At 31.9% G+C, this 144,179-nt stretch overlaps 7 protein-coding genes across 17 annotated transcripts; 2 read left to right on the top strand and 5 right to left on the bottom strand.

The window, feature by feature from the left end:
• Window positions 1-3,039: 3,039 nt before the first annotated feature.
• On the top strand, window positions 3,040-14,089 carry LOC100263319 (nucleolar complex-associated protein 3). The gene is made up of 13 exons (XM_002266092.4): window positions 3,040-3,396; window positions 4,263-4,432; window positions 4,520-4,731; window positions 6,417-6,625; window positions 6,737-6,839; window positions 7,898-8,061; window positions 9,305-9,443; window positions 10,575-10,751; window positions 10,846-10,982; window positions 11,559-11,879; window positions 12,488-12,627; window positions 12,725-12,822; window positions 13,207-14,089. Exons 1-13 carry the CDS (start codon window positions 3,206-3,208, stop codon window positions 13,717-13,719), a joined length of 2,574 nt encoding a protein of 857 aa, XP_002266128.1. The 5' UTR covers window positions 3,040-3,205; the 3' UTR covers window positions 13,720-14,089.
• Window positions 14,090-25,015: 10,926 nt separating this feature from the next.
• On the bottom strand, window positions 25,016-25,754 carry LOC100258180 (auxin-responsive protein SAUR71). The gene has a single exon (XM_002266212.5). The coding sequence runs from the start codon at window positions 25,627-25,629 to the stop codon at window positions 25,234-25,236; it is 396 nt and encodes a 131-aa protein (XP_002266248.1). The 5' UTR covers window positions 25,630-25,754; the 3' UTR covers window positions 25,016-25,233.
• A 14,557-nt stretch (window positions 25,755-40,311) lies between these two features.
• On the top strand, window positions 40,312-45,257 carry LOC104877720 (L10-interacting MYB domain-containing protein). 4 transcript variants are annotated; one of them, XM_059735611.1, is made up of 4 exons: window positions 40,312-40,606; window positions 42,634-42,960; window positions 43,044-44,380; window positions 44,473-45,257. In XM_059735611.1, the coding sequence occupies exons 3-4, from the start codon at window positions 43,859-43,861 to the stop codon at window positions 45,178-45,180; spliced, it is 1,230 nt and encodes a 409-aa protein (XP_059591594.1). In that variant the 5' UTR covers window positions 40,312-40,606; window positions 42,634-42,960; window positions 43,044-43,858; the 3' UTR covers window positions 45,181-45,257. The 4 variants fall into 3 exon arrangements, with proteins under 4 accessions (XP_059591595.1, XP_059591594.1, XP_059591596.1 ...); XM_059735612.1 differs by having other exon boundaries at window positions 42,634-42,862; XM_059735614.1 differs by lacking the exon at window positions 40,312-40,606 and having other exon boundaries at window positions 42,426-42,960.
• A 6,281-nt stretch (window positions 45,258-51,538) lies between these two features.
• On the bottom strand, window positions 51,539-55,539 carry LOC100256522 (uncharacterized). Its single transcript, XM_010648980.1, has 12 exons — window positions 55,503-55,539; window positions 54,894-54,922; window positions 54,644-54,724; window positions 54,334-54,553; window positions 54,196-54,254; window positions 53,706-53,755; window positions 53,530-53,617; window positions 53,172-53,432; window positions 52,992-53,084; window positions 52,705-52,809; window positions 52,119-52,235; window positions 51,539-52,042 (listed from the first exon to the last, which is right to left on the bottom strand). Exons 1-12 carry the CDS (start codon window positions 55,537-55,539, stop codon window positions 51,971-51,973), a joined length of 1,212 nt encoding a protein of 403 aa, XP_010647282.1. The 3' UTR covers window positions 51,539-51,970.
• On the bottom strand, window positions 55,155-91,018 carry LOC100854176 (RNA polymerase II C-terminal domain phosphatase-like 4). Of its 6 annotated transcripts, none has more exons than XM_059735479.1 (10): window positions 90,857-91,018; window positions 82,752-82,840; window positions 78,996-79,159; window positions 78,812-78,897; window positions 72,171-72,286; window positions 71,569-71,749; window positions 59,940-60,229; window positions 56,761-56,949; window positions 56,636-56,674; window positions 55,155-56,069 (listed from the first exon to the last, which is right to left on the bottom strand). In XM_059735479.1, the coding sequence occupies exons 3-10, from the start codon at window positions 79,157-79,159 to the stop codon at window positions 55,758-55,760; spliced, it is 1,377 nt and encodes a 458-aa protein (XP_059591462.1). In that variant the 5' UTR covers window positions 82,752-82,840; window positions 90,857-91,018; the 3' UTR covers window positions 55,155-55,757. The 6 variants fall into 6 exon arrangements, with proteins under 6 accessions (XP_059591462.1, XP_059591460.1, XP_059591459.1 ...); XM_059735477.1 differs by lacking the exon at window positions 90,857-91,018 and adding an exon at window positions 85,432-85,535; XM_059735476.1 differs by lacking the exon at window positions 82,752-82,840 and having other exon boundaries at window positions 90,857-90,954.
• Window positions 91,019-100,447: 9,429 nt separating this feature from the next.
• Window positions 100,448-115,118, bottom strand: LOC100247923 (uncharacterized). Of its 3 annotated transcripts, XM_059735474.1 has the most exons (15): window positions 114,927-115,117; window positions 114,668-114,764; window positions 113,684-113,769; window positions 113,486-113,581; window positions 113,088-113,165; window positions 103,566-103,646; window positions 103,256-103,475; window positions 103,118-103,176; window positions 102,630-102,679; window positions 102,454-102,541; window positions 102,096-102,356; window positions 101,916-102,008; window positions 101,629-101,733; window positions 101,043-101,159; window positions 100,448-100,966 (listed from the first exon to the last, which is right to left on the bottom strand). In XM_059735474.1, exons 3-15 carry the CDS (start codon window positions 113,753-113,755, stop codon window positions 100,895-100,897), a joined length of 1,392 nt encoding a protein of 463 aa, XP_059591457.1. In that variant the 5' UTR covers window positions 113,756-113,769; window positions 114,668-114,764; window positions 114,927-115,117; the 3' UTR covers window positions 100,448-100,894. The 3 variants fall into 3 exon arrangements, with proteins under 3 accessions (XP_059591457.1, XP_010644842.1, XP_002266884.2); XM_010646540.3 differs by lacking the exon at window positions 114,668-114,764 and having other exon boundaries at window positions 103,118-103,170; window positions 114,927-115,118; XM_002266848.5 differs by lacking the exon at window positions 114,668-114,764.
• A 6,711-nt stretch (window positions 115,119-121,829) lies between these two features.
• On the bottom strand, window positions 121,830-122,942 carry LOC100241121 (uncharacterized). Its single transcript, XM_010646741.1, has one exon. It carries the CDS (start codon window positions 122,940-122,942, stop codon window positions 121,830-121,832), a length of 1,113 nt encoding a protein of 370 aa, XP_010645043.1.
• Between the last annotated feature and the right edge of the window lie 21,237 nt (window positions 122,943-144,179).

Genomic DNA, 144,179 nt, shown 5'->3' with positions numbered 1-144,179 from the left:
AATTATTTAATCTTTATATTGATGAGTTAAAATAAATAAAATGAGTTTGAAGTAATAAAAAAAATAATTTATCAACTTTTAATCTATTTTTTTATTTTCCTTCACTTTTTCTTTTCCTCTGTTTTTCTTTTGTATTTTCTTTCCTTTGTATTTTCCTTCAAATTTTCTGGGAACCAAACATAGCCTAATAATTTTGATTTTTGAAGACTTCTTTATAGGTTCCTATGGTTCTCGGTATAGAGTTTACACAATTTTTTCTTCAAGTCTACATCAATGAAAGAAAAACAAAAAAGCAAAAAGAAAGTGGGCCTAATGGGCCCAGTTTAGATGACAATTGGGTTTCTTTTGAACACCAGGCCTATGAGTGAATCCTAGCTTTAGCCATTAGGGATGACAAAGGGGTGGATTTTTTTGGGTATCCATCCCTAATGGAAAGGGTTTGAAAATTTTTTTAAAACCCGAGACGGGTTTGGGGCGAGTTCGGGTATTGCCTTGTTCCGTCCTGTCTTGCCTCGATTATATGTAAAATTAATGTTTAAAATTAATTTTATTTAAATTTTATTTTACTATTTTTAATATATAGATAATAATAAAAAAATATATTTTTTTAATAAAATAAGTTATAAAAAAATATAATAATTTAATTATTTATAAAATATATTTATTTTAATTTAATTAAAAATTTTAAAAGTAATTTTAAAAAAATTAAAAAATTTCAAAAAAAAAAAGTTAAATGGGGCTAGATGGGGCAAATACGGGAATTTCTCATACTCAACCTACCCTACCCCACTCTGCTTCATTTAATTTTTTAAATAGGATCGAAATGAGAATTATTTTGAATAAAAGGGGTGGGGTTGGGATGGGGGCAACCCGTCCTGAAACCTCCCCCTCCCCTTCTTTGTCATTCCTATTAGCCACTATTATAACAACACTTGTAATCCATTCTACAATATTTAAAAAAAAAAAACACTTAAGAAAATAGGTATTTGAGACAATTTAGAAAGTATATTTAAAAGTTGAAAAATCACTTGTAGAGTTTGTTTGATGGTGTTTTTAGAAAACATTTCTAGTATAAGGAGTGTTTTTTCTATTAAAAAAAATCTTTAGAAAATATTTCTAAAAAATTGAAAAATTATTTGTAGTATTTTCTAGAGAAGCATTTGATAATTGATTATTCTAAGAGTGTGTTTGATAGTGTTTTTCGCATAAGTGATTTTAATAAAAATGTTTTCTCTAAAAATGTTTTTAGGAAAATCATCTATTAAATGTTTATCCAAAGAGCATTATAAATTATTTTTTCATCTTTTTAAAAAACATTTTCCAAATTTTACCAAATGTTTGATTTTTCTTCCAAAATACTTTTTATGTAAGAAGTGTTTTCTAAATGCATTACAAAATGAACTCCAAAAATATTTTCAAATGAACACATTTCTTAAAAATACCTTGAACAAAGATACTATCAAATGCATTGAGAATCACTTAAAAAGGTAGTCTTCTCTCATACACTTAAAAAAAAAAACGTACTTCAACTCCAAATACCACGAATCACACTCTTGAAAGGGTTAAGAGTGTGTTTGACGGTTTTTTTTGTAATGACTCACACCCATGCTCAATCATGTAGTTATTGTTTGTTTTGACCCAAAGGGTTCCTCGCAGTTTTAAAACGCATCTACATGGTTAAAAGAAACTTATATTTATATAACATCGGTATAAAAACATTTTCATTGTATCTCATGAAATTATAGGGCCAAACAAACAAACACCTCTTACTCTCATACTGGGTATATGAGATCAACTCAAATACCATTTGTAAAAATCTATACCCAACTATATAAATATTGTCTGCTTTAAATTTAAATGGGTCTCATGACTTTAAATATATGTGTATATGGTTAAGAGGAAATACATATATAACATAAACTTTATCTCCTATCCTATGTAGGATATCATAAACTCAAAATATTCTTAGTGAAAGGATTTTATCTTAAAGTGCTTTTAGAAAAAATTTTTAAAAAGTATTTATAAAAAGAAAAAAAAACATTATAAGTAATTTTTAAATATAAATAATTTTTCAAATTTTTTAATTTTTTTTACAAATACCTATTTATTTTTTCAAAAATACTTTTTGGTTAAAAGTATTTCCTATAATGAGTGTCCAATAGACTTTAAGTAAACAATTAATTAATGGCCCATATTTGTTTGATTATATGGGTGATTTTATTTTTCATGGGCCCACCCTTGATCCACATGTCAATCATAACAAATGACAGTTTTGGAAACCGCTTTTGAGGATTAATGTGGTTCTTGATTTAATAGAGCTCGTAGAAGTTTTTCAAGTTTACACCTTTAAGATAAAACAAAATTTGGATGGGCCTAATGGGCCGAATTAGTTTGTGTGAGCTTAGCCCATTTCTTATTTGATTGGAATGGGCCTTGTGTTTATTGTGCAGGCTCCATAACTTGAAAGTGTAAGGTTGGGCCAGGATCTTTCAGGTCCAGGCTGAGCCCAAAGCCTACTCATGGGTTAAATCTTTCCTTGTAAGGTCTGAGCCCAACCCAACTAATTTTATTTTACAAATATTTCAAAATTCGAATAAATAGGGATGACAATGGGACTAGTTCGGACGGGTACCCTAACAAATTTATTCAAAATAATTTTCATCTCCATCTGATTTTAAAAACTAAACAAGGTGAGATGGGGCAAACATGCGAATTCCCGTACTTGGTCCACCTGTTTATTAATTAATTAATTATATTAAAATAAATATATTTGATATATAATTAAAATATTATAATTTTTTATAACTTATTTTATTGGAAAATATTTTTTATTATATATATATATATATATATATATATATGAAAAATAGGGAAATAAAAATTAATTTTCTATATGGTGTTTTTAAAAAATACTTTTAATATAAAAAGTGTTTTTGAAAAATTAGTTTAGACTGATTTTAATACATCATCGTTTATTTATTTATTTATTTATTTATTTTTTCAATTATAATTATCATATTATTATTAAAATTTTAATTTACTTTCAATTTTAAACATAAGCTAACACGTGAGACAAAAGCTGTCTCAGTAAACCCTAAACCCTCCAACTTCCATTCTGAAGAAGAAAGCATTCAAGCTCATCAGTTCTCTCCATCTCAGAATCTTCTTCTCGATTTTTCTCGAAGCTTCCATCTAGATTTCTTTCATGGGAATGATGGGAAAGGAGAGAGGGATGGGGAAGAAGAAGAAGAGGCAGAAGATTATCCTGCCGCCGGATCTCCCACCAGAGATTCCCGAGGATGAAGTCGAAGTTTCCGATGAGGATTTGCAGTTTTTCGATGAGAATCGAGACTACGCCGGCTTCGTTTCCACTTTGGACACTCATTCGATCACTAGGTCTGTTACCTCAATCTCTTTCTCTGTTTTCTCGTGATAATAGGGTTTTGATTTTTTTTTTTTATGTTGATTTTCTTCTAATACAACGTGGAATTTGAAGTAAAATTTGGGTTTTGGAATTACTTTTTTCCAACTCAAGTTTGTGATTTGGGAAGTTTTGAGTTGTGTGAGAATTGGGTTTGGGATAAGCATTTTCTTTACATTTGGGAAGTTCGAATTGCTCTCTCAATAGACAGCGAAATTTAAATTGAATTTGGATATTGAAATTATTTTCAGAACTTCGCTTGAAAATTGGATTTTAATTGTGAAGATTTTTTTTTTTTTTTTAAAAGGACAGGGGAAATTTAATTGTATGAATGTATGGGGAAAAACTATTATCCAACAGCATAATCATGATTTGGGATAAATGGAAATGAATTTTTTTAATTATTGTGGCTTATTAAATAATAATATGAATTATATTTATATGTGCAAATGTGTTTACTGGTTGGGTTAGAAATTCGAGGAATGTGTTTTTCCGGAAATGATTCCATAATGCAATATATAAATGCTCACCATTTTAGAAAAGCTTACATGACATGCCACTGAGTAAGTTGGACAAACAATTCTGTAAAATTTTCATTTCCATGGAGATTTCCCTCTTGAGGCATTTAGGTTCCATTTGGATTATGAAAGGTATGAGGAAGGGTAGGTGCCAAGAAAATGAGGGAAAAACAGGGTTGAAAAGATAAATAAAATTAGAACTGAAAACAAGCTTAAACTCAATAACCTTTTTCTACCATGCGTGAGGTATTTTTATTTTTTTCCCTTACTATTACTTTTCAAGATCCAAGTGAAACATTAATGAACTTTATTTATATACAAAGGCATGTTTCACGTGTTGCCAATGTGAAAGAAGATGCTTTGGAGGCTTTATATGAGAGGCGGTTGAAGAAGAAGGCGGCAGAGAAACAGAAAGAGGAGAGTGCGCTTCAAGTTGATCCTGTAGATGCCCTTCCTGTCAAAACCTTAGATGGAGAACTATACTACAGGACAGGTATCTTGCTATTCTCCTTTTGGCCTTTCACTCACTCGTCTTTTCAGTAGTTTTCTAATTGGTTCATGCTATTATTATGCAATGCAGCACCAAAGAAACCAAAAGATTCTGAAAATGCAGCTGATAAATATGAAGCAGATGGGGAGGATGGAAATGAAGGTGTAGATAAAAGTATAGTGAAGCTGACAAAAGCAGAACGGAGGGCAAAGCTTAAGAAGAGTAAGAAAGAAGCAAAGAAACAAGGGAAGGAACTTGATAAAACAGAGGATGTGCAACAAACACCACAAGCTGCTGCGTTGGTATGTACCCTTGTGCAGCTTTTTGCATTATTTTTTTTTTCTTAATGATATTACTGAAGAATTTAATTCTAATACTTAAAGTTTTTTCAATTGGAAAATGGTTCTTGGAACACGAAACCATGATCTGCATTTTTATTTTTTAAAATTTTTTGAAAAGAAAGAATATCACTCGAAAATTTTGAAGCATCAAACTCTCCATGGCTTTATGAGGAATACCACTTGGACTGATGCCTTTGATCTGGTTACAAATAGTTTAATATCATATTATTATAAGCGATTCTGTAATTATCTCCAATGATCTTTACTGTATTGGGAAAAGACAATTAATTGCTCACATAATGTATCGAAAAGTCGCCTAAACTCTTAGTTAGTGGTTTAGAAGCCTCTTCCCAGTGATATGGTGAAGCTTGACTTTGAAAGCATTCTCTAGGAAACTTAGGGTGGACTGGTGAGGCAATATTTAATTTTAGTCTCAACTTTTTGTGCTGTGCAGCACCAAGCAACCCTAGTCAACCTTCCAAATTTTTCCTGGTCAGAAATACTTTAACCAACAGAGAACATACAAAGCACATGCAATGTACAGGCCAAAACTCAGCCAAACCTTTATAGTTTCTCTTCTGAATCATGAGGAGCTGACATTGAGAATACTTCAACACATATTCCTTTCAACAACACTCTTATGGACAAAGCCATCTCAACAAGCGTTAGTCTTGCTCTAACATGTGCTGCACCAATAACATGCTGCATGTTAAGCATCCATACTACTGAAGCTTTGGCAAATGGTGCCTTGGTCCATGCCAGCGTCTTTGTGTGCCATCCATGTGACTGTGGCCTTTGGCCCATGCCAAGGCCATGCATGCTTCAGGTCTTGTGTGCTTGCCTGCTTGCCAAATGTGTCACCAATCTGAGTTTTTTTTTTTTTTTTGTCATGACCATGACCATAATGGCACATGAATTTGTGTGCCATGACCATGGCATTGCCCTATGGCTTGTGTGCTGCTGCTCATGGCATTTTACTGCACTCTGAAACTCCAATTTGAGAAGCATTTGTGCTTTATTGTGTGAGTGTGAACCATGTGTGTGTCATCTTCTTTGTATTGTTTTCTAAAAGCTTTTTCTCTATTTCTTAAATAGAGATTTTTTTCTTATTTTTGGAAAACTACATAGCTAATATTGTATAATATTGATGATGATATTTCTAAATGTTTCCATCTACTTCTTTTGTTACCTTTCTTGTGCCATATAATGCCTGTATCTGTGCTTCATTTTCTTCAAACTGTAAAGATCTTGCAGTGTTATTTCAAAATGTTTTATTTAACTTACAAAAAGGCCTTTGCAGATTTGTATGTAGGGTTCTTTTTTTGTTTTTTGTTTTCTTATTTCCTTTTTGATATGTATACATCTCTTATATGTGCTATGCTAAAACATGTTTACGATGCTTGTGTATTAACTCTTTGAAGCTTAAGGTTGATGCTAAGGTGTCTAGTTAGAATATTGTTCCATTTCTAATTTAGTAATTTTTACTGACTTCGTACTCTTTATTGTCTTCTTTTATGTTTTGTTTGGTGGTTATCCTTTTTATAAGGTGGGGCGGGGTTACACTTCACTTTGCTTTCTTTTCTGCAGTTGGACACATGAAATTCTGTTTAGCATAGCTCATAAAAAAAGTGGTGTTTCTTGTCTAGGCTGAGGTAAAACAAGATCTCACAGCTGAAGAAACATTTGAAAGTAAGAAGCGCAAACTAGCAGAGTTGGGAATGGCACTGCTTGCAGATCCAGAAGCTAATATTAAAACCTTAAAAGAGATGTTGCAAATCTCTAAAGATGATGATCAGGCTATTGTCAAGCTTGCGCTGCTGTCTTTGTTGGCTGTTTTCAAAGACATTATTCCTGGGTAAAAATCCTGCTTTTATTCCGTTGTTCCCTTTAAACACCTTTTCATGATTAATATTCTTTTCTGTTTTTATTTCTGGTTTTTTACTCCTCTTTTGAATGTGTATCACAGCTACCGTATCAGGCTTCCTACTGAAAAGGAGCTGGAGATGACTGTATCAAAGGAAGTTAAAAAGAAGCGGTACTATGAATCCACACTTTTATCTACATACAAGGTTTGGCTTGGTGCTTTGTGGAATGGCTTGTATTTGAACAAAAATGGAGTCTTGATTTGTACTAAGATGTTTGGATGCTGGCCATGGTCTTTGCTTTCTTGGCTGGAGAAGTACTTCTCTATTTTTGGTTGCTAGATATGCTCTTGTTGGGATTCTTCTTTGCTTCTTTTTACCTTCATCTAAATTGGTGCCTGTGACTTGTTTTTTAATTAGCTAATTTGATTCCTTTTATGCTTATTGTCCCCATGAAAAGGACATATTACAATCATTAAGCAACTAGATTTTATTTGATGTGGCTATGTGTGATTAACTATTAGGCATTCAAAAATTTGGAGTAGTTTTAACAAGGAATATGTTGTCAATCCAGATTCATCATTATTGATTAAGTCTTGGTGATTACTTTAAACTCTGAGCAGATATGAGTTGGATCTCTTTAGAGGTTATACTGTTTGTTAACTAGTTCTGTTGCATGCTATTTAAGGCTCTGTTTACATGGATACCAAATTAAGGAAGGATGATTTTAAGTATATGTGATGGATACTAAAGTTGTCACTCATATTGTGCTTTTCAACCATGCCATTTTTCTTGATGTAGATGAAAATTTGGTGGAAGTTTTTTTCACTACCCCTTTTTTGTTGTTCCATTTTGTAGTAAAGGATATGCATCACTTTGGGTGTTCCTAACTGAAGCTACTGCAATGTTTTGTTACTGTACATTTTCCAAGATTTTATTTCCAGATGGAAAGAGTGACCTGTATGTATCCACTTAAAACCATGTTAAATCCATGTTTAAGTACCATGTGGAAATAGGAGGGAAACAACAATTTCTAAAATTTGATAGAGACTAATGTTCAAAATTAGAACAATGATTGAAGCCTTTATGAATATCCAACGTTTTAGAGTATCTCTATAGCTAAGATGATTTTATTGGATTGTCATAGATTATCCATTTGATTCGTGATTCCTTATTGTTGGCACAACACAAGTATTGTACATATTTTACTTGTATGGGCATCTTGCTGAAATTTGAATAATTTTTCTCTTTATGCAAATTAACAGGCATATCTGCAGAAGTTGATGGCATTGGAACGGCAGGCCTCATTTCAGCATATTGTTTATCGCTGTATCTGTACTTTGCTAGATGCAGTTCCCCACTTCAACTTCCGTGAGAGCTTGTTAGCTGCAGTTATAAAAAACATAGGCTCCTCCGATGATGTAGTAAGGTTCTGATATATCTATATCCTTTGTTCTTTATATTTAACGACCTTCTACTGGAACGGGTCTTTCAGCTCAATCATCACTTGCATCATTTGCAATGCTTTATTATCTGTACTGAAATTTTACTTATCAAAAACAAAAAAAAAAATCTGTACTGAAACTATTTTTGTAGAATGAGCTGCATAAAAATTGTTGCACAAGTAATTAGTTACTTTTGTTGTTTGGTAGGGCTCATCATCTTCTCCATTAATCTTCTTATTCATATTCATTCATGAGTGGAGGTGAAACTGGCATATGCTTTTTATATGGCATGCTAGGTGCTTAAAAAATGGTGGCAACTAGATTATAGTTTCTCAAAGTTTAGTCTAACTCTTGAAAATACATAAGAATCCTCTGTGCAAACCTTTAATCAAGGATGGTAATATCTCAATCAAATGCTATTAATTCCTGAAGCAATTCCACTCCATCTGCATTGCCCTGTAAATTTTCTCCTCAATAAAAATTTTTATTTTCTGTATAAACGGAAAATTTCCCTTTTTAGCCATTTGTACTATGCTAGTTTGGATCCTTTGAAAGAATGTGCAGTCAGATGGTCTATACTCACACTTTATGTTGAACTCCTCTACATGGGGTTAGGAAGGGAACAGAGCTAGGCATAAGGTTGGACTCGTTAAGTATTACAATTTTGAAGTGTTGCTGGAAAGCAAGAGTTAAGGTTTATTGAATAAGAAGTTTAGACCTCTGGATCCTTGAAAACTGGCATTTGTTATTTAATAACAACTTGGGGAGGATGTTGACTGTTGATCAACTAGCGATTAGAGCAAGAGTCCTCACAATTTGGTTATGTGGAAAAGGGGTGGGAATGCTGTGATTGTTGGAGCAATGTGGGTCCTACTGAAATAGTTGCATTTGCTTGAACTTTTATTTCCTGTAGCCGCATAAGCTACTAGTGGTGTTAAATTGTGAAAAATTCTTTCCTGAACCTTTTTTGGGATTGGGTTAAATTGTACAATGGGGACGGTTCTTTGTCGGTGTTAGAATTTGTGGATTGGTTAGCCTGCTTATAGATTGATGCTTTTCTCATGCAATGTATGCTTGTACAGCCAGTATTTAGCCATAGTTTAATTTTGAACTTAATTTGAGTCTAGTTGAATTAACTTACCAGAAAAGGAAGGAAAAAAAAAACAGGGCAAATTTGAGCATATTCCATTTCTTTTATCCAACTAGAATTCTTCTATTTATTGACAGGAAACTTTGTTGTGCTACTGTTAAATCACTTTTTACCAACGATGGGAAACATGGAGGTGAAGCTACTGTGGAGGCTGTTCAATTGATTGCAGATCATGTGAAAGCTCATGATTGCCAATTGCACCCTGATTCCATTGAGGTAAGGGGTAATGAATGTTGATGTTTTAACTAGTTCCTTTGTTTGGCTTATCAAATTGCATCTCTCTTACTCTCTTTATTTCTCATGAATGAAGAAGGCTGTTTATAGAATCAAGTGAGTGTATGGATTCCAGTACTTACTGATGAAGATAGAGCATAACTTTTTTAAAATGTCCTTAGTGTCAAAAAATGACATGAAAACATACATGAGTTGGCTGATTGTTCCTCCTGTTTGGCCATAAATATTTGTTGAATCGGAAATCTGCCTTAGCTACAACCATCAGGCATATCATCTCCACCACAGGTGCTGCATCTACCACCCACATGTGTAAAATATGAAGAGGATGTGCTGCCGAAATGTTTCCTGCTAGAAAATGGTATTTTAAAAAAGCAATGCCAGTTCAATAAACCATGGTGGAAATAGCTGCTTCAAGTTGTATCCAATTGCCTCTCATGTTCTTTTTCCAAGCTTTCAGTTAAATTCTCTCTTTTTATATGGGGAGCAGCAACTCATAAATCCCAATTATAGATGCTTCTTGAAAATATTTGAGCATTGTTCAACCACTTTTGGAGTTGCTTAATGAAATTTAATATTGTTGCTTATTTTGTATCTTTGGTTGGTTATTCCATTTCAAGCTTATATTTGTGTGCTGGGGTTATCAAAGCCAGGGTGGAAATGGAAGCACAGAAATCTGAGTCCTTGTGATATGGTTTCTTCTACTTGTGTCTCCTTTTTTTCCCCTTTTTCTTGGGAGTTGTTATGCCATTTATTCCAAAAGAGAAGTGTGAGCATAGTATTTTGAACAGCTAACTTTGGTTGCTTATATTGAGAGGGGGTTGAGAAGCTCAAATAGTATTTCCACTTTGGGCATGTTTACCTTACTTGATCCTGGCTTTCCCACTCCCCTCAGTCTCTTTCTTCTTTGACACCTTTTAGGTTTACTGCAATGGCAGTGGAAAACCATGACTTGTATTAGTGAATGGCATGTAAATGAATTACTGCTAGGGAGATCATCTTACATATAATCACCCAGTGGCAATATATACACTTTTGACTTGTGCTATAAAAATTTCTTTTCTTTGGATCATTTTTTATCTTTATTTCTGTGATACCGTTTCAATGCTTTCTCAGGTTTTCATGTATTTGACGTTTGATGAAGATCTTGGGAGGCCTGAAAACCCAAATGAGGATAATAAAGTCAAAAGCAAGAAAAATAAGAAGCGAAAGAACCGTGAGGAGTCAGGTGAGCTGCAAGAGAGAGACAAAAAGAAAAATAGGCAAGAATTGGTCACAAAGATGAGAGAAGAGGTATTCCTACGAATGATTGCACTCTTGATTTTGCTTGTTTTCCATTCTTTCCTCTCTTTTTTTTGGTTATTAAAGTGATTGATGCTTCACATAGGTCAATGCCGACTTTAGGGCTGCTTCTTTTGCCCCAGATGTTAAGGAGCGGAGAATGATGCAGTCGGAGGCACTTTCTGCTGTATTTGAGACATACTTCCGCATCTTGAAGCATAGTATGCGGCAAATTTCAGTCAGGTGAGTTCCTATACTTTGGAAATTTGCGATGAGGTTGGGGTTTGGTTTGATGTAATGCATTCTTGTATTTGTGTTGCAGCAAATTTCAGTCAGGTGAGTTCCTATACTTTGGAAATTTGCAAAAAATGGGGTGGGGGTTGGGTTTGATGTGATACATACTTGTATTTGTGTTGTATTGCTGGTGTCAAGCTAATTTTATATTTAACTCTTGCTTTTGCTAATGGCTCAAGTTTGTATTTGACTTCAAGTTGATTGTGTGTTGGATCATCAGTATTATGACATCCTGTTTTCAAATGACTAAGCTATTTCTGAAAGCAAATTGGAATTTTAAATTTGGTCGCTATTTTTTCAATTGAACATTACAATCCATGGTAAAACAACTTGAGAAGATCCTGTTGTGCTGGAGTTGATAGATTCAGCAAAGTCTTATTCTTCTTTTCGCCATGAAAATTGGGTGTGTGTTGACTCATAGCCCTTTTTACTGAAAATAAAAGAAGTGAGCGAAATTGCTTAATTTACCTCAAATTTTATATTTCTGGAAAACTGGGTTCTTATTTTCTCAATTTTGTTTCTCAGATCTGAAGAGAATGGGAGTTCATTACCTGGTGCATCTGGGAATCATCCCCTACTTGTTCCATGTTTGATAGGATTAGGAAAATTCTCTCACCTGATTGACTTAGATTTTATGGGCGATCTCATGAACTGTCTGAGAAAGCTTGCCTGTGGCAGCAGCAACTCTGATGGTTCCTGCAATAAACTTTTGACTGTATCTGAACGTCTTCGATGCTGCATTGTTGCCTTCAAAGTGATGAGGAACAATCTTGAGGCCTTGAATGTTGATTTACAGGAATTCTTCATCCAGCTTTACAATCTTAGTATTGAGTACAGGCCCGGAAGGTTAGTGTCTGACATTCGATCTCCAAAACCGTTACTAAGTGAACACGAATGCTATATTATTCACTGTGCAGAAATGTTCCGTTCATGCTTAGCTCTGAATGATTCTGTGATATAGCCATGATTTATTTTGAAAGTTGCTTGTAAAACTGACTCAATTGGACTTAAAGGTTAGAAGCATGAAGTCAGTTGATCTGATTTCTGATGAAAAGGAAGGGTGGGGGGGGAGGGGGTGGGACGCGAACCATTTATATGAACGCTCATGTGCAGCACCACACAGGATTGATCCCTAATGTTCGTGTTGATTCAAGAATAAGAAACACTTGAAACATGGCTATATGGCACTGTCCACTTTTATTGTAGCTGTAGTGTTTAAGCTGGCTGCACCTTTATCGATCAGAACAACACCACTCCTCATGAATTTTTTTGTGAAATGATGTGGACCTCACCCTTTTTTGTTTTAAATCCTAATATCAGTCAGTCTTCATGTTAGTTTCATGCAAGTCATTGCTAGATCAGGTTTGCGAAATTCATGGTGGAGAATTTTGTGAAGAAAAATCATTTTCTAGGTAACTAATTTTTTATTCATATTATTGGTGTTTGCCAAGCAGAGATCAGGGTGAGGTGTTAGCCGAAGCACTGAAGATCATGCTGTGTGATGATAGACAGCATGACATGCAAAAGGCTGCTGCTTTTATAAAACGATTGGCTACATTCTCGTTATGCTTTGGGTCTGCGGAGTCCATGGCTGGTACATTACCTATTTCCTAATGCCTACTTATTTTTCATCAGGTACTTTGTTATTGTTTTATTTGTCTCACCCCCTACTTCTTTCAAAATTTTTGCAGCCTTGGTTACTTTAAAGCATCTTCTTCAGAAGAATGTTAAGTGCCGGCATCTGTTGGAAAATGATGCAGGAGGTTGTTCAGTTTTGGGTTCCATCGTGGTAAGTTTGCTAGTTTCTCCGTTTAAAAGAGTGAAACATCTGGGGCATCCTTTTGGTTGTCAGGGAAGTAAATTTGGAAATGGCTCGGCATAGCTTTGCTCAAATATTTCATTATTACCATTGAAGCAATGCATCATACAAAATGTAACAATCTGTATAGCCAGCTTAAATTCCAGAAGCTGACTTCCCAGAAAAATACATGAAAATCGTTGTCCTTATCTTAAACAAATTGATCTATGCTTGTAAGTACAATTTACTCATAATTGTTTCTTATACTGGAAATGTGGAGATATCTTGGAAAATGTTTCTGAATTCCACATTATACCATCTTCCGTTGATGCTATTGAGCTCAGTCTAATCACTTTTGATTTTCTTCTCCTGCAGAAATATCAGCCATACGCCTCTGACCCAAGCCAAAGTGGTGCACTCGCCTCAGTCCTTTGGGAACTCAATCTTCTATCCAAGCACTACCACCCAGCTGTTTCAACAATGGCTTCAAACGTCTCAGGCATGAGCACTGGTCACAACCAAGTCTATCTTGCCACGGTTTCTCCTCAACAAGCCTTTGCAGACTTATCACTTGAACACGAGTCATTCATCAATCCAAAGAACATCGTCATGAAATCAAATCATAAGAGAAAACGAGGAAGCGGGTCATCTGGAGCAGCTAGCATCAACCCAACCCCAGATGCCGCTACTCCAATCGATGAAGATGGGTTGAGGAAGAAACTTTCAGAGCATTTCACAATTCTGCACGACATCAAGGAGAACGAGAGATTAAGGGGTGAGTTAGATCGTGTAACACTATCCCTGCAGGTATACGAAGAACATAAGAATCGAAAGAAGAGAAAACATGCCTCAAAACCCAAGAAAAATGCAGAAAAAACTGCCAGTTGATGAAGTGATGTTTTCAGCTCAAGAAAATTTTGAAGGCTTAAAGGGTAGATTGATTCTTGTGTAATCTTTGCAGTTTGTATCGTTCTTTCCCAATTTTGAGTAGGGCAATTTTGGGTCAAAATTTATGGGAGTGGAAAAGGCTATTTACAGGTTGGTAAACAGTCCATATTGGCATGAAAGGAGGAGATGAGTTATCATTGTTTTGATTTAACAAATTTATTGTTTTCTTGAAAGGGCAAAAGTGTACTAATCTCTTTCTCCTTGTGTGTGTGTGTGTTTGTTGTTGGAGTCTTTTAAGGCCTGTTTGGGAACTATTATGTTCTTTGGAATTTCTTAATTTTAAAAATACCCTTAACTAATTTTCACTTAATCTAGCTTTTGGAGGAAAATCAGTTGTTTTTCTCATTATTGCTTTTAGGTGTTCTCAATAAAGTATTATGAGATCATCCAAAAATAGGGAGAATACAAACTGAAAAAAATGTACGCTCATCATTTTATATATTCTCATGTCATTTAACTAAATCTACAATGTAATGATGTTTTATTTGTATCACAAGTAAAAATTATTTGTTATTGCAAGTTATGATCATGGGATCATTGTCTATTTAGAGAGAGTCAACAAGTTAAAGAGAATTTTTGTCAAACTGTGGTTCAAGTGTGTTATTTTCATTGTTTTCGGGTCATGGAATTGAAAAAGTTATTGGTTATCAAATCGGTGTTTGAAGTGATGATGTATATATATTATTAAAATTAACAATAATTAGTTTTTATTGTTGATATTATCAAATTAAATTAATATATTAATATTTTAAATTTTATTAAATGAAATATGTATAATATTTAAATGTAAATATATTGAGAAAAAGATCAATTATTTAATTTTAACTATATATTAAAAGTTTTATATTATAATTTATATTTTTTTAAAATATTATATTACTTAGATGCGAATATTACAACTTTTTTGTAAAGAATTTTATTTGTTTGCATTATTGAACAATAAAACATAGGCAGCGTAGTGGCAAACATGGCATGTTTTGAATCTGAGGTCTAAAGATTGTTCTTACACTTAATATGGTGCATCCCACATCGAAATTTTGTGAAATTAGACGCCTTTAAATACCTGGCTTGAAGTGGAAGACACACAATGTTGAACTGGGCTGGGCCAACTTTTTGGTTGGGAAAAATTAAGGGACAAAAGCCTAGAATCAGGTTGGGAAAAAACCTAAGGGGCAAGGGCCCAGAGTCGGCAAACCGGTTCGTTGGCTTAGCGATTCAAACCGCTAGTTCGCCCGGTTTGTATCCGGTCCAATAACAATGAGTACTCCGGCTCAATACCCAAGTCGGACTGGATCAGGCTCCGATTGATGATCCAACTAGTCGATTTGGTCCGATTTTAAAAACATGAATTATTATATTAAAATAATAATTACGAGCTTGTAGGCTTAAAATGGATAATATTTAATATCTATATAAATCTTATCATATGGTATTAGAGTCCATTCTTAATGAAAAAATATATAAAATTAGAACACTCATAATTTCATTGATAAGAAGTGGCGTGTTGAGTTTGCATGAAAAATTTCAATGGTTAGATTTATTTAGTAGGGAAAGATATAATTTAAAGTCGTGAAGGCCATTAATATATATAAATAACAAAAAAGGGAAAAATATAAAGCAAAATGACAAAAAAAAAGGTGTAATAAAGTGTTTATAAAAATGTTCTAAAGAATGTGTTTTAAAAATGAAAACATTATGGGGATTGACAACAAAAATGTTAATATTTTTATTTTTAAAATTTAAAATAATTTAAAATAATTTAAAATAATTTCATTTTCATATCTATTGACTATTGCCAAATATAGAGATTTTTATATATTAAAATAATCACAAAATGTACTCTTTATTTTTTTTGCATTTAGTGCATGTGAGTCTAAGTTGTCTCTGAGATTCATGATCATCCACCACCACCACCACCACCAAAATTCTTCCCACTGGCACCAACTCATCCCCGGGTGCGGTGCAAACGCGTAAAACAAAAAATTACTAAAAAAAATAAAAATAAAAAGTATAATTAGTTAAACAAAAAAAAAGAATTAATGATAAGTTGGCAGAAGAAGTCAAAAATGTGAATGCCAAGAATTCATGCAAGCACGTTGGCTTTGCATGTGCCCATTATTTAAAAATACAATAAACAAAAAAATCAATCTTATCTCAATTATTTAAAAAAAATATTTTTTTAATATAAAAGAATCAACACAAATACCTTGGCTTCTCCAAAATAATTAAAGCCCGATACAAAATGAGAACGAAGATGATGATTATAATTATATATATCATGTGTTTAGCGCAGAAATCAAGGCAGCCTAATCACCGGTGCGGCCCGTATTATTCGGAGGATTCTTTTTCGAATTATTATATAATTACGCTTAGTTGGCTAATTTTAATTTAATTTTTTTTAAGCTTAGCTTATGATAAGCTGTAGTTTATATTATATAGTTTCAGCAGGGTTCTTGGAAGTATTGATGAAGTACAAACCCTAATAATTTTATAAGCTGTAAGGAGATATACTTTTTTTTTTAATTTGTGAGAATAATTATTTATATTATTTTTTTCGGACTAGTTTGTAATAAATTAGAATATGGTTGGAGAAAGCTTAACTGCCAACTAATGAAGGAAAAAATATAATGAGTTTGCAGAGCAATTATTGAGCTCTCCAAACATTCCCTAACAGATTTAAAAAAAATAAAAAATAAATTGCAGAAATTAATTTAATACATATTGCCTTTGCATGCAAGTCACGTAGATCGGTGAGTTTTGACTTTGAATCTATTTTTAAAAAAAATATATATATATATACATATGGAAAAAATAATGAGATGATTGATACATTCAAATCTTTTGTATTAAACTCACCATGCAAGTACAAAATACAGAATTTTGAGATGATTAGGAGCTATTTGGTAATAGTTCTTGAATACAGTTTTTAAATGTTGTTTTTGGATGTTTATTTAGAAATTTAAAATATTTTAAAATATGTTTTAAAAATAAGTTTTGTATCTAGTGTCTCATTTTTTTTAAAATAATTTTACATATTTATATAATTATTTTTTAAAATAACCATCAAAAAATAAAAAATAATCATAAAAAAATAAGTAAAAATAACAGAAAATAACTAAAATGTGTTTTCTAAAAACACCTTATTTTATGTTTTTAAAATAAAAAAACAAAAACAATTTTTGCTTATTAAGTGTGTTTTCTTGATTTTTTGTTTTAAAAAACAGAAAACTGTTTTTAAAAACAATTACCAGCACTTTCTTACAATTTTTTTTTTCCTATTCTAATCTCATTATTAGAAAGATGAATTTTCTTTGGTTAGTGGATAATTAAAATATTTTTTTCAATTACTAATTATCAACAATTTCATGATTAATCGGAGAAAAAAGAAGTAGAAATAAATAACCAAAGAGGGTAAAATGGAGGCCAAAAGCAATTTTCCTATCACTAGCTATCAAATCCCACGACTATGATAACTCCCATGATACTTGAATGTTTCACATGGAAATGAATCAATAATGATTATATAGAAAAAAGTACACAACATTCATCATCCACCCACCTTAATCTTATCTGTTTACTATCTTTAAATCCTCTTATGGATTGCTTGGTGACTATTCTTTAAAAGAGTTACTGAAGATTTGTTTTTAAAAATAGTTTTCAATTATTTTTAAAATTAAAACTCTATAATATTAAAAACATTTTTTAGGCTTATTCTCAATGAAAATATTTGTGTATATGATGCAAGATTTTTTAAAATGTTATCAAATTTTCAATTATTTCGTGGAATAACGTAAGAAATGTTAGAAAACATTTGAAATTTATCCTAATATACTTTTAGAATAAAATTTCAAAAAATTATTTTTTGTCGAAAGTTTGTTGAATATGTTTTCTAAGTTAGAAAACTATTTTAGATTTTAAATACCAGAAAACTATTTCCAATTATTTTTAGAGTATTATAAGTAAAAATTAGAAAGATCGATAATATTTTGAAAACTTTTGTATTGTGAGTAAGTCTGCATTACTTTTATGAAGAATAAATCGAAAAAAATAATTATGTGTGTGAAATTAAAAAATAGTTATAGTTTTGGTAAATCTTTTGAAATGCTTCTTAAATTTATACTTATAGTTAAAATTGTTTGAATCAAAGAAAATTTGTGAAAAATGATGAGAATTAAATGAGTAGAAAAGAAAAATAGAATCATTGTTACTATATTTTATTCTAATTCATATTTTTCACAATAAATAAAATAATTTCATTTCACCTTTTTTCTTCACAAATGAACGAAGTTCAAAGAAACTAACTTGTAGATTCTCTAACTATTTTATCTTTGGAAGCTTCTTGCCCTTTGTCCCACTCAAGACTTGTTCTTCCTTCCTTATCCTTCATATAAATTAGGTTTAGAAAAAGAAAAAGGAAGTCAATATATTAGAAATTGATCATTATATAAAAAAATTAAAATAAAAAAAATCAATAAATCATGAGTTGTCACATTAAAGTCAAGAAGACTAAGCCATAGTCACACCATTAGGGTTCAACTTTGGACTTAGAAAATTAAGAAAAAAAATGATGATCGTGAGTAGCTTCCATGTGCTTATAGTCCACATACCAAGAAAATGCATACTTTCATATCATCCGTATTCTTCAAATATATTAATAAATTATGCTTAGTTGGCTAATTCCAATCAATTAAATACACATAATTTCCACAATATTCTCGAAACAATTAATGAAGTAGTTAACGCGTTCTTCAAGTTCAATTATTTTTTTATTTATTTATGTAAGTTGTGAACAATTTATTTTATTTATGAGGTTAGTTCTTTATAATTTTTGTACGATCCGCTTATGATATGATAAGAATAATGTGATACAATGAAAAACTGATTAACTTTTAATTAGTTTGAGAAATTAGGAGAAATTTTGAATCAATTAGGTAGATGAGTTATTGAACTCTTCAAACATTCTCTAGTAGATCTTGAAATTTTGGAGTAGAGATTAAATTTTATACATAACCTTTGCATGCAAGTTATATTGGGGAGTTGGTATATTGATTTTGACTTCAATTTTATTGTTTCTCCATAGAAATTTCATGAAGGCAACTAACAACACATTTGTAATTCAAACTTAAAATTTTTCATAAAAACATATATCCTACTTTGGGAGCAAATTTGAAAAAATAGAAATAAAACTGAATCCAATTATTTTTTTTTTCCAAATTTAATTCAATATTTTTTTTTCAGTATTTTTTTCTTTCTTATTTTTCATTTCGTAAAAAAGAAAAAGAAAAAATTACCCCTGTAGTTTCAAGGATTTAAGGACAAAGTTACTAAAAAAGTGTGCTTTCATACACCCGGTTGAAAAAATAAATAAATTTCAAGTACTTAATTAAAAATAATTAACATTTCATACATCTATTTATCAAAGGTACTATATTTGATCATTCAGGTACTACCTTTTAATGATATAAGTACTAATTTTGATAATTTTCGATATTATTTTTAATCGATAAGTATATGAAATTTGAATTATTTTTAAATAATTTTTATAAAAATAAATTTTATTTTATAATTATTTTTTAATGAGTGTGTCAAAAGACTCAAAACTCACTTTTTCCTAAATTCACACCCAATCTACATTTTTAAGAAATAAAATAAAATAATGGTTCTCCACATTGGATATTGTGGGTGAGAATTTAATTGCAAGTCATGGTGGGTGAAGCCTCTACAATATGGGCAGTTTTAAAACGTTTGGATAAAGATTGAGAAGATCCAATTCAGACAAGGTGGAGTGGAAAATTTTGATTTTTTTTAAAAATATTTATTTATTTTCAAAATAATCAAGATTCATGTAACATGGGAGTGATCCTTTTTGTTTGATTTGATAGTGATGGGGATATGGATTTCAGCCTCTATTTACCATATATTTTGGCAATCAATTAATTTATTTTTTAGTATTTCATTTAATTAATCTTTATTTTTTAGTATTTTTTTTAAATAGTTTTGATTGATGATATTAATAATTTATTTTTATTATAGCTTTTTTTTTTTTGTCTATTTTAAGTTAAAAAATAAAGTGTAAAGGATAATAAGTTGGCTCTAATATTAGCTATAATAGACATAGTATTATTAATTATAAATTATTATTACAATAATAGAACATAATTATCATGAAATAATTTACTTTTACCTTAAAAAAAATTATAGTCATCAACTATTAATAATATGTCCAATATAATCAATTACTTTACTACTATCACAATTATTATTATTATTATTATTATTATTATTATTATTATGATTATTATTATTATTTAAAATAAATTAGGACACATTGGTTCACATATTAAATTAATTAATATAAGCTATAGTTACACAATTTGGGTTCAAATTTGGACAAGAGGGTGTTTGATAAAACTTAATACTTATAACTTAATTACTTGAGTTAGCTTTAAGTTAAATTATATTTAAATTATTAACTTAAAACTTATTACTTAATTATTACTTAAGGTTGTTTGATAAAATTAATTTAAAATTTATTTTAAATCAATAAATTAATATATTTATCCTCATAAATTATAATTAGGGTTAAAAAGTCTAGCAATAATAGAGGTTGTGGAATAGCAAAAGAGATTGTCGAGATAATTAGGGCAAATGAGAATAAAAAATGTAAAATAAATATGTAAACTTAAGATTAAGTTATTAAATTGGTTTCCCAAACATCCATTAACACAAGTAAATATGACTATTCATTATCTAATTAATAATTACTCGGCATCTAAATTTCTCAAAAATAATTATTATTATTATGTAAAAAAAATTAACATCTTTATTAAGTAATAATCATTAAATAGTGTGTCGATACGATCTCTATTCTCTATGGAGACGTTGATGGCACAGCCACATCCATGCCCCATTTTGCGTGACGCCTTATTACGAAGGGTGATTTCAATCGTCGTCTTCTATCTTCGTATCAAATAATAATAATAACAACAAGAGGAATCGGGTCCACCCAAATCGTTTGATTGATTGGTTAATCAAATAATTTATTTTTTTAATCATATTATCAAGTGGATTAAGAGTTATTCCATTGGAAAAAGTTGTATAAGCTATATATGAAAGTGGGGTCACACACCAACATGGAAGCTAAAGCCAAAGAAAAGGACAATTCTCCCACCATTTGTTGTCCAAGTCTCTTTTTGTGGCTCCTTCACCTACTCACAATTTTGTTTTTGAGCTTATATTAATATCAAATTATTTTTTCCTCCTAAGGTGGCTTTTGATGTCCCCATAGAAAATGGATTCATTAATAATTTGGCCATAGGACATTTGGGCATTTCAGGAAAATAAAATTCATAAAATAACTTATTATTTAAGTTATCATGTTTATTATCTATATATATATATATATATTTCATTTCTGTTAATTAGACCATACATATACAAGCAAAAAAAAAAGACAAGATTTTTAATGTGGTTCAACAATCAATGTGATTCCTACGTTTACGAAGTGCACCAATACTTAATAATCTACTAAGCTTTCAAAAAACCTTCTCAATTACTGTTGCACTCTCTTTAAAAACAAAACCTCCCCGACACCAATGAAGTGTAACAAAGCCAATTCAAGCTTCACAATTCAACAATTTCAACTTTTAATAAAATCAATCTACAACTTATCAACATATGATCCATCAAATCAAAATTTAGTAGAAACACTCATAACTCTCATTTATAAATTTTTACAAAATAAAAGGCATTTGAGTTATGAATATATCCAACAAAATTATCTAATAAAGTAATTTGATCTTGTGTAATTACTATTTAATTTAGAGAATTTAAATATTATATGAATTTTTTTACTAATGCTAGTAGCATCATGTGTGATACTGATAAATGCCCTAACTTTTGCATTTTATTTCTAATAAATATTCAAAATTTTGGATTAATTCAAATTCATGCATGCATGTAAATTTGAGATTTTAAATTTTTTTTAGCCTCCTTCATGCAAGTGGTTCATTTAAATAGAAGAAATGAAAGAGAAAGCCACTAATCTTATCACAAATGCAATGTATCAAACCATCTAAATGTACTTACACTGCCTACCTATTAGCTAAAATTAAATACTAATTACTATCTTAATCTTCTTCTTTTGACTTATCTTATTTAAATAATAAGATTCTTGTTCATCTATAAGCCATTGATTATTATCTTGATATCCTCCTTTTGACTTGTCTTAAATAATTGGTTTATTTTTCATTGGTTTAATTTTTTTTCCCCTAAATGCTTGGACCCATCTTGATATTCTAGCATCAAAATCCTTTTTCAGATCAAATAATTATTTAAAATATTTTTTTTTCATAAAAAATACATTATTCATCAAAATTTTCAATAATATAACTCTAGTAATTGAAAATAAAAACATAGCAAAATTAATTAATTAATTATTTTTTAAAAAAGCTTGCTTTTGTGCACTTCCAAAGTAGGATTAGGACAAATTGTGACACATGTGTGCATAAAATTATTTATTATATTTAATTTTTTTTATAACTAAAATAACAAAGAAAAGAATAACTCATATCCTATTCTTTGTTTAAAAAAAAAACAAAATAAATAAATAAATAAAATAATTTTTTTAAATAAAGAACTGTTTATATTCTAACCCATTCTTTGGTCTAGATGATCACGGGAAAAAAGTGTAGTACTATTAGTAGTAGGTTCCATTTGTCTAGAGGCCAATTTAAAAGGCAAAGAAGAAGGCGTCTTTGACTGAGGTTTGATTGAATTGCTTTACAAGTCTTTTCCCAATGGCCCACAATTCGCAAAATTTCTTACTATTATTTGAAATTAGAACTTAAATGAGTCCAACCCAAATTTGCAAAAATGCGTCAACTTTGGATTAAATTGACTATCATTTTCGGGTTTTCTCTCTCCCCCTTATATATAAAATCATGAGCTAATTATGTAAAAATATATTATTTACAAAATATGGATGAAATGAGAGTATAATTTGAGAAAAATAATTCTCACTTCATGCACTAGAATAATGTCTATCTCACATTACCCGAAAATGTTTTTATATGTATTTTGATCTTAAAGTAATAATATTTTGATTTAAAGTATCTCTATTGATTGAATGATGTATCATTCTCGTATGAATTAGACTGATAGGAATGATAACTCATATACACATATAAGGGTATTTTCGGGTAATGTGGGATGTGCACTATTTCACTGTATGAAATGAAAATTAATTTTCCTAAAATGCACTCCCCATAAAAATAACTTTTATGAATTCTTTTTTCATCTATGTCTTAAAAGTAAAATTTGATGTATACTTTTGAGAAGCATGTTGAAGAGTGAGAATCAATCAAAAGTAATTATTTGATAATATTATTTTTATTTTTTAAATATATAATTATTATATTATAACAATTTAAAAAAATAAATAAAAATCAAAGAGATTCATACATGTCATCTTCTTCATAAAAACAATCAAATAAATATTCATAAATTAAATCAAGCTAAAATAGTTGAAAAAAACCATGTAAGCATACGTAATGGGCACCTAAAGCTTACCTAATGAGATTAGGTGGCAAATGTTCAAGCCACTAATGTGATAGTATTAGGTGGGGGTCCCAAAAACCCTAACTTACGCATGTATCATAACTTAATCTGATTTTTGATTTCAAATAAATGGTTTATACATAGCTTTTGTAATCATTGATGGGTGAGAGGTATGCCTCATGAATCATAATGTTAATTTTTATTTTTATTTTCATGTGTAGGTTGTTGTTTGCATGCTTGAGTAAAAGTATTTTTAGCATGGTTCTTATTTTAGTGTCTTAATACACACAAAATGTGTTCATTAGGGTTTATTGTGCTAAGTTGGTCACAATGCTACTCCCGGGAGGATGATGATGATTCAAGAAGTAATATATAGGATTGTGTGAGATTGAGATTCAATATTGATTCGAGAAATATGTCTAAGGTTGTATTGACTCGAGATTTGTTATTGGCTTAATAAGTTTGAAATTACATGTGTTTGAAATTTGGTGTTGGCTAAGGAAGTATGTCCAAGGTTATTGCCTCGGGATTTAGTGTGATTCGAACCAAATAAAAAGAAATATTAACTTGACCTTATTTATAACTAATTGGTTTTCATATGAGATGATTAAGTCTTTGATTCTAATAAATTGAAAGCGCTTTATTGATCTAATTCTTATGGTCCAACTATAATACAAGAATATACTTATTTCAATATCTACCAAAATTGCACCTCGGTGCCATGTATATATTTTTAATAACCATCGAAAATGCATCCTCCATTAGGTGATATCATATGTATATTTGTACTATCGTTATAAATTTCATAGTACATATTTAATTTTTTAGATAAAAACTATATGTTTTATCATCAATACACTTATATGTAAATATGCACATTTAAAAAAAATTAATTAATTAAATAAGTAAAAAAAATTACTTAATATCTAAAATTGTCTCATGTGGATTATCTTTTAGGTTTAATAAGACGAAAAATAGAATTAAAATTAATTATTATTGTAAGAATGATTGAACGAAAATACTTTTAATAATTTTAATTAAACAAAAATTTAATTGCCGGATCAAATTTGAGAAAAGACGAAAAAAATCATAAATCAAACTCCTTTTTTACTGTACTTCATTTTTTAAAATATTGTTTTGATAGCATTTTTTTAAATTTTTTTTAACTATAATTACAATTTCTTAATTGAAAATAATAATGCAGTAATATTTGGGATGACGTGGAAACTAAGATGCCTCCACGTCATGATGTTCCAAAAGAACATGCGTTTCACCAGCTGTGGAAGCATCGGCCTCTGATATCGGGGAAGAGCCACCGCAAATTACGGAATTTACAGAACTGTCCAAAAGTCTCACTCCCGTCTTTTCTTTTCTTCTATCCTCCCAAACAACAAACAACACCATCAACAGGGCATTTCCGTAATTTACGCCATCCACGCTCCCAAATTCTCGTCGCCGGCGATCTGCCTCAGTTTGTCTGCCCAGAAAAATCGGTGCAAGCAACTAGGAAAAAAAATCCGCATTGTTGAATTTTCACAACTTGGCCTTTTTTTCTTGTTTTTTTCTGTGTCCAAAAACAGAAAACGTTAACCGTTGCAAGATTCTAAATTTTCTTCCATGCTTTCTCGGAAGCCAAACAAACAGAGAAAAAAAAGTTAAAAAAACAGGAGAAAAGAAAGAATAAAATAGGTATCTCGATTGCCGTTTCAGTAACGAGAGTATCTTCACTTTACACCAAACAACCAAAAAAAACATCGAACAGCTTGAAGAAAGGCTAAATTTCCCCTTGATCTGAAGATCGCAAAGCATATTTACAGAGAAAGAAAAAAAACGATCTGATATCACATCTATTCTAAAACCTCGTTCAAGAAAACTCATCGATTGAAGTAACAAAACTCAGAGACACTCCGAGTTCACCAGCTCTTGCAAATCTCCCGACTCGTCGCCAAGCCGGAGTGCTTCAAGGACTCGCTCAAAGACGAGGACGTGGCAAGGGATCCGCAGAACGCCCTGCTGCTCGTACCCGTACTCCTGCGCCGATTTATTCAACAGATTGACGAAGACCGGGTGGTTAAGAAACTCGGCGCTCACGATGAACCGCTCCATCTCCTCTCCGACGTAGACCGGGAGGTGGCCGTGGGGGACTCCACCGGCGCTGAGGGGACGGCGGAGCTTGGCCGTGCGGAAGCTCTCGGAGCGGCGGGTGCGGGTGGCGGATCGGGAGTCGGATCGGAGGAGGCAGTACTGTGAGGAATCGGAGACTCTCGACAAGCGGCGGATCAACTTCTTCATAGCTGGAAGAAATTTGAGATGAAAGGGAGGAGTTTGAGAGTGTTGGGAGAGCAAATGATGGAATTGAGGGAGGAGAGTAGGGGGAGGAGGTGGGCGTGAGAGGGGGATTTAAAAAAGGGTTGGAAATAAATGGAATAAAATAATGATGGACACATAGAAAGGTCATGGAGGGAGGTTGAGAGGTACAGGTAGGCGTACTTGGCAGGTACAATTAGTGAGAGAAAGAAATTTATTTTTATTTTTTATTTTTTTATTTTTTTATTTTGTTTCTTTTTTATTGTTTGCTTTAGGAGTGAGAGAGACCGCGAGATATTCCAGGATATGCCGTACGGCTCGCGATAATTTCACCGTTTGCTCCCATCGTGACCGTTTATACGCTTTTGGTAATGGTAGGTAGCTCACCCGAGTCAACTCGCTCCTTTTTCAACTATGTACAGATAATAATCATTAATATCATAAAAGAAGAATAATGTAATTTTTTTTGTTTAAAATAAAAATAATTGTTGAGGGCTATTTGGTAGTAATTTTAAGAATCTTTTCTAACATTTTTAATATTTAAAATTTTTTTTATCATTCTAATATTAAAAGTTTAAAAATATTTTTTTAAATCAACATCAAATGCATTCTTAAATAGACTTCTTATTTTTATTTTTCAAAATTAAAAAAAGTAATAACTTTAAAATTTTTGAAGGAATATGAAAATAATTTTTAAAGACATAGTAAATATCTATTTTTATAAGAAATTTAATTTTATATATAGTTTATTACTATTTTTTATTTTTTATTTTTTATTTTGAAAAAAAAGTGTATCCAAATCCACAGTAAAAGATTTGTTTGGGTGCATTTATTGTGTTTTTATTTTTTTAAAAATAAAAGAAAATTTTATTAAAAAAATGGGAAAAATATCTGGATCACTTATATTATTTGATTAGTTGTTATGTGATAACATAATTAACCACAACATCATCATTATTATTCTCCTTCAATTTTTTAAAGGAAATATTTTTTCACTTTTTAAAATTTTTAACAATTAAGGTTTAGTTTGGATATGTTTTTCTTATTTTATTTTAAAAAATAGAAAATAATAGTAATTTCCAAATTTAATTGATTTATCTACAAGAATAATAGCTTTTAAAATTATTTTAAAAAATTAAGATATTATAAGTATATTTTCTTATAAGAGTTTACATATTTTATAGAAATAATTATTATTTTTATATTTAAAAAAAATACATGCAAAGGGCTCACAAAATATTATGTTACACAAGATTCGGGCATGTTTGATATCTGTTTTTGTAGAACAGTTTTATGTTCTTTAGAAGAAAAAACACACCATAAAAATACGTTTGATAACAAAAAAACTATATATATATATATATATATAAAAGAACATAAAATAAAAAATAGTATTTTCAAATAACATATTTTACCTGTTTTAACTTGTTTTTAAGATTATTTAAAAAAATAATTATATAAACATGTAAAATGATTAAAAATAAAATATTAGATATAATTTTTTTAAATATATTTAAAAATATTAAAAACATATTAAGTTTTCAAATAAACTTTTATTAAAGAAAGTATAACGTTCCCAAAAACTGTTTTCCATTATTATTTTTTACAACAGTTACACAAACTTTTATTTTTTTCTTATTTTCTTTGCTTTCATTTTTTTCCTTTTTTTTTTTTTTTTTGTTCAAGTTAAGGATGGTGGTGATTTGCATGGGAGCTCCTTCTCAACTCACCATTAGAAAAATGCTTTATATTTAATAGAGGATTTCTATGAATAGAATTTAAAAATTAAAATCATGATTTCAACTTTTAATTAAATATAAAAACAAAAAATTATTAAAAATATGGTCTTAAATATTTAATTCTTAGCTAGTTCATTCTTAAAAATTTTTATGATTTTAGTAGACACAAAAATTAAGTTGGTCAAAACCAAAACCCACTTTGTTTCATAAAATTTGAGAAAAAGAAAATAAAGAGAAAAAAAATATAAAATAAAATAAAATATATGGAAAATTTACAAACATTTTTTTTCTTATTTGGTCATATGTGGAAAAGTTGAAAGAAAGAGAATTAAAACTGCGATAACTATTTCAAAAACAGTTCTGAAAAATAGCTTTTTTATAGTAGTTTTTAAACCCATTCTCTAATATTTTGTAAAATAAAAGTCTGTTTGAAACCTAAAATATTTTTAATATATTTTTAATATTTTTAAATATATTTTTAAAATAATATTTATGTCCAATACTTTTTTTTTTTTTTATCATTTTACATGCTTATATAATTATTTTATAAAACAACCTTTATAAAACAAGTGAAAACAATATAAAACAATTAAAAGATGTTATTTGAAAACATCTTATTTTTTATTCATAAGAACATAAAATAGAAACTAATTTATAATTATTAAATATGTGTGTGTGTGTTTTTTTTTAAGAGAACAAAAACTGTTCTAAAATATATATAGATATATATATATATATATATATATATATCAATTTTTTTTCTTTACACTTTGAAAACAAAAATAGTCTAAAATTTGTTTACAATATACATCCAATTATGGATTTCTATGATTGAAAGTGTATGAAAAGGTAGTAATCGTGTGCCACATTTTCATGTTTCCAACAAACAAAAGAAGTCAAATTATCCATCAAATTATCACCTTTGAAAAGGGAAAATTAATTAAAAGGGTCCACTAAAACGAACAAGTAATTAAAGGCACAAACATGGTGCGTGTGGTCTTTGTGGTGAAACAGAGATGGTGGTGGGAACACAATAATTGAAAATTTAATAAAATAAAAAATTAGTGTACCAAAGTGGAGCACAAAGAGAAAATAATGGTTGAAAAAGAAAAAAGTTAAAAAGATTCAAAGTATATAGTTGGAAAATTTGAATAACTAGCTTTATCCTCATTCAATCATTTTTTTAAGGCTTTGTGTAAAACATGGAAAGTATTGGACAAAGAAAATATATATATAATTTTCAAGATATATTTTTCTTTAAGATAAAAAAAAAAAAGAATGTTTTTATGCTTAAAAACAAGTTTTTTCACTTATTACAAACCAATCTAAATAATAGCCGATTTGACAATGATTTTAGAAAGCACTTTTAGTTAAAAAGTGTTTTTAAAAAAATATTAGGGTCTTGTTTAGTAATTGTTTTAAGAAATAGTTTTGAAAAATAATTTTTGAAAATAGTTTTTAAAAATTGTTCTATGATGTTTTATAGGACAAAATTCGTTTGGGAACTGAAATATTTTTAACCAATTTTTAATATTTTTAAATATGTTTTAAAAATAATTTTTATATCTAATATTTTATTTTTAATCATTATATATGTTTATATAATTATTTTTTAAAACAATTTTTAGAAAATAAGTAAAAGATGTTATTTGAAAACACTTTATTTTTTTATTTTTAAGAATATAAAATAGAAAACAGTTTTTGGTTGCTAGCATGTCTTCTTTTTTTTTTAAATTTTGGAGAACATAAAATCGTTCTCGAAAACAATTGCAAAACAAACCCTAAGTGTTTGATAAACTTTAGGAAACATTTTTGAAATTTTAAAAATTATTTATAGTGTTTTCTGAATAAACACTTTAAAGGTGATTCTTATAAAAAACACTTCCTAAAAAAACACTTTCACTAAAAATACTTCAAATAGAAATACTCTCTAACATACTTTAAGACATACTCAAAACACTCCCAAATGCATTCTAAGACAAGTCGTAGGGTTTAATTTTCAAAAAACAATTAAAATATAAAAGATCTTATTTGGATAAATATAGTCTTTCAATGCATTATATGGAATCTGACATTTAAGATCATATCATGAATGATATGATTATGTTTCCTAACTTATCATGTATGAGGGGAATTTTATTATTTTCCCCCAAATATATGTAAGCCTTCCAATGGGTTTTTTTTCATAAATATAGCTTCTAAATTAGTAGAATATGGACTGCTACCTTATATTTAAGGAGTATACATAAAGAAAACATGTGAAATGTTAAACATATGCTACACTAGAAATTTCTTTATTTTTGGTGTTCCACATCATTTTTCATCTATGGAATTAAGTAGGGGTCTTGTCTTTGCCACTAGTAAATAAAAGAAAATAAAAATATTAAAGTTTCTAAACCACATTTCAACAAATATGATTTTTCAAATGGCATTGTTAGTTTAATAAGAGGATCATTTTTTAAAAGAATAAATTTTAGTTAAAATATAAAGCATGAAGCATTAGCTCTTATTTGACAACTATTTTCAAAAATAGTTTTTTGTTTTTCAGAATAAAAAAACAAGCAAACACATTCGATGACCAGATAACTAGTTTTTGTTTTTTTTGTTCTTAAAAATAAAAAATAAAGTGTTTTCAAATAACATCTTTTAGTTATTTTTATTTGTGTTTTTAAGCGTTGTTTTAGAAAATAATTATATTAATATAAAGAATGATTAAAAATAAAATATTGATATAAAAATTATTTTTAAAAACATTAAAAAATGTAGAAAACATTTCAAGTTCCTTGACATTTGTTTTACAAAATATTAGAGAATAATTTTTAAAAATTATTTTTTAGAACCGTTTTAAAAAATAATTACTAAATAAGCCCTTAGAAACTGGATCTTGGAAAACATGAAGAAAGAAAATAAGAAGGAAAAGGAAAGGAAATAAAAATAATTTTTTTTTAACAAAACAACTATTTTCCAAACTTGAAAACATGTTGGATAATTTTTTTTAGTGAAAAATAATTTTATGAGGATTAGTTCTAAAAATAGGATGTTTTAAAAAATATTTTATGGAGATTGTTCTAAAAAATATTATATAAATATAAAAAATAATTAAAAATAAAACATCATATACAAAAATTATTTTTTAAAAATATTTTAAAATATAAAAAATAAGTTTAAGTCATTCCAAGTTCTCAAATAAACTTTTATTTTGAAAGCCATCAGAAGTTAGGTTTTTGAAAACTATTCTAAAAAATTGTTGTTTGAGAACTAATTTTGAAAACGTTTTCAACCAAAACCTAAATTCTTTTCATTTTTTTTTTTCCATTTCCCTATTACCTTTCAAGATCCAGACAAAACTTTAGTATCCCAAGTCACTATGTGTGGTGACCTTAATATACTATTACACTAGATAATATATCATAAAAGACCTTATAATCTTGGCATTAAAATCTAGGCCATCGACCTAATCCTCACATAGTTCCATACTGCCACGGAATCTACCATCCTTTGTCACTTCTTATAGAAGGTGACTAAACAAAAGCTTAAAGTGTCCTCATTTAAAGGTGTTTCATCTCACTTTTTTCATTATCCCTAATCAATTTTTCTAAATAATGGAAGATGAGTCACAATGACACCTTTTCTGCGTGGATTGATGTTTGATGAAGACTAGCACAGTATTTTAAAATGTTTAAAACCTACTCTTATACCACTTGAAAGCAATTGTAATGTCGGTAACTTGAATCTTCCGTACAATTAATTCAATTTAGTTGGTCATCATACTCCACTCATGAATCACATAGTCTAAAGTGTCGAAAAGTAAATAGAATCGAACATTATAAATTACGGCTAATCTATAAACCATGGGCCTCGGCTACAAAAATCTCAATTAAAAATTTAAATAAATCTATAAACCCTAATTGAGTCACTCTTAGAAAAATTTTCACATGTTAATATCTTTTTAAAACTTTTGTTCCTTTTAAAAACCCAATAGAAAATTATAAAATTACCCGAAAAAGTTGATGCCCAATTGAATGATTAGGAAGGCTAATCCATCGATTATCTTTTTATGAAAATTTATTAGATGCAAACACATGCTCTATTGATCATAAATGATATAGTGGTTGATTAATAGTATTGAAATACAATCCATTAGTTTTAGAAATTCATGTTTAAGAATTATATTGTATGCACAAATTTCGGGTTCTATAATTTAAATGAGCAAGAAATGGAACAAGAAAATTAAATTGCATCAACATTAAAAAAAACATATGACCACAACCCTCGATCGTGTACTTTTTACAAATGAATTTTTCTTTGATTTGATCATTTTGATTTTGATCAAAAAATAGTGAATGAGCCTTAAACTAAGGTGTGATGAAGGCCCTTATGATGACTTATTCTTGAAAAAACTTGTTATAATTTCTTTCATCATTCTAAAAACCGAAGAAAATCATTTATGATGGTCATTTTGATCATCCAATTTTGGCTGTCAACATAAGCAACTTTAAAAATTATTTTTCATAATTTCAAAACATTTTCCATATTTTTTTTTTAGCATAGAAATTTTCCAAACCTACTCCTTGACCTAATTCTTTGATGTAGAAAAGACTTGATACTTACAATTTTAAGCAAAATTGTTAATTACAATTATTTTAAACAAAATCTCTTACATGTTTTTTATTTTCTTAGTGCAGAATATTCATTTTTGCCTAAATAATAATCAAAATACAATTAGGTGACATTTTGACTCAAAAATGTGCTTTGTCCTGGTAAACATGTTTGATTTTACTTTCATTATAGAAAAGAAAAAAAAAATCAACATATGGGGTTCTTATTTTATTAAATTATTAACCTATTGATCAACAACTACTATTGTTGACCATTATGATTCAATGTTGAAACATCAATTTATAGGTGGAAGCTTCTAGAATATATAATTTTTGTGTTAATTTTAATTTGGATTTTCTTATCTATTAACAGCATAGTATGAATTTGACCTATTTAATAATCTAATTGATTAATTTAATTATAACTTTAACTATTCACCTCATATTTGAGTTATTTTTATTTTATTTTTGAATAAATATGTCAATTAATTTATAAATATATTTGATTAAGATATTAACCATATAAATTTATATAAGATTTAACTAAACCCAAATATTAAATAAGAGGATCTGATTATGAGCTTTTCAGGTTGGATGAAGTATAATTCAAGTCATCAAACTTTAACAATTTTAAACACGTTTTATAAAATATAATTAAAATGTCCTCTTCATTAATATTAAAAATAGTATTAAAGAAAATAAATACAAAAATTAACTTGATAGGAAAAATTCAATTCTCACAAAAATATAAATAGACACTTTTTTCTATTAACAAAAATGGAAAAAATATTGATTAAGAAGTTTTTTTTTTTTTTTTTTTTAATAATGAAAACATGATATTGACCATTCAATGCTTATCATGTGGGCGTAGCCATTACGGCACAAAAATGGGATAAAAGAAGAGAAATTGTAACAAAAAGTGGAAGAGGAAAAGAGATATGAAATGAGAGATGGTCTTAAAGGAAGAGAAGAAGAGAAAAGGACAAGACAGAAAAACGTTGGGAGCGTGATTGCCGCTTCCTCTCTCCTCTCCTTTCTTTTCTTTCTTTCCGTAGTCCGTTTTCAGTACAGCCTTCCGTGATATCATTGTCCCCTCCCTTTTCCCCCACGCGCCGCCACAGTTATAAATCTTCCTTCGTGGAATACACTTTTGTTAAGTTTGTCACTTAGTGCTTCCTGTTTCTGCAATACACTCATCGTATAACCTTTTTTATTCTTATACGGAAGAAAGTAGCCGATTCGATATCCACCCAACCCAACTCTTCCCCATCTACATCATTAAAATTATATATATATATATATATATATATATATATATATATATATATATATATATATATATATATATAATAAAATTAACATATGAATAAATAGAATTAAGATACAAATTTGCCTAACGACACCAATATGATCGAATTGGATATCGATTTAACATCCAAACAAGGCCTTTTTTACGGATGATTTTTAAATTAATATAAAAAACAAATTTTATATGAGTTTTTTTTTTGTTAAATTATGAAACCTGAATCAATATTGTTGCATTTCGCTTGGGATGTTGAGGTTGAATTGCTTGACAGTTCATCGAGTTCAAGGTCTTCAGTGAGTTCACAGAGATCGAGTTACCCGATCAACTCGTATGGATTGAATGAGATAGCGTCTCTTGGAGAATTTTTTTTTGTAAGATGAATGACAAGTTTGCTCTTGTTATATATTTAACATTTTTATATTTTAGGGTTTTGTTTTAGAAATAGTGCGATTGCGATTAAGAGTTTTCTTGAAAGTTTTACTATTATAACTCTTTTTATTCCTTTTTATTAGTGGATTATTAAGTATTAGTGTACTCTGTGGACATGAAAATCGTGTTGATCATCGAACCATGCTAAAAATCTTATATTCATTTTTTATTTTCTATTTGTATATGTGATTCAGTTAACATTTTTATCATATAAAAATGCAACTTCGAACTAAAATCTATAATTATTACTAAAAATACAATTTGAAATTGTAATTTTTTATTATAAATAAAAATGCGGCTTGATAAGCTTTAAGGTAGTTTTTGATGACATCAAAAATCATCCAATTAAAATTATTTGTATAGTAAAATATGTTTTATTTCTTTGTATCTTACAATAGTTTAATTTTTTGGTATCGATGTCTCATTTGTTCATGTCTAAACCACCTTTTTTTAATGATACATGTTAATGGTTTATATTTAAAATACAATATCATATCAAATTGGTATTATATAACTTTCCAAATTTTAATATTAAGTTAAAAGTCTTTATATTATATCGAAAAGTGTCATCTAATCAAGCGACCATGCGATACAAAAAATGTCTTATTGCTTTGTACATTAAAAATGTACCCTAAGTTCGAACACATATCATAATCTTATTTTATTTTTTTTACTTTGAAAAAAAATCTATTTAATTTTATTTATTTTTAAGTTGAGGTTAGACTCGAGGTTGATGAGCACGCTCTTGACATGAGAGTGGGAAGGAGGGTGATATGTCTTTGAGCAAGTTGAGAAAAGGGAAGTGAGCTTGGTGCTTCTCCTTTTTCTTTATTATTGTTATTATTGGTTTTTTTGGGGTATTTGAGGAATCTAAGCAGCTTGTGATTTAACCCCAACTTTAATTTTCCTTTTTCCTTTTTCTTACATTTAGTGGAAGCTTTTTGGCCCAAGTTTTGGCTTTTCAATTTGTTACCAAGTTTATGTCACTTGGCACAAAAATGATAGTGCTTTATCAATGAAAATTTTCTTTCGTTCTATTATTTCAAAATATAGATATATATATATATATATATATTTAAAAAAAATAAGAAGAAAAAAATAGTAAAAATATATTATTGGCAAAGTTTTAAAATTTTAACATTAAATATTAAGACTATGTTTGGTTCCCGGAAAATACTAAGGAAAGAAAAAAAATGCAAAGGAAAATGATTTTTTCATGTTTGGTTGTCTTATGAAAAATATAAAAGAAAATCAAATATGATTAAAACTAATTAAAAATTTATGTATTTTAAAATTATTTAATCTTTATATTAATGAGTTAAAATAAATAAAATGAGTTTGAAGTAAAAAATAAAAATAACTTATCAACTTTTAATCCATTTTTTATTTTTCTTCACTTTTTCTTTCCTTCTATTTTTCCTTTGTATTTTCTTTCCCTCGCATTTTCTCTCAAATTTTCCGGGAACCAAACATAGCCTAATATTCTAAAAAATGCCATCATTCAATAACCAAAAGAAAATAACATATGATAAGTTTTTAAATATAATTTTTAGGGTTTATTTGATAATTGTTTTTTAAAACAATTTTGAAAAATAATTTTTCAGAACAATTTTTAAAAATTATTCTCTATTTTTATAAAATAAAAGTCTATTTAAAAACCTAAAATGTTTTTAAATTTTATATCTATTGTTTTTTTTATTTATCATTATACATGTTTATATAATTATTTTTTAAAACCGTCTTAAAAAATCAAGTGAAAATAATATAAAATAATTTTTTGTTGTTAAATATATTTTTATGTTTTTTGTTTTGAAGAATAGAAAATTGTTCTAAAAAACAATTCCTAAATAAACCCTTTTTTCCCTTTTTTTATTTATTTATAAAAGGGTTTTTTTTTAATTTACAATTTATTAAGACTTTGTTTGGAAAAAAAAAATATTAGAAGGAATCCAACATATTTTATTTGGTTTGTAGTAGAAAAATCAAAGGCAAATCAAATATAATAAAACTTAGTTATAAGTTATATATTTTTAAATAATTTATAGAGGAGAGAAAATAAAAATAAATAAATTTAAAGAAGCATGCAAAAAACAATACATTAACTTTCAACTTTTTTATTTTCTTTTATTTCTTTCCCTCAAATTTTTTTAAGATCCAAACAAAGCTTAAAGATTACTTAACTCATTTAAGGTACATTTAATAGCAGAAACTCATCCTTTAATTGGACTTATTATAATAATTAATAATCATTTCCCAAATGAAAATAAAACTTAAAATATTGACATCCCAACCCCCACCCCCACCAAAAAATAAATAAATAAATAAATAAAAATAAAAATTGTAAAATTAAATTCCACATCATTGAAGAGGAAACATCAAAATTATGAAATTAGGGTGTATTTATTACACCACCATGGTACAATCCTAACAAATTATACAGCTTGGATTAAATGTCATTAAGGCATAGCCAATAAAAGTGGTGCAGATCCCTCTGATGGATATGGTAAATAGAGTAGCGTGGGTACTGTGGAAGTTGTAGAAAGAAATCATTTATCCTCTTCCTTGACCTCTCAATTCTCATCCATCCATGGACATAGCTGTATTTTTCTTTAAATGCCTCATTTATTTTGCTTCCATGTCTGACACACTCCTATTTCCACATGCATCTTCTTCATGTCCACCGTCCCATTTAATTCCTTCACTTGTTACTGCTCCTAATAGGACAAGTTTAAAAATAACCCTAATTGAGTTCTAAGTTTAAGAAATACCTAATTGAATTCTAGGTTTAGGATTTTGGTTTTAAACATCGGATAGTTTTAGGTTTTTATTTAATTACTTCAATGACAACTCCTATGATGGATTTGGGATGCGTAACTGAATAAAGGACAAGTTTGGATTTTTGTTTTTAAACCTAATATGAGTTTAGATCTTGCCTACGTGATTGAACTAATAAATCTAGTATGAAGAAACTTAATTTAAAGCAATTTTAAATAATGGGTTAGTTAGAAATGACATTAAGTCAAGCAAGAAAGTTGGTGAGATTGTAATTCTTGAGGACAAGTTTAAAAAAAATCTAATTGAATTCTCATGATAAAAAAAAGACTTAATTGAGTTCTAGGTTTAGGATTTTCGTTTTATATCTTGAATGGTTTCGGGTTTTTGATTATCATCATTTCATTTAATTACTTCAATGGCAATTCCTGATAGGAGGAATTCAAGATCCATAATCGAATTTGGGATTGAATTTGAATTTTTGTTTTAAATCTGATATGAGTTTGAATTTTGTTTGTTCGATTGAATTGATAAATCTAGTATAAATAAACTTAATTCAAAGCCATTTAATATGGTAAGATGGTTAAAGAGGACATTAATTCAAGTAAGAAAATAAGTGAGAGTGTAATTCTTGTAAATTGTTTTTTAAGGAAAATTTTTATTATGCTTATACTTCATATTTTTATATTTTAAGTAACACTAATTGAATTATAATGAGTAAACATATTCTAATCTAACTTTGTCACAATAACATTACTATATGAAAATAGTAAAAAAGTATTGAGATGTAATATTGTCACAAAATGACGAAAAAGATACCAATAAAATCCACAAGATTGCCCTTTTATTTATTTATTTATTTATCTATTTTTTAGAAAATAAAAAATAAAAATACTAGAATACAAAAATATGGCCCCACCCTAGGCTGTAGTGGAAAGCTATACTTGGGTCCCCTCTCTCTCTCTTCACATGTACTCTAGCTTTAGTGTTGTTGTTTTTGTTGGTTCATTTTCTCTTATTGTTGGTGGTTAATATTTCAAAATCAACCGATTACATTTTTGTCTTCTTGCAACAAAATAGACAAACAAAACACTTGGGTCTCACACTAGGGTCTCACATTGACACGAGTAATTATTTTTTCTCTATTTTAAAATTTTTATTTATTTATTTATATTTTATTTTTTAAGAATGTTTTATGGTCCATACTCATATAAAATCGTTCCCTAATTATCACTTAATTAGGGTTTTGAGCATACTTCTTCTATGGTTAAGTTAATTAAAGTCTTTTTTGCCTTAAAAAAAAAAGAAATGCAAAAAAATCACTTACTTCATTATCTTATGTCAAGAATTTTGTAACCTCCTTTTATAACTAAGGTTTTTTTTTAAAAAAAAAAAAAAATTTTGAATTTTTCTTTTAATGGTGCAATAATGTCTCATTGATGATGCATAGTATGTTATAGTAGAGTTGAACGTAACAGATGTGTATGTATAAAGCGATCATGCCTAGTTAGGTTTTATGCATTTGGGTTTCAATGCTCATTTAGGGGGGGAGTCCAAGTCCCCACAATTATAATTCATCTTTTAATTGTATTTATAGATACTTTATTTAATAGTTTTTGTCAATTAAAAAAAGAAAAAAAGCATGAAACTATGAATGTGACTTTTGTAATTTACCCATTTTTAGTAGTTTGATTAGATTAAAAAATTTGAAGTAATTTTTAATTTACCCATTTACTATAACTAGAAATTCTTTTAAAGTAAATTTAAGAATTTAGATAAAATTATGGAATGTGATTTAATACTAATTATTAAGAAAAATGAAGAGTTTTTTTTTCTTGGCCATGTTTGGTTCATGAGAAATTTGAAAGAAAGTGCGAGGAAAAGAAAATAGAGTAGAAAAGTATAAGGAAAGAAAAAATGGATTTAAAATTAATAAATTATTTGTATATACTTCTCCAAATTCTTTTCACTTATTTTCGTCAATCCTATGAGGATTAAATAATTTTAAAATATATAAATTTTTAGATAATTTTAATTAAATTTGATTTTTTTTTTATATTTTTCATAGATAAGCCAAATATGAGAAAATCACTTTTCTTAACATTTTTTTTTCCTTTATACTTTCTAGTAATATAACATAACCTAAACCTAAGTGTTGAATCCAAGATTGAGTTTAATGAGTAAATTATTTTCTTCTATACATAAAGTGAGAATTTGTTTATCCAATATTAATCCCACAATGCAAACACATAATAAAAAAAATGAAATTTAAATAATACAAAAAATTCTGTCCATAAGAGACGCAGAGATTTTTTTAATAAAGATTTTTATTAATGTTTTGATAAATAGACACACAAAATCTAAGGCTATATTTGGTTCCATAAAATATTAAGGAAAGGAAAAAATATTAATAAAAATAGTTTTCTCATGCTTAATTTCACTAAGAAAAATGTTTAATTTAATTTAATTTAGTTAAAATTTTATATATTTTTAAATTCTTTACTTTTTACATAGAAAAGAAAAAAGATGTGAAATGAATTTAAAGAATTTATTAACTTTAAATTTAATTTTTATTTTCTCTTATATTTTCTTTCCTTCTCTTTGTCCTTAAGAATTTGGCATGTTTTGGAGAATTTAAAACATTTTTTAAAACTTGAAAGTATTTGTTTTACAAAAATTAGATATTTAATAAAATTTTGAAATTTACTTTCAAATATTTAAAAAATCATTTGAAGTGATTTCTAGATGATCACTTGATAAGTATTTTATTAAAAAAATCATTTTTCTCTAAGAGTCTATTTGACATTGATTCTATGAAACACTTTGTCTAAAAAGTGTTTTTGAAAAAAAAAAATATTTGACAAAATTTAAAAAACACTTTTAAAAATCTAAAAAAATAGTATTAGAAAATCACTTGTAGTGCTTTATGGAGAAACATTTGAAAGATAATTTTCCTAAAAACACTTCTAGCACTTCAAAAATTTTATTACGTAAGTGTTAAAAAAAGTTAAAAACGTTTTTTAAAATCACTGCCAAATACACTTTAGGAGCTCATTTGACAATGATTATAATATTTCTAATACTTAAAATTTTTTATTTTTCAAGTGTTAGAATAGATAGAAACACTTCTTAAAATCAATGTACATACTCTAGTATGTTTGATAATGATATACTTAGTAATGATTTTAGGAAGTATTTCTAAAATTTTTAATATTTGAAATTTTTTATCAAATAATTTATTAACATATATACAAATAATTTATCAATTTTAAATTTATTTATTTACTTATTTTCATTTTTTCCTTTCTATTTTTTCTTTAGTATTTTTTCCCAAATTTTTTTAAAACAAAAATGTTTCTAATGAATATGCTACTCATAAAATCATTCCCTAACACACTTTTCATAATTGTTGACATCATTATCATAGTTCTTGAAGAATATATAGTCAATCAAACATTTTATTAAGGTTGGAAAACTCCTAGAAATGTATAGTCATCAACCATTATTTTCATTCACCAACTTTCTATGATGCCAAGGAATATCCTTCCTACTTTTACATGTTCTTTATGTAACTTCTCCCATTCATTCAAATTTAATTAATTAATTAATTAAAATAATAATAAAAAATATATTTTTCTAAAGTCGTGGAGATTGGAAATTTCTAAGTCCATTCAAACAGTGCGGTGTTTTTTTTAAGAAATAAAAAAGAAAATGATATTAAATAAATTATTTAGAATGATATGCCACGTCACTATCATGTTCCTTATAAAAATGATCAAAAATCAACTTGAATATAATAAATGAGAGTATAGGGGCCTGTTTGTTTAGTGTTTTCAAGAACTGTTTTCTGTTCTTGAAAACAAAAAACACCAAAAACTTGTTTGGTTGAAAGAGTCATTTTTGTTTTTGTTGTTCCCCGTGTTCTCAAAATGGCACTATTTAGAGAACAACAAAATGTTGTTTTCCCCGTTTTTGTACTGTTTATAGAACAAAACTAAAGAACAAAAAACACATCTGTTCTCCGTGTTTTTCTTTTTCTTCCCGTTCTCATCTCTCTCCAGCACAGTCGCGGCGCCTCTTCTCCAGCACAGTCGCGACATCTCCAGCAAGAAACAAAGGTAATTTCCACAGATGTTGAAGTTATTTTTTATAGATCTAATAAAATAGGTTTTTTTTGGCAATATTTGTTGAGGGAAATGTTAGATCTGATAAAGAGATATCAGTTATGTTATTCGAATTTTTTTTTTATCACCTGCTGTTAGTTTCTTTTTTTCCCGTTTATATATTCCTGTTTGGATGCTGAGAAAACTAGGAAACGAGAATGAAAATAGAATGAGATCTGAGATTTTTTTGATCACCTGTTAGTTTTTTTTTTTTCGTTTATATTTTCCTGTTTGGATGCTGAGAAAACTAGGAAACGAGAATGAAAATAAGCCCAAAAATTCCTGATTTTTTCCCGTTTTGATTTTTGTTGAGTTGTTCTGTTAAAAAAAAACAAAAACCTTACTTAAAGACATGGAAATCAAACGGGAAAATCCAAGCTTGAGTCTTGACGGGTGAAATACCTCAAGGAAAATGGAAAAAATAAAGAGAATCAGAAGAGGATGAGGTGTTGAATCACCAAGAACCTTTTCTCTCTGTAGATCTGCTCTTCCTCTCTCTCATCCAGACTCACCTTTCCTCTTCAAATCCAAACACACCCTTGAGTTCATCCACAGAAATAGAAAAAGCAATGTAAAGAGAAGTGCAGGAAAATATAATAGGTTGCTGTAAAAAAATCACATTCCTCTCAATACGCTCTCTCTCCCCCCTCCAACTTGCTGCCCAAGCTAAAGGAATCCCCTCCAGAAACCGAGTTTGCTCCCTCTCTAGCTAAGGGCCTGTTTGGATGCTGCACTAAACAAACAGACCTTAAGAGTTGGGGGTTAAATATAATAGGTTGCTTTTGATTTTTTTTTTTTTATTCCCTAAAGTTTTGGATTCTCTGCTACTTTTCTACAATTTTTGTTAACCATTTATTCAATCATGCTAACTTTAAATATTCTTTAAATTACTTTCACATAATTACAAAATTATTTATTAATTAATTTTCATTAAACAAATTAACCCTAATCAAGTAAATTAATAACTTCAAAGCTCCTTTTTAATCTTAATAAAAGTTTTTTTTTCATGCCTATTTCAGTAATTTTATTAAAAATACTTATGACTTAAAAAAACATTTAATATAAAAATAAAAAACATTATTTATCATAGGAGTCATATTTTATTCTATATAGAATATTATTTAATATTTAATGAAATTGTTTGAAATATTAATATTATTATTTAAAAATAAAAAATTGACTTAAATTTTTACCTAGAGTAAAAAGATACAAAATGACATCTTAATTAATTTAAAATAATTTTAAGTTAATAATAAATTACTAATTATTTTCTATATAATTATTTTCTATAAATTACTAATTTAAAAATAAAATCAAAATTATTAAATTATTTTCTATATACTACTTCAAACTTATTTTTATTTTTTCATATGATTATATAATTTAAAATATATAAATTTTAATTAATTTTAATTGTATATTTTTGTAGTAAATCAAACATTAAAAAATTAATTTTTTAACATTATTGAAATCAAAATTATTGAAATCAAACTTTTTAAAATATTAAATTATTTTGATGTCTTATTTATTTTATTTAGATTAGTTATAAATATTAAATTAATTCTTTTTAAATTTTTTTATCTCATCTTAATAGAATATACTATAATTTTTAATAAAATTAAATATTAAATCAATAAAAAATAATAAAAATGATTTTATCATGTTTGATTTATTTTAAAAAAATATAAAAAAATATTTTAATTTTAAAATTAATCAAATATAAAATTAATCAAACTTACTTTTCTTTCATTTTTTTCCCCCAATTTTTGTTTCAAATTTTATAAAAACTAAAAAAAAAAAAGTCTTTAAAATCTAATTAATATCAAATCTATTTTTATTTTTATTTATTTTTCTTTCATATTTTTATACACTACACTATACGTCAACAATCTTAATTCTCATTTAAACATAGCCTTAAGTTCTATTGGTGGTTTTAAAAGCTGTCTCCTCATAGAGTTCTTATTTGTGATGGGATTGTACAGATGACAACTGAGATAACAGATGTTGAGGATGCAGGAACATGGAGAGGTAATATAGAGAAAATCTTTATTGACATCATGGTAAATGAAGTTAATAAAGGTAACATGGATAGTGGTACATTTAGTACCAACACATGGAGAAGGATCTTACTTGAGGTTAATAGTCAAGGGAAAAGAAATTTCAACTTGAAGCAGCTTAAACAAAAGTTTAATAGACTACGTGCAATGCACCGTGAGTTCTCTGATCTTTTAAAGCATACTGGATTTGGTTGGGATGCTGAAACTAACACAGTGCATGCTCTAGAGGAAACCTGGCAAAATTACATTCGGGTAAAAATAACTTTTAAACCAATTACTTTTTAATTTAAATATTTGGTAAACACTAAGAGTGAATTTTTTTTTCCTTCTATTAGGCACACCCAAATGCAAAAAGATTCCGCTCAAAGGGATGCCCAAACTACAACTTGTTGGGATTGATCTTTAATCCATCAACAGCAACCGGTGCCCTCCACTACTCTTCCACCCAAGATCCACCAAACACTGATGATGAAGATGAGATGGATGACAATTTGGAACATGGTGGAGTGCATGTGGATGTAGATACTGAGATCCCTGATGATCCTCCACAACCAGAAATGGCAGGAGGAGTGACCACCCGTTCTGGAAAGCGTGTAACTGATTCTCTATTAGAGCGTAAAGGTAAGAAAGAATCCAGATTAAGTCAAATGGGAGATGCTTTGAAAGCTTGGGTTGAGGCATCAAAGGCTAGAACAGAAACATCTCGAGCTAGAACTGAGGCATTATTGGCTAGAGTGGACAGATATAAGAGTGGAACTAGTAGTGAAGCTACTAGTGGAGGTACCACTGATTTTAGCATAACAAGGTGCATGGCAGCCTTACAAACCATTGAACTGTTAGATAATGACAAATATTTAAAAGCTGTTGAGAAATTCACAGTGCCGGAGTGGAGAGAGATATTTATGAATATGCCTGATGAGAGGAAAATGGCATGGCTTGATAGACTTTAAATGTGAATGTTTGGATGCATAACTATTATGATGACATTGTAATATGTACTATTTATCTTTTGGTTAGAATCTTTTACCATGCTCTTTAGTTTGTCATTGTATGGATGTTATTTATGGTTATGAAACTTATATTATAACTACTTTAATATTCATTTCGTGCTATTTTATATTGTGAGTTCATTTGTTTTATGTAGTAACCAATGAATGATAATAACACAAGCAGTGGTGAACTATATGACTCAACTTCATCTTCTGAAGAGGGTGATGATTTAGATGAAATTTTTATTGCTCACATTATGAATGAGTATGAGGAAATATTTTTATGCAAGACACCTCAAAGGACATCAATGTTAAGTGGTGCACAATTTGTAAGAGATATGATAGAAGGTCATCCTCAGACATGCTATGAACTATTTCGGATGGATAAAGAAACATTTATGAACCTTTGTGATCATCTTAAGAGACATGAAAACTTACAGGATACACGATTTGTCACAGTTGAAGAGGCAGTGGCTATGTTCTTACTAATCGTAGGACATAATGTGAGAATGAGGGTTGTAGCAGACCGTTTTCAACACTCCACAGAGACTGTCGCTCGACACTTTAAAGAAGTTAGACGTGCATTATGTCGACTTGGCAAAATTCTCATATGTCCTAACAATATGACCAATGAGGTGTCTTCATATGTTGCTAGTAATCCTAAATATTTTCCATGGTTTAAGGTAAGAGTTTATAAAAAAATATTTATAAATATGAATTTCATGATGATTATTTAATTTATTTCCTTAATAATAATAAATATTTGTTGTTGTAGGACTGTATTGGTGCAATTGATGGCACTCATATTAGTGCATGGGTCCCAGCTGATAGACAAACCAGTTTTAGAGGTAGAAAAACAGTTATAACACAAAATGTTATGTGTGCATGTAATTTTGACATGATGTTTACATTTGTTTATGCTGGTTGGGAAGGAACAGCAAACGATGCACGTGTCTTTTTAGATGCATTGACTAGACCAGAAGTCAATTTTCCTTGGCCAAGTGAAGGAAAATATTATGTAGTTGATTCTGGTTATCCTTGTATATCTGGATTTTTGCCACCATATCGAGGTGAGCGATATCATTTACAAGAATATCGGGGTAGACATAATCAACCTATCAGGTATAAAGAACTTTTTAATTATAGACATTCATCTCTTCGAAATATTATTGAAAGATGTTTTGGTGTTTTAAAGACCCGATTTCCAATATTAAGGATGATGCCTTGTTATAAGCCAAGTAGGCAACCATCAATTGTTGTTGCATGTTGTACCCTTCATAATTGGATTCGTCTATCAACTCGAAATGATCAATTGTTTAGAGAATATGAGGTAGAAGACCTTTCAATCGAAGGTGAAGAAGAGAGCACAAGTAGCAGAAACCATTCAATTGATTTATCAGATGAGAGTGCAGCAGTTATGGCAGCTTGTAGAGATCAAATTGCTGAAGTGATGTGGGCAAATTATATTAATGTCAATCCATGACTTGTCTTATTTTTAATTTTTAATATTTGTCAACACTTTAGTGTTTTGTTAGAATTTATATATATTTGTTAACTTAACTAGTTCTTATTAGTGTTATGTGATGTTTGTTTTAATTTCTAATGATTAAATATTGCTTATAAATTTAATTTATAATTGTAAAAGTATGATGGACAAAAGACCCATGTGAAATACATACATCATATTTTATTTTATTTTTAATAATTTATCAACTTATATAAAAAATTTAAAATTAAATAATTTTTTAAATTTAAATGAAATGTGTATTTAAAAATATTTATAAATTTATAATATAAAGTTACTTGAAGAAAATATTTTATTAATTGAAAAAGAAAAAAAAAACATCTTTCAAACATGTTTTTTTATTAACTAAGCCAAACATTTTTTTTTTGTTTTTGAGAACAAAAACTGTTTTTCAAAATTCAGTTCTCAAACACAATTTTTTTTCTAAAAACACTAAAAACTGTTCTTAAAAACTGTTCTCAAAAACTGTTTTCCAGAACAGTTTTTAAAAACAGCAACCAAACAGGCCCTAGAAGGCTTCTGGGTCTTTCCATGTGGCGTGGGACCCAGTAGGAAGGAAATCGGAAAGTGGGGCAGTTTCCGTAAAATACCGTACGGTCCAACGAAGCGACCACCCACCGACCTCCTTTTAATCAAATCCAAAAGCAATGGGGGCTATGTCGGCTATCCCATTCCCATCTCCATTCCCACCTCCATTCCTCCTCCGCCGTACGTCATCCTCATTCCCGACTTGCTTTTTCTCCTCTACAATTTCAACCATTAAAATTATTATTATTAATTTATTATTATCTCCCTTTTTTGAAATTTTTATTTTTATTTTTGTTTTTTATACTCTCTCTTACATGGAAAGGAAGGGAAATGGTGGAAAGGAGATGCCTTGTGTCTGAATCCACCTAAGAGCCGTTACTTTCCAACTATATTCAGTTGTGATTTTATTTAAATTTTTTTAAAAATAAAAAATAAAAAATCTTGATTATAAAATAATATCTGAAATTAAATATTAATATACAAGGACCACCAAGTTCAATTATTGCATTGTGTGAGACCCACGCCGTTCTCATATGCATGTCTCAAGGCCATATGGACGGTTTGATTGGTAAATAATTTAATGGGGACCTTACGATTGATTGTGACAATTTTATTTTATTTTTTGAAACTTATTCATGATTTTTATTTTTTAGAAAATAATAATATTTTAGTGGATCAGCTTTATTATATATCTTTATATCAAAGAAGGTGTAGCTTTCTTTTTGTGAGTGCCATGTCATTTTTGAGTCATCATTTCCCAACACCACGTCTCATGAATTACCTTTTAGTGATTTTATTTTTTATTTTTTTTACTTTAATTAAAGCATGAAAACAGAAGCCAAATGGCAATAATTTTTAAGGGATAATACTATTTTTTAAAAAAATTAATTAAATACGGAAAATACTTTCTTATATAAATAAAGAAATTTATATAAGAACAATATTTTTTTAACTTTTTTATTTAATTTTTTAAAAATAAAAACCATTTCAATAATATGTATTAAGTTTTAAGGAAAAAAATTTAGAATCTATTTGATAATTATTTTCAAAAATAGTTTTATGTTATTCAAAATAAAAAACAAGGAAAGCATGTTTATTAAAAAATTTTTTTTTTAATAAAAAGTAATTTTTGAAGATCGTTTTCTAATTTTTGTAAAATAAAAGTTATTTTGAAAATCTAAAATATTTTTAACCTATTTTTCATATTTTTAAATTTATTTTAAAAATAATTTTTATATCCAATGTTTTATTTTTAATTATTTTATATGTTTTTATAAGTATTTATTAAAATAACTCTTCGAAAAAAATAAAAATAATATAAAACAATTAAAAAATGTCATTTGAAAATGTTTTATTTTCTATCCTTAAGAATAAAAATAAAAAATAATTTTTAATTATTAAACATATTTTATGTATTTTTTGTTCTGAAGAATACAAAACTGTTCTAAAAAACAATTCTGAAGCCGGTCCTTAACTTTTCGTAATTCAATTCAAACCGAGAACAATGATAATATTATTTTTCAAATTATATAGCTATATATCTACATCAATCACAAGTTCATATCTATATAAGTATGCACGAAAATTCAAATCAAAGAATGCAATTTTGTTTCCATGGATTTTTAGTCAAACATTGGGGAAGATAATAATTAAACTCAACAACTCCAAATCATAGAAAAAGAAGGTTGTGATGAGAGAAAACTTGGTCAATAGTTATGACTTGTACTCAATAGTCAAGTTATGACCATATTTATAGACAATTTAATTGGAAGAGAAAAATTTGGGTAGCTGGTCCAACCGTACATGTCGCGTCAATAATCGTACACTCTAATTTATGACTTGTTATGAGTCAAAAACACGCTTGGAAATATTGAACCTTTACATTGTGCTGACTGACCCACTATTTTGACAATATAATTTGCTTATTTATTATTATTATTATTATTTTCTACATGGTATGCATACATTTATGTGGTAACATGCAAAGCAAATTTAGAATGACATATACCTATTCCTAAATTTATATCATTTAAACATTGGATACTCAAACCAAATATCTTTTTTCATTTATTTACTTAAAATATTTTAATGATGATAAATCATCGTTAATTTTTTATCGATACAAAAATGAGTAATTCAAAAGACTGACTTTTAGAACAGGGTTATATCAAGTATGATAAAAGATTTGATCAATCGTTAATGGATATCAATTGTTTTTTAAATAAGATGATTAAAGATCGATCCAAAAAATGTGCATATAGATAAAAAAAAAAAAAAAATTGTACTATTTTTTTAAAAAAGTAATTGAAATTTAGGAAGATGGAATTGGGATTTAGAGATAGTAATTTAGATAGGTTTTAATTTAGGAAAATAGGTATTAAAAATAAGTAAAAATTGCTTAGAGAGCATAACAAATGGGTGAAATAATTATTATCACAATACCCTTTTCATAAATTCTAGAAAATCAAAATATATTCTTATGAACTCATTCTTCTAATTAGTCAAAGTCATCTAATAGTACAAATCCAAGTGTGGTCAGTGGAAAATTTGAGTAATTTCCATGAAAGTTTGTAGAAGTAGAAGAAAGAAAAATGAAGAAAGGAAAATTCAAACTACACCTAGTCACATTATTTATTATTTTTATCATTTTTTTTAAATTAAATTTTTTTTTATGTATATTTTGATCACTTTTTTTTTTTTTGAAATTTTAATAATATTCATCATTTTTTTCTTTTAGAAAAATTAGTATACATTGATGACATTATAAATGAAGTGGGTGTGTTCAACATAAAGTCCACTCATGAGAAGGTTTGGTTTGAATTTTTATTTTTCTATTTTTATATATTTATTTACTTATTTATTTATTTCGGGAATAATTGTGAATAGAATTTCTTTCAAAATTCCAAATTTATGAAGTTAGGTTTGAAGACAAGAAGGAAGATTATATATATATATATATACGTCTGGCTTCTAGAGAATGGGCCCTCAATGTTTATTAAATATCAAGTGAATGATGTGTGGCTGATGGAATTGTGACTTGGGCAGCTGCCAAAAAAATTTATATAAAAATTATTATTATTTATTTATTAGAATAAAAGTGTTGAAAACTTCTAGATTTTTTTAAAAATTTAATTAAAAAATTTTGGGAAATATTTGTGAAAATTGAGACTTAATTTAGGCTTTAATTTTTATTTGAAAAAAAAAATGATGATAATTCATTTACTTTATTATTTTTTTTGTCTGCTTTATTTCTTTTTCTTTTTTAAAATAGAGAATTTATAAATTTCCAAATATATTTGTCTTTTTGGGAACTAAGGGCTTATTTGATAACTGTTTTTGAAAACAAATTTGAAAAATTATTTTTTGAAAACTGTTATTTGATTTTTATAAAACAAAAATCTGTTTGAAAATCTAAAATATTTTTAACCTGTTTTTAATATTTTTAAAAATAATTTTTATATCTAATGTTTTATTTTTAATTATTTTACATATTTATATAATTATTCATAAATCAATCTTCAGAAAATAACTAAAAAATGTTATTTGAAAACACTTTATTTTTTATTCTTAAGAATAAAAAACAAAAAACAGTTTTAATTATTAAGCATATTTTTTGTGTTTTTTGTTTTAAAAAATAAAAAACTATTCTAAAATATAGTTTTCAAAGGAGCCTAATACACATAAAAGAAATAATTTTATTTAAATTTTTTTTAAATCATTTTAAACTATTAGTACTCACAATTTATTTAAAAAAACATTGCCTATTTTAAAATTTTTCTAGAGAATGACCCAGTTTGAGAAATATTTTTTTAAATGTGCCATAACATATTTATTTATTTTTGAAGACCAAAAATAGTTCTTATTTTTGAAGATCATAATTGTTTTTCCATACTTACATTTTTTTTTTCTTTTTTCAATATTATGACTAAAAAAGAGAAGCCAATATTTTTTTTTTTTCACAATTTCCAAAATTTAGTACAAAAAGTTGGAGACCCAACAACAATCTTTTAATGGTAAAAACCTCTTTGGTTGTCCTTGAATTACTTGCATTCTTAAAATAAAAAGAATGAAAATTTAGAATTTTATAAAACTAACCCAATTTCAAAAAGTATTTTTCAAAATCAACTCCCTAAAACATGTTGCAAAGCATATCCTCCCTAAAATTTTCATCTTTCTTTGGGCTATCAAAAATGGAGAAAATGCCTAAATGGTGTCCCTCGTAAAAATTAATTTTTTTTTCTTTAAAAAATATTCTTCAAAGAATCGTTAGACAATTAAAAAACTATTTTCTGTTTTATATTTTCAAAAACTATTTTTTAGAATAATTTTAAAAAACCGTTATCAAACAATGCCTAAATTACTATTTTTTATCTTGTTGCTAAGTGGTAGATGATTACTAAATACTACACAACTTCTCTAATTAATTTATATTGACCATTTACCCATCATGTAAAGTTGTGGTTCACCATCCCATGACCATTTAGACATACATTCATACATACATATAAAATACACTCTTGAGGAAACAATAAGTGATGTTGGAGGGTTGTGAAAGGGGTGAAAATGTCTAATTTTGGGCATGTGTTGGGAGTCACAAGAATTTGTTCCCTTAAAAGAAGGTGTTTTGGGAGTCACAAGGGTTTGTCCCTCAAAACAAAGGGTGGGGTACCATTGAAAACTACATCACAACCACTCTTTGTCTATGGTAACCTCTCTTTTCCAAACATTTTTGTGGGCCTCATTTCTACTTTTGTCTTCAACAAACCCTATCATTTTTAGTGTTGTGTTGTCCCTCTTTGATTTATTTATTTATTTTTTCTTGGAAGTATATGGTTGGTTTTACTAGGGTTTTCTACGGGGTGAATTTAGACCTCATTTGGGGGCTCCACTAGGCGCTAGTGGGCTTTAGTAGTCCATGTTTTGAGTCCTTTTTGGGCTTGGGTGTAGAACCCTAGACGACTTTGTTTGGTAATGGAAGACTTGAGAATGGACCTCCCAAATCACTTCTTCAAAGGAATTCTATTAATAGAAATGAAATGAAATAAATTAAATGAATTTGAAGTAATATATAAAAATAATTTATTAAATGGGCTCTATCCCAATTACACGTACCTAAATCATTTGAGTATGAATGAGGAGGCTTAATTTTTTTAAATTGGGTATAGGCAAACAAATGTCAATTCAAATTAAATTTGAGTTAAGAAAGCTCAAGCAACCTCAATCTAATCCAAATTCAATTATTTATTTATAATAAATTTAAATTATATGTATTTATGCTCATTATTTAATTGTGATGTGTATATTATTTTATTTTCATTTTAGAGGTTTTGCTTTATTTTTATTCTTGCAGTATTGTCACATTCATGCTTGAAGATTTTAAATATATAGTCATGCAAATATTATCTATAATTTCTTCTTTGTTAAATATAAATTGATTGTTAAAATATACAATAAAGAGTATTAAATTGATAGAATAATGATTTTGTGGGCTAATCTTGAAACATCTTTTAAAATTTAAATAGGTGATTAAATGAAATTTAACAATAGATTGATTTAATTATAATTTAATTAATAGTTAATTCTTTATCAAATAGATGTAAATTTTAACTATTCATTTTTAGGCTCAACTCCCAATTTTATAGCTAGATCAACCCCCTCAACCCCAATCCTCCAATCCAAACCAACCAGGGGTGCAACCTAAATCAAGGGTTTGAATAAGTATTTTCCCTATACCATATTCCTTCATGTATAGAAAAAAAACCCACATAATAATGTGATAAAAAGCCCAGAAAAATCAGTCTTCTCGTACCAAAAAAAAAAGGTTCAGGAGTCACATTCTATTACCCAAAAACTATATGTAAATTTATGAACATCAACTTTACTTTTCAACATTTCAACTTGGAGAGAGCAATTTCCATTGAATCAATCAAACCTAAGACACTGCTCCACAGTAACAAGATCTTAAAACAAAACTGGGAATGTTCTAATCATCTCACTCACTTAACCGATGAAAATCACACCCTTCTATTCACTTATGCCTCGAGGAAGATAACATGGTGTCCAAAATTTCTCAATCCTCCATGAGTCTTCCTTCTCATAATCCTGTTCATACAGGGTCATCATGAGTGATCCTTCGTCGAAGCCAACCATCAAAACCCGATCCAAAATCTGGAATGAAGCACAATGTGATGACCAGGTAGTCAGTACGTAGTTGAGATTGTTATCTCTCTTTTTTTGCCAGGAACTCGCCCTTGTATTCGCTGCCAGAAGTGACAACGAACCCTGCTCCAACCTGGAGTGAAGAGCCATGAAAATAATGAGACACTGAAATAATTTGTGAGCAGGGTTGTATGTGTGAGCATGAATACCTGACAATCTTTAAGTACAACTCGCTCCTGAAGCTGAGCATTGCTGCAAATTACAGAACCTTGGATTGAACAACCATCACTGATTGTAACATGGTTCATAACTACCGAATTAACGACCTTCAGACACAACACCAACAGAAAAAGGTTAATATATCATTTATCTCAAGTTTTTCCTCTTATGTAAGCTCTGTGTTTGGGAGAGAATCTTAATCATAGGTCAAATGCAACTTTTAAGAGTGTTTGAATATAATTTTCAACAATAAGCCCCACATTTCTCAATGTGATTTGTCAGTATTTCGAAAAATAAGTAGATCCATGTTATACCTCAAAAGCAATGCAGGAAAGCAGATTTTTCATTAATTAAAATTTTTAGATGTGATTATTAATCTTATTTTTAATAAAAATATTTTTAACATACAGTTCTCAAATATAAGATTTAATTGCACCAAAGTAGTAATTACTTCTACTTCCACGATTAAACATAGAAGTTAAATATTATCCCAAATATGGCTAAATAATATATGAATTAGGAGCCTTTATAGTGATATAGTTTTCTTCGGTCTGTCGTGATTGAAGAACATCATACCTTTACATTGGAACCTATCCGACAGTGGCGGCCAATAACTGATCGCTTCACACTACATTTGTCGCCCAGTTGTGAACCTTCCCCTAGCATACAATTTTGTCCAACCTAAAAACATAAAACCACCTGATAAGTATACCAAGAAACAGCCATGGCACACAGGAATTAGAAAATGGCCCCAATGATCCTATAACATGTCAAAGATAAGATCATAGGTAACAATACTAAGTTGGGAAATGGGTTGAAGTCATTTCAGATAAGAGACTGCATGTGAAGAGTGTTCAACTCACGGTTGTTTTTGATCCGAGCTCTGCTGAGGGGTGGATGATGTTGTTTTGGGCAGAGAAGGAATACCCTGACAGGTGACTTGCCTCGCCTATGACCTGGCACATTTAAAAAATGATAATTGGCTTACCGACACAAAAAAGTGCATTTATGAACACAAAAGAGCTTCAATTGTAAAAGCTCACATCTCGATTTATGTCACTGAAAGCTTGAATAGAATTTAAACGGGCACAGTACTTGTCCTGGCTGGCAATATAAACACAGCATTTGTGGGTTCTTCGAACAGGTGCAGATCCATTAGGGCCCATAGCATAAAGTTCATGAAAACTTGGTGTAGATGTCTTAGCAAGTAGTTGAGAAAGCATTACTTGGTTGATCCCAGGAACAACCTTGTCATGACCATTTTCTTCTGTGTGTGGTGCACCATTCAACGATAGTTCCGACCTCTAATGTTAATACAATAAAAATGAACCAATTTAGAGAATTGATGAAAAGAAATGATATCCATCAAAAATTGGTCTGCATGGATCGTCTTAAACTAACCAGCTGGCTCCGGACAAGATAAGGTAAAACATCTTGCTGTAAGCTTTGAAATGCATCCTTTTGATCTAAAACTTCTTGCAGAACAGCCCTGGAGGAAGATTCATGGGGACTTTAGTAAAGTGCAGAGTCTAATGTATTTCAAAAGAAAAACTGAAACCAAAGGTAAAAAGTCAAACCTCTTGAATGCATACAAATGAGCATCCATGAGATCAGCTCGAATTTCCATCTAATTGAAGCAAAGTAGAATATCAGAGGTAAGAACCAAGTAAACTCGTGAAGTTTGGTGAATTCCCAAACTTAGATGCTTATCTTTTGAGACATTACATTCTTTACTTTATCAAATCGCAGCCAGAAGATTATCTTGAAAAAGAAAGGAAAAGAGAAATCCTGATTCTTTTTGAACAGCATTAGGATCAATTTGGAAAATGGACAATTTTTAATTTCAGAAAGCAGTCAGATAGTAAGAAACAACATTTCTAAAGCAAGCAGGTGTTGGAATAGCTATAGCAAAATAATGAGGCATGCTGGAATAGAAGCTCCTAAATGAGAGTAGCATGTGAACAGAACAACATAATCAAGTGCATCAGATGCCCAGACAAAAATATAATCAAGTGCATCAGATGCCCCATTCGTTGTCAACCGCCTTAGGAGGGTCAATCCACTTACCTGTCCTACTGCACGGAGTATGCTCTTTTGAACTCGGATATCTCTCTCAATTTCTGGTCCTATCAACAAAAACAAGCTGCTAAGTAAGAAACTTACCCAATTCTATTCCATGTAAAACAGAATCTACAGAGAAATAACCTGTAGCAATGTATAATAGGAACTGTTTAGTGGGATCCAGCCCTATAATGTTGCAACACCCAGGTTTCTTGGTTTTGTCCTTTCCACTAGAGGATCCTGACTCCAATGGTCCACTGACAGGAACAGAGCAAAGCATAGCAGTCACTGCAGCACCATGCCGTCTATGAGCTGCTGCCACTGCCCCAGGGGAAACATCACAAACAAGATCACCACTTACCACCTGCAAAAACATAAACAAGCAATAGACAATCAATAGATGTAAAGGAATCAAGTCCAAAGTCAACTGCTATAGAGGATAAGGACTTTTAACCAAAATGTCATTAGCGGTCAAGTGGTGTGCAATGGCCCGAAGTGCACCAGCAGTTCCAACATCCTCAGGGACTGCAGCAACCTGTCAATGTCAAAATTTCACTTAAGCTTTAGTTCCATGAAAAACAAATCCAAGAAAAAGAAGGTAGCATGCAGATGAAGTAGACAACTGGTAAATAACATGATGTTGATGTTGTGATGTTTATTATAGTGAACAAATCAATTATATCAGATGAATAAAGACAGCTTACACAGAGGGACTTCCCACATAAATAGTCGTCTCACTTAGTAATAGAAAATTAAAGAATCTGCATGAAGCAGATGGTGGTCCTGTATTCCAAAAAGGAAAGCAGTGGAGCTTTTTCAAAACCTTTTCCTACAACCCATAGCATCAAACCAATCCTTCTAATAACCTTTTTTTCCCCCTGATATGCAAACAGCAAATATATTAAAAGCTTCTAAGAAAAGGGTGCACAAAAGCATACATAGCATATACAAGGACGCCAAAAGGCTAAACAAAGAGGAAAAACCAATCCCCAGAAAGCACACTTAGTTTAAGGAACAAATTAGTACAGCTGCATCAAGCACTGATCAATAAATTGTTGTTCAATTACAGATGAACTGCTCATAGTTATATCATCTTGATAGCAGAGCTTGTATCTAAGACAATGTCTTTCATTTTTACTACCAAAAGGTTCTATAATTAAATAAGTACAAAATATAAGATTACAGAACATTCATGCTAATTCAGCTTAGCCATATTCTGTATCCATATTTCTTATCCTGAACCAAACCACACTAACTGATCATGGAGCAAACATATCAGCAACAATTGATCTAGAAGTCCAAAGGGTACTGACGCTGAAGCTGATATTGAAACTCAAAACCATCATTCATCTTGCAGCCTCCAACTGGATAAGGAAACATGCATTGTCACTCTGTAGAAAACCCAAATGCTTTGGGAACTTGAGTCATATTTGGTCACTATATTGGTTATGCTTGATTTTAGATTTCTTTTTCCTTTTAACTGCTTAGCAAGTCCTGTGAAGTTTATGAAAAACGTTCACTTTAACAAACAGAGTATTTGGAAATAAGTTAGAAGTGGAAGGCAAAGATTATTGGTTCTTCTTTTGGTTGACAGGAAAGTTCTCTTCAGGTTGCTTTTGCCAAAAATAGTTTGCAGCTTCTATCCAGCCAGGATGGACCAGAAACTTCTTCTCCTGCAGTGCCCAACGTGACTTCTCCGTTCCCGCATCTGTCGAAACCACGTGTGTGACTGATGGATCAAGTTCTGTTGCACATGTGGCTCCCAACTGCTCTGCCATCCTCCAGAGATGGTGATTCTCAGCCTGGAATCTGGTGGGAAAAACCCGACTGAATACTATTTTACACCCCTTCAAAACGTCCTTCCGAACTCTTTTCACCACCTGATCAGGAAAGATAGTTTAATACTATTAAATTTCATTTCTGGGACATTTAATTTGTGGCTTCACTACCGAAATCAACAAATTTTATTCATAAAGCTTATTTAGGCACACTAGGACAAAGAGAAACCCAAACTGCAAACAATTTTAGTGCTCAAATAAATGACACAAATTACAGCGTTCAGGTCACTCCAGCATTGAACTCTGATTTGGAGCCACCAACAGTCTTAAGACCAGAAAAAGACTTAATGACATATAAAAATAGATGTTTTTAACATACAAAAATAAATAGATTTAACACTTGACAGTATTCAAACATTAATAAAAACAAACAACAGTTAACAGCATTTGGACACTAATAAAAAAAAAAAACAAACTAAAACACTTAATGACATTCAGCTCCATTAAGATTTAAGCCAAATTCAGGTTTATTCAGATTTTAGACAAAAAACAAAGACCACCTTAGTTTCAAAAATAAAAAAAAAAGAAAGGGTCAGCATAATTTCAAAAATAATAAAAAAGAAAGGGTCAGCATAAGAGTTAGTTCAGCTGCTGTAAGAATTTCTTACCTGTCTCACATCTCTGCCAGAAAAGTCATCCCCAAGTTCCTATAAGAAGGTTCCCAAATAACTAAGCAAGAAAACAAAACAAGTACTAAAAATTGAATCAGTAAAGATTCAGGACCAAGACCGACCGGATCAAAGAACATACTGTGTATCCGCTGGAGAACTTTAAGAACGGTTGCAAGCGCCCCATCAGGCTCACTTTCATCACTCTTCAACTCAGAAAGAGATTTACAATTGAAGCCAAATTGACGGCAACTTGAAGCAAAGAAATGGTATCTTTCCATCAGTATCAAGTTGTCTTTGTGCTTCTGCCATACCTAGAATAACAGAAAGTAACAAATGTAGCTGGCTTTATTAATTACCACAACAATGTGACAGCTCATGTATTCCTTGATTCAGCAATTTGCAGGTTCAAATATCATGTATACAGCATATGGAGTCGTAGTATAATTTACTAATATGAGATATAAAAAAATAGATATTAGGTAAACATATGCTCCAGAGTCTAGACATTAATAACAAACATATCTAGCTTTTCTTTTTCCTTTCCCTTTTTTTTGTAGGCAAGCATGAATCACATAATCCTACTAAGAAGCGCATAGCAAAAAGTTGAAGCAGCTCTAGTACAGAAGAAGTATACAAAAAGCAAGTATATCTAGTTTTATGAATGTTAAAAATTGATGCCACAGCTCTGAAACACTCGAGAGTTTTACATCTCTTTTAACCCCACATGTTGCTATCCATGTGTTTCTATCACACCATAAAAAGGGGGTACAAACAACTTCCACTTGTTTTCTTTTCAAACAAAACTCTCTTCAAGATCAACAGAAAATAACATAATTTGGAAAAGAAGATTCTGATGGAACAAAAATGAAAGAAGTTTCAGGCATTATGATTCCACCCAAAACAAATAATAGCAATTTTTAAATGGAAATAAGTGCCAAACAACTTTGCCGATTTGCATAATATCCACCTACACCATTGGGAAGCTGTATTATACAAATTAGTGGAAATATTTGGTGAAACCATAAGCATTCCTGAATCTCCTTGTCATGGTGTGGTCAAATTTTTTAAGTCAAATTAAAATTTAGAAGCAAAAATGTAGGTTTCTCACCTAGCTTCTCTATTCCATTCCTAAAAGAACTCCAAATTAGAGATACTAAATGCACCTGCAGGAATTTCTGTAGTTCCTTATCAGATTTGCGAAGCCAGAATATTCACGGATGCAAAATATGGAGCTTCTTCATGTAGTTACTTTGTTCCATATCCAATCTTAAAAAAACTCCAAAATTGAATTGTATAATCTAAGAGGATGTGAATGAAGCCCTTAATCAGACAAAACAAATTCTAGTTCTCTATCATGATTGTAGAAAGTGCAAACAAATGACCAAAGTGCAAGTTACTAAAACGCAAAAACCTAGAAATTCGCATCCAAGTTTAACAAGGTGATATCTCTCTGATGTTGAGTGACTACAAATGGAATATCTATCTTTACCAATAACATGATCTTTGACTATTACAGTTCTGAACATCTGAAATGACCCTTCAAAACAGATCACATATAGCTGGTATAACTACTTGAGTTTAAAGCCAAGCAACATCTTCTCTTTTCCAAAATTTCAAGAATTCCCTTCAGGTTCCAGCTCAACCTATTTGAACTTCACGGTCCATAAGTTTAAATGTTAATTCTCCAAGAAATGCCACATGTCCTTCCAGAAGACATGTAGAGTAATAAATGCTACTGACCTTAGAGAGCGCAAACTGCTTGCATCTTTGCAAGTAGAATATTAACTTCTTACTATGGCATGTATCCCAGTGCATTAGCCTTCACTACCAACTTCACAAATATTGTAAGATCAAATTTGAAATTAAAAGAGGCTGGACCAGAAGCATAGGACCATCATGGGCAAGAAAAACACCTGCTTCAGAAATGAAAAGTGGCATGCAGTGAGTGAGTGACCAAGGCCAGCTGGCCATAAACTCAAAAAGTTAATTTGATAGGAAAATCTCAGCAAAAAACTGCTAAAATGCTCCTCAATTTCAAAAAGGGAAGTTCTATTCCCTAAAGATTAAGATTTATCTCCACTTCTTGTGTAGCTTTAGTGACTATCATCCAACTAGGGTTATGATCCCTTCTCAGCACCCCCCTCTATCTATATCATATTACTCTTTTCCTATTAAATGAAATCCTCTTTTATCCTTATTTTCTGTCTAATTTGATAAATTTATAATTAACATAATTCTGGACGAACAATTCAACTTTTCATCTATTGAATAATTCAAGCATCGACCAAGAGTTGTATGCACCCGTCATTTTGAAGAGTACAATTAAACATTGAAAAATAGATACAGAATATTATTTCAATCTAATAGATTTTACTTTGAAATTCACTTGACATTGTAAACTTCTACAGCATGTGTACAGTAGGTTCTACGTACAGAGGAGCTCAGTCACATGCATGGTGAGTTGTCTAAGATTCTAGTCTCAGGAGAAAGTGGGAGAGCTTCAGAGGAGATAGGGTGGATTTGGAGAATCTAACAGTGATCAAAGAAGAATCTTGCAAGGAGCTTGAGATTTAATCTCTAATGATTTCTCAATTATGCAAATGAAGAAAGGACTCTCTTTCGTAGATACTCAAAGTGTACTTGCCGTTGTCTTTACAGAAACATTAAACCCACTAGCATTGACATGTACACCATGAAAATCAGAAGGCTGCTCTTTATTATCCTCTCTTGATGAGAGAGGATAACTGAAGCAAAGGATCCCCTCCTACTTTAACCTCCTAGAATCTATGTCCCAAAGTCATCCTAGTCAACTCAGAGGAGTGATGTGAATGTATCCTTTATTCAACATCCATCCTAGTTTCCATGTCTCAAGGGCAACTGAGAACCTTGAGTTCTCACCAAAGAGGTGGGCATCTAAAGCCCCCACACCACCTTCTCATGGTGTAAGATGAAGATGAAAACATGGAGATGTAGGACAAAGTCTCACATGTCATAATTCTATCAATCTCAAGATGATAGAGCTGAGTAACTCATGATTAATCCATGTGTTTAGGACTTAATGCCATGCTAGTTGATAAGGATATATTAGTTGATGTGGGGAGGCAAAATGAGAAGAAGCCAACAAGGTTAAACACAATGGCTTCAACAAAAAAAAAGGTGATGAAAAATAAAGGATGACATTTTACACAAGGAAAAAGAAGACTTTCATTTTAAAATAACAATTAGTATCATATAGATGTAAACCATATAGAGCATCAGCAAAAGAAAGATATTAGGGTCAGAGGACCGCAGATGTACTAACCGATTCTGTATCATCAAGGATCAAAACAGCACTTTCTTGCCCCAACACCACATCAAGACCCTTTTGATGTCTTTGGGTACAATCAGCTTGTGAAATCACTCTAGAACTGAAGTACACTCTCTCAGGGTCAAGCAGCTTTGCCATTTCCAAAGCATAGGAGCGTTCACCCATCGTATAAATGTACATCTCAAACATTTTACTTGCCTCTTTCAGAAAAGTGTGTACATAGGGCCTCAACTTTGTCAGCATGTGCATGGTATTCAACATGAATAGGTTGCCTTTCAAACCACCTATTCATGTCAAGATTTAGTATCCCATAAAGGATAAAAAGTACATAAAGTCAATAAAATGTACAGCACATCGAAGAAAATTAAATAATGCAAACAAACTTAAGGGATTATAAGCGACAGCAACAACATGACCAAGGAAGACAAAAGATTACACATTTTCCACATCAAGATGAAATCTAAAACATGTTTAGTGGCTAATCAATTTGATGAGGGCCTTTAACAGATACATAGGATTCAATGAAACAAAGAAACTATCCAAAGAACTATGTAAAGAAGCATGAAGAATCAAGAGAATCAAATTGAACTACAGTAAACAGAAAAAAATAAAATTAAAAAAAAGAAGAGGGGGGGGGGGGGGAGGTTGCAACAGAATACAGTGGCATCAGGGCATATTATGTAAATGATATGATTTCATTTCATTTTTTTATTTTATTAATTGTTTATTTTAATTAGCACTAGAAACCATTGATCAGTTTCTTTATAGCATTTGAAGTGAGTTTGACACAGTTGGTAGATTAAGGTAAACTTTTGTTATAGACAATTTTTCCAAATTTTGTCCTTGCTCAAGACTCAAACCTGAAATCTCCACATCCTTGCACCAACCCCTTGCCACTAGAGTCAGGCCACAAGTTTGTATGTATAGAAATAAACATTTGACTACTAAAGTACAAAAGTGAACCCAGGGAAGGATGAGATATCCTTGAGAAGCTTTTTAAATTTTCCTGAAAGAAAGTAAAAGTAAGATGTATGAATCTATTAAGGATGAAAAGTCCTTCAAAAAGGATAATTCACATAAGCATATAAACAACAGGAATACAGAACAGAAATCAGTTGCCAACCCTAAGGTTAACTGCACCAAAAGTGAAGAGGGCATAAGATCCTCAATAAAGTCAATGAATGAAGAAGCCTCTCTCTTGGCCTGCTAATCTGGTTACTAATTTGTCAGTATAGACTTTCATGAGTGGGACCTTCCAAAGAAGCTTAAACTCTACTTTCCTCTTGCTCATTCCTAAGAAGGAGAGGGCCGAAGACCTAAGAGATTTCAGACCAATCAGCCTGGTAGGGAGTGTGTACAAATTGCTTGCCAAAGTCCTTGTCAATAGGCTGAAATTAGTGATGGGGGAGGTGATTTCTGACTCTCAACAAGCTTTCGTCCATGGGAGACAAATTCTGGACGCTGTTCTTATTGCTAATGAAGCCCTTGATTCTAGATTAAAAGACAACATCCCAGGCCTCCTTCTTAAGATGGACATTGAGAAGGCTTTTGACCACGTTAATTGGGACTTTCTAATGAAGGTGATGTCTAAGATGGGATTCGGGCATAGGTGGATTAACTGGATGAAATGGTGCTTCTCTACAACTACCTTCTCGATCATCATCAATGGGAGCCCTTCGGGTTTCTTTCAGAGCTTTAGGGGATTGAGATAGGGCGACCCTCTCTCCCCCTATCTCTTCCTTTTTGCCATGGAAGCTCTTAGCCAACTGCTTTCTTGTGCAAGAAATGGGAGCTTTATTTATGGGTTCCGAGTGGGAGGAAGAGGAAGAAAGGGGCTGATCGTGTCCCACCCCTTGTTTGCCGATGACACCCTGATTTTCTGTGACGCCGATGCAGATCAGTTGCAATATCTTAGCTGGACCTTCATGTGGTTTGAGGCGATTTCAAGTTTAAAAGTCAATCTGAGCAAAACTGAAGCCATCCCAATGGGGGAAGGCATTCCTATGGAGACTCTCGCCTCGGTTTTAGGATGTAAGATAGGGAGTTTACCTACCTCCTACTTGGGTCTTCCTCTTGGAGCCCCTTACAAAGCCACTAGGGTGTGGGATACAGTGGAGGAAAGATTCAGGAAAAGGTTATCTCTCTGGAAAAGGCAATACCTCTCCAAAGGGGGTCATCTTACCTTACTAAAAAGCACCCTCTCTAGCCTCCCAACCTACTTTCTTTCTCTCTTTGTGATTCCCAAGAGGGTCTGTGCAAGGCTTGAAAAAATCCAAAGGGATTTCTTATGGGGCGGTGGAGCCTTAGAGAATAAACCTCACTTGGTGAGTTGAAAGGTCATTTGCGCCGCTAAAAAGGATGGAGGCTTAGGTATCTGCAGTCTGGCCACTTTTAACAAAGCCCTTCTTGGGAAGTGGTTATGGAGATTTGCTAATGAGAATGAGTCTCTATGGAAGCAAATTATCTCTACCAAGTATGACCTTCAAGAGGGGGGATGGTGCTCCAAAGGAGCTAGAGACCGGCATGGGGTGGGGGTTTGGAAGGCCATCAGAAATGGTTGGGAGAACTTTCACTCTCACTCCCGCTTCATCATAGGAGATGGCACTAGAGTGAAGTTTTGGAAGGACTTGTGGTGTGAAAACCAATCTCTAGAAGAAGCTTTCCCCTTCTTGTTTAATCTCTCTACCAACAAAGAAGGATGGGTTGCTGAGGCTTGGGAGGAAAATGAAGTTGGGGGCAGCTGGGGGCTTCGTTTCACTAAACATCTTAATGATTGGGAGGTGGGAGAAGTAGAAAGCTTATTAAGCAAGCTTCATCCTTTGACCATTAGAAGAGGTGTGAATGACTCACTCTGGTGGAAAGAGAACAAGAATGGGACCTTTTTTGTCAAGACTTACTATAGTTCTTTCTCAAGGGCCATCAAGCCCCTCTTCTTGGCTAGAACTATTTGGACGCCTTGGGTTCCAATTAGGACTAGCTTCTTTGGATGGGAGGCAGCCTGGTACAAGCTCCTCACCATTGACCGCTTGAAGAGATTCGATTAGAGCATCCCCAACAGGTGCTTTTTGTGCAAATATGAGGAGGAAACCACAAATCACCTTCTCTTGTTTTGTGAGAAGGCCAGAATGTTATGGCTTTTGATCTTCTCCCTTTTTGGGGTGCAAGGGGTGATGCACTCCTCTATGAAAAGGAAGCTCCTCGGATGGCATGGATCTTTTGTGGGCAAGAAAAGGGAGAAAGCTTGGAGAGCTGCCCCCCTTTGTCTAATGTGGACCATTTGGAAAGAAAGGAATAGGAGGGCCTTCGATGATATTGAGAGGAACGATCAAGATATTAAATCCATTTTTGTGTACATCTTTGTGAATTGGGCTAGGGTGTATATAGAGGAACACACTCTCTCTTTGATAGATTTTGCAGACTGGCTAGCCACTAAATAAGGGTCAGCTTGTTTATCTTTTTGTTTTTTTACCTCTTTGTATCTTGGTATACCCCATGTATACCCTTTCTCTAGCCTCTTGGCTCTTAATGAATTATCTTTACCTATCAAAAAAATGAGAAGAAGCAACCAGACATCCTAGTGAGAACCACAATATTATGCATACAATGATCATATATTCATGATTCTCTCCAACCACAGGCCACCTAAGATACCCCTGTCACCACATCCTCCTCCACCGAGATATTGGAGACACCAAACCCTTTTGCAATTGTTAAACCCTCAAGTAAAGCAAACATCTCTTTTTCAAAAGGTCCAATACTAGCTCCTTTGATCATAGTGCATAGTGTTGTCTATGCAAATTCATAGAGGAATTAGCCAATCACATTCTAATCCATTGCATGAAGGTAGTTATAGCTTGTGGAGCCTATTTCCCATGTTTGACATTTCTGGAGTCCTCCAATAGATGATGAAGGATTTAATGCTTGAATAACATGGAGGTTTCATGGGCAAGAGCCACTGGTATCTTATACAATATGGAAAGGTTGGAATTGAAGAACTTTCTAAGGCTGAGAGCAATTAAGAGTTGGCAGAAAAGAACATTTCCCTTAAAACTTGGTATTCTGGCCTGTGATCCTAAATGAGTTTGAAAACATACAGTTTCGAAGTATCAGCAAGTGGAAAAGCCAACTTGGCTTGTACATCCACCACCAATTTCCAATCCTACAAATAATGTTATAATGAACACCCAGAAATTCTTTGGCAACTAACATCCAAAAGAGATGTGAGAGTGGATTTTTTTTCCCACAATTAAATTATCAATCTAAACAATCCACAAGATCACTAGTAGATGCAACTTCCCCCACCCGCCAATAGGGCCCTCCATTTGGGACTCCTACAACAATTGCAAAAAGAAATAACTAGCATATCCAACTCCACTTTTGGAAACACCTTTTTTTTCTCCTTTTTTTTTCTTTTTTTTTTCTTTTTTTTTTAGAGGCAAGTAGAATATTATAAAAGCACCTAAAAAAATGGGCCACCCACATACACAAGGAATATGCAAAGTGCACCAGAGTGGTATCTAAAACAGAAATAAACAATGTCATAATTCAGCCTAGCTCATATCCAAACAATAAATTAAATCCAAAAAGGAGGAATGAGAATCCTCCCTCCCATCTCAGTTGGCAAAGAAAAAGGTTTAGGGAAGTGGTCTTTGAATGGTAACTTCAAATGCTCGATGCCTTCATAAGTCCTATTCCTCTCTTTCTATATACATCAAAATAAGCATAAAAGAACCATCCTCCACTTCTTTCTGCGTCTCTTTCCCACATAACTACCATGATACCCAAGCAAGAGATCCACAACTGCTTTAGGGAGAAGTGAGAACGCACCTCAAATAGAATAGAGAGAGAGAACAATAAAGACCACAATGTACTTTCCCACTTAGAATGAATGAGGATGTGATTGGTTGTTTCCTCTTTCTGTTTGGACATACATTGACTAGAGAATGCCCCCTTAGTCATAAGTTGATTAATAGTAAGAATTTTCCCCCATGTAGCCTCTCACCCAAAGAAACACACTTTAGAAGGAGTTGAAACCTAAGTTTCATTGAAGGGGAAAGAAATAGAGTTTCCCAAGCATAGAGAAAGATAAAAGGAATTCATAGAGAAAATACCCTTCTTGGCTGCTATCCTTCAAAATCATTCTCAAGGGACCTAATACTCAAACTTAGGAGCCTCAAAATCCATGGGAATCATTGGATCATCCTCCTTCTCCCTTACTGACAAAAAGAGGAGAAAGAGAAGAGGCCATCCCCAGCCAAAATTGAAGAGTTATCAAAAACAACCATACATATGATACACTAACAGCCACTACTGCTGTCTGCAAGCTTTCATTTTGAAACACCACAGACACTTCCTTCACTGTAGTGATCTCCTTCCCCAAGGTTCCATATTTCACCAATGAGGAGTCTCCACCTTGGCCTGAACTTAGAGGACCCCCAGAAGAAGTCTTTAAAGAAGCCCCATCAATCTCACCACCAAAACGAAAAGCCCTCCTCTTAAGGCCACTCAGCTCACCTATACAAACAATTAGGGAGTCTCTCCACCTAGTAGGCCAAAAGTCTTTAATCTGGTCCTTTAATGAGATGTTAACTGGGAGAGGCCCAATGCTAGGTTTGGCTGAGGCCTTGCCTTCACAGGATCCACAAATTTCACTCACCAACCCATGAGAGGAATGGGTTGGACAACACTAGGTTGGGTCCCTTTTCCTTTCAAAGGCTCATTCTTCGAAAAGAATTTGAAAATGGATAGGACAGGACTCTAAGGTAGCTGCAGGTTCCACATGTTTTTCCTTTACAACTGTGTCAGAAGAGGCCATGCTTCTCTGATCCTCCTCCCTACACTCACACCAACAGGTGAGCCCCCCTCTTTTATCTTACTAAAAACAGTACTATTATATTGGATGTTGGATGCTCAACACAACATACCAGAGTTTATACAGTACACATACCATCTTCGTCTATCAGCTACAAATAACTCTTCACTATGCCTCATGCCTTAAGGAACATGATTGTTCATGGTAATATTATACATTATAGTTACATAGTTTTTACCGAATATGTTAGAAAGTTGTTGGGATTGATGGGGAGAGGAAGATGCGAGGAGGCAGAAGTTCGTTTGCAATGGACTCCAAGTCCTTTGAAATCTCTGTGGATGTGTTTGGGGAGAAGCTTAAGGGGATCATTGTGGAAAGAAGCAGAGGTTTTACATCGTGGATCAGGTTTGGGAGCCTTAGTTTGTGTTGTCTCCTGAAAGGAGTGGAGGCTTGCTATAGGGGTGAGTTTGCTAAGAGGTTTGTTAAAATTTGGGAGGATGGAGGTAGGAAGTTTAAACTGGAACGTCGTGCAAATGAGGAAGGCAGGTTCTTATTGTGCTATGTGGTTGACTCAGAAGCAAAGAAGTATTGTTTAGTGTTCCCTGAGGGGAAAGGCATTCTGGGAGGTTGGGCCTTGTTGACTGAAAAGCTCCGCTCTCTTAGAGTATTGACACGTGATGAGCCCAGAGGAATCTTTGATTTCTTTAGGACAGAGAGTAGAGTTGGGGCTCCTGAGGGGAAGGCGAAAAATTCCTATTCTGATGCAGTGAAATCAAGAGCAAGAAGATTAGGGAAAGCAATGTAGCTACAGTTGGGGGAAAAAGATGTGCTAAGCGAAAGGGAGTTGTTGGACCGGTGTCTAGTTGGGAGATGGAGAGAGTCTCTCGTGTCGGCTCCAGACTTGTCCGGTTTGGGCAGTTGGGGAAGGTTTCACTGGAACCTTAAAGAAGGGGTGATGTTTGAGAGGCTGGGGGGTTCTTTCATATTGATCGAGTTTGAGAATAAAGCAAAGTCAGAAAAAGTGTTATTAAAAGGGCTTCGTTGTTTTAAGGAAACGTTTCTGCACTTGGAAAGGTGGGACCCAAAAGTGGGGTGTTTTCAAAATTGTGAGTGAGTTTTTTTTTTTTTTTTTTTTTTTTGGTGAGAGTAGTGGGTTTACCGCTGCACTTTTGGAGTCGAGAAGTGTTTAGAAAGATTGGGGAAGGTTATGGGGGGGTTTGCTACAGTGGATGAAGACACTGCTACTTTTAAGGAGCTTCAATGGGCTAGAATATTAGTGAAATCTGAGGGATTAAAGTGGCCAATCTCTTTGCAAGTGGTAGTTGGCTCTTCTTGTTTTTTTATTCAGCTGTGGTGGGAGGTGCAACCAAGGGTGTCGAAAGTTGCTCTGGTATTCAAAAGTGGGATGGGAAATGAGTAGAAGGTTAGGGATGATGGAGGGGGTGGCTCATGCACCGATTGTAATGTGGAGCAGGTACAAACTCAATGGTAGTCTGCAAAGGTTGTTGTGACATGCGAAGTTGGAGAAGCTTGTTGCAGAAAGGACAGGGAGGTTGTTACCTTTGACTTTGTGTCGGCAAGAGGGGCAAAGAACGAAAGGGTTAGAGGAAGGATGTCTTCTAATTGGGAGGAGGTCTCAATTGAAGGGCCTTTAGCCCAAGGTAGTACTTTTTTGGGTCGGGTAATGGAGTTGGATGTGGAGAGGAGGCCCAACTGTTTTGAGGAGGGCCAAATTAGCAGCGCTTCAAAAGACCCATTGGAAGTGGGTCGGCCCATGTCTGAGTTTTTAAAAGGTCCAACGATGGTGGGTCGATCCTCTGTTAAAGCCTTAAAAGGGGTAGGGCTCGCAGGGGCCTTCGAGACGTTGACTGCGAGAGGCCAGACGGGGATGATTTTGGCATCCAGATGGGGTCGCCTCCACCGGTGCCAAATCATGCAGAGATTACCGACGAAGCTTTGTTGGAGGAGGTCTCCAATACACAGATTATCCTCCTTGTTCTTTGTTCTCTTTGGGGAAGCTGGATTTCTCTTCTTCTTCTACTCCTTCTGGGCAGGATGGGGCAATCGTCACCACTAATGGGGGATCGGAACGGGGTTGTGTTTCAGAAGCAGTTGGGGTAGCAGGTTGGGGCCCTTTAAGGGTGATTTTGGTGGATAGGAGGGAGGCGAAGATTTCTCATTTATCGAGTAAGGCTCAAGGGGTTGTCGAGGAGGTGATAGAGGATGTTTCAGAAAGGGTAATACAAGAGGTTGTGGAGGAGAGAGACAAAGCGGGTGATCCTAGCTAGTATTCCAACTGCTTGGCTAAGTTTACTCGTTGCTTAGGAATGCCAACGAAGGGATTCGAAGGAGAGATTTTGATATTGCTGAAAGGAAGAAAGAGAGGAAAGATCAGAAGGGGAAGTTGGATGGTAGGAAAAAGAAAAAATTGGAGTCATCAAAGTTTGAAAGGGAGTTGAGAAAGCTGGAATGTACTGTGAATTATTTTGGAGGAGGAGGAGAAGGGAAGGGTAGTTTTTGCAAGTCTAGATGAAGATTCATTTGCTTTCTTGGAATGTAAGAGGGGCTAATAACAGTGACAAGAGTAAGGTGATCAAAGCCTTGATAAAGAAAAATAAGGTAGATTTGGTTTGCTAGAAGAGAACTTGGAGCCAAAAATCTAGGGAAGTGTGGCTGAAAGAAGGTGACAGAAATACGAGTTTCTTTCACAAGATAGTCAATGCAGAAGAAGGAATAATGTGGACGAAATTAGGATTAATGGTGTTTGGCTTTCAGAGGAGAATGAAATCAAGGAAGGGGTGGTGGTCAATGTTTTTCGGTCTTTGCTGTCCAATCCGAGGGACTAGCGTCCTTCTTTATCTGGGTTGCAGTGTGAGACTTTGGAGAATCTAGATGCTTTTGCTTTGGAGGTGTCATTCACGGAAGAGAAGGTGCTTGGTGTGCTGCTGGGATGTAATGGGGACAAAGCTCCGGGGCCTGATGGCTTCTCTATGGCTTTCTGGTAATTTGCTTAGGACTTTGTGAAGGATGACGTGATAAGTTTTTTCAGAGAATTCTATGAACACGGTAAATTTGTTAAAAGTCTAAATGCAACTTCTCTAGTATTAATCCCAAAAAAAAGTGGGGGCTGAAGATTTAAGGGATTTTAGGCCTATAAGTTTGTTGGAAAGTTTGTACAAGTGGCTGGCCAAGTTTTTAGCCAATAGGCTAAAAAAAGGTGATTGGAAAGGTGGTCTCTAAGGCCCAAGTGGAGAGAAGACAAATCCTAGATGCAGTGCTAATAGCTAATGAAGCCATTGATTCGGTCCTGAAGATTAATGAGAATGGTATTTTGTGCAAACTTGATATAGAGAAGACATACGACAATGTGGACTGTCTTTTCTTCTCAGTTATGCAGAAAATGGGTTTTGGGGAGAAATGGATTGGGTGGATCAAGTGGTGCATTTCCACTGCAAGTTTCTCTGTGTTGGTTAATGGCACCTCTACTGGTTTCTTTCAAAGCTCAAGGGGATTGAGGCAGGGCGATCCACTTTCGCCTTATTTATTTGTGATTGTTATGGAGGTGTTTAGCTGTTTTCTTAAAAGGGTTGTGGATGGAGGTTTTTTGTCGGGTTGTAGAGTGAAGGGTAGGAGTGAAGAAGGGGTTCAGATTTCCCATTTGTTGTTTGCTGATGATACCTTAGTGTTCTGCCAAGCTTCTCAAGATCATTTGACCTATCTTAGTTGGTTACTTATGTGGTTTGAGGCCATGTTGGGGTTGAGAATAAACTTGGAAAAGAGTGAACTAATTCCAGTAGGTAGGGTGGAGAATATTGATGATCTTGATTTGGATTTTGGTTGTAGACTAGGTAGTCTACCGTCCACTTATTTGGGTCTTCCTTTGGGTGTTCCATTTAAGTCGGTGACAGTGTGGGATGGAGTGAAAGAGCGATTTCGTAGAAGGTTGGCTCAGTGAAAGAGACAATACATATCCAAGGAAGGGAGGGTGACTCTAATTCGAAGCACTTTGTCGAATTTACCCATTTATTTTATGTCCTTGTTGCGCTTGCCAAGCTCAATTAGATAAAGACTAGAACAAATTCAAAGGGATTTCCTTTGAGGAGATGGTAATTTGGAGCGAAAGCCACATTTAGTAAGAAGGGAGTTGGTGTGCTTAAGGAGAAAGGGGGTTTGGGGGTCAAATGTATATCTAATCTCAATAAGGCTCGTTTTTGTAAATGGAATTGGTGTTTCGCAAATGAGAGAGAGGCCTTGTGGAATCAAGTGATTAGAGGGAAGTATGGGGAAGAAAGAGGGGGATGGTGCTCTCGGGAAGTGAGAGAGGTGCATGGTGTGGGGCTTTGAAAAGGAATAAGGATGAACTAGGATTTTGTGGGCTCTAGGATTTTATTCCTTGTAGGTAATGGGCGAAGGGTGAGATTTTGGAGGGATAGATGGTGCAGGGATTCCCCTTTGTATGTGTCATTCCCTTCCTTGTTTGCTTTATCTGTTGATAAGGAAGCGTGGGTAGCAGATATTTGGGACCCCTTGGCTGAAGAGGGTTGGGGGGGTTGAAATCCTTGTTTTTCAAGAGCCTTCAATGATTGGGAGGTGGAGGCGGCAAAAAGATTCTTGGAGTGGCTTCATGGGAAGAGAGTGCAGGGAGATGTGGATGATATGGTGCTTTGGACTGAAACAAAGAGTGGAAATTTCTTGGTCAAGTCCCTCTTACCTTGTTCTAGAAGAAGGTTGCCCTTCTTTGTTTCCTTCTAGTTACATTTGGAATGTGTGGGTGCAGCCCAAGATTAGCCTTTTTGCGTGGGAGGCTATGTGGAGCAAAGCCTTAACCCTAGATCTTATTCAGAAAAGAGAATGGGCCTTGGCAACTAGATGTTTTATGTGCCTTGAGAAAGAGGAGATCATAGACCATCTTCTTCTACATTGTACAAAAACAAGGGTCTTATGGGATCTGCTCTTTAATTTGTTTGGGGTGTCATGGGTGCTGCCTTCATCAATTAGAGAGACTCTCCTTAGTTGGCATGGTTCTTTTGTGGGCAAAAAGCGCAAGAAGGCGTGTAGAGCAGCTCCTCTTTTCATTTTTTGGACGGTTTGGAATGCGAGAAATAGATTGGTCTTCAAGGATGATGTGTTGTCAATCCAGAGACTTAAATACTCTTTTGTTCTTTCTCTTTGGTCAGAGGCCAAGTTGTTTATAGTTGAATGCCCTCTAACTATAGTTAATTTTATTGATTGGTTGGGTTCTAACTAAGGTTGTTTGTTGGGCCAGCTGGGTGTTTTTCTTCTTTTTTGGCCGTTTTGGCGGTGAGTGTATAGGTATTGTATATCTTGAGTCACTTTTTTGGCGCCTCTTTTTATATTAGATTTTTTCTTACCTATCGAAAAAAAAAATTACACATTATAACTGTATATGATATGGTCTCTACAAGCATAAGTAACAAATTTCAACTTCCCCACAACAGATATATCCTAAATTTGATAGAGCATGCAATATGCCATCAACAAATCCTAAGCATTTCCTTATAACCTCAAAAGAAAAATAAGGAATAAAAAGAAAAAATTGGAATCTTATCTATCGAACATCTCCCAAAGATATGAAACTATAACTAGGTAGTTGGGCTTTACTCATGCTACAAAAGTTCTAGTTGCTCTACAAAGATTTTTTTTGTTAGCTCCCTTCCACATATAGAATTAAGTTATGGGCCCCATGGCATGAACAAGAAACGGTAGACTTTGGAGAAACATAAACAATTGAAATTGGAAAATTGGTTATTCTATGAGCCATAATGACATAAACTGGTAAACAGATCATACCTTGCAAAGGATCCGTTTGGTTCTTTAAATACAGCTCCTCTGGTGTTATATCTAAAAGCCGAGTTGAGTTAAGAAGTGTGTGATCTAAATCAAGAACCAAGTAAAGCTTTTTATGGCGTAACAAATTCTTCAAGTCTGTGTCACGTAATCGAGCAATTTCATCACTTCCAAGCCTCAAATCCTGAAAACGAAGATTAGTCTCCACACATTACCAATTCAATAAAAACAAGTAGAGACCAACTATATACAAGATTTTGTGAATAGAAGCGACAGCAAAAGCTCTTACAAATTCTTCATATATCTCAATGGATGCCATAGAATTTCCAAAATGGTTCATATCTCTCGTCTACCACAAGGAATATTGACAGTTTTTTCTCCATGTGTGTGTGTGTGTAGCCAGAAAATCTAAGTTCAGTATTTTATTTAAGGTAGATTCAATAGAAATGAAATATTGCCACAAAATACTGATTCCCTCTCTCTCTTGCTCATTTTAAGAAAATATATGATCGCTCCTTTCAGATTTTAGGGGAAGAAAAAAAATATGGACAATGAACTCAAATTCCCACTTCCACTGTTTCAAAATAGTTCAGAGAAAAATATACCTTATGTATGTACCCAAATGCTACACCAGAACCACCTTCCATCTTCTGCCCACAACGTATACACAATTCTCTAAAAACGCCAGGATGTGTGCATGTATCCTTTGTGATGGTTACTTCTGCATGTAATGTAAGTTAAGACACAACTGATTCCATCCAAAGTACAAAAAACCTTAGTTAAAAGATCTGCAGTGGTGGACAGTACAGATGTTAGATTAACACCCTAGTTATTGCTTTAGAAGATTTAAAATTGGTTTGTACTTGAGATGACACAGGAATATTGTGTTTTCTAGTATGCAGAAAAAAGTGCACGCCTACCATTTAGAAAATAAACAAAAAAATGCATGTATTGATAAGTAAAAGCGTGTGCATGTGTCTGAACACATGTCCTTTTCTCTATGTTTTCATCTACTTGACACATTATTATTTTCTTTTATTAGAGACTTAACACACTATTTTGCAAGTAACAAATTAATTTTTATCAAGAAAATCTAACTATGTTAAGATTAAATCCTTTTATCACTATATAGATGTGACTATTATACAAGATGCCTACAGAAAATCTTTAAATCAAGAAAAATTCCCAAACCATCTGAAATGTTTGTGCAAGCATTTGGACTCAAGGAGAACAAGAGATCTAGATACAGAATTAATCAGGAAAACTGATTCCATGAAGGATTTATGCATTATTCAGCTTAGCCTCCATTTCTTTGGGTGTAAATTGAAGGCCAAAAATTCAATCGAGTATAATATTATACTCCTTTCAAGTTGGGTTATGATGGAAAATTGCTTAGTGTGGCTTTGCCTCAACTATGAATTAATTGGGAGAAAAGGCTTTCCCTTCTTGCCCTAAGTCATTTTTTGTTTATTCTTCACAGGCTGCCCATAAAGGCTAATGCAGCCAGCACTTTCTCTATCATCATTTGTTTCCTTCATTCAACCTACTACCACCCAAGCAGATCAAACCAACATCACCATTTTTCTACACGAATCACCACTATCTCCACTTTATCACCATTACCACCAGCATCACCATCAACTTCTACTTCATCACCCTCAGCACCAAATCTAACCAATAAGCACCCACCAGATCAAATTCGATGCCACCTCTAAAATCCTAATCAACTAGGCAGCTGGGAAAAGGAAAAGAAGAAAGATTTTATTTTCTAGAAGGTCCTATCCTTGTCTAAGAAGCAAGAACAGGACAAGAAGATGCATGTGATTTGCTAGAAGGTGGTGCACTCGCCTAAAAAGCAAGAGGCACAGGTATTAGAAGCTTAGTATTTGGGTGGAGAGTAATGCTGTGGAAGTTCAACAAGATGCAAGGGGTGGTATTTAGGTGAGGCAAGGGGGCTCTTTGGATGGGGAATCATAGGAAGCTATTAGGAGGGAATGGGATGTTTTTGCCAAAGTAAACCCTTGAGGCCTAGCGCAAGTAGTAAACGATTGGGTTGGCTTATGGGAGGTTCTAGGTTCAAGTTCTAATTGGGACAATAAAATTGAAAATAATAATAATAATAATAATATCTATCAAAAAGAAATGTTTTCACTAAGTACAATAGCTATTATCAAGAGGATGGTAAGACAGTGAAGTTTTGACATGATGCATAGTGGTAGCGATCAAATGGTTGAGAATTCACTTCATAGAGTTGTTTCCCAAATGATAGAGAGGGCATGGAACCTCAATTGATAGATGTTGTTGGAAGTGGCTATAATTGGTTTAAAAATATTGTAATTAATTTGTATGGTTGAATATTTTATTTCTTTCCTCCATTTCCTCACTAGAAATCTGCCTATAATTGGGATCCTTATCTAGTCCTAAAATAGCTATAACCTAGTCAACCGTGTATCTACATAATTTGTTTTTTTTTTTTTTTTTGATAAGTGTGTATCTACATAATTTGTACTCACCCCTTTTGGGAATTAGTACAGTGAGAAATTATTCATTCCTTCATGGTATCAAAGCAAGTAATAATTCATCTCTTGTCATCATAGGCCTTCATTACCATTCTTTTTCTTTAGCCTTTTTTGCCAATTGTTGTACTTACCCTTCATTGTTGAGCCTTATATTAGTCCCGTTTTCCTCCAGTTTGAACCCACCATCTTCTCTTCTCAAATCATAGAAATTCCCAACAATGATTAGATATCTCCAAAACTATGTATTGGAAACTTTCATGGAAAGCCCCAATATGAGAACAAGGGAATCAATACAAGAGGAGGAAATCAAGCAACAAAAACTAGACAAGCACATCATAGCACAGTTGTGGAAGAATCCCAAGAAATAGGTTTTCTTAGTAAGAGTGATGTAGAAAAACTAAAAAGAATGTTGAATTCCTTGAAAATCACAATCCAAGTTCAACACCAACTTCAGATTGTTCCTCGAAGGCTCAATCGGGTAATATTCATAAAATCATTGTCTTTGATTGTTTTTCCAACACCTGAATCAGATTATTTTCCACTTGCTCCACATGTTTTGAAGAACAAAAAATAAAGATTTTTCGATGAATCTTTTTCCTCTATAGCTGATCAAGGCACAATCAAAATCAACCCCACATTGTCTCTAAAATCTGTGTTGCATGTTCTCCATCTTTCCTATAACCTTTTGTCTATAGGAAAAATTACTAAAGCTTTGAATTTTTCCGTCACATTCACTTCTTCTAGTTGTAATTTTCAACACTCTATAATAGAAAGGACAATTGGACATGTTAAAGAAAAGATAGATTATACCACATCGATGCTAATTAGAAGATTGGTGTTTTAAGAGCTCAAGACTTGATCTCTACCCCTTCTCCAAAAGTTGATTAGGTTTTGTTTTGGCATAAACATCTAAGACATCCTCCATTTCCATGGTTGAAAAAGGTGTTTCCGTCTTTGTTTGAAAAAATGATTGTCTTGATTTTCATGGTGGAGCGTGTGTTCTACTAAGCACCATCAAGTCTCATTTCCAATACAAAAATCCTAAATGCCTTTCTATATTTAATTTGATTCATTCAAATGTTAGGGATCCTTCTCGTGTTCCAAATAATTCAGGTTCTGATCCACTTGGGTTTATCTCTTGAAACCAAAATCTTAGACCTTATTTGGCAACTATTTTTGGAAACAATTTTTTGTTCTCTAAAATAAAAAAATAAAATAAATAAATAAAAAACCATGTTTGACAACTACAAAACATAAAACAATTTTTTGCTCTTAAAAATAGAAAACAAGATGTTTTCAGATAACAAATTTTAGTTGTTTTCAATTGCTTTCACTTATTCTTTGAGAGTTATTCAAAAATAATAATTATACAAATATAGAGAATGATTAAAGATAAAGCACTACAAATAAAAGTTACTTTTAAAACATAAAAAACAAGTTATATTTCAAGTTCCCAAACAAACTTTTATTCTACAAAACATAAGAGAATAGTTATCAAAAGTTATTTTTTACAACTATTTTCAAAAATGTTTCCCAAGAAGAGCCTTAGGTCTCCACTATCTTTCCTATCTTTCATAAACTCATTTGTACGCAATTTGAAGTCAATATACAAACACTCAATTCCAACAATGGGAAAGAATAATTTAATAATGACTTGATCGCATATCTTCAAAATGAAGACCTTGTTCATCAATCATCATGTGTTGATACTCCTCAACAAAATGGAATTGTTAAGAGGAAAAAATAGGCATTTAGTAGACGTTGTCAGGTCCATTCTATTCCAAATGAAAGTTCCAAAAATCTATTGGGGCAAAGCCATCCTAACAACCACCTAGTTGATAAATTCCAAGTTTTCAAGGCATTGGTTCTCTTCCCCCAAAAATCTTTGGGTATGTTTCCTTTGTTCATGTTTTTTTATAGGTAAACAAAGCAAATATATTAAAAGTGCTTGGAAAAGGCGCATAGAGGTTTCCTTTGTTCATGTTCATAACCACTTAAGAAGCAAACTTGATCCAAAGGCCTTCAAATGCATTTTCTTAGGGTATTCTCACACACAAAAGGGATATGAATGTTACCATCCTCCCACCAAAAAGAAATACATCACAATGGATGTTACCTTCATTGAAAACAAGCCTTATTTCTCTAAAACCGATCTTTAGGAGGAGAGTAACAAGATTATGGAAGATAGATGGTGAGATTCTAATCATGTTTTAGAGGAGTATTCTGATTCTAGTTAGGTTCTAGAGCAGGATTTTAGTCACATTTTAGATCAAGTTTTACCTATTACTATTTATTATCATTTGTCTAACCTTCCTAATCATTCTCCCTCTCATCCTACTCCTTTTGAGAGTGAACCAATCCAAAAAAAGAAAAATCAACCTAAAATTTTGTCCATTTAAACTGAATAGAGCCCAAGTTCCTCAAGTCCTGACAAAAGCATGAATTCCTCAAAACCCAAATTGCAGATTCAATCACTTAAGACTGAGTGCAAGAGACTTTAAGCACCTCATTTCAATGTGTATTTCAAGAGTAAAAAACCCGCAATACCCACATATGTTCCAATCTATAAAGCTGTGACAAGTAATGGAAATGTTAATCCTAGTCTTGATACTAATAGTGATGTATATTTGCCCATTGCTCTAAGGAAAGGAATTAGAACATGCACCCAACATCCTATCTCAAATTTTGTGTCCTTAAAAAGACTTTTATCGAAATACCGTGCCTTTGTTACTCATTTGTCCTCTAATGAAACTCCCAAAACAATCCAAGAGACCTTAAATAGTAAACCATGGAAAGATGCTATGAGTGAAACTACAAGCCTTGGAAAAAAATAAAACTTAGGAAGTTGTGGAATTGCCTAAAGGGAAGGAAACAATAGATGTAGGTGGATCTATAACTCCAAACACAAGGCTGACAGAACCACATAGAGGTACAAAGCAAAGCTAGTTGCTAAAGGCTACACTCAAACATATGATATAGATTACCAAGAAACCTTTGCACTAGTAGCAAAGATAAACACTATCATAATTTTATTATCTTTGGCTACTAACTTTGATTGGCCTCTGCAATAATTTGATGTAAAGAATGTCTTGCTCCATGGAGATCTAGAGGAGGAGGCATGGATGTTCCCCCTGGATTCATACACAAATCTTGGACTAACAAAGTGTGTAGACTTGAAAATGGGCCCCAACAATCCCCAAGAACTTAGTATGAAAGATTCGCGAAGTCAATGGTATAGAGGGGTTATTGTCAAAGTGAAGGTCATCACACACTATTCTTCAAAACATTCCTCTCTTGATATCATTGTTATCGATAATAATTTGGAACAGATTGGAGAATCAAAGTCACATCTAGCAAAGGAATTCGAGATCAAGACTTGGGTAGTCTAACGTACCATTTGGAAATCGAAGTTGCTAGATCAAAAAAGGGAACTTTTATTTCTCAACAAAAGTATATGCAAGATCTACTCAAAGAAACTAGCACACTGAGGTGCAAATTGCTAATACGCCAATCAAACCATAAGTCAGGGGAAAAGAATGAAGAACCTAGGGTTGAACAAGGCATTTACCAAAGAATGCTAGGAAAACTAATTTATTTATCACACACTAGACCTAATATAGCAAATATTGCAAGTGTGGTGAGTCAATTTATGCATTCTCTACTTAAGTCTCATATGGAGGCTATGTATAGAATTGTCAGGTATTTGAAGAGAACCTAGGCAGCATAATAAAGTTTCAAAAGAATGATGATTTCAAGTTGGAGACCTATATCAATGCAGATTGGCCAGATTGAACAGTGGATAGAAGATCAACTACAGGGTATTGCACATTTCGAAGAGGAACTTTAGTCACTTAGAGAAGCAAAAAACAACCTGTTGTGACCAAATATAGTGTAGAAGTTGAGTTTAGAGTTATGGCTCAACATATTTGTGAGCAACCATGGCTGAACATTACACTCACAGATCTTAAGATGATGTGAGACAAATTTATATACCATAAGTCTCCCTAACTAGACAGCTAGCAAACATCCTCACCAAAGGTTTACCAAATCTGGTTTTCCATCAAATCTTAAAAAAGCTAGGAATGCATGACATCTTTGCACCTACTTGAGGCGGAGCATTGGAAAATTTTGCACCTGTTTCATATGCTCTCACTCTCATATGAGAGGTCTTAGCTAAAGAAGAAAAAAAAATTATTAAAGAAAAAGGAAAGGATGCAATGAATGATAGTTATCCTTGAGAAGAAAATAAAAAAAAATAAAAAAAAAAAGGAAAACAAGACCCTAATTTTAAATGTACCTCAGCTAAAGTCCAACATAGCCAGCTACAAAGCCACCACCCCTAATTAGGGCAAGCAGGCTGCCCTTCGTCCAAAGAGATGGAGGTATAGTGAATTCTTGCAAATTTATTGGTCACTATGAAACTGAAGGGGTATTCACTTTCTTAGAAACCATCCTTTTTCTATGGGTACTTATCAGAAACTGTAGATAATGTTGTCAGTGTTGTAAACAAATAACATATTGTACTTCTAAGAAAATGTTGCACTAAAGCTTAAAAATGATGCACTCCACATATTACTACCAATTAGGGAAGGTTGTACAAGAAATAAACTACTAAGTTTGAAAAGTACATAATAACCATCAGTAAGCTACTGTATTGCTTATGCTTTCTACATATAATCCTACAAGGAGAGGAGAAATCAAAGAAGGGACAAACAATAAAATTTCACCTAGATTTTGCTCTAGGGATCCATCTGAAGTTGACCCTGGATGCTCCTCTATGCTTTCAAACTCCTCTACCTTCTGCCTTTTAACCCTGCAAATTAATTCGCAATTTGAAGATCAAAAGCAACGATAATATCTTAAGTGAAACAATAATATTTTAATAACAGTTCTATACACCCAACACTGAACCTCTTGTACTCAGAATCAGATTCATCCTCAGCTTCCTGCTCGTCATCCTCGGCTTCCTGCTCCGGTGAAACGTCAGAAGAATCAGAATCTAGTTCTGCATCCAGATATGCAGCAAATCCATCGCTGCTTGGTGAGTGTACACGAGAATCAGTCACAAGACTCATCTGAAAAACAGGAAAGAACTAAAGACTCAATAATAGAGCACTTCTCATAAAAAATAGCATTACAATATAAAAATATATATATATATATATAAATTTACAGCAAAAGCACAATGATTTTCCATCCAACAAGAAACCCTCGTGACTACTTGAACCACTGAGGCAGTGAAGAAAAGAGCTCCGGTACAGGGTTCAAAGTATCGGCGAGTCTTGCTGCGACGAGTGCTATACCAGATACGAACTTATGCACAAACTCGGCACTGAATAGGTGAAACTCGGTTGAATGGCCGAGATTCCGACTTAACTCGGTCGACTCGATTAAGTTTCAGAAAATTTTCGACTCAATACGGAGGTTCCCTCTTTCTTTCCGATCACAACAAAAAATCAGAAAATTTTCAAAAAATCAGAGATTCCCCTTCAAAAGAAAACACATTTCAACCCATCAATCCCATCATATCTAACCCAACCCGTGACCCTTTTGGAAGTCTATATGAGGAGAAACCACCAAAGGACGAGGGCACGATTTAGGGTTTACTTACCTCATCACAAATCGAGCATCGCCGGAATGTAGGAGCTTTGGTGCCGAGGTGGTGACTCGTCAAGTGGACAGATTCCTTCACCGGCGACGTCAGCAACCCCCGCAGTTGGATTGCTCTCCCTCCCCGGCGTATGTCTTGCACAGTTGCAACCGCAGGTGATGTCGTGGGCGCGGGTGGGACCGTGGGAACTCAAATTGGTAAGGTATAAAATTGCATTTATATGGACTTATATGGATGGTATGACTAACCGTATGAGATGGGATTTAATTTCCTATATTATGTAATTTTTTTATTTTATAATATTGAATTGGTTTACAGTAAAATAAAAATTTTATATGTAGCATAAGATTTAATGGTAATAATATGAATAATCTAAACTATATTTATATGGTATATTTTATAATATGAATAAAATTATAGCATTAGAAAATCAATAATTATTTAAAATAAAACTTTTTTTATAAAAAAGAATCGTAATTTTAAAAGTAATAATTTGATGACATGTTTATATGAAGAGATCAATAATTATGTTTGTATGATATAGAGATTATTCTTATATTGAATCATTTTTAATTTATTATGACATGGTATGTTTTTATCTTATAATATTATAGAATTAAATTACATTAAAAAATCAATAATTATTTAAAACAAACTTTTTTGAAGAATGATAATTATAAAAGTAATGATTTAATAATATTTAAGAGTTGAATAACTAATTTTGGAATTCTCCATGATAATTGTGATAATGTGTGGGATTTAATATATGGTATAAATTAACGATTTAATAACATATTTAGGCATTGAATAAATTATTCAAAAAGTGGAATTGTGATTGTATATGACATTAGTGGTAATATATGAAATTTAATAATATGGGCCGATTTAAAAATACAAATTGATGATTTAATAATATGTTTAGAAATTGAATAATTGATTTATTAAAGTTGATATGAATTTATTTTTGATTCAGTGAATTTAGGTGTGGTCATTTTTATTGCTTCTTAGTGAAATTTATTTTTATATGTTAACGATATGGATTTAATGGTATTCATTTATATAGTATAGAGAAATTATATTTAAATTTGAATCACTTTTACTTCATTCTATTCCGTAGATTTTTTATCTTATAATATTCTAGAATTAAATTATATTAAAAAATCAATAATTATTAAAACAAAAAATTTTAAAGAATCATAATTATAAAAATATTTATTTATTTAACTATTGTTAAACATATAAATGAATGAAAAAATGAAATATTATAATTCTTATATAAATATGTTTACATATATAATTAAATTGAAAAGTAAATTGTTTTACTTTTATATATATTCAAGTTCAAGTTTCAAAATAGCTCCGAAACATGGTATTGGTTGGGAGGTTACAGTAAATTGTTTTACTGCACTCATCATCATTCTTTTGGCATCCTTCACACCAATACCCAGATCCAATAGCATCTGTGACTTTCTTGAGTCACATTCGAGTATATTTGCTTCCGCACATCTATGGGAAAACCCATATAACTCAATTGTAAGAGAGTCATTACAGATATTAATTGGCAGATCGCCACCGGATGGAAGTAGGTGTGTAGAATTCGAACCAACAATAGGAGAAAGGGCACTACAAAGGAAAAAAAAAAATTTCATCCATCTACATATATTTGAAGAAAAGTTAATAGACATAGTGGATGTGATGTTGGGAAGGTTATCAGTATCTAGTCGGTGCTATACAGCCTTCAACAACTTCACTTGATGATGAGACATAGACGTGACAAAACATTTCATTGAATCGAAACATCTTAAGTAGGGTTGCATCATCATGCAACGGTAGTAGACATGATGGCTCAAACTTGACCGTGAATTCCAATTTGATAGAATTCTGGTCAAAGTGCAATGCATCACACAGTTTTGAAACGAAATCACTATGTGACATATGCCGACTAACAACCATCGATTCGCTACGACCACCTTGATATTGAACAGACCCTCCAACACATTTAACTAGCTGACCGCCTTCATGAATGTAACAGAACATGTCCTCTTCCATCACTTTAATTAAATAGAAACTTGTTACAAAAAAAATGACAACAAAAGTAAATAGGGATTATGTATGAATATAATGATGAAGGAAAGAGGAGAAGAGAGGGTGGAGAGAAAGGCCATAAAGGGGTCATCGTCGGGCCATGTGATGGTAATCGAACGTCTAAGATTTTTTTCTTAGTGACACATAAGATAAAGAGGAAACGAGGGAGCATGGATTGAAGGGCCCCTTTCTATATTGAAATCCTTAGTATATACATGTATCCATAATCTAATGCCATGAAGTTGCTTAAGGAATATGAATGTTGGCTTCCTCCCTACCCACATTTCCCATGTCCTCATCTCCAACCGATATTCTATGTTTCTTTCCACTTCCATTCCTCATCATCCTAAAAACATAATTACATCCTATAACAGTTATCGAAAAGAACCTTTTACCAGGGACAAGACATTAATAGTTAAATGATCGCACATATCGAAGATGGACATTATTTTGATGCAAGTAGTTTATGACTCTCACTCTCACTCTCATGTACATAACTTTCTATCTTAACTTTGTAGGTGTATACCTAGGCCTAATGTGTTTATACATGGACCTTGATTCGAAAGTGAAAAGTCCATCGTATCTTCACAAAGATCTCAATAAATCTCATATTATAGTTTTGTTCGAAATCAATTTGTATAATGCATCAAATTCGTTCATAGAGTTAATATTCAATCACCTCATCCTTTCAAGGTAAGAAATTGAAAGCAATTTTGGTAAACAAAAACAAAGCAAAAATATGTTGTAAACAGTGAGTGATTAATGGGGCTGACTATAAACAAATAAGTTATTGTCTTAGTGAACTTAACAAATGATAATAGTTGCACAGTTTGGAAGAAAAGTTGATTGCAGAAACATCACAATAATTATGGGTTTTCCCTACATTTGCATGATGTTCTCGCAAGAAAATGAGAGAGAGACGGAGACAGACACACAGAGAAGAAAGAAGGAGCATAAGAAAAAGAGAATACCTCAAAAACAGTTCCCAAGTAATCTATGAATGCTACAAAGTTGGTTTCTTCAAAAAGTCCGTATATATATGTAGTCCAACAAGGAGAAGCTGAGAATGGGAAGAGAAAAAAGGACATTAGAGGAATGGAAAAGCTTAGATATAGTACATAATGAATAAACTAAGAAGGATTAATGTTTATTGTAAATAACATAGGGCTTTTCTGGTATGTTTGAACAAGAAGAAGTTAAAGTCACTTATGTATGGAAATAAATATGACAACAAAACAAACATTTTATATAGGTAACATTTTTGCCCTCTCCTAAAAATTAAAATGGAAACCTACAACGATCCCACCCCAACACTTTGCTACGCCAACCAGGTTTCAAGGGCTATGAAAAGGGAGGCCAAAATAAGCATTGAAGACAACTTTTAAGAAGCAAGAACCAGCAAGAAAGAATCTGGAAGCTAATATAAACAAATCTCAATCAAATTACAGCATATACCCTAACTATGCAGATTCTATCACTCAAAATATTATGTTCAACTATTGACCATTAAGCATGCGAGTAGAGGTGGCCAGAAACAACATGACAGTGAAGGCTTGATTCAAACATGAAGTTGGTTGGCAACGAAGGATTCATATAGCAGTACAAGTGAAGTAGCTGGATCAAAGACTAGTTGAATTAATTCATAAGGTTTATGCAGATATAATATAGTCTCTACAACATATTGTGGTAAGTATCCAATATGAACTTGAAGCTGTATTTACTAATAGATAGTGCAGGCATGTGATATTCTATATAGGATTGGTGAACAGTAGAAAATGCAACAAAAAACAATTGAAAACACCTCGATTATTCTAAACAAAAAATTTCCAATCATAACACTACCCCACCCCCATATACTTTCTTCTCTTCTAGAAAGACAAGAAAGAAAAGTTAATTATATAAAAACACACAAATATTTTCCTAGAAAGATATCTTTAACCAAACCATGATATCCCTACAGTTTAAATACAAAATCCCAAACTTCTGAACAAATTCTTCATAGATAAAGATGAAATGTGAAAAAGAAGCCATGTATCCAACCCTAAGTAGTCATAATTAAAGCTTTGGTGAGCTAAGTTAAATGTTCTCTGTTTATTGTTTCACAAGTTAGCAAGCTTCCACAGCCCAACAACGTCAAAAGATACTGTAAAACGCAAAGGGAATTTTTATTAAAATCTCCATCAATTAAGATTAAAGCTCTCAAGTCTCAATAACAATCTCTATCCAGCAACAACTAGAAGAGAAAGTATCAGTTAAAGAGGATTAACTTCATAGTTATTTGTTTACAGAGGAGAGAAAAAAAAATGACCAATATCCATAAAATGCCCGAGTGCCTAGCTTCTAACCAATCCAATAATAATTCCTAAATTGTACCACAACAGAATTGCTAACAACTATGATGTCTTTCTGTTTTAGCAAGCTTCCAATGACCAAATCAATAACTATAGATAAAAGGCTTAAGAACTATCCAAAGAGAGAAAAGATAAATAAATAAATAGTAGCAGAAAATTTAATTTCTGAAAAGAAATATAGAAAAGAAAAACAAGAGAACCATAGAGATCAAAACAGAGCCAAAGGACGGTTTGCGGGTAAGGGTGGGTTTAGGTAAGGGTGGTGGTTGCGGGTACACGTCTAGGTGTCGGATCCTTTGCATCCCAAAATCTTAGGAGTCTAGAACTCAAAGATTCAGCTGAGAAGGATCTCAACTATAAGCGCAAGTATTTGGATACGGCATTAATTAAAAATTAACATTAAATATAAGCATAGTAAGGTAAGTTTTAAGTTATCTATAATATTACATGGTTAATTGGAATTGAAAACATATTTATTATAATTTTTCTATTTTAAGAAGATATTAAGCTTATCTTACTTTGATATTATTGCTAATTATACATGAAGAACGTATTTATTATAAGTCTTTTATTTTAATATTGTAAAAAAAAATATAATAGATTAGATATTGATAAAATATAATTCACATTTAATTTTTTTCTCATATCAAAAATTGAATTTGTATATTAATTATTATCATTTATCTTTAGATTTTTTAAGATATTGATTTTGATATTTATCTTTATATTTTTATTCTATTAATTTTTCTTTATCTTTAAATTTAATATAATATTAATTATTGTATTTATCTTTAAATTTTATTTTAAAATTAAAAAAGAGATAAAGCAACTATTAATTATTATATTTTATTATAATTTTAAAAAAAATTAAGAAAAATATAAAACACTTAAGCTACAAGAGTTAGAAATTAATTAAAAAATTCTTTAATTTTGTGTTACAAGGTTTAGAAATCAATTTAAAACATGGAAAGGGTGTGGACTAGAAACAAAAGCATACTTGTTATCGTATGCCAATTAGTCAAAAAAATCTCCAACCTAAATATATTCTCAACAACAATGCCACAAACATAGTGATGATTACATGGTCTCGGAAAGTGAAGTTAGTGTCGTAGTGAACATAACATGTACATAACAGCTAATAATAGTTCCACGGTAATAAAGAAAAGATGATTGCAGAAACATCACAATAATTATCGTTTTACCCTAGATTCGCTTGATGTTCTACCAAGAAAAAGATAGACAGAGACATAGACACACATACAGAGAACAAATAAGCAGCAACATAGGAAAAAGCAAATACCTCAACAACAATTCCCAAGTAATCTATGAATGTTGGAATCTTGCCTTTTGCAAGCAGTCCATATATATCTGTAATCCAACAATGAGAAGTTGAGAATGGGAAAAGAAGAAGGGACAGGGCAGAAATTTCAAAGCTGACATACAATACATAATGAAAAAGCTAAAAATCATTAATGCTTATTGTAAATAACATAGGTTTCTTCTTGTATGTTTTAACAGGAAGAAGTTAAAGTCACTTATGTTTGTAAATAAGTATCACAACAAAATAAACATTTTATATAGGTAACAATTTTTTCCTCCCCTGAAAATGAAATTGGAAACCTACCAGCATCCCACCCCAACACTTTGCTACTTGAACCAAGTATCAAGGGTTATGACAAGTGGCAACATAATAAGCATTTAAGACAACTTTTGAGAAGCAAGAACCAGCAAGAAATAATCTCGTAGCTAATATAAACAAATCTGAATAAAATTACATCATATAATTTCAAATTAAATAATTAAAATTGTATTTTTGTAATGATGAACCTTAACAAATTTAAAATAAATATATCTTATCAAAGAGTATCATAGTCCAATGGTAGCAGTGATTGAACCCAACCCACGGTTTTCATTTAATAAAAATTAAGATGGATAAGAACCCAAGCTTTCGATTTTTCACTGAGAAATTCACACAACAGAGAGAAAAGAGAGAGAAGCTAAGGACCCTCCATTTGGCACAAAGTAAGAAAACCTTATTTGTTGTTTGATGTGAAGCTCTATGCATTAAAAAAAGGAAAAACAAATTATAAACTTAATTTAAAGATAAAAAATAAAAAACAGCTCTCTAGGTGGCAGGAGAGGTGGGTTTTGGTTCAAATAGCTTATACTGCCTCTGGCATCTGTTCTTGAATTCTCCAACTTTGTCTCCCAAACATGTCCTAATTCCCAAGAGCTCATATTGCCACACCTACTCATTAGGGTTTGCATCAGTTTCCATTAACATTTAACTAAAAAGAGTTTAAAAATTCAATCAAGGTCAAACAAAATCAACCATCCCACAGACCAGAAGTTACATAGATATTCGAGAAAATCAGTCATGTCACAAACTAAGCATCTAATCACACAGCAGAAGTTCAGAAGTTCAGCTTTCCTCAATCCAACCAGCTTTGAATACATGCTTATAGGCTTATATAATCTGCTCCTTACCACCTTTAAACAAAACCCTTGAACAAATTAAACCAAAAAACCCAGAAAAAAAAAAACAAAAAAAATAAGAAGAAGCACAGAAAATTAGGATTACAATCAATCAATCCACACAAAGTGCTAAAAAAACATTAATAAACAAACACCCAACATAAAACAGCAAGCTTTTATTAAAAGAACACAAAAACAAATAAAATAAAAACATACCCACAACTTTATCTTACCTCAAGAACCAAATCCAAGAGCGAAAAAAGAGTTTAAAAATTCAATCAAGGTCAAACAAAATCAACCATCCCACAGAGCAGAAATTACATAGGTATTCGAGAAAATCAGTCATGTCACAAACTAAGCATCTAATCACACAACAGAAGTTCAGAAATTCAGCTTTCCTCGGGTGCTAAATTGCAATTAAAAATAAAAACACTAATTAATTGTCAATCTCAAGAGAACCTAAATCCCAAAAATTAGGCCAGAAACCTAAATTACGTGCACTGAATAGTTCCAGATGCATGAAATCAATGAAAAAAATTACCAAACAAAAATAGTAATCAGGAGACCAAGTAAAGAATACACAAAAATGTACATATTTATCGTTCGTTCGTGTGGTCGCCGGAAGAAAAAAAACGGGAATAAAGAACAAAGCTCGAGATTTACAGCTGCGCCTAAACATTTGCTCTCTTTCATTGCAAAGAAACCAACAACAATACAAAAAAAAATAATCATATAAGTTTCGCCTCATATTTTCCTCATTTACCTCAGTTTTCTGAGCAACCAAACAGAAGCTAAAAGAAGGACTAGAAAGCGAATCTAACTTGAATAGTGTAAGAGAGCTCAAAACAGAGTGGAAATCTCTAAATGAAGGCAAGAACCTGGAGATGAAATCGCTTTATCTGAAGAAATTTGCGGATCAGTAGTACGGCGACACGCGTGAATCGATTACAGCTTACAAGCTTTCGATTTTTCATTGAGAAATTCACACAACAGAGAGAAAAGAGAGAGAAGAGAGCGAAGCTAAGGACTCTCTGTGACTTTCTCTCCTTTTGCCCTAACCTGGGTTCCCCAAATTTCAGAGTCAAGTGTTGCGTGGGCTTTATCTGAAGAAATTTGCGAATCAGTAGTATGGAGACACGCGTGAATCGATTACAGCTTACAAGCTTTCGATTTTGCACTGAGAAATTCACACAACAGAGAGAAAAGAGAGAGAAGAGAAAGAAGCTAAGGACTCTCTGTGACTTTCTCTCCTTTTGCCCTAACCTGGTTTCCCCAAATTTCAGAGTCGGGTGTTGCGTGGGTTTTGCTAACTTGTTTAAGATTTTTGTGTTTATTTATTAAAAGCACAACCCGTGACATGGAGAGGGAGATGGCTGCTGACATGGATGTGGAGGGGTAATTTTGGAAATGAAATTATAAAACAGTACATAGTGCATGAAAAGGATAATTTTTTGGGCAACAGTAGACATATTTTGGGTTATGGAAAGTTGGGTTATGAAAAAGCTATTAGGCCCAAATGGGCGGGCCAAAACACAGTTTTCCCGATATTGTATCATAAGAAAAAGAAAGGAAAAAAAAAATGGAGGGGGAGGGGGAGAGGTGGGGGGCTATGTTGTAAACAACAGGGTAGCCTGTGTAAAGTCCCCAGTTTTTACTTAGAGACCTCATTACCCATTAGGAAAAGGGTCAGTGACCTATTATTAATAATGCAAAATTACCCAAAGATGGATATTTGAATTTATTTTTATTTTTTTGGAGAATTTAAGAATTGTTGACACAATATAGTGAAACTGCATATACAAATATTGGGGTCATTAGTTCACATGACTTAAGCGATTAAGAACATTGAAGAGGAGACATGTCGCTTGATAAGCCCACCTGTCTACATCTTGAGCAGCCACAGTTTGTTGCTCATGAGACTTTTTGGAAGACACCTCCAGGGATAAGATTGAGTAATTTAAATTCCATTAACAGAGTTCCTCTCTTTCATTAGCCTTTAGGCCCTTAGGAATCAAGCTTAAACTCGAAAGATTCTAAAATCTTACTCCCTTCTAACCTCAGGAAAGTTTTGAGAGCTCAGGTATCCACAAATATCTTGGTACATTCTAACAAGTCCTATACCACTTTCCACCATTCAATTTATCCCAAAATAGCATAAATGTCAAGGGGATACAAGAGACCAGAACTAATGAAGGCAATGACATTAAACAGGAGAAAAAAATATCAAAGCATGATAGAAGAGTTAAATACTTAAACAAGTTAGTGTTGGTATTTTAATTATAGTATTCCATTAATACAGTACCAAAATACTGGATGCCATATACTTTTGTCTAACAATGGATGGAATAATAGATATACAAGCACAAGAAATATGTTTCACTAACATGAAAATGAAATTTATGAAAGGTGGCTAGATTCGAGAAATACAAACAGGATAGAACAACTATGAAGCATGAAATATTTTTGAACACAAACTTTAACAAATCCATAACATGAATAAATGTTTGGAACCACCACACTAGATCAGCAATCTGTAGCTTCTCAATATCATAACTGTTACAGCTATATTCGACTTCTAACCATATAAGCTAAGCCTATGTTTTGTTTCTGGAAAGTTTTAAGGAAAAAAAATAGAGCAGAGAAATATAAGAAAAAATAATAAAAGTTTTCTTTTATTTGATTGTCCATTGAAAAGTTGAAGGAAAGAAAATTAAATTGCTAAAGAATGTAATTTCCACTAACTTTCCTCATTTTTTGTTAAGGAAAATGGACACCACCACCACCCCAACCCTTTTCTTTGGTTTTTTTTTTTCTTCATCTTTCGCATGGTACCCAAACATGAGAAAACCATTTTCACTAGCATTTTTTCCTTTCCTTTTCTTATTACTTTCCAAGAACCAAACATAAGGTAAGTTTATGACACCCTTTCTAACACAACCATTAATAGACGGCTCAAGGTACTTCTAACAGTGAAAGAAGAATTTCACAAATACTTACAGTAAATTACAGAATAAGCCAAAAGTGAAGATAACATCTATTAATACCTGCCTTCTTCATCTTCCAAATTCTGAAGATGTTGTTTTTCATCTTCACTTAAGTCCAATGCAACTTGGACGTAGGAAAAATTAGAACAAAAAAATAATCAAGCATTCTTTTCTCAGCATCATCATGCAAAATTTTCCAGCATAGCATAAAAGGAAATCATGAAGAAAAATAAAAAATTAAAAAATAATACACATGCTCTCTACAATAATCACAATAAAACTACTCCAACAAATTATTAGAAAAAATTGGAAAAAATAAAATTCAGAGAATGGAAATCCATTTTCACCTCCATATAAAATACACCATGAAAAACATTGGAATCTAGTAAAGGTCTAGGTAAAAGAGGTATTTCAGGCCAATTTAAGAGCTCTATCAGAAATTCAAATGTCCATTCTGAAATAGAAAATTTAAAACCTAATTGAAACTTAACTATGCAATCCGAGTACCATAAAAACATTGAAAAAGTCACACAAATACTCGCATAATCTTATCAATCGAAAGGTTATAATACAAGGTGCAAAACACCAGAATCAGAAATAAGTTTCACATTCTACAAAACTTACACTAAAAAGAGAAAGTTAAAAGGTCACAGACAGTCGAAAATAACCAGAAAATAAAGGAAAATAAAAGAAAAGGGACCTGTTTGGCGATAAGTTCTCTCTTAGAGTGGGATGGGAGTTGGGAGACACTCATCTAATATATAGGGAAAGTTGTGTTTTTTTTCCCTCCCTCTGTTTTCTGGATCTAGGGGTCTCTTTGCTTTTGTGCCATTTGAATTAAATTTCACAAACCCTAAACCCACGATTTTTGAGCCAGGCTGAAAATACCACCTTTGCCTGCAAATCGTGATCAGATTACCAAATAGCATCTTATTGTGCCATTGGAATTAAATTTCACAAACCCTAACCCACGATTTTTGAGCCAGGCTCAAAAATACCACATTTGCCTGGAAATCGTGGTCAGATTACCAAATAGCATCTTATTGTGCCATTGGAATTAAATTTCAAAAACCCTAAACCCACGATTTTTGAGCCAGCCAGAAAAATACCACCTTTGCTTGCAAATCGTAATCAGATTACGAAATAGCATCTTATGTTTAAAAAAAAAAAAAATCAAAAAGCTTGGACAGCTCGTGAACAATGCAAAACAACATTTAGCCCAAATTTTTTCTCAACAGCCAAACAAATTGTTAAATGGAAACTCACCTGCGATTACCCCAAAAGGAAGACGAAGCTCCACCGCCGATTCCAGAAACCACCCATGAAAATGCAGGCAAAAGGAGAGAATAGGGCAACAAGCGAGGAAGTCAGAGCGTTTCCCCAAATTTTTGAGTCGGGTCGTGGGTTTTGCAAATGCTAACTCTAAAGCTTAATATTTCTGTGTTCAATTATTAAAAACACAACTTCCCGTGCTGACACGGATAAGGAGATGGCTGCTGACATGGAAGGCAGGCGGGGTAATTTTGGAAATTAAATTATAAACAGTGGATAGTGCATGAAAATTATATTTTTTTTGGGAACCGTGGACATATTTTGGGTTATGGAAAGTTAGGTTATGAAAAAGCTATTAGGCCCAAATGGGCGGGCCAAAACACAGTTTTCCCATAGAGAACGGGACGACGTGGGTCTCACACAATGCAATAATTGAACTTGGTGGTCCTTGTATATTAATATTTAATTTCAGATATTATTTTATAATCAAGATTTTTATTTTTTATTTTAAAAAAAATTTAAATAAAATCACAACTGAATATAGTTGGAAAGTAACGGCTCTTAGTTTTAAAAATAAAAAATAAAAATCTTGATTATAAAATAATATCTGAAATTAAATATTAATATACAAGGACCACCAAGTTCAATTATTGCATTGTGTGAGACCCACGCCGTTCTCATATGCATGTCTCAAGGCCATATGGACGGTTTGATTGGTAAATAATTTAATGGGGACCTTACGATTGATTGTGACAATTCTATTTTATTTTTTGAAACTTATTCATGATTTTTATTTTTTAGAAAATAATAATATTTTAGTGGATCAGCTTTATTATATATCTTTTTATCAAAGAAGGTGTAGCTTTCTTTTTTTGAGTGCCATGTCATTTTTGAGTCATCATTTCCCAACACCACGTCTCATGAATTACCTTTTAGTGATTTTATTTTTTATTTTTTTACTTTAATTAAAGCATGAAAACAGAAGCCAAATGGCAATAATTTTTAAGGGATAATACTATTTTTTTAAAATTAATTAAATACGGAAAATACTTTCTTATATAAATAAAGAAATTTATATAAGAAACAATATTTTTTTAACTTTTTTATTTAATTTTTTAAAAATAAAAACCATTTCAATAATATGTATTAAGTTTTAAGGAAAAAAATTTAGAATCTATTTGATAATTATTTTCAAGAATAATTTTATATTATTCAAAATAAAAAACGAGGAAAGCATGTTTATTAAAAAAATATTTTTTTAATAAAAAATAATTTTTGAAGGTCGTTTTCTAATTTTTGTAAAATAAAAGTTTTTTTGAAAATCTAAAATATTTTTAACCTATTTTCATATTTTTAAATTTATTTTAAAAATAATTTTTATATCCAGTGTTTTATTTTTAATTATTTTTCTATAAGTATTTCTTAAAATAACTCTTAGAAAAAAATAAAAATAATATAAAACAATTAAAAAATATCATTTGAAAATGTTTATTTTCTATTCTTAAGAATAAAAATAAAAAATAAATTTTAATTATTAAACATGTTTTATGTATTTTTTTGTTCCGAATAATACAAAACTGTTCTAAAAATCAATTTCGAAACCGATGCTTAACTTTTTCGTAATTCAATTCAAATAGAGAACAATGATAATATTATTTTTCAAATTATAGAGCTATATATCTACATCAATCACAAGTTCATATCTATATAAGTATGCACGAAAATTCAAATCAAAGAATGCAATTTTGTTTCCATGGATTTTTAGTCAAACATTGGGGAAGATGATAATTAAACCCAACAACTCCAAATCATAGAAAAAGAAGGTTGTGATGAGAGAAAACTTGGTCAATAGTTATGACTTGTACTCAATAGTCAAGTTATGACCATATTTATAGGCAATTTAATTCGAAGAGAAAAATTTGGGTAGCTGGTCCAACCGTACATGTCGCGTCAATAATCGTACACTCTCATTTATGACTTGTTATGAGTCAAAAACACGCTTGGAAATATGACAATATAATTGTAGACCCCCATTTTGGGAGCACTTTCTTTTTGAATTTGTTGCAGCTTATTTGGCCAGATGGAGCATTTCTAGGAGGCCACGTGTCGATCCCTGATTGGCTATCATGGAATCAGAACAGTGTATTTGAAAGCCAATCAGAGATTGACACCTGGCAAGGAGGAATTTGCAAAAGCTGCAGGTTGTTGAGGGGTAGCAGGGCAGCTGCAGGTGGGTGCTGGAGGTGGAGTGCTTTTCAGGTGGTGCTTTTCCATTTTAGAGGGGCTACAGAGAGCTTTGGGGAGGAGGAGCTTTTGTTTGGTTTTAGAGAGGACGGTTAGGGACATTTTAGGGGGGCGTCAGGGAAAGAGGAGGAGGGCTTCCATTGCCATGGTAGAGATTTTCTTGGGAGGCTGTCGATCATAGAGAGAAAGCAGAGAGAGAACAGAGAATAGCTGGAGAGGAAAAACAGGGAAGTTTGAGTGGGAGCAGAGAGGTGAGTTTCTGGGTTAGCAGAGAGAGAGGTCAAAAAGGAGGATGAGGAAGCTCTGAGAGAGGAAAACACTTTGGGGAGAGAGCACAAGGGGAGAGAGTTTTCCAGCTGTAGAGGCTTCGATTGCCAGGGAGGAGAGGAGATTAGCTAAGAAAAAGGGAGCAGAGAGCTTTAGTGAGAGAAGGGAGTGTCGTCTGGGCAGAGGAGTGAGGGAGAGGTTTTGCTTTTGGGGAGGCCGTTAGAGATATTTTTAGGAGGATGCAGCTGCATTGAAGGGGGGGAGTTTAGAGAGATTCTAGAGAAGCAAGCTGGAAGTTGCAGGGGCATTCCTTTGGCTTGGAGGTCAAGATAGAGAGGATTCCAGAGAGCATTGAGGGGATCCAGAGGTGATATAAAAAGAAAAACAGAGTTTGAAACCAGGCGAGTTCTCGTTTGTAAGGAGGTTTTTCAGGTATGGCCTATGTTCATTATCATTTTTATCTTGCTTCCGGATATCCATGAGTTTCTAGTTTGGTGTTTGAATGTGTTTGTTGGGTTTTTCAGTTTGTTTTTCTTGTATTTGGGTTTGCTTGCTTTTGCCTCATGTCTAATTCTTAACTGGTTTTATATCCCCTGTTTTGGGGTCTCTTATGAGATATCAGTATTCCCACATTTATTTTCATTTTTAAAAATCATTTGAAATCAGTTTCAATTCACTCTTCTATCTGAGCCTATTGACTGATGTGTGAAATGAAGTTCATGGGGTTCATTCAGTATCCATTATGAGTACTCTGTTTGCGGTTTCCCTCTACCCTTGATGCTTTGGTTGTTGACTGTATCGGTTTTCCCATCTCCACCTGAAAAGTTTGAATCAGGGTGGTTTTTCCTGGAGGCTATATGCAAGCCCCTTATGAGGCATCCTAAGTTCATTCAATCTCAGGGTGTCTTTGCTGTTGAGACCCTTTAGTTTCTGGTTCATTTGATGGCATCTAGATAATCAGTTGGATTGAAGGGACTATTGTGGTATATTATAATAATTCAAAGGTGGCTGAAAATTCCTTTTGGACCCAAGAATCATGATCGGTTTTAAGATCGGGGGGGATGCAATGATTGAAAGATGAAAGTCATAGAGAAGATGCACTGAGGAAGCAAATGAGGAATTGAGAAAGAAATAAAGCAAGCAAAGCCGTCATCGAATCAAGCCGCCGGCGGCGAAACGCCTCCGCCATCACTGGAACGCTAAGCAACCATTGAAGCCCTTTTTGAAGATATTTTTACCAGTTTTCTTTCATGTTCTGCCTCCATGGTTTCTTCTCTGTGGTGGTTACATTCTCGCTTTTGAATCTTGTTCTATGCATGGACTGTGAGTGAGAAAGAGGGTCGGGTTTTGGCGTTTCAAATGGATTGTTGATGCATGAATTTGAAGAGTTACTAGCAAGACTGTTGGGAGTTGCGATCAGAAATATCCCATTGAAGACTTGAGATGATGGCCAGATTATAAGACTTAGAGAATCAAAAAGGCAGTGAAGAGAAGTGAAGTCCACTAGGTATGGGTGACTGTGAGCATGCTTGAATGAGATATGGTCACACGGAAAGTGGGACTGCACGCAAATTGACGCAGCAGCGGAAGTCATTACATCAGCAGTCGCAAATAGGAACAGTACTGCAGCTTCTTGCTGGAGGAATCACCGGCGCTCTTAGCAAGACCTGACTAGTTGACGCGGCTGAGCGCTGCGATGACGAACCATGGCGCGTAACTGGAGATGTTCATGACTGGACGGTTGAAGAGCCACTAGATTACTTCCAACACGTGCGCACCTGTGTTGACATACCTCGCCTGCTTGGTTTTGACCGAATTCAGCCTGCAGTTCATTCAGTTTGTTTCACATCTAAAGGAAACCACGCAGAGCATAAGGCGCTGGACTGTTTGGTGTTGACAGATGCGGATGAGCAGGGAGTTCTGTGTATGAATAGGGATCAATTGGAAGAGTTGAGGGTGAAGCCTTTGTCGGCATCATCTACATCAAAATCTCCGGTGGTGACCACGACTCCGATTGCAGTTGACGGCGTTATTCCAGACGGCACTCTGGGTTATTCCGATGAGGAAGACCAGCTCCAGCAGGCTTCAGTGCACTCCCTGGCTGCAGGGTGCATTCTTCCTCACAAAATCCCTTTCATTACTTAATATGGGATTGATCCGAGTTTGAAGACGAGCTTCAGAAAACGCTGGCAGAAGCAAATGCACTCCGTCCAGCCGAGAGCACTGTGCGTCATGCCCTTACCATTCGTTTGATTCGCAAGGAGAAAGATGCGGGAAATGCCAAGTGTGGTGATTGCAGTGGGATTCCCTGAGTTCTTCTGGGTGGTTGCCCTACGTCACTTCATCACGAAGAAGAAGACACCTAAACATAGCTACTCTAGCTACCCTGCAGCCACGTGTTTCATGCAGAATGCTTGGAGCAAATGATTCCAACTCAAGCCTCCGCCCTTGCCTGAACTATGTATGACCACCCTTGGCCACGTGTCACCTTCCATTTCTTCTTTTTGGTTTTAAAAATAGCTTTCTAAATCCCTTTCTTTAAATAATCCAAGTTTTTCATCCTTAGAGTCTTAGGTATCAAAAATCCCATTTTTAATAAAACTTTGCCGCCATTTTCTTTTCTGGCGAGCGATCCTCACATCTCCTCTGCTTTTTTTTAAATAGGTTTTTAAAATAAGCAAGGATTAAATTCTGTAATTCTAAATGATGGAATTTACAGAATTAATTCATGCAAAAATAAACGGGCTTTGGTGGGGGCCCTACATCAAAGAATTTTCTTTAAAATAAAAATCAATTTGAATGAATTGTGACATGTGATGACTTTTGTGCTCGATTTAGTGACATGTGAGCTATGTTCATGCTCTTTATTGTATACTGACCCAATTTTCCATGATAACGCATTCGTGATTGCCGCCCAGGTACGCATCTATTCGTATTTTGCTCATTCTTTATACATGCTTTGCTTCTCATATTGTGTATGATTGATTCGAGTATCCCTTGATTTTCTCATTGATTGTCATGTCAGCTTCATTCTATTAGTAGATACCCGACTTTAGGGACTTAGAGGGGTGCTACGGTATTTACCGTACCTTCCCGATAAGTAACCTGACCCCCGAACCCAATCTGGTTTTTCACAGACCGCCTTTTCCAAAATAAGGAGTCACACTTAGGGTTTTTCTTTCTTATTTTGTTTACCCTTTAAAAATAAAACAAAAATAAGTGGCGACTCCAAGTCATTTTCTTAATCAATAAAAATCAATTTTTGAAATAAAAATCGAGTTTCGCCATCGAGTGGGAAACGCATTCGAGCAATCGAAAATGCGGGGTCCACAATAATATGCTTATTTATTTATTTATTATTATTATTATTTTCTACATGGGTATACATTTATGTGGTAAATATATACCTATTCCTAAATTTATATCATTTAAACATTGGATACTCAAACCAAATATCTTTTTTCATTTATTTACTTAAAATATTTTAATGATGATAAATCATCGTTAATTTTTTATCGATACTGAAACGAGTAATTCAAATAACTGACTTTTAAAACAGGGTTATATCAAGTGTGATAAAAGATTTGATCAATCGTCAATGGATATCAATTGGTTTTAAAATAAGATGATTAAAACCCGATTCAAAAAATGTGTATATAGATAAAAAAAAAAAAATTGTTTTAAAAAGTAATTGAAAATTAGGAAGATGGAATTGGGATTTAGAGATAGTAATTTAGATAGGTTTTAATTTAGGAAAATAGGTATTAAAAATGAGTAAAAATTGCTTAGAGAGCGTAACAAATGGGTGAAATAATTATTATCACAATACCCTTTTCATAAATTCTAGAAAATTAGAATATATTCTTATGAATTCATTATTCTAATTAGTAAAAGTCATCTAATAGTACAAATCCAAGTGTGGTCAGTGGAAATTTTGAGTAATTTCCATGAAAGTTTGTAGGAGTAGAAGAAAGGAAAATTCAAACTACACCAAGTCACATTATTTATTATTTTTATCATTTTTTAAAAAATTTAAAAATGTTTTTTTATGTATATTTTGATAACATTTTTTTGAAAATTTAATAATATTCATCATTTTTTTTTCTTTTAGAAAAATTAGTATACATTGATGACATCATAAATGAAGTGGGTGTGTTCAACATAAAGTCCACTCATGAGAAGGTTTGGTTTGAATTTTTATTTTTCTATTTTAATATATTTATTTACTTTTTTTTAATTTTCATTTTGGGAATAATTGTGAATAGAATTTCTTTCAAAATTCCAAATTTACGAAGTTAGGTTTGAAGACAAGAAGGAAGATTATATATATATATATATATACGTCTGGCTTCTAGAGAATGGGCCCTCAATGTTTATTAAATATCAAGTGAATGATGTGTGGCTGATGGAATTGTGACTTGGGTCAGCTGCCAAAAAAATTTATATAAAAATTATTATTATTTATTTATTAGAATAAAAATGTTGAAAACTTCTAGATTTTTTTAAAATTTTAATTAAATATTTTGGTAAATATTTGTGAAAATTGAGACTTAATTTAGGCTTCAATTTTTATTTGAAAAAAAAAACGATGATAATTTTTATTTGATTTTTATAAAACAAAAGTTTGTTTGAAAACCTAAAATATTTTTAATCTGCTTTTAATATTTTTAAATATATTTTAAAAATAATTTTATATCGAGTGTTTTATTTTTAATTATTTTACATGTTTGTATAATTATTCATAAATCAACCTTCAAAAAATAACTAAAAAATGTTATTTGAAAACACTTCACTTTTTATTCTTAAGAATAAAAAACAAAAAACAGTTTTAATTGTTAAACGTGTTTTCTATGTTTTTTGTTTTAAAAAAATAGAAATCTGTTCTAAAATATAGTTTTCAAACAGACCCTAATACACATAAAAGAAATAATTTTATTTTTAAATTTTTTTAATCATTTTAAACTATTAGTACTCACAATTTATTTCAAAAAACATTGCCTATTTTAAATTTTTTCTAAAGAATGACCCAGTTTGAGAAATATTTTTTTAAATGTGCCATAACATATTTATTTATTTTTGAAGACCAAAAATAGTTCTTATTTTTGAAGATCATAATTGTTTTTCCATACTTACATTTTTTTTTCTTTTTTCAATATTATGACTAAAAAAGAGAAGCCAATATTTATTTATTTTTTATTTTTCACAATTTCCAAAATTTAGTACAAAAAGTTGGAGACCCAACAACAATCTTTTAATGGTAAAAACCTCTTTGGTTGTCCTTGAATTACTTGCATTCTTAAAATAAAAAGAATGAAAATTTAGAATTTTATAAAATTAACCCAATTTCAAAAAGTATTTTTCAAAATCAATTCCCTAAAACATGTTGCAAAGCATATCCTCCCTAAAATTTTCATCTTTCTTTGGGTTATCAAAAATGGAGAAAATGCCTAAATGGTGTCCCTCATAAAAATTAATTTTTTTTCTTTAAAAAATATTCTTCAAAGAACCGTTAGACAATCAAAAAACTATTTCCTGTTTTTTATTTTCAAAAACCGTTTTTAAAAACTATTTTTTAGAATAATTTAAAAAAACCGTTATCAAACAATGCCTAAATTACTATTTTTTATCTTGTTGCTAAGTGGTAGATGATTACTAAATACTACACAACTTCTCTAATTAATTTATATTGACCATTTACCCATCATGTAAAGTTGTGGTTCACCATCCCATGACCATTTAGACATACATTGATACATACATGTATATACATATAAAATACACTCTGAGGAAACAATAAGTAATGTTGGAGGGTTGTGAAAGGGGTGAAAATGTCTAATTTTGGGCATGTGTTGGGAGTCACAAGAATTTGTTCCCTTAAAAGAAGGTGTTTTGGGAGTCACAAGGGTTTGTCCCTCAAAACAAAGGGTGGGGTACCATTGAAAACTACATCACAACCACTCTTTGTCTATGGTAACCTCTCTTTTCCAAACATTTTTGTGGGCCTCATTTCTACTTTTGTCTTCAACAAACTCTATCATTTTTAGTGTTGTGTTGTCCCTCTTTGATTTATTTTTTCTTGGAAGTATTTGATTGGTTTTACTAGGGTTTTCTACGGGGTGAATTTAGACTTCATTTGGGGGCTCCACTAGGCGCTAGTGGGCTTTAGTAGTCCATGTTTTGAGTCCTTTTTGGGGTTGGGTGTAGAACCCTAGATGACTTTGTTTGGTAATGGAAGACTTGAGAATGGACCTCCCAAATCACTTCTCCAAAGGAATTCTATTAATAGAAATGAAATGAAATAAATAGAAATGAAATGAAATAAATTAAATGAGTTTGAAGTAATATATAAAAATAATTTATTAATTAAGTTTTAAAAAAACCCTTAAATGGGCTCCATCCCAATTACACGAACCTAAATCATTTGAGTATGAATGAGGAGGCTTAATTTTTTTAAATTCCGTATGGGCAAACTAATGTCAATTCAAATTAAATTTGAGTTAAGGAAACTCAAGCAACCTCAATCTAATCCAAATTCAATTAGTTATTTATAATAAATTTAAATTATATGTATTTATGCTCATTATCTAATAATGATGTGTATATTATTTTATTTTCATTTGAGAGGTTTTGATTTATTTTTATTCTTGCAATATTGTCACATTCATGCTTGAAGATTTTAAATTTATAGTCATGCAAATATTATCTATAGTTTTTTCTTTGTTAAATATAAATTGATTGTTAAAATATACAATAAAGAGTATTAAATTGATAGAATAATGATTTTGTGGGCAAATCTTGAAACATCTTTTAAAATTTAAATAGGTGATTAAATGAAATTTAACAATTGATTGATTTAATTATAATTTAATTAATAGTTAATTCTTTATCAAATAGATTTAAATTTTAACTATTCATTTTTAGGCTCAACTCCCAATTTTATAGCTAGATCAACCCCCTCAACCCCAATCCTCCAATCCAAACCAACCAGGGGTGCAACCTAAATCAAGGGTTTGAATAAGTATTTTCCCTATACCATATTCCTTCATGTATAGAAAAAAATCCTACATAATAATGTGACAAAAAGCCCAGAAAAATCAGTCTTCTCATACCAAAAAAAAAAGGTTCAGGAGTCACATTCTATTACCCAAAAACTATATGTAAAATATATGAACATCTACTTTACTTTTCAACATTTCAACTTGGAGAGAGCAATTTCCATTGAATCAATCAAACCTAAGACACTGCTCCACAGTAACAAGATCTTAAAACAAAACTGGGAATGTTCTAATCATCTCACTCACTTAACCGATGAAAATCACACCCTTCTATTCACTTATGCCTCGAGGAAGATAACATGGTGTCCAAAATTTCTCAATCCTCCATGAGTCTTCCTTCTCATAATCCTGTTCATACAGGGTCATCATGAGCGATCCTTCGTTGAAACCAACCATCAAAACCCGATCCAAAATCTGGAATGAAGCACAATGTGATGACCAGGTAGTCAGTACGTAGTTGAGATTGTTATCTCTCTTTTTTTGCCAGGAACTCGCCCTTGTATTCGCTGCCAGAAGTGACAACGAACCCTGCTCCAACCTGGAGTGAAGAGCCATGAAAATAATGAGACACTGAAATAATTTGTGAGCAGGGTTGTATGTGTGAGCATGAATACCTGACAATCTTTAAGTACAACTCGCTCCTGAAGCTGAGCATTGCTGCAAATTACAGAACCTTGGATTGAACAACCATCACTGATTGTAACATGGTTCATAACTACCGAATTAACGACCTTCAGACACAACACCAACAGAAAAAGGTTAATATATCATTTATCTCAAGTTTTTCCTCTTATGTAAGCTCTGTGTTTGGGAGAGAATCTTAATCATAGGTCAAATGCAACTTTTAAGAGTGTTTGAATATAATTTTCAACAATAAGCCCCACATTTCTCAATGTGATTTGTCAGTATTTCGAAAAATAAGTAGATCCATGTTATACCTCAAAAGCAATGCAGGAAAGCAGATTTTTCATTAATTAAAATTTTTAGATGTGATTATTAATCTTATTTTTAATAAAAATATTTTTAAAATACAGTTCTCAAATATAAGATTTAATTGCACCAAAGTAGTAATTACTTCTACTTCCACGATTAAACATAGAAGTTAAATATTATCCCAAATATGGCTAAATAATATATGAATTAGGAGCCTTTATAGTCATATAGTTTTCTTCGGTCTGTTGTGATTGAAGAACATCATACCTTTACATTAGAACCTATCCGACAGTGGCGGCCAATAACTGATCGCTTCACACTACATTTGTCCCCCAGTTGTGAACCTTCCCCTAGCATACAATTTTGTCCAACCTAAAAACATAAAACCACCTGATAAGTATACCAAGAAACAGCCATGGCACACAGGAATTAGAAAATGGCCCCAATGATCCTATAACATGTCAAAGATAAGATCATAGGTAACAATACTAAGTTGGGAAATGGGTTGAAGTCATTTCAGATAAGAGACTGCATGTGAAGAGTGTTCAACTCACGGTTGTTTTTGATCCGAGCTCTGCTGAGGGGTGGATGATGTTGTTTTGGGCAGAGAAGGAATACCCTGACAGGTGACTTGCCTCGCCTATGACCTGGCACATTTAAAAAATGATAATTGGCTTACCGACACAAAAAAGTGCATTTATGAACACAAAAGAGCTTCAATTGTAAAAGCTCACATCTCGATTTATGTCACTGAAAGCTTGAATAGAATTTAAACGGGCACAGTACTTGTCCTGGCTGGCAATATAAACACAGCATTTGTGGGTTCTTCGAACAGGTGCAGATCCATTAGGGCCCATAGCATAAAGTTCATGAAAACTTGGTGTAGATGTCTTAGCAAGTAGTTGAGAAAGCATTACTTGGTTGATCCCAGGAACAACCTTGTCGTGACCATTTTCTTCTGTGTGTGGTGCACCATTCAACGATAGTTCCGACCTCTAATGTTAATACAATAAAAATGAACCAATTTAGAGAATTGATGAAAAGAAATGATATCCATAAAAAATTGGTCTGCATGGATCGTCTTAAACTAACCAGCTGGCTCCGGACAAGATAAGGTAAAACATCTTGCTGTAAGCTTTGAAATGCATCCTTTTGATCTAAAACTTCTTGCAGAACAGCCCTGGAGGAAGATTCATGGGGACTTTAGTAAAGTGCAGAGTCTAATGTATTTCAAAAGAAAAACTGAAACCAAAGGTAAAAAGTCAAACCTCTTGAATGCATACAAATGAGCATCCATGAGATCAGCTCGAATTTCCATCTAATTGAAGCAAAGTAGAATATCAGAGGTAAGAACCAAGTAAACTCATGAAGTTTGGTGAATTCCCAAACTTAGATGCTTATATTTTGAGACATTACATTCTTTACTTTATCAAATCGCAGCCAGAAGATTATCTTGAAAAAGAAAGGAAAAGAGAAATCCTGATTCTTTTTGAACAGCATTAGGATCAATTTGGAAAATGGAAAATTTTTAATTTCAGAAAGCAGCCAGATAGTAAGAAACAACATTTCTAAAGCAAGCAGGTGTTGGAATAGCTATAGCAAAATAATGAGGCATGCTGGAATAGAAGCTCCTAGATGAGAGTAGCATGTGAACAGAACAACATAATCAACTGCATCAGATGCCCAGATAAAAATAATCAAGTTCATCAGATGCCCCATTCGTTGTCAGCCGCCTTAGGAGGGTCAATCCACTTACCTGGCCTACTGCACGGAGTATGCTCTTTTGAACTCGGATATCTCTCTCAATTTCTGGTCCTATCAACAAAAACAAGCTGCTAAGTAAGAAACTTACCCAATTCTATTCCATGTAAAACAGAATCTACAGAGAAATAACCTGTAGCAATGTATAATAGGAACTGTTTAGTGGGATCCAGCCCTATAATGTTGCAACACCCAGGTTTCTTGGTTTTGTCCTTTCCACTAGAGGATCCTGACTCCAATGGTCCACTGACAGGAACAGAGCAAAGCATAGCGGTCACTGCAGCACCATGCCGTCTATGAGCTGCTGCCACTGCCCCAGGGGAAACATCACAAACAAGATCACCACTTACCACCTGCAAAAACATAAACAAGCAATAGACAATCAATAGATGTAAAGGAATCAAGTCCAAAGTCAACTGCTATAGAGGATAAGGACTTTTAACCAAAATGTCATTAGCGGTCAAGTGGTGTGCAATGGCCCGAAGTGCACCAGCAGTTCCAACATCCTCAGGAACTGCAGCAACCTGCCAATGTCAAAATTTCACTTAAGCTTTAGTTCCATGAAAAACAAATCCAAGAAAAAGAAGGTTGCATGCATTATAGTGAACAAATCAATTATATCAGATGAATAAAGATAGCTTACACAGAGGGACTTCCCACATAAATAGTCGTCTCACTTAGTAATAGAAAATTAAAGAATCTGCATGAAGCAGATGGTGGTCCTGTATTCCAAACAGGAAAGCAGTGGAGCTTTTTCAAAACCTTTTCCTACAACCCATAGCATCAAACCAATCCCTCTAATAAATTTTTTTCCCCCCTGATATGCAAACAGCAAATATATTAAAAGCTTCTAAGAAAAGGGTGCACAAAAGCATACATAGCATATACAAGGACGCCAAAAGGCTAAACAAAGAGGAAAAACCAATCCCCAGAAAGCACACTTAGTTTAAGGAACAAATTAGTACAGCTGCATCAAGCACTGATCAATAAATTGTTGTTCAATTTCAGATGAACTGCTCATAGTTATATCATCTTGATAGCAGAACTTGTATCTAAGACAATGTCTTTCATTTTTACTACCAAAAGGTTCTATAATTAAATAAGTACAAAATATAAGATTACAGCACATTCAAGCTAATTCAGCTTAGCCATATTCTGTATCCATATTTCTTATCCTGAAACAAAACACGCTAACTGATCATGGAGCAAACATATCAGCAATAATTGATCTAAAAGTCCAAAGGGTACTGATGCTGATGCTGATATTGAAACTCAAAACCATCATTTATCTTGCAGCCTCCAACTGGATAAGGAAACATGCATTGTCACTCTGTAGAAAACCCAAATGCTTTGGGAACTTGAGTCATATTTGGTCACTATTTGGTTATGCTTGATTTTAGATTTCTTTTTCCTTTTAACTGCTTAGCAAGTCCTGTGAAGTTTATGAAAAACGTTCACTTTAACAAACAGAGTATTTGGAAATAAGTTAGAAGTTGAGTTTATTCTCTTTTCTCTCTTCTCTAGGAGTTTCTATTTTCTACTCACTTCTTTTTCTCTTGTTCTTCTTGAGTAATGTCCATCTAACAGTCTCTCTAAACCTTTCATCTTTATATGCACGTGCATCTCATAACCTTCCTTTGCAAAATAACCTTCAGCCTAAAGGTTTCAAGAGTCATCTATGTTAAACATAGATGGCATGCCCCTAATAACTGATAATCATGGTGGGAAGGGGAGGTCAAGGGTGGAGACTGGTCTGCCAGCGCTTTGGCAGTTTTCAGCAATTTCATGGGCAGACCCAGGGTTTTGAAGAGGAGATCTTGAAGCTCCTGAAAAAGATGAAGTGGAGAAGAGAGGTGAAGACAAGGGAGCTTGGAAAAAGGGAGGAAATTTTTGGCTTCTCCGAAGTTTGTGAGGGCACTTAAGAAGTTGGAAAACTCAATTAACTATGGTGATAGTGTTTCCAAAAGGGATATTCCAGTTTGTCAATGATTCTTAAAATCTTATCTTGGAATGTGAGAAGGGCTAATGACACACGGAGAAGAGGAAAGCAATAAAGTCCTTGATTAGGTCTCAGAGAGCAGATGTGGTTTGTTTCTAAGAAACCAAGATTCAATTGATGACAATAGACATTGTAAGAAGCGTTAGGGTGGGGAGGATTTTAAAGTGGGGTTCAGTGAATGCTAGAGGTGTTGCTAGAGGGGTTCTTGTGTTTTGGGATATCAAGGTGTTAGAGCTGCTAGATTTGGAAGTGGGAGAGTTTTCCATTTCGTGCAGGTTTAAGAACTGTTAGGATGATTTTGTGTGGGTGTTCACAGGGGTGTATAAGCCTTGTTCTGGGAAAGGTAGAGAGGGTCTTTAGGTTGAGTTGGAGGCTATCAAAGGGTTGAACGCTCCAATGAGGAGATTTCTTGATGTCATCATTGAGTTAGAATTGAGAGATCTCTTGCTAGTAGAGGTCTTTTTCCTTGATATGGAGGGCAGAACAACTGCTCGTTTTCTAGATTGGATCGCTTTCTAGTGTCTGAGGGGAAGAAAATTCAGTTCAATGGGGTGACCTAAAGGGTCTTACCAAAACTTGTTTTTGATCATTCTCTTGTTTTATTGGAGGGGAAGGGCAGTTGGGTTTAGAAACGGTCTCAGTCCATTCAGGTTTGATGAGGAAGGAAGGGATTTTTGATCTGCTGAAGGGCTAGTGGTTGGGTTTGGAGCTCTCAGGTTCTGTCAGTTATATTTTGGTGTCTTAGTTGAAAGTCTTGAAGTTGAACTTAAAAAGATGGAATAAAGAAGTGTTTGACAATGTCTTGGCAAGGAAGGAGGAGGCTTTAAATTAGATAGGCTTTTGGGACGCTAAGGAGAGGGAAGGTACTTTGTCTACTGCTGAGGCAGGAGTAAGGAATTTTGCAAGGGAGGATTACCAAAAATGGACTTTGATGGAAGAAACGTCTTGGAGACAAAAATCAAGAGAAATTTAGCTTAAGGAAGGGGATAGAAACTCTTTTAAGTTTTTTCATAAGATGCTTAATGCTCACAGAAAAAGAAACTTTCTTGTTAAGATCAAAGTGAATGGGAAGTCTTATAGAAGATAGAGAGTTAAAAGAAGGGGTGGTTGGTGCTTTTAAAACCCTTCTTTCTAAAGAAGGGGGTTAAAGGCTTGGTGTTGATGCTTTGTCCTTTAAGGTGCTGGAAGATATTGGGGCTAGGAAGTTAGAGGGGGTTTTCTCGGAGGAAGAGGTGTTTGGTGCGTTGTCAGAGTTGAATGGTGACAAAGCTCTAAGATTAGACAGTTTTTTTATGGCCTTTTGGCAATTTAGTTGGGAATTTGTGAGAGATGAAGTGCTAAATTTTTTTAATGAGTTCCATGAGCATGGTAGGTTTGTCCAAAGCCTAAATACAACTTTTCCGGTGTTGATCCCCAATAAGAAAGGTGTTGATACCCAAGAAGAAGGATGTTGATGATCTTAAAGATTTTAGGCCAATAAGTTTGATTGGAGGCCTTTATAAGTTGTTGGTAAAAGTGTTGGCCAACAGACTTAAGAAAGTGGTGGATAAAGTGGTCTCCAAGCTTCAAAATGCCTCTGTGGAGGGAAGACAAATTTTGGATGCGATGTTCATAGCAAATGGGGCAGTTGATTCAATGCTAAAAAAGAGAGATTGTGAGTTATTGTGCAAGCTCGATATTGAGAATACTTATGATCATTTTTTTATATAGATAAATTGGCATCTCCTGTAGGCCCAATGCTTGGTAGCCTACTTATATCAGGTGCTAATAAGCCTACTGCTCTGCAATTAGCTTTGAGAAGGCTTATGACCACATGAATTGAGGTTTTTTGTTAGCAATTTTTGGCAAGATAGGGTTCAAGCAAAAATGGATAAATTAGATAAAGTGGTGTATCTTTTCAGCTAATATCTTTGTTTCAATTAATGGCTCCCCTATGGGATTTTTTCAAAGCTTGAGGGAATTGAGACAAGGGGACCCTTTTTTCCCCTACTTGTTTGTGATTGCTATGGAGGCCCTTAGTAGTTTGCTTTTGAAAGTTGGGCTTGGTGGTTTTATATCAGGCTTCAAGGTTGGGGGAAGAGGGGGTAGGGAGAAGGAATGTTTTAAAAGGCTAAAAGTGTTGTTGAGGTGTTTTGCCTAAATGAGGTGAGGCATAAGCCTTGAGGCGGAATGAGGTGTAAGCTTCAAGTTAAACAAATAAATAATTAAAAATTATCAAAAAATAAAAAATAGTCATAAAATCACAATAAAATTGAATAATAAAAAAGACAAACTTCATAATAATAAAATTAATTATTTTTCATTGTTAATAATTCTAATTTAGTTCATTTTTCTCTTATAATATTTAGCTCTCTTATGGTTTATTTTTCATTGGTAAAAGTTCTAATTTAGTTCATTTTTCTCTCATAAAATTTAAGTCTCTCATAGTTTCACCAAATAATTTTCAACATTACTGTTACCATCACTAGGATCCTTCAAGGAATATAATAATATTCAATTGTTATATTATCCTCCTCATTTATGTTAATATCCACTCATCCATCTTCTTCTTTGTCCACTAATTGTAGTGGTATCTTTTTTATCTATCAATAGTTAGATTATATATAAGATTAACCAATAGGAGTGTTAACAATTTCCTTATTCTTCTCAATCTTTTTTTTTTCTCTTATATTTAAAAGTTAGTTGAAAGTTAAGTAAGCCCTTATTTTGTAAAGGCTTTAACAAAGTGAGAACCAAATACAAAATTCATAAAATCTATATCAAAAGTCCACAAAGGCATAGATGATAAAACCCATTATAGCTTATTGACTATTGAGACTTAAACCTTTTATAAAATATACACCAAAAGCCCATAAGGGCCAAAAAACCTTTGAATATTAGAGGCTTAGGTCTTAATAGCCCTGAGGCTATAAGCCTCGATAGGGTGAGGCTTAAGCCTCAATTAACTTAATTGACGCTATAGCCTCAAGGCTAATTTGTAAGGCCTTGTTTTGTGGCAAGTCTCAAGGCATAAGCCTTAATAGCCTTTTAAAAAACATAGGGGGTGAGGAAATCTCTCATCTCCTTTTTTGCTGATGACACTAATGTTTTTTGTAAGGTCTTTCAAAAGCAAGTCACTTTTTTATGTTAGCTTCTCATGTGGTTCGAAGCCATTAATTTGATAAGAGTGAGATGATTCTAGTGGGGAAGGTGAAGAACTTGGATAATTTGGCTTGTGAATTTGGGTGCAAGATGGAAAAGTTGCCTTCTTCTTACCTAGGGCTTCCATTAGGGGCCTCATACAAGTCTGTGGCAGTCTGGGATGGGGTAGAAGAGTAGTTCCGTAAGATGCTTTCTTTATGGAAGAGACAACACCTCTCAAAAAAGGGAAGACTCATTTTACTACGAAGTACTCTAGTCAGTTTACCAATCTATTTTATGTTTATGTTCACTATCCCAAGAATTGTAAGGTTGAGATTAAAGAAGATTTAAAGGGATTACTGTGGGAAGGAGGGCCTTAGAGAACAAATTACACTTAGTCAAGTGGTCAATTGTTTATAAAGCCAAATTGAAAGGAGGACTAGGTGTTTGTTCTCTTTCTTTGCTCAATAAAGCCCTTCTTTGCAAATGGTGTTGATGCTTCTCTAGTGAAAGAGACTTGTTGTGGAAGAAAATCATAAGGGGAAAGTTTGGGAGGAAGAAGGGGATTGGAGGTCATGAGTGGTGAGAGATTCCTTTGGGGTTAGGGTTTGGAAAGAGATTGGGAAACAATGGGATTTTTTTAATACAAAGATTTCCTTTGCGGTGGGTAATAGGAGGTAGGGTGAAGTTTTGGAAAGATAGGTGGTGAAGTGAGGAGCCTTATGTGAGACTTTCCCATCCTTGTATGCCTTATTTGACTACAAGAAGGCATGGATAGCTGACTTTTGGGAGCAATGAGGGAAATGAGGAAATTGGAACTTTCATTTTATTAGGAACCTAAATGATTGGGAGTTGGGTGACATGGAGTGATTCCTATTCAAAATCCAAGGACAAACAGTGAAGAGGGAGGAGGACAAAGTAATTTGGAAGGGAGATAGCAAAGAGGTCTTCTTTGTAAGAGGGCTTTATTCTATGTTGGAGAGAAATTGTATGATCCCTTTTCCTTTAAAGATAATTTGGAACTTGTAGATTCCTTCGAAAGTGAGTTTCTTCACATGGGAGGCTTCTTAAGGAAAGATGTTGATTTTGAATTAGCTTCAAAGAAGAGGGTGGATGTTGGGCAACAGGTGTGCATTGTGTAAAGAGGAGTTAGAGTCAATTGATCAAATTCTCCTTTATTGTGACAAGGCGAGAATATTATGGCAGTTGGTGGTCTCCATTTTTGGTATTTGGTGGGTTATCTTTGAGCCGATTAGGGAACTCTTCTAGGGTGGCATGACTCTTTTGTAGATAGAAGGTGTATTAAGGCTTAAAGAGTTGCTTCTTCATGCATTTTCTAGATGATCTAGAAGGAAAGAAATAGGAGATTTTTTGAAAGTGAGGAATTGTCATATCAAAGGCTTGAAAATTTTTCATAGCAATTTCTCTTCGTGGGTTAAGGTGTACATAGGCGGAGGCTATATGTCTTTGGTTGATTTCATAAATTGGTTAGGTCTTTGTTGAGGAAATGAGTATTTTTTTGTGTAACTTCGTTTTTTATTTTTGTTTGGTGCTCTTTGTATGCAACTCACGTACTCTTGTACGTTTTTTGCATTAATTAATTCACTCTCTTATTTATAAATTAAAAAAAAAAAAAGTTGGATTGAAATTTTCTACTTTGCTTATGAAGAGATTTTGGGTTGAAGATAATTTTATTTATTTCTTCTTGGTATCTCCTATATTTTAAGCTCAAAGAGAGTTTGGATTGTATCAATCTTAGATCCAATTCATTTATTTACCTCTGTTACTTGATGAAGCCACCTTAGTCAAGTGACTCTCATGTTTCACAATGTTTTATCCAATATGGCTTAAATGTGCTATATGCTATAGTATACTATTGTGCAACTATAGCTCACACAATGATGGAGAAGAGCAAGCAAATTTTGGCAAGGTGATAATGGTGAATTTTGCAAATATCTTGTGTTGTCTATGCCTTTGAATATAGCATTAAAGGATGTATATGTAGCGGGCGCAAATAGCTAGGTTGAGGTTCCCACATGGTAAGCTGCATATCTAAAATTACATGTTTGGAATTTCTCTCCAGCTCTGACATCCATCACTTAAAATACCGAGTCTTTTTAATCAAATACAAAACATAGAGTCTCCTTTGAAACTAAAGAATAAGAATCTAATCCTAGCACTAGAAGCCCTTGGATAGTTATAATCTCCAATTTGTTTCAGCCAAAAGAAATGAATGCAGACTAATTGATGAGGCTAGTCATGAAACTGTAAGTTGATAATCTATTAGCCTGTTTGGTCATAATTGTAAGCTTTAATGAATGCATAACACTGTTTGGCTGTTGTTTTCAATTTCTAATTTTTTAAAAACAAATCAAAATAGATAACAACTTTTAGAGAATAAGTAGAAGTTGTTTTCACCGGTTTTAAAAAACAAAAGGAAAACATAGAGAAATTTAAAAAAAAAAAAAAACCCATAAAAAACAAGTAAAATTGAACATAGTGTCATTCTTTTTCTCTCTCTACATTCTAAAAACAATACCAAAAATCTTCAACTATGATATTCTTTTAAATTACATGTGTTTTTCTAAATTTATTTTAACTTATCTAAAATTTTTTATTAAACAAATAAATTTCTAATCAAATTATACTTGATACATAAAATTTATTAATTTTAAAAAATAATTTGAAACTTAAAAACCAATTTAGTTAGTACTAAAAAAGTCATGGAAGTCAATAACATTAGAAATTCATAGACCAAAATTTATTTTAAATAACTTGGTTAGTTTCTTCTTTATCCATATATATGAATCATATTTTTACAAATTTTTTTCACTAGGCAAATAAACTCCAAATTAAATTTATATATATATATATCAATCATATTTTTACAAATTTTTTCATTGGGCAAATAAACTCCAAATTAAGCAAGACTTAATACATTAGATCCATTAACGAGTCTAATAATTTTAAAAAATAACTTAAAACTCAAATAATGATCCAATTAATACCATAAATTTACGGACAAAAATCAGTTATAATAACTCCATTTTTTTCTTCTACATAGAAAAATTATTATTATTTTTTTCCACAAGGCAAATGAACTCCACATTAAACAAGACTTAATGCGTTGGATTCACTAATGAGTTTAGTAATTTTTAAAATTAACTTAAGACTCAAACCACGATTCAATTAATACTAGAAATTTATGGACAAAAATTGATCTAGAACGACTCTATCATTTCTCTTCTACATAGAATCATTATTTTCAAATTTTTTTTTCACTAAGCAAATAAATTCCAAATTAAACAAGACCTAATGCGTTAGATTCATAAAAAGTCTAGTAATTTTTAAAAATAATTTGGAACTTAAATAATAAACTCATTAATATCATAAATTTATGAATAAAAATCAGTTCATAATGATTTTATTATTTCTTTTTTGCACATAATTATATTTTTATAAATTTTCTCATTAAAAAAATGAACTTCAAATCAAGCAAAACTTTGTATTGAATTTATTAATGGGTTTAACAATATTTTAAAATAATTTGGAACACAAAAAATACATTTAATCACTAAAAAAAATAATAGATCAAAACTGATACATTATCATACATGATTTTACTATTTCTCCTATACACAACAATATTTTTAAAATTTTCTCACTAGGTAAATAGATTACAAATTAAGTAAGACATAATTAATAATTTAAATTCTTGAATGAATCTTTTAATTTTTAAGAATAATTTCGAATTAAAAAAACTAATCTAATTTATTGGAGATTAAATTAAAATAATCTAGAATATTATGTTTGCAATTGAGTATTAAATGTGTACATGTAATGAAAAACTAGGCCCATTTTCATTTTATATAAAATATTATTAATAATTATTATTTTTAAATTGTTATTAATTATTTTTAACAAAAAAAACTTATGAAGATGTTAATATCCTTATATTTCTAACATATGATATGAGAATATTTTTTTATAAAAAAAAACGTAATTTATGATTTTATCATAATATTACTATTCATGTTTTACTAAAAACTATTTATTTTTCAATTTATTTGGAGTTAAAAAACTATTTTCATTTTTTAATAAGGTTTGAATTTCAAATATTTTTACAAAATTAAAACACAAAAGTTATTTTTATAAACAACGTATTGAAACAAGTTTTTTGTTTTTTGTTTTTAAAAACAACTTGCCAAACACCCTTATTTTTATAAAATACTAAAAAATTATTTTTTGTTCTTTAATTTAAAAAAACATGGCTAAACAAACCCTATATTCTTGAAGAATTAACAAAACATGAGTTAAATGAAGCTGCCCTGGGTATCTCCTAAAGAGCAACATCCACTCAAAAATAATAAAAGCAGTTATTTTCTATCATCCTAAAGAGGTGTAGAATTGTTAGGATCAACCTATTCTATTTTTGTATGGTAAAAAAAATATTAATTAAAGGTTTTCCTTATCCAATTTCCAGGATTCCGCTTTTCCCAAATGCCCAACAAAGCTTCAGAATGTTCATTGTGGCAGTTTGGTTGACAACATCAACTTATTATAATATTTCCCATAATTCCTTATCATGTACTCTGTAACTCTGCTAAATCATCTTTGTCACTATCACAATGTATACAACCCTCTAGCATATCACGCTAAAGATCATGGACATGTATACAGCAAGAAGAGATTAATAACACCATAACAGTACAGCATTTGGGAAACCCTTCATTATTTTATTATTGTTATTATTATTGTTGTTGTTATTATTATTATTATTTGCTAGGTAAATTTGGGAAACTCTGCATTAATGCATTATAGTTTTTCAATTAATAGTGCCAGTTACCTCAACATGTAGCCGATCAACATAAGCACCTGATATCCAACCCCCAACACGCAGAGCGGCATCCTGCCCTTCAACAACCTACATGGCAGCATCTAAAGCATATCAAGAACACCCTAATTTGCAGTCCATCCAAATATCCATCCACAGATAAAAAAAAAAATCTATCAAAGTAATCTTCTCTTTGGTTGTTGAGAAAAATGAGAACAAATTCTAAAAAGTAAACAAAGTTGTAGTCTTAACCTAAATTAAGTTGAGGCTTTTGTTTTCTCGAGTTCCAATTAATGAAAATTCTGAAAAAATTGAGAATTGAATATTTAGGTTTATTCTCATTCTTCTATTTTTTTTTGCAACAAACAGGAGCATAAAAGTTAAGGGAAAATTGTGAGAGAGAAGCATACAACGATGAGATCCTTCAGGTTGCTGTGTTCAAGGAGCTCCAAAACATAAGAAAGAACTGGTCGGTTTGCTACTGGAAGCAGTGCTTTTGGAACTTCCTGCATAGGAAGAATAGTTAAATTTAAAGGAAAGGATTTGAGAGGACAATATGGTGCTGGTTATAGAACCTTTTACTATCATCATTAAAGAAAAGCTGGGACCTTGGAAACAAGAGGGACGAGTTTCTTTGAAGTCCCGCCAGCTAGGACCACCACTTGGAAATCCATCATCATCTGCAATCTCTATCCTGTAAAAACACCTTTATCAATTTATTGTTGCTAGAAACAATAAATCCAGTTTAGAAAAATAGAACAAAGATTGAGATGAAGAGCTGAATTTGAAATATAGGAAAGCTTGAGCCAGACCTTTTTAGCTTTGAGACAGACCTATTTAGACAGAAGGGATATTTTCTCTATTCAGGAGGAAATTTTCTTTGAATCATTCTACAAAAATATTTTGTTTGTAGGAAATTTAAAAGGTTACTGACCAAATGGAGGCACAACCCTAGTACCCAGAAAGTACACGAAGGCCTTAATTCATCCACAACCCATCAAACCTAAAAGTGACAAACTTCCAAAATCCTCAGATCAATATAACTCAACTCAACCGACCAAAGGAATCTCTATCCAATTGAACTCTTGAATTTAAAAAAATAAAAAAATAAAAAAAATAAAAAAAAATAAAAAAAAGCTTCAAGCAATGCCTTTTCTAATGTGAAGTGGAGCCAAAACCCAATTCATCACGCTCAATTGTATAGGCAGCCCCTCCAGTGCCTTCCTTGCCTTCCTTCCATTGAGACATGGGAGATCTCAAGGAGCCCAATCAGTTTAGTGTTTTATCAAGCTCAATATGGACAAACCCCGGCAAACCTAATGATAAACTGGGCTCTCTCATATTCAATTCCCTCACCCACCCAACACTACATTCTCACCAGGTCCTCAAAACAAATAGTCAAAGACTAGCCATCAGCAGATGCAATCAACAAAAACCAGTTTGATCAAAACCCAATAAGAAAAAAATACACAATAACGCATTTCAGTCCAATCTCTCCAATTTTACTACTTTGGGTGTTCTAAACTTAGAGATAGGTAAACGATTTGCATAAATTTTAGACAATAACACAGTGCCATGACTGCCATCACAACCTCAAAAAGCATAATATATTGGTGCTACTTTCGTTTGGTTGCCGAGAAAAACTAAGGGAAAAAACAGTCCATCTTTAAGCTCTCCGCCATTCATCCTCTGGGGCACGAGAAAACGATGGAAAGTAAAATTCAAACGCAGCCCAAAACAATCTTCCGGTATGCTTCCCGCATTTTCTCGGGAACCAAACAGGGGAAGATTAAGAATTCAAAAAATAAAAAAAATAAAAATTAGGGTTTTAAGACTCAAAGAAAAAGTTACCAGAGGTTCCAATCAAAAAACACTTGTAGAATCGCCAACTGTCGAGAGTGAAAGAGAGCCCTTTTTAGCTTGGTGGTAGCCGTTTGGCTCCTGAGAAAATCAGAGTTAGTGTGGAACGGAGGGTGGGAGGAGCTGCCTGGAAGGAAATTGAAGTGCCGTGAAATCAATGGAATACTGATGTAATATTTTGAAATCAGCGAGGGTAATTTTGGGTTCTTAAAAAAATTTCTTCATTCTACTCCTGTGAAAGTATGAATCCCATTTAACAAAATCACTCAAATATTTGTTTTCAAAGTAAATTTCTATTTAGAAATTAAATAAAAAAAAAGAGTTTCTTTGACATATTTAATTATTATTAAAAATATTTTATAAATAATATCCGAAAATGCCTTAAATTTATTATAAAAATTAATCTATTTTCAAAAAATATTCTAAAAAAATTGTTTTTAGGCAAAAGTTTATTAAATTTGTTTTATCAAATTGGACCTAAAATATTAGGCTACACTTGATTTAAAAAATTTAGGTTATGTTTGGTTGAGGTAAGTTTAAGGAAAAATATAAGGAAAATAAAATAGAGAGAAGAAATGGAATGAAATAAAAAAAGGAAGTAAAATAAAAAATAAATTGAGCATTAATAAATTATTTCTATAATTATTTCAAATTTATTTCACTTATTTTAACATTGTATAAACATTCAATAATTTTAAATATATAAGTTTTTAACTAATTTTAATTATATTTTATTTTTTGATATTTTTTTGTCAAATATAGAAAAATAATTTTTCTTAATATTTTTAATTATATATATATATATATATATATATATATATATATATATATATATATATATATATATATATATATATATATATATATTATTAGTAGAGTTTATGTCTCCTATAACATGATTTTGATATTATTTTGATTCATTTTTAAAAATGAAAAATCGATTTTTAAGGTTCGTTTAGCAATTGTTTTTTTAGAATAATTTTTTATTATTCAAAACAAAAAATTAAAAAAAAAAATGTTTGACAATTATTTTTTATTTTTTAATCTTAAGAAAAAAAAAGCAAGGTATTTTTAAAGAATATTTTTTAGTTGTTTCAATTATTTTTACTTGTCTTTTAAGTGTTGTTTTAAAAAATAGTTATATAAATATGTAAAATGATTAAAAATAGGGAGAATTACCCTTAAGGGTAGGCTAGGGAAAAATATGACTGGTGAGGGTGGGTAAATTTGATAATTATTGTGAAGAGTAGGGTGAAATTATGATAATTCCTCCAAATGGCTTATTTTGTTTAAATGTCAAGACTACCCTTAATAAGTGAAAAGCAACAGCAAAGTGAAAAAAAAAAAAAGTTTTCTTTAATCTATTTGCAGCTTGTTGGTGTTGTAGAAGAAAAAAGGGAAAGAGGAAAAAGGTCTAGTACTTCAGGTCATGATCTGAAATCGTTTACACAAAGCTTGTTTTTTTTTTTTTTTTTTTTTTTTTTGTGAATCTAGCAAGAAATCCATTAAAGGTAAGTTCTTTTTTTTTTTAATACAAAAAAAAACGCCAGTTTATGGAAAAAGAAATTTAAAAATTGGATTGAAGGAACGAAAAGTTAATAATTTTAACAATGTAGATGTAAGATATTAGATTTGAAATATTGAAGGAGGTTTTGAGAAAGAAATTATATTTTTTTTTTTGTGTAAAACGTTATTTAAATTTATTATTTTGAATTTTTTATATTATTTTGGTCATATTGAAGATGTGTTTTTATTTTTAATTTATTTTCCGGATGGGTTGTTTGATATGATTATTATTGATTTCCATTGAAAAGGTTTGCACTTTAGGTTTGTTATTAAGACTTTTTGACATGGTTGAAGAAAAAATGTTCTCGGTTGTTTCATGCTTGTTTGGGACCACTTTGTTTGTGTATTTATGAACATATTTGGATTTTCATTGAAAACTGAAATCTCCTTTGTATGAAACCACTTTGTCTTTTACTATGAATTTGTTAAAGAGTTAAGATCACTATATTTTTGTTGTGAATTTGTTACCTTTTTGTATAAGTATTATTTTGGTATGATGAGTTGAATGCCTAGTAGTTTGAAGGTTGTGTAAAAGAACTATTACTTCAGTTATAAAGTATAAGTACAATACAAATGCAATATAGTTATAATGAAAAAACATTAACATTACGATACATTACAATATACCAAAATGACAAAATATTGAATTGTTTTTTACTGAATTGGCATTTCTAGGCTATCATGTTGTATTCCTATTATAAAGCATCCTTACAAGCCAAAATTATAAAAAGACAACAAAAATATACTACTGTAATTTCAATACATGAAGTTGTTGATGATAATCCAATGATGGATAAAAAAAAATCTATAAAATTAATTTTTTTATATAAAAATATAGAAGTATAATAAAAATACACTACAATTACAATACAAATACAATAACATTACGATACATTACAATAATGTAAATTTTTAAAAATTTCAAATTTCTTATGAAACTAGGCAATTGTGGGTTCTTTGGCATATCCCTAACATGTCTAATATACAACAAATATTGTTCTTTATTATATAAAATATGTCTCAATTGATTATAATTTTCATTTGTTTATTTTGTATTTGTTGTAAAATTTTCCTTGGTTGTAATATTTTCCTTGGTTGTAATATTGTGAAATAGATTGATTTGATTGTCGGTGAAAGAAGATGTACTTCTGAATTGGTAAATGGACTTGAAAAATTCCATTTATGACTACCTTTATGAAGGAGGGGAGATTGTACCTAAGGAGGATAAACAAATACAATACAAGGGTGGGCAACAAAAAGGCATGTACATTGGACAAGGGATGTCATATGCTGATTTTGTTTCAAATGCATGTGAACGGTTGGATATTAATTCAAATGGATATACATTTCGTTACACCCTTGAGTTTGATCCATCTACACTTCAATAGTTGGATGATGATGAGGACATGCATATGATGTTATCCCATAGTTATGATTATGCTCATATTTATGTAGTAAAACGGACTCGAAGAGTAGAAGTTGAAGGAGGTATAGTCAATGTGCAAAATGATTATTGGTAAGTGATTTATCTTGTATTAGTTATCATTAATTCCATGATGCAAGGTGCTTATAATATTAATTAACTGAGTGTGCTATAAAATGCAGTCATAATAGTACGAAGGAGACACACAATTCAGTTGCATCATGTCAAGCAAACAATGAGTCTAATTTAGGACTTTCTCAAGGCTTCATGTCCAGATGTGTAGAAACTAAAGTTAGGCCACATGATTTAAGTCTTTGTCCTCAACCTATTATTAGGAGTGGGCATAGTTTTCCTAATGCAAATGAATTTAGAAATGCATTATATACGATGTCATTAGTTGGTAGATTTCAATACAAATTCAAAAAGAACTCCCCAAAGCGAATATCTGTGTATTGTTTAGTGGATGGGTGCCCTTGGAGAATAATTGCTAATTCAGTAGGCACAAAAAGGTTAACATCTTCATTGATGTACACAATCATTGTGTAGATGTTGAGTGTTCAAGCCAACCTTCAATGCGGGGAAGGAGAGGTGCTTGTGTCATAGAGCAAGTAATAAGGGCAACCCCTCAGTATTTGCCCTGTTAAATTTGCAAAGATTTCAGGAGTCGATATGGTGTTTCATTGAGTTATAAGCAAGCTTGGACATACAAAGAAATGGAAAAGAAGAGAATATATGGTATTCCAGAAAACTCATATATGTTGTTGCCATGGTTATGTCAGAGATTGGTAGACATTAATCCAGGGACGATTGTTGAATGTACCAGACAAGATGGGCATTTTTGGCAATTATTCATTGCACATTCTTTTTCAATTCAAGGGTTTTTAATGGGTTGTTGACTTGTTATTGCAATTGACTCAACTCATTTGAGTGGACCGTATAAAGGCTCCTTATTTTCTGCAACAACTTATGATGCTGATGATGACATGTTCCCAATTGTATTTGGTGTTGTAAGTTCAGAAAACTATGAGGATTAGCTATGGTTTTTGCAGAAATTAAAGGGCATACTTCAAGATAAAGAGGTAGTCATAATATCAGATAGACATCAAGCAATCCTTCGTAGTATCAACTTTTGGAGTAGAAAATCATGCATATTGCTATCGTCATGTGAAAGAGAATTTTAGTAGCTATGTGACGAAACATAGTATGAAGGGAAAAAAATGTAAAGTGGATGCATTGTTGCTACTTGATAGTGTTGTGTATGCTAGGTTGGATGATGATTATGTTGTAGCCATGGAAAAATTAAAGACATATAACAATGACCTAGCGAAGTGGGTTGAAGAGAACAGTCCACAACATTGGGCAATGTCAAAGTTTGCCAAAAACCGATGGGATAAGATGACAACTAATCTTGCTGAATCATTCAATGCTTGGCTGAAGGATGAATGTCATTACACAATTTTCAACTTAGTAATGACACATATGGATAAGTTTTCTCATCTAGCATGTGATCATATGGGTACTACAGAAAATTGGAAAGCTCCAATTGGCCCAAAGACCAAGGAAAAGTTGTTGGAAAACATTATAAAGAGTGGGTCATTTCCTATATATCCCTATGTTGGTGGTGTGTTTAAGGTATTCGATATGAAAGTATATGTAGACGTGAATTTGAGAGAGCGTACATGTACTTGTAAGGCTTGGAAAATGGTCGGAATACCTTGTGAGCATGCATGTGCAACAATACGCCAGATGAAACAGGATGTTTATGAATATGTTGACTCATATTTCAAGCTTCCAATGCAAGAGTTGATATATTTTGGACACTTCAATTCAATTCCAAATCACAATATGCCTACAGTTGATGTTGATGGATGTGTTCGTGATGATCAAGGTTGCTTATATCCTTCACTTAAACCTCCATGCTCAAAACGACCACCTGGAAGGCCTCGACACCGTCAAATAGAGTCTCAATTTAGCAATGTTTTCAGAACCGGACCGGTCATTGAACCGGAAAAGTTACCGGTTCACGGTTTACCGGTCGGACCGGCGGTCGAACCGCTATCGAACCGGTGATGTCATAAATATATATTTTATTATTTTATATATTATAAAAAATTAAAAAATTAATAAATTCTATGTAAATTTTGACAGCATCTACTTTGTTTGTTGAGTTTTGTCACAAATTTTTTTACCTATAGAAGTCATCAATTATCATATATGATATCTATAACACAATATAAGATGTTATACATTCACAATGTCAATAAACTCAATATTTATCAAATAATCAAACCATTACTATCATATAATAACCAAATTATCAAAGAGTTGTTAACTTAACACATTGTCCATAATAAATAATACAAATGTCAACCATAGGTCCACAACACTTAAAGAATTACTCAAAATAAAAATATAACATGTCAATGTTTGAATATTCATGAAATTTTTTGCATACTAATAAATATAAAATTCATGTCTTCTTTCATTTTGGAAATTGGAATATGGAGATTGAACATGAGCATTTGGAAAACCAAAGTTCTCCACATCAAGCCCTTCTATAGCCACGTCACCACCATCCTCATCATCTACAAAAATATTGAATATATATCAACAATAAATCATTTTTAAAGAAAAAAAATATAATTATTGAACTTTTATAAGTTTAAATATTTTACTAACCAATGTGAGAACTTGAACCTTCCACTTCATTCATATAGAAGATTTTCCAATTCTTCAACATCTAACTCTGCTGATTGATCATCATCAACTACCCAAAAATCGGTCTCATCAATGCATGCATAGTCAATTGGATCATAGATTCTTTTCTTGTTATAGAACCTAAAAAAAAAAACATATAATTATTCATAATTGTGAATAGAAGAATTTAAATTCAAAACAACTAAGAAATCATTTATACCGATTTTTTAGGCGCAAATTATAATGAACGTATACAAGATCATTAAGCCTTTGATGTTCCAATCTATTCCTTTTTTTGTTATGTATACGTTCAAAGACACTCCAATTCCTCTCACATCCAGAAGACGATGCGGTTTGGCTCAATATTAGAATGGCTAACTTTTGCAAATGTGGTGCACTATATCCATGTAGCCTCCACTATTCATCTAATTACCATTTCACATTAAAAATAAGAAAAAAATAAAATACATTAGCAAGTTTAAAATATTAAATAATAAGTAGGTAACTAATAAAGAAGAATAAACATACTAATAAATGATAATAATATTTTACCAGGTTGAAGTACTTCACGTGAAGAATAAGCAAGTTCTCTTCCAAAACTTCCCAATCGATCACGAAATAACTTCATTTCATTCATTGTTTCAAGCTTTCCTTTCAGAACTTTCTGATCAATAACATCCATGACACTTCCAATAACATTTGGCTTATTACAAAAGTTTTCCCGATCATATTGGAAACATGGATTCAACCAATAAGCTGCTGAATGAATGCTTTTCTTCAGTTGTTGATCCCAACGTTGCTTTATGATCTCCGTATAAGGCTTGTATAGTCTTTTGTTGTAGTTAAACAATTTCTTGATGCCCAAACGAACCCTATACATACCTTCATACACATATCCCATCGAAGGCCTCTCATCACAATCAACAATACGCAATAAGCGCATTAGTGGAGACATAAGATTCACAACAATCAAACAATCATTCCAAAATCTATTATCCAAGATGATGGAAACTGCAACTTGGCTTTTATAATCCTTTGAATATCTAGAGTCCACAAAGAACTTACTAGTCACCAAAGCTTGCAAGTCATGTTTATGATCATGAAGACTCTTGAGTGCAATGAAAGTAGTAGCAAAGCGAGTTGCACCAGGTCGCAGAATCTCTGTCCATCCTTCTCTTTTTCTCAACCAACTTAACAAAGCAACATGATTATACACAAAAAATTGTCACCTTTGATGCACGTCTTACAAGTTCAGCAACATGGTCCATCTTACCAATATCCTTAAAGATCAAATTAAGACAATGAGCTGCACAAGGTGACCAATTAATGTGTTTATGCTTCTGAGAAATCAATCTCCCTGCGACCACATAATTTGCTACATTATCAGTGACCATATGAACTACATTGAGTGGACTAACCCATTCAATCACCTCATCAAATAACTGAAACAAATTAGTTGCATCCTTGACAATGTCTGAAGCATCAACGGATTTCACAAATGATATTCCTTCAGGACAATACACAAGGAAGTTGATGAGTGTTCTTTGTCTATTATCTGTCCAACCATCACCCATTATTGTACACCCAACTTTTGCCCAAATTGCACGATAAGAGTCCACAAGTAACTGAACTTCCTTCTTGGCATCCTTTAAAAGATTAACCCGTAGTTGATGGTAATTTGGACCCTTATATCCAGGACCAATTGCAGATATAACATCCAACATTGGCTTGAAGTAGAAGGAATTCACTGCATTAGTAGGAATGCATGCATCATAAAAGAATCTCCCAACCGCCATATCCGCTCTCCAAATAGCTTCTTTCCCTGCTAGTACACTCATGGAAGGTTGAGCTCCTTGAGTATTTCTTGGTGCAAAATACTTATCCACTGTTGATTTTTTCCTTTTTCCACTATTAGCTGCCATAGGACTTTGCATTTGTTGAACCTCTTCTTCACCTTCTGCCCCATCCCCTTCAAATTGTGACACATTAGGACCATAAGGATTTCTACATTCATATGCTTCTTGAGCTGCTTTCTTAGAATTCACAAACTCTTGCAAAGAATTTTCCATTCGAAATTTTACATTTGGAGGAACCGATTTACATGGACCAATATCTCCTTTCACTCCAGCAAGATGTTGTTTCATTCTATGAATACCCCCACCTTTTGTAATCTTTTTACAATACAAACAAATAAGAGCTTTCCTTCCATTTGCATATCTTTCTTCAGAAACATGCTCCCATGCAGGATCGATCTTACTTCTAGTTGATTGAGAATTGGTAGTTGAATCTTGACCAGAGGATGGAGTCAAGTTTGATTCCATTTTTTATTTCTCTATCAAATTACTGAAATTAGAAACAAAAATATCACATTAACGTAGAGAATGGAAGTCATCAACCATTTAATGATTTATAATCAAGTCATCAACAATTTATAACAATCATATATCAATCGGTAAATTTATCTAAAGGAACAACCATCATTATAACAAGCATGTTTTGATCCTGATAAAACAAAGGCTATGAATAATTAAGGAAAATACCCAAAAGGGGGGGTGAATTGGGTTTTTCAAAAACTTTTTTCACACAATAATATATGCACAAAATAAATAAAGGAAAGAGATAGAGTTAGAGAATTCAAACTCGGGTTTATAGTGGTTCGGCACTCTGGGTTTTTTTTTTCATTTAATGACAAAAGTATATTCTAGACATTTTTGTTGATTTGCTAATGGTAACAAAACTCATCAGGATTGTTCACACTAAAAATTAATATTGTATAAGGCTTTAACATTTTACATTCTTTATTTGAATTATCTTATGTATCTCATTCTTCTTTAGGCTTAACACCATCCAAAACCCTTAAAAATTTTTTATTAACCAATGGAGGTGAACACAAAACTTCATTGGCTTTAAACTTTTTCATTATGATATGCAAAAAAAAAAAAACTCTTCTTGAATTTCCTTTGGCGTTTGTTATTTTTATTGATGAAAGGTGGATAACTAATGAAAGAGTCCATTCTTTGTGGTTTCATAATCCTCCAAAGAAAAGTTGGGATTGGGAAATGGTTTTGACCCACTATGATACCAATGGAAAATGTGCATTTGATTATATAACCGTGTAAAATGAGATTAATAGATAGAGATTAGATGTATTTATTTATTTATTTAATTTTTTATTGGCCTCCTACTTAGCTATGATTGATTTTCAACCAACTTTAAATCCAATTTAGAGAATGAGCAACAGAGCTCAATGAATTAAGTTCATAATCACACATATTGACAACAAAATTTAATATGAAAACATTCTTGAAGAAGTCTAATAATAAAATTTAGTATGAAAAGTCAAATAAGGTTAAAAAACAATCACAACAAAATTGCATCCCCAGCTTTATTATATAGTATAGAAACAACAAATATTTTAAGGAAGTTTAAATCCACCTATGATCTAACCCCTAACTCATCCCATCTGTTTGTTCTGAATTGCCAAGCACTTTTGTCAAAAGATTCATCAGGTCCTTGGACTCATTACCATGTAGCCTAAATTCATATGACTCAATCTATAATTAGAATTATAGAAGTTGATAACCCTTAACATAGATCACACGCCATTATTGAGATTTTGATCATATCAGCAATATTTCAAATTTAAAACCAAATCAAATTTCCATACGCATTCACGATCATATCAACACTCGATATTTCATTCATCTTATATTTTAGCATTTAGCTAACCAACTGCAATAATACTTATTTTCAATTTATCCTCAAGATGGGAAACCCTAAAGTGGATCGATGACAAAGACAGAAATAAATCAATCGGCCATGAGATCCAATTGAAAACATTCTTCAAAAAGTCTTTCCTTAGTACTAGCACTCACTGTGGGCGCTAGGCAAAGTGGCAAACTCCCACGCCGGGACGGGCTACCAGCTGGGAGAGGGGGGGGGGGGGGGGGGCGCCGGCGAGACCTTGTGAGTGTCGCTGCTGCAGGCCGCTGGCGAGATCCGTTGGTGTCGCGGGCTGGAGCTGGAGCTGGAGCTAGAGGAGCGGGATCCCTTGCAGTGGAGCTCTCTTGGTGTCTTGGGCCGCCGGCGGGACCTTGTGAGTGTCGCTGAGTCGCTGCTGCAGGCCGTAGGCGAGATCCCTTGGCGTCGCGGGCTGGACCTGGAGCTGGAGTGGGATCCTTGCAGCGGCGCAGCCTGGAGATGGAGAAGGATTGCAGCTTTGCTTAAATAGGACTCCAAAACGGCGTCATTTTGATGCTAGAAGCATCAAAACGATGTCGTTTTGATGTTGTTTAAAAAATAAAAATAAAATCAATTGAACTTGGAACCGATCGGTTCGTCCGGTTCACTGGTTGGACCGTCGGTTCGACCGGTTTGATCCCGGTTCGATGCCCACCCGGTCCAAATGAACGAACCGGACCGGTCCGGTGACCGGCCGGCGGTCGGATCGGCCGGTTCGGTCTGGTTTTTAAATCATTGCAATTTAGTTAAAAAAGGCTTACCTTCTGTTTGCGATGTCAAGTTGCAGGCCATAATCGAGCTTCATGTAAAAATCCATTACCCATTCAATGATTCTAATGTTATGCTTGTATGGTGGCATGCTACTTTTTATCTTATTTTGATTGTGATGATATGTGTGGATTATGAAATTAAATTTGTAAGAATTTGTTTCGGAACTTACTTATTTACTTGATTGTCATGACAAAGATGTTTGTATTACATATGCCACTATTTTAGACTTATGATCTTATCATTATTTAGGGTGGTTTGTAACCATGTTTTTAATGTTATTTTGAAGATCATTATTGACTTTGTACATGTTCATTACATTTATTTAACTTGTTTTCCATTGAAATACAGGTTACATCATGACATTTTCAAGTGCTTCATTTAGAAATATAAGAGGTAATATTAGAAATGGTGAATATCTACTTTATCATAACTGTATGTGTAAATGTTCACCAAGATAGAGGGCGACTGTTAGAATTTCCAAATCAAAGGATAACCCAAATAGGTTATATTATTGTTGTCAATATGCAAATACTAGAGATGACTGTCATTTCTTTAAATGGGCATTCTCGGAAGGATTTGGTGATAGCAACACCTACCAAGAACCAGAAGAGGTTGTTCAAAGAAGAATGTATGGCGTGGATGAAAATTTTAAACATATTTTAATAAGAATTGAGTTCATGTAGAAAGTAATTTTAGTAGGACTACTTTTATTTTTTGTTCTATGTTTGAAAATTGCTTAATCATACACTTACTTCATGTCCATTATGTTTTGGATTATATATGTAATGCTTAATTGCATTGTACTTTAATGTATTTGTATTTGGAGTTATTTGTAATAGGTTATTTATCTCCATTATGTGGACTTGTGTTAGATTTTTAATTATAATAGTTCACAGTTTTACCTACATTTTTTTATTACATTTACAACATAAATTCACTAACATTACGATAAAAAAACACTAACCGTATGATAAATTACAACATAAACTAACAATGCGATCTTTTGACTAAATAAAGTCCAATTTCTTGGGTTGATTACCAATTTCTTATATATAATGGTTCAATAATTTTTTTTTTTTTTGTAACCTCAAATTAGAAATGTCTTCTTAGCTTTGATAATGAGTTTTTGTATATTTTTTTAAAAATTGCAACGATCTGAAAACATTATAGAATAGAGTTATTCATAAACTTATTTTCCTGTAGAAATAAATTATACAAATATGTCAAATTAATTTTTTAATTTATTAAAATAAAATCTATTTCTTATTTTTCTATTTTTTTTAATAATTTTTTTCGTTGAAATGAACTCAAAATGGTAGCTTTTACCATGCAAAACTAGAGTGTAAAACCTTTTGTCATTTAGTTCTAAAGACTTTGAAATACTTGAAATTACTCTCTTACAGGTTTTTTGAAAAGGTAGTATGTTTAATAGGCATTTTTTAAGTCACGGGTTGGCTTACATAATTTTATTGATGCATTGCCTTTCTAACTCCCAAAATCATTCTTCGGTTTTCACCAAGTTACTCCAATAGTTTGCGAAAGTGATGACTAAAAGGTCCTAGATCTGAAGGTCACTATGATTTATAATCAACTCTTACAAGTTTTAACCTAGGTTTCCTATTAATTAAGACAAAGCACCAATGCCACTGCATGCAAGCATTTTGAGAGAAATGAAACTGACAGATGTTTGCCTCATTCTCTAGGCATTCCTAGTACAATAAAATGACAAAGAAAACCTGTCCAGAGCAATAGTCTATTTGCTGTCTATGAAATCGGTAGCGGCAAGTAGTGTTGCCGACCAAGCCAAAGCCGTCACTAGCGTGCTTAATACAGTTAACATGGCACCCTATTTCATCATTGACAGTGCAATGCCTACAGCAATTCATAGAAATCTGAAGATCACAAACAAATGATGCCATAACAATAATTATTAATAAATAGTAGCAGCTATGTGTTCCAAACAAATTAGTTGATGTAAGCCAATCTTGGATTGCAGTGCTTACAACAATCAGATTCTTAGACTCCCATTGTAGTGCATACCTAAAAGATTCAAGGTCATAAGAAATACTCATGTTTTGAATGTTATATGTGGGCTTTGCCCAACTCTAGCACAATAGCCAGTGGTCATTTCAATATCTATATCATTCATCAGAGTAGTAAATTTGGAAATGGAACTCCATCAGACTGTAAAAAAATATCAACTACTATAAACCAAAAAATTACAAAAAAATAAGAAAATCGGAATAGAACTTCCATTTCCAAACTATTGCTTGTATGAACTATTATCCACCGGCCAACCATAATTTCAGAATGTGACTCCATCATGCTTACAATGTTATAGACCAAACAAACTCATAGAATGACTTTTCTCAACTTATATAATCTTAAATAAATCATATTTCAGAAACAACATAGCCCAATTGTCTAATGAAACAACATCATTGATCCATAGCCTAGTAGACATTTTCCTCGACTTCATTTTCTGGAGACATTATCAGTTGTGTTAGGAGTTTTTCCCTATGCTTTATGATCTTGTCTTGTACAAAAGAGTATATAATATAATATTAACGAAAATTCACGATCATAAAAAATAAAAAAATATTTTATTCAGCACAATATAATACATTTGCAATTGCACGAGAAAGTCCACTGTTACTCCATAATTGCATAAACTTGATTACAAATATGCCACAATCCGTCCTGTAAATAGTAATTAAGGAAATCATAAGTCAATTGGGCATCAAATTAGTAAATTTATAACTTGATTTGCTTTCCATAGTTAAAGAGGAATACAAATCTTACAACTTACGGATTCAATTGTTGGACAACTTTTGGAACAATGAATTCAAATTCTGTCATGTCCATTGATGGTCTTCTTTCTTGAATCCCAATGACAGTTGACAAAACGTTCCCCTTAGCTCAATATACAATTATAAATATGGACATCTTTAAAAAATAATGAAAACAATTCACATAAGTAATTGGACTATAACTATATTTACTAGTTTCTCTATGAAGACATCCATCTGTTTTTTCCTTTCGTCAATTAATGAATCCAACAACTCGATTCTTTTTGCATGAATATTCAAAATGATTAAATACCAACGATTTTTCTTGCATATTGGTATGAACAACTAAAAGGAACAAAAAAAAAAAAAAAAAAAACAATGATTTTATCAAATTAATTGTGTTCATGTATTTTATGCACAATACTTAAAAATATCCAACTACAAAGTACTTTCATTAAACTAAATAAAACCTGTTCATATGTGCACAACCAAGTATTTTTGAAATATTTCCATAAATTGTCACATATGTATTTTGGAGATAAAGCACCCCTCTTGTTTTCCACATTAGATTGTAATAAAAAAAAAATACAAAACATACATTAGATTAAAACAATCTACATAAAACAAGAAAACCAATCTATAATCCTTACAACATATCTTACCACAAAGTTTGGAGATAAGAAATGCTTCCTGTTTTCTTTATCCATACCATTCAAAATTCGACAATGCATGGTTACAACCTTCATGTAAATTAATGAAAATTAGATATATAGTTTTAGAGTAATTTTATCCTAACTTCACATAACTAAATATGAATACCTTATTGTCAACAAATTTGTCGGGTCCCAAGCATTTGAAGTCAAACCTTGTCAAGAAGAAATCGTACATGGAACATAATATTTGGCTACACATAAATAATTATGATGTTAGAAATTAAAACTAATTATTTCAACTGGCTATCTTAATTGTATTTGTTTATACTAAATTAAGTTCAACCTTATCTTTCATCACGTGTATCGTCTAATGCATATGCCAAAACTTGCTTTGCTACAGATGAAGACGTTGAAAATTTGATTGACGGTTGTACCACGTATGGTGATTGTAGGACAGTAGCATGTCGACGTAGCCGATATGAACGTATTGGAGGATGTCCAGTTTGGTAAGGAATAATAGCATTCGTCTGAACTTCATCCTCAACTATATGTATAGAAAATAAGAGAAAATAAAATTCATTAATGAAAATAACACACATAGGAAAGACTAGCCATTATTATGTACTCATTATTATTTTGATATTAAAACATAAAGATGCAAAAAGTATACTGTTATGCTGCACTGCTGGCTATGAGGTCGATGGGCCTGCATTGTCTTCACCATGAGCAAAACTATCATTCAGTGGCGATCCATAAGCTAATTTTAGAATGCATAACAATCAAAATTAATTTTTCCAAAAAAAAATTATAGAACATTTGCAATTAAATTAAAAGTAATACAAAATTATAATGACTAGTGCTATAAAAATTGTACTACCATGTGGTGGTGATGGGAAAGAATCATTGATATCAGGTTGATTATGACTTCCGCTTTGATGAGAAGATGATGGGGTTTTATTTATATTATGCTGCTTTGCTAGTTTATCAATTGCACCTCTCATTGTTCGAAGCAATTGGTGAATCTCTCTTTGCTGCATTATATTCTGCTATAATTTCCTACAAAATGGTACAAAGTGTAAAAGATGTATATTATTATGCATAACATGTTTGGTTTTCTCTTTAAATAAAAGAATAGATGTAGAAGGTTCTCACATCAGTAGTCTCTTCTTCAACTTCATTTACTGGATTAACAGGGTCTTCATGCGCATCTTCCCCCTTTTCATCTTCTTGAACCTACAATAATAAAAAAAAGAATATATAATTTAAAAAAAATTAATTTTCAAATATGAAAATAAAAGAAAACGTTGAATGAAAATTTCGTCCCTTACATCAGCCAATCCAAAGTCACCATAATCTTGTAACTCTGCACGCACCCTTTTCTTCATCAAGTCATCAGTCCACGCTGCACATATTGGGATGGTACGTGGCACCAACATGGTTGGAATGTAGAATTTATTTACATAAAAAAGTTGATACACAAATATTCCACACATCAATACATTATTTAGAAAAGACTTGTTAAAATATAGAAAATGATATGAAAACCATCAGTATTTAATAAAAAAAGGTATCTATCTACCTGTAAAAAAATAAGTCAACCTGTAAACCATGAGCCTTTACCCAATCGAAATGTCTAATTCTAGTAACCAATGTGTCAAGTACAAATTGGCCCCAATTAACATTGATGTCAAAGTCTTTAGCAAGCAAAGTACACCACAACTCATGACTACCATCCAACTTTGATGTTGGAGCAAGTAATGTAGCACATGAGAAGAAGATAAACAATTTTTTGAACTCGCTCATGTCTTCCATTGAAATCAGCCTATCTCTAAGATCTGATAGGTTTTCCATTCTATTATTCCTATTGGTAGATGAAAGTAGGAGCCTCCTACCAATATATGGAATACCCAGAATTTCACCTACATCAGAACAAGTTATTGGAAATTGCCTTTCTTGTCCTATGTCTAACCTATAGTGGGCTATATTGAAATGAGTTATTATCCATATACATAAGCTATGCCTTATCTTTGTGGAAGAGAGTTGAAGTAATCCACCAAAGCCAATATGTTGAATTATACTATTCTTTTCATCACTTAGATCATTAAGTAGATGTCTAAGTTTTTTGCTAGAGAATTGACTATTTATTTTGACCTCCTGTGGAAGTAAATAAACGATATTATAAAATAAAAATTAACAAAGTAAAATTAAACAACAATGTCAAACATTAATATAGTCAAAATAAAATAATACTAATTAAAAGAATGTTCAAACCTGGTTGTATTGTATTGTTTGTTGCCTTTTATCCATGTATTATATTCCACACTGCACTATAGAATTTATATCAAATAATCAATTGTCATAATTAAATGTATAATGAATCAAGTAATGTTGTAATATGTTGTACTTATAGTGCAATTGTATTGTAAATGTAGGGCATTTGTATTCTACCCTTATTTATTTTGGTTTAACTACTATTAATGATCCCAAATATAGTTACATACATGCTACTGAAAACACATTGAGCCATTGTATTAGTGGATAACAAATTTAAGTTGTTTGATGGTAATCCAATATGTTCACATTGTTAATGCTCATCATGGCTAACCTTTTAAACCATATATAATTTATACAAACTAGGTACAACATAAATGCATTTACTTACAATACAAATACACTAACATTACAATATATTACAATATAATTTAATTTATTTATGTTTATTTTTTCATATGCTATGTCCCCTGGCCATCTAATATGGTGTCTGATAGCTCCCAAGAATATATATTAAATCTGAAAGAATTGAAATGCAGAAAAAGAGATGATATTTTGTTTGCATTAAAAATGATGTCCAATATTCCCTAAGACAATATTGGAAACACAATCCTAAAGAAATAATACAAATTACATAAAACATCTAAAATGTAACTTATATGAGAAACTAATACTAAAAACTAGAAAAAAAAAAAAGATTCTAAGTTATTTTTTCCATTCTTTTATTTCATTTTTCATTTACCACCTACAACAAATAATGAAAATAACTACAACAACTTCAATAAAAGGTCAGATTGGTTTTCCCCAAATAACCAATTTAAATAACGCAATCAAACTTCATTCATACTCTATCTTTCCATTTCTCTTGCAAATCGAAGAACATACCACCGCAATAATCCAGTTGTTCAATGAATAGGTACCCCACATAAACCCTAGAAACTAAAATTGTACGATGAAAAAATTTAAATGAACCCTAGAAACTAAAATCATATGATGAAAAAAATTTAAATGAACCCTACAAACTAAAATATAAGATTTCTCATATTTAAATGAAATAAAAAAAATCACCTCTTTCAGATATGATGAAAAAAAATGCGATTGAAGAACCCTAGAAACTAAAATATAAGATTTCTCATATTTAAATAAATAAAAAAAATCACCTCTTTCAGATATGATGAAAAAAAAAAATGCGGTTGAAGAACCCTAGAAACTAAAATCTAAGATTTCTCATATTTAAATAAATAAAAAAAATCACATCTTTCAGATACGATGAAAAAAAAAATACGGTTGAAGAACCCTAGAAACTAAAATCTAAGATTTCTTATATTTAAATAAATAAAAAAATCACCTCTTTCAGATACGATGAAAAAAACATGCAGTTGAAGAACCCTAGAAACTAAAATATAAGATTTCTCATATTTAAATAAATAAAAAAACCACATCTTTCAGATACGATGAAAAAAAAAATGCGGTTGAAGAACCCTAGAAACTAAAATATAAGATTTCTCATATTTAAATAAATAAAAAATTACCTCTTTTAGATATGATGAAAAAAAAATGTGGTTCAAGATGTCTTTGAAGCCACAATATTCAAAATGGAGACACACCAACAATGATGTAGAATGGAAGTCTTCAACGGAGTCACCACTGGAACAATGAAACTATACACGCCTACACGAGATTCAATATTTCTCACAATATCATACCACCGTGAAAACACCCAGATCATGCGAAAGGGAAGCCTTGACGAGAAGGATGCGAAAGGGAAGGTTTCAAAAGGAAGACATTGGAACGACAATCTTCTCCTTTTTTTTTTCAATTATTTTATTCTTTAAAAAATATAATTTTAGAATTTAATTGAGGGTAAATTGGTCTAATAAAAATGTTAGGCCTTAAGAAGAATTATCAAATCTACCCACCCTTCTCGGTAATTTTTTTCCCCAACCTACCCTTAAGGGTAATTCTCCCTTAAAAATAAAAGTATTAAATAAAAATTATTTTTTAAATATATTTAAAAATATTAAAAACAAGTTAAAAACGTTTTAGACTCTCAAACAAATTTTTATTGTACAAAACATTGGAAATCGGTTTTAAAAAATTGTTCAATTTTTAAAAACATTTTTTGTTATGAAAAAAAAAATGTTTTGATAAGTTAATAAAACGGTTTTATAGAATATGTTGTGCAAATCACGACAAAGAATAATAATAGGGAGAAAAGAATAAGAAAAATGAAAAAATAAAACACAACGATTTATGTTATTTGACCTTAAGCCTTCATCCACGGACGAAGAATAAGAAGAACTATCACTATTGTTAAAGGAGATTACAATTCTTCAAGCTCTCAAATCTCATAGCCCCAAAATGAGACTTGCTATTTTGGTCAAAATCTCTTCCTATATTTTTTCCTAATTACAAAGGAAATTTCTATATAGGAAACAAAATATATTATTGTCAAAGATACCTTTTCCAAAAAAAAGAAAATCTCATAATAGGATATTTCCTATAATAATAGGAAACTCACTTTCAAGAATATTTTCTATTAGGAAACCATCAAGAATTTTCTAAATTAAGTCAAAATACAATTTGAGATATTTTCCAACAATCTCCACCTTGGCTCAAATTCCCAAGATTCAAACAAACTCGAAAATCTTCCAAGTTACTTCACTTCCATACCCCATAGGGGCCTTCAGATACTACTAACACCAATTAAGTCCAAGTAATACTTGAACTTAATCATAGGAACAAACTTAGTCATCATATTTGCGGGATTGTCCATTGTAGGGATTTTTTTTCAATACAATAACACCTTGTGCAATCACATCCCTAATAAAATGCATTCTGACATCAATATATTTGGTCGTCTCATGGAACATTTGATTTTTAGTCAAATGTATGGTACTTTAGCTATCACAATACACAACAGTTAACTCCTATTGTAAGCCTAAATAGCAAACCCTTAAGCTAAATAACTCTTTTCACTGCTTTTGTGGTTGCCATGTATTCTGCTTCAGTGGTTGATAAAACAATTATAGATTGCAAAGTTGTTTTCCAACTAATAACACTACCACATAAAGTAAATACATACCCTGTTAGAGATCTTATTTTGTACAAATCTTCAACATAATCAGTATTGACATAACTAACAATTTCCTCACATATGTCAATACTTTTATCATATACTAAGCCAACATGTGATGTTCCTTTCAAGTATCGAAGTATCCATTTCACTTCTTGCCAATGGATCTTTCCAAGGCGATCCATATATCTACTCACCACACTAACTGCATGTGAATGTTTGGCCTAGTGCAAACCATGACATACATAATGCTGCCAACTGCACTAGCATAAGGAACATGTGACATGTACTCCTTTTCTTCTTCATTCTGTGGTGATAAAGCACTAGAAAGTTTGGAGTGAGCTGCCAATGGAGTACTTACTGGTTTTGACCCTTGCATTCTAAAGAGTTCTAACACTTTCCCAATGTACTTTTTCTATGATAAGTACAATTTCCTTGCTTTTCGGTCTCTATGAATCTTCATACCCAATATTTTCTTCGTAGCTCCAGGCTCTTTCATTTCAAACTCTCCTTGAAGTTGAGTTTTCAACATGTTGATCTCATACATATTCTTGTAGGCAATTAACATGTCATCAAAATATAATAATAAGTAAATGAAAGAACCACAAAATAATTCCTTATGATAAACTCAATTATCATACTCACTCCTATGGTAGCCATTACCAATCATAAAAATATCTAACCTTTTATACCATTTCTTAGGAGATTGCTTCAAACCATAAAAAGATTTATTCAATAAACAAACAAGGTTTTTCTTTCCCAAAATAATGAATCCTTTGGGTTGATGCATATAAATATGTTCTTCCAACTCACCATGTAGAAAAGCAGTCTTAACATCAAATTACTCTAACTCTAAATCAAATAAAGTAACCATAGCAAGCAACACCCTGATTGAGCTATGTTTCACAACTGGAGAAAACACTTCATTGAAGTCTACACCCTCCTTTTGTGTGTAGCCCTTTACCCACCAAGTGTGCTTTGAACCTAGCATCTTCCACTCCTGAAATTCATTCCTTTCTTTTGAAGAGCCATTTGCAACCAACAATCTTTTTATTTTTAGGTTTCTCAACTTGTTGCCAAGTGTGGTTCTTTTGAAGAGATTCAATCTCCTCATTCATAGCAACAATCCATTGTGTAGACTCTCTACTAGTGATGACTTCATGATAAGTTTTAGGTTCTTCATTTTCAATGCTTTCTACCACACTAAGTGCATAAGCAGGCAAATTTGCATAAGCATACCTTTGTGGTGGTTTAATTTGCTTCCTTGTTCTATTTATAGCCAAACAATATTGTTGCTTTTGTGGTGCATTTTTTTATTATTATTAAGAAGTTGCACTTCTTCTTCCTTTGGCTTTATTGAAATTTCTTTTTCTATGGTTTCTGAAGCTTTAGTCACAAACTCCACATTTTCTCTCACATGGGGGTCGTTTTTTGTATGAAATTGCTCATTCCTAGGACTCAACATTGTAGACGCATTAAAAGTCACATCCTTACTAATAAGAAATTTGGAGAATTTTGAATCTGGGCACCATAACCTGTACCTTTTTGCTTTATCAACATATCCTAAAAATAAACACTTCTTTGCCCTTGCTTGAACTTCCCAAAGACGTCATTCTTATGTTTCAAGATATATACCTAGACCTTTCTAGAATAATCATCAATAAAGGTTGACATATATGTTCCACCACCATGCAATACAACTTGAGAAGGAACCCAAAGATCTGAATGGATATAATCCAAAGTACCTTTAGTTCAATGAACACCTATACTAAATTTCACCTTACATTGTTTCCCAAACACACAATATTCACAAAAATCCAGTTCTCCCGTTTTCTGTTCATCAAGCAAACCTTGTTTGCTCAAAATGGTCAACCTTCTCTCACTCATATGCCCAAGCCGCATATGCCACAATCTAGTAGTCTCTATAATTGATTTTGAGGTTGAAACTACAATTGCACTTGTAACTGTGCTACCTTGCAATGTATCAAAACCATTAATTTTCTTTCCTTTCATCACAACAAGAGCATCCTTTGAAATCCTCAAAACTTTACCTCTAACTTTATATGTCCATCTGTTGGAGTCAAGTGTTCCTAAAGAAATCAAAATTTTCTTCAATTTTGGAACATGTTTTACATCAGTTAATGTCCTTATAATGCCATCATGCATCTTAATTTGAATTATGCCTATCCTAACAAACTTTTAAGCTACGTTGTTTCCCATGAGAACTTTCCCACCATCCATAACTTGGTAGGTACTGAACCAATCCCTATTAGGAGACATATGATAAGAGGACCTTGAATCAAGAATCCACTCATCACCTGAGTTTGTAACAGTAACTGAAAGAACATTTGCAGTATCTGAATTTTCTTTTGCAACTGTTGCATCACCAAAATTAAAAGTTTTCTCATTTTCTTTTCCTCTATGATTTGGAAATTTTTTTAAGTGGTGTCTTTCTTTCTTACACTTGAAACATTTGTTGTTTGCCTTGGACTTTGATCTTGATTGACCTCTTCAACCATTATTTTTCTTTCTTATTGTCTTTTTACCTACCAAACCTTCACCCGAGTCATTTTATCTATTTTCGGACACCCTCTTCTTCAACTCCCTTGAGTTCAAGGCTACTCTAACATCCTTTATGGAGACATTATCTCTACCATACATCATGGTATCTACGAAGTGCTTATAATAATTTGGTAGGGAACACTTTAAAATTATGGCTTGGTCTTTATCATCAATTCTAACATCAATATTCCTCAAATCAATGATGGTTTTATTAAACTCATCAAGGTGGTCTATAATGGATGTACCTTCTTTCCTTTGGAGAGTATACAATTGTTTCTTTAAATACAAGTGATTTATAAGAGACTTCGTCATGTACAGACTTTCCAACCTCAATCATAACTTGGCAGTTGTATCTTCTTTTACAACCTCATGAAACACCTCATTGCCCAAGCACAATAGAATAACACTATGTGCTTTCTCCTTAAGTTCATCATTCTCTTCATCAAACATCGTTGTTGGTAAAGCCTCTTTACGCTTCAATGCTTTGGACAACCCTTATTGAACCAACAAGGCACGTATTTTAACGCACCACAAACTGAAATCATTTTTTCCATCAAACTTCTCAACCTCTAACTTTGTCATCATTTTAAGTCTAATAACCTTAGTTCTGATACCAGTTTGTTGTGCAAATCATGACAAATAATAATACTAGGGAGAAAAAAAAATAAGAAAAAGGAAAAAATAAAACACAACGATTTATGTTGTTCAACCTTCAGCCTACATCCACGGGCGAAGAAAAAAAAAGAACTTTCATTATTGTTAAAGGAGATTACAACTCTTCAAGCTCTCAAATCCCAAAGCCCCAATTTATACCCAAAATAAGACTTACTATTTTGGTCAAAATCTCTTCCTATATTTTTTCTTAATTACAAAGGAAGTTTCTATATAGGAAACAAAGTGTATAATTGTCAAAGATATATTTTCCTAAAAAAGAAGATCTCATAATAAGATATTTCTTATAATAATAGGAAACACACATTCAAGAATATCTTCTATTAGAAAACTATCAATAACTTTCCAAATTGACTCAAAATATAATTTGAGACACTTTCCAATAAAATAAGTAAAATCAAAAACTTGTTTGGAAGTTGTTATTTGGTTCAAGAGCATGAAGTTCTACAACAATAGCTTCTTGCCATTTTGGATCAAATATTGCATGTTCATAAGTTGTAGGTTTCATAAGAATGGTGATGACAAACAAAATTTCAATAATTTGGTGAGAGTTGTGCATGAGAAATATATTGAGTCAAAGTGTACCTGACAAGAAAGAAGACTGATTGGAAGCAACCTTGGTTGTGTGGTAAAGATGAAAATTTTGAAGTTGGACACTTGGTTGCTTGATATGGTTAGAACAACGAGTAGTAGGGGGTGGTGGTGGCATAATGGTGTCATGATCAACTATAGGTTCATTGGAGGTAGATTCAGGGGATGGAATTAAGGATGGTGGAGACAAAGACTGATCATCGACTTGGGGTTTGGTTGTCTCTATGGTTATAGGTTCATATGAGGTTTGTGGTAAATGAAGAACGACCACATCATGTTGCTTTTCTTATGGATTAGTGTGGAATGGGAATATATATTCATGAAAGACAACATCTTGGGAAGAAAAGAATTTATTATTTTCAAGATCATAAACCCGATAATCTTTTTGACTAAGAGGAAAACTAAAAAATATGCAACAACAAGCTTTTTGGTCAAATTTATTTGTGGGTAAAAGATTGGTGACATAACAAAGACATCCAAAAATTCATAGATATTTATATGCAAGTAGCTTGTTGTGGAGGAATTGGAATGATGATTTGTGAGAAAGAAGAGGTGTGGGTAAGCAATTGATTAAATAGCAAGTCATTTGAACACTTTTCCCACAATTTTAATTGCAAGTTTGCTTGAAAACAAAGAACTCTTTCCATATTTAAAAGATGATGATGTTTCATCTCAACCACCTCATTTTATTGGGGGGTGTAAGAACATGAATTATGGTAATCGATCCCTTTAGTATCTAAATACTATTTCATAAAGGAAATTTTAGTCCCATTATCAGTTCATAGAGTATTAATGCGACAATTAAATTGTGTTTCCACCCAAGAAATGAATGATTGCAATATTCCTTGTGTTTCAGATTTAAAACTCATGAGATGTATCTAGATATATCAAGTATAATCATCAACAATTATTAGGAAATAATGAGCCCCAAAATGGGAATTTATTTGATGTGGTCCCCAACTATTACAATGTATCAAATCAAAAGGTGTGTGAGAAGAAATTAAACTAGATGGAAAAAATAAACGAGCTTGTTTGGCTAAAAGGCAGATTTCACAAACATGCTTGAAATCAAAATAAATTTTAGGATTAATTTTAGCAAGAACTTGAAGACGATTGGATGATGGGTGCGTAAGACGCTGATGCCAAAGATCGGAATGTTTATGAATGGTGTAAGCCAAGGCTGGATTTTGGTCTTGTGTGAGGTAGTAGAGGCCGTTATATTGCTTGCCCAGGCCAATCGTCTTCCTTGTAGTGGCTCCTTGCACAACATAAAAATCGGAAAAGAAGATCATTATACATTGTAATGCTTGGGTTAATTTACTAATTGATATTAAATTAACTCGAAATTGTGGAACTTTGAGTGCTTCATCAAGTTTAATGTGAGGTGTAATATGCAATGAACCAATTGACTCAATATGTGCTTGACCACCATTTGGCAAACTAATGGTAGTTGTCCTGGGCAAATTTTTTGGAACTAAGAATTCGGTTGAGGAAGTCACATGATTTGTGGTTCCACTATCAATAATCCAACACATATTTGAGTGTGGGTAATTTGAAATAATTTTGGATGATGACATATTTATACTTATGGCATTTAAAAAATGCTGTGAATTACCATTATTGTTTTTCCGAATCATAGCCATTAGTTGATTATATTCCTTAGTTGTGAGCCTTGGTCCATCACTTGTTGGAAGAAATTTTGCTTTTGTCTCCACAACCTTATTTATTTATACCTTCACTTTGTTTGCATTTGACTGACACTGATTAGGAGGCTTCACGTTCTTCCCATGAAGTTTGTGACCTATTGGAAAACCGTGTAGGTAGTAACTTCTCAATGTTGTGATAATAGCGGTCACAATAAGAGCAATGTAGCAGAGTCTTTTGCCTTTGAACCTAGTGTGTTGGAGTCGCCTTGTTCTCTCGATTTGCAAGCATGGCATGATAGTTCATGTTCCCATGATTGAGAGAAACTTTAACCTGTTTCTCTTGTTGAAGGACAAGTGAGTAAACTCGACGTGTATTGAGTAGAGGTTTCATCAATAAGATTTGTCCATGAATGACAACATAATTGATTGTTGCTCCTACTTATATTCCATGATGTCTTGTTTGATATGATAAATTCTTGAATCGTTTCCATGAGAAAAATGTTCTTGTAGATTTGCGTAGATTTCTGCTGCAATTTTGGCATAAATCACATTGTTCGCTATGTTTAGATGAATGAAATTCAATAACCATGAGATCTCCATATTGTTGCATTGTTTCCAGGAAGGAAAACTATCATTTGTCGAAGGAGGTGGCTTAATGAAACCTATGACGAATCCAATTTTGTCTTTAGCACTCAAATTGATTCTCATAGCCTAACTCCATGCATTGTAGTTATCTTCTTCAAGTACCTTGGAGACAAGTACCATACCTGGGTAGTTGGAGTGGTGTAGAGAGAAGGGATTTAAGGCTTCTATGGTAGCCTTGGATGATGTCAATCCCGTTTTGTTGATGTCTATGGCAACGATTGTAACAAGGAATTAGGTTGTGAAAGCATATGGAATAATTCAAAGTCACCAGGTTTGGTGCTCTGATATCATGTGAAAAACAAAGTATTTGGAAATCTTTAGTATATTGAATATATCAACTTACAGGTAAGAAGATACATATATACAAAACATTGGTTAACCTATTCTAGGAATCTATGTGCAAACAAATCAATTAAAATCAATCAAAAAAATAATCTTCTATATACAATCAAATCTCATTCTAAAATTATGGGATTCTTGATTATTTTCTTGTAATAATTTTCTATAGTAAAATCAAACATAAGAAAATTAGTTTTCTTTTTTCTTTCTTTAGTATTAACCAAACATAGCCTGAAAGTTCATGGAAAGTACTAAATAAAGTAAATAAAAGGAAGTTAAGGAAAATGATTTTTTTTTTCTTTGAATGTCAAATAAAAATATGAGGACAAAAGATATGAAAAAAAATAAAAAAGTGGGAAAAATGTTAAAGGACTATCTTACTCATTTTCTAAAAATAATTTATTAATTTAAATATATATTTTTATATTTTTCTTCATTTTAAATATATTTTTCTCTATTTTTTTTCCTCTTACATTTTCTCAAAATTTTTTCAAGAACCAAAGAAAGGTAAAAAAAAGATAGGCATGGAATTGGACTTGGGCTACGGCTAAAGCTGGGCGTAATGTGGCCGGGGCATGGGCCAGTTTAGAAATCACATTTTGAGCCCAGTCCCGGCCCTAGGCTAAACCAAGCTTCGACTTTGTGCTGGGTTGAGCTGATCGCCGACTCGGTTTTAGACTGAAAATTGTAATTAATTAAGGGAGAATTGTGTTTTGGGCCCAGCTGGGCCCAAAAATTAACATTTGGTCCATATAACTTCCATAATTGATGGAAAGGATATGAGATGTTAAAAGACCAATATATCCTTCAAATTTTTATACATTACCTTTTAAGGACATAAAATAGTGATGGACTAAAATACCCAATGACCTTTCACATAAACTTTTTTTTTTTTTATCTTTATTGCACCATTATTCATGCAACCATAATAATTCTATTTTAAAAATTTGGATTTTTCATTATTTTTAATTTTTTATTATAAATAATTGAAAATCAACATTATTTTCTATTTTAAATTATAAATAAAGAAAAATTATGTTCGAAAGCTATTTTAAAAAATACTTTCTAAAAAATAGTAATATGATTTACATTTTTTATATTTTCTTTTTGAAAAAACATTTATTTAAAAAATAAAAACTATTTTAAAAAATAAAAATTGAAAACCTTGTTTAGTACTATTTTTTATATGAAAATAATAAAAAGAACTAAATTTCATTCATTGATTATCCATTTTTATTTTTTTTCATTAGTTATTTTAATAAAAAAAAAAATAGTATGTTTACGATTAAACAAAGAAATTGATCAATTATGTGTTTTTTGTGGGACTATCTTTTACATGAAAAATAATTAAATAACTAAATTATATATATTTATTACTCTTTTTAATTTTATTTTCTTTATTTATTTTTTATTGAAAATTTTAATATATCCATAATTAACAAAGTAATAAATCAATTGTGCACATTTTAATATATTAAAATAAATTAATTTCTAATTTAATAAATAAAATGAAATAAGTAAATAAATTTGGGGTTATTTCTATTTTTTAATATATCTTATATCAATATTTTTTATGATTAAATAAATTTTTTATTTTTTATTTCTTTAATTCCAAAAATAAAATGAAATAAATAAATAAATTTAGAATTTTCCAACTGATCTTATATTCATATTTCTTATGGTTAAATAAATTTTTTATTTTTTTTTCTTTATTTCCAAAAATAAAAGGAAATAAATAAATAAATTTGGCTTAAATAATAGTTTTTAAGTAATTTTTTTGTCTTATTTTTAATTACATTTTGCATTGAAAATAAAATAAAATAACGTTTTTTTTAGTCACTATACAAGGTATTTACACTAAGTGTACATGACAAATATACTAATTGTACAAGGGTGTATAAGACTATTATTTGTGAAGGATTTTAAGTAATTTTAAAAAACTTGTTTGTTTATTTCCCTTAACCAAGGATAAATGACATTCCTTACATACATTGGTTAAGCATACATTCATCTCATGTATTTTATCTAAATTGTATATGGTCATTTTAATAGGTACCTCACTTATGATGATTGTAAAACAAAATTATACAACAATTTTTTTTCCTTTTTAAAACCAAACCGATGCAAACATGGTTAACTGACCTATTGTTAGATATTCATAAAATGATCTATGAAATTTGAGTTATTGTACAAGGGTATTACACTAACTGTACAAGGGTATTACACTAACTATACAAGACAAATTTACTAATTGTACAAGGGTGTACAAGTCTACTTTTTGTTAAGGATTTAAAGTGATTTCGAAAAACTTTCCCATTTTTTTCCACTCAAATATTTTTTCCCCACTCAAATTCTCTCACTCAAGAATTGTTTCGAATTTTATTTTTAAATTTCATCATCAAATTTTTGTAATTGCATATTTTGTTTTTGTAGTTTTAACAATGTTCTTTCTTTCCACTATTATTTTTTTTTTTTTTTTGTGAAATTTTATCCACATGAATCTATATTTAAAATTATAATCATATTTATCAAATTTTTTACTAAGATTATCTTTAATTTTTTTTAATATATTTATACTCATTTATTTAAAAAATGAAAAACTAATTTTTTTTGTAAACATGTTCTATTACCTTTCAAGTAAAAAACTAGATAAGTTTCAAAGTCAATAAATAAAAAAATTAAATACCACTTTCAATAATTTTTAGATAAAATTTTATATAATATATTTTATTTGAAACTTAATTTTTAAAGTTTAACTAAAAAATTGTATTGACAATTTTCTTGTTGTGGGTCAAAATACTTTGCATTAGTCTATCTAGATAAGAAAAATTATTAATATAATATTAGAACTTCATATCTTAGTTATTTTTTTTCAACAAATTTATCTTTTTAAAATAAAAACATTAAAAATTAAAAAGCTAAAAAGAGATATATATATAATAAAGTGAAGTGATAGTTAATTTTAAATTTTTTTAAAATATGGTTAATGTAGAAAATATAAAAAATAAGAGAAAAATATAGATGAAAGGGTAATATAAATTTAAAATAAAAATAAAAATTAAAGTAAAAGATAAATACATAAAGATAAAAAATATTTGGATGAAAAATCCCAAAATTTTTATCATTGCTTTTAATAAGAGCAAAAAGATTCAATATCTTTAAAGATGAAAAATAAAAAAATATTATTGTTTTTTATTTGACATAAAATAGAAATATATATTGGAATAAAAAGGAAAAAAAAAGTTAGAAATGAGTAATATTTAATAGGGAATAGAAAAGGAAAAAACACAAAAAAAATTAAAATTCACACTCACTTGTAGGCATATGAAGGATAAGGGTATTTTAGGAATTAATGAAAGACAATATCCTTCACCTTAATTTTCATACTTTGTTTGGGTCTTGGGCTTAAATATGGGTGGTTGGAGGACCAAATGTTAATTTTTGGGCCCAGTTGGGCCCAAAACACAATTCTCCCATTAATTAATTTAGAAAACAAGAAGAAAAATAAATTGGAGGTTAAGTGGTAAGGTCTAAGGGGTCGTGCTTCCACAATGATTGAAAGCGATCAAACTCAAATAAGAAATTCACAATTTTGTGGGAATATCAAATAAATGTAAGCTTTATTTTTAATTTTCCTGTTAGTTTTTTTTTTTTTTTGTTTCCTTGTTGTCTTCATTTTTTTTTCTCACCTTTAAAATTAATCTTTTTATGGTCCAAACTAGGCTTGATAATTTTCTTCTTTCTCTTTACTCATCCTTTAAGTCATAACAAAATAGTTAATTTCTTTTTATAAATTAAAAAT

Source organism: Vitis vinifera, chromosome 19 (genome assembly GCF_030704535.1).
Source record: "Vitis vinifera cultivar Pinot Noir 40024 chromosome 19, ASM3070453v1".
NCBI classification, from domain to species: Eukaryota; Viridiplantae; Streptophyta; class Magnoliopsida; order Vitales; family Vitaceae; genus Vitis; species Vitis vinifera.
This window is presented reverse-complemented; position numbering and strand designations above follow the sequence as displayed.

Excerpts from the sequence above, each read along its gene's own strand:
- LOC100263319 (XM_002266092.4), top strand. The coding sequence starts at position 3,206 with ATGGGAATGATGGGAAAGGAGAGAGGGATGGGGAAGAAGAAGAAGAGG. Across the intron at positions 9,444-10,574 it reads TGCACCCTGATTCCATTGAG|GTTTTCATGTATTTGACGTT; the intron begins GTAAGGGGTAAT and ends ATGCTTTCTCAG. Across the intron at positions 12,628-12,724 it reads GTCTGCGGAGTCCATGGCTG|CCTTGGTTACTTTAAAGCAT; the intron begins GTACATTACCTA and ends AAATTTTTGCAG.
- LOC100258180 (XM_002266212.5), bottom strand. The coding sequence starts at position 25,629 with ATGAAGAAGTTGATCCGCCGCTTGTCGAGAGTCTCCGATTCCTCACAG.
- LOC104877720 (XM_059735612.1), top strand. The coding sequence starts at position 43,859 with ATGAATGATAATAACACAAGCAGTGGTGAACTATATGACTCAACTTCA. Across the intron at positions 44,381-44,472 it reads AATATTTTCCATGGTTTAAG|GACTGTATTGGTGCAATTGA; the intron begins GTAAGAGTTTAT and ends TTGTTGTTGTAG.
- LOC100256522 (XM_010648980.1), bottom strand. The coding sequence starts at position 55,539 with ATGAATGATGGTTTTGAGTTTCAATATCAGCTTCAGC. Across the intron at positions 54,725-54,893 it reads TATGTGGGAAGTCCCTCTGT|GTTGCTGCAGTCCCTGAGGA; the intron begins GTAAGCTGTCTT and ends TGACATTGACAG. Across the intron at positions 52,236-52,704 it reads GGATAGGTTCCAATGTAAAG|GTCGTTAATTCGGTAGTTAT; the intron begins GTATGATGTTCT and ends TTGTGTCTGAAG.
- LOC100854176 (XM_059735479.1), bottom strand. The coding sequence starts at position 79,159 with ATGAGTCTTGTGACTGATTCTCGTGTACACTCACCAAGCAGCGATGGA. Across the intron at positions 72,287-78,811 it reads ATCCCTAGAGCAAAATCTAG|AAGTAACCATCACAAAGGAT; the intron begins GTGAAATTTTAT and ends CATTACATGCAG. Across the intron at positions 56,070-56,635 it reads CTGGCAGAGATGTGAGACAG|GTGGTGAAAAGAGTTCGGAA; the intron begins GTAAGAAATTCT and ends TTTCCTGATCAG.
- LOC100247923 (XM_059735474.1), bottom strand. The coding sequence starts at position 113,755 with ATGATGATGGATTTCCAAGTGGTGGTCCTAGCTGGCGGGACTTCAAAG. Across the intron at positions 103,177-103,255 it reads CCTATTATACATTGCTACAG|GACCAGAAATTGAGAGAGAT; the intron begins GTTATTTCTCTG and ends TTTTGTTGATAG. Across the intron at positions 102,357-102,453 it reads ATCTTGTCCGGAGCCAGCTG|AGGTCGGAACTATCGTTGAA; the intron begins GTTAGTTTAAGA and ends TATTAACATTAG.
- LOC100241121 (XM_010646741.1), bottom strand. The coding sequence starts at position 122,942 with ATGGAATCAAACTTGACTCCATCCTCTGGTCAAGATTCAACTACCAAT.